A 144,179-nucleotide genomic window follows, 5' to 3' on the forward strand; every position below is an offset into this window, starting at 1 on the left:
TACCTAGTTTTAGGAATTGTATCTCTACCCCTTGTGGCTAAGGGTGAGAGACGACCTCTGGAATGCCAGCCACAGGAGACAAAGCCTGTCTCTGGTAGCAAATGCTGCCTCAGTTCCTCCCCTGCCCCCAGAGCTTGGTCCAAAGTAAATGATAGGTAAGACCCCTCACAGCGGGGGGCAACCTAAGCCAGACTCGATCACCTGGGAGGCCTTCATGGAAGGACTGTGGGGGCTGCAATAAAAAGCAATGGACTCTCGCCCCCCAGCTTTGTCAAAGCCTGAGTCCCCATGTACTCTGGGAGAAGCACTTCCTGGCTCTAATCCCCTTGAGCCTGAATACCCGATGGGGAGAGGTGCAGCTCCTTGCCTGGCAAGAGCGTGCCCTGGGGAAAAATCTGGCACCACAAAGACTTGCTGATAAACCTGTGAAATCTGCTCTGCTAAGAATGCTTTCATTTATATGATAAAGGGTCCAAGAGAAAATGAGTATGTCTCCCAAAGTTTCTGCAACTCTCTTCCTGACAGACACTGACTCAGATCTCTTTGTAATGTTATCTACTGTTTGATCCTTGCTGCCCTGTATTCCTGTGTATTACAACCCAATACAAGGCTATGGAGAAAGGTGCTCAGGGCCTTTTTCTCCTCAGAGAAACTGGCCACAGCCCACGCCTCCATCCCCAAACAGATCCAGCATGTCTCGGCCATATTTATTCACTCATGCATGTCTGTGGCATCCGGGGGACCTCGGGGAGAGGTCGCCCCCACACAGGATAATGTTATTGACTATCTTCCCCATACTGTATAGTACTTCCATTTGTCATATTTTATAAAAATCTGTACCTCTTAAACCCCTCCGTCTTTTTTGCTCATACTCTACTCCCTTCCCCTCTGGCAACCATCAGTTGTTTTTTTATATTGATGTGCCTGTTTCTGTTTTGTTTTGTTTCTTAGACTCCAAATATAAATTAATCACATGGTAATTTTTCTTTTTTGTCTGAATTATTTTACTTAGCATACTATGCTCTTGGTCCAGCCATGTTGTCACAAATGGCAATATTCCATCCATTTTTATGGCTGAGTATTATTTCATTGTATATACGCATGGCCTATTTTTTAGCCATTCATCTATCAGTGGACACTTAGGTTGTTTACATGTCTTGGATATTGTAGTTAATGCTGCAATAAACATAGGGGGGCAGATATCCTTTCAAATTAGTATTTTCAATTTCTTCAGATAAATACCCAGAAGTGGAATTGCTGGGCAAGGACATATATCATTTATGTTCTCGTTCTATTAGACTTGGCACTTGGGAAGTGGCAAATATATCTTTCATGTGAAAACTATAATGGCAAAGATTTTCCATCATAAAACAAAGGGGAAGCTGACATTGTTATTTCTTTTGAGGAGACCAATGCCATCTATCCATCTGGATCCAACAAATGTTAAGATACAAACACAAGTCACAGAAGCCGCAGCCCTGTTTCTGGGCTGTGATAGACACTCAGTCACACAGAATGGAGGCTGGTGTCACTGCAGCTCAGGAAGCATAACTCTCCTTCTCTGCTGCCTATCAACAAATAAAAAGAAAGGTACGTAGCTTTTGCAGAACTCTCCTTAAAGTCAGCCTAAGTGTCTACAATTCTACTGAATCATATTTAATGACAAATCCTCTATAATTTGGTTGCATACTACACAAATTTTGTTGGAAAATGCTAATAAAACTGTGGTAACTGAAATCCCATGTATTATCAGCTTTAGAAGAGTGTTTATATTGGAAATAAAGCCTTTAATGGAGAAGGCACAGCAATTTGCCTCAACAACAGCGAAGGAAGAGAGCTCAGGTGTTGCAAGAGTCCCGCGGAATGCCTCAAACAGCAGGAAGGACCTTCCGAGGAAGCACCAAAGTTCAATTCAATCATTTGTATTCTGTCACCAATTAGAATGAAGTCGAGAAGGTCTATAACTCTGGGGAACCTAAATTTGGGGAAACATTCAAAAGCAGAACAAACTGATAATCTACTTGATGGATTTTGTTCCATGACAATATTTGTGAAGAAAAGTTCTCTGTAAGGAGGCAGATTGAAAACATCCGTGAAAGCATTTGGGCTGAAATGTTTACACATTTTAATATGAAAATATTTGAATTGTGAACGTCTCCTCTTGGCTCATTTTCCCCTGAGCTTACCAGTTGGCTCACATCTGGAAGAAGAGTGATTTTTTTTCCTTTAGGCTACAAATGAAAGTCAATGAAGCTGTCAACATTTTCAAATTTATTTACCATAAGTCATGATTCTGAAGAGGATTACAGGTAATTCTCTAGAAACAGATTAAACACACAGAGAGCACATTTCCCCCCGACAACATTCAGGGGAATGTAGCCATGAGCCAGCGCTACAGAGCCGTTTGGCTAACACCTGACATCAGGCATGTTCACCGAACGGTCCTGCACATTCAACTCTGATGCTGGCTACATGCAAAAACATGTGGCATGGGTGAAATGCTAAACATGATGTGTAGATAGTGACACTAGGAAGTGAATTAGGAAGAAATCCACGATACCTGTTGACACATTTAGATACATTAGGTGGAGCACAGGTGTGTGGAGTAAAGAAATGTAAAGGAGAAGCAAGAGGGGCCACACTGGTGTGAGTGAGGCCCTCAGTGTCCCCAAGGTCTTATGTGCTCTGCTCGTTGGTGATGCCTCTCCAGACCAATGTGTTTCCTACCTGGGAGACATGGACAAAACCCATACCTCCTCCTGGGGTCGACAGAGAGCTGCCAGGGAGGGGCCAGGCTCACTCATCCTGACTTTGTCTCTCCACCTGCTGAGCTGTTTCTCACCAATGGTTCTGGTGCTGGAGCTGCAGCTGAAGCACGGATAGCCTCACACTGGGACAATACCCGTGTGCCAGCATTCAGGAGCTTTCCCACCCTGAGGCTTCACTAACAACAAGGTCAAATGTGAGGCTCCCTTGTAGTCTCCAGGACCTGGGGGCAAGAGAAGGGAGAAAAATCCAGAAAGACAAGCTCGTTTATTTAAGGGGCCAAGTTAACCTGGAAGAGACTAAGATTTAATTGGTGAAAGACTAAATTTGCTTGAAAAAACTTAGTAATTTTCACTATTGAGACGTTATCTTAGCTCATGAGAAAACTGAACTCATAAAATTATACTCTACATTTCTGTAAGTTGAGGTTCTGAAAACAAATGCCAATTCAACTCTATGTTTTTGTAAATAAATATACCAAAATAATTAAGAAATTTAATGGCAGTTGGGCTTCAGGTAAATTCTACCTTGTGTTTGCTACATTTACTGTGTACACTTTATCTACGATGTAAATTCACAAAATTTGGAGCTATCAAAAAAGTAAATGCTGTCCTTAAAAATGAAAATAGAGAAACACCATAGCCCTGTGTGGTGCGTCAAGCCCACTGACAGTGGCCACATGGCCAATGTCAAGGGGAGAGAGAGAGCTTCTGCAGCAGAATCACTGAGTAGTTACTGATCCATCTCCATTGACCCTTTTCGTCACTTGCCTCCTTGTTTTCTAGCTTCTTCTCTTTCAGTTGGTGACCTCCTACATTGAGAGTCCTACAGGAAAGGCCTCATTGAAAGTGTCAGTCACACACAGGACGTGGGTGGCAGATGCCAGCAACAGTAAAACAATACGTAGAAAGAGGTGGAATCAGGCATCATGGGAGGCGAAGAGAGCCAGGCTGCGGCAGAGGCCCAGAGTGGGCGTGCCTCTCTGATGGTCTGCTGGCCACGTAAAAGCTGTTTCAAAGTGTGCTTGGTTTTCCCTTGAATCTTCTCCATGAGAAGCAGTTTCTTTACCTGTGTATTAATTAGCACTCTATTGATAGTTATGCTTTGGAAGCTGCAGTCACCCCAGTCTCCAATTCCTTCTGTGTGACCAAATGTCTGTCACCGCCCACAAACATGTCAGTGGCTTCAATGACTTTCGTGTTTTTATCTTAACATTTGTTGGATCCAGATAGATAGATGGCATTGGCCCCCTCAAAAGAAATAACAATGTCAGCTTCCCCCTTGTTTTATGATGGAAAATCTTTGCCATCATAGTTTTCACATGAAAGATATATTTGCCACTTCCCAAATGCCAAGTTTAATAGAACGAGAACATAAATGATATATTTCTTTGTAGCCTTCCACCCTTTAAGTTTATGACATGATGTGACATACCTATTTGTCTTGGTAAAGTAAGCACTTTTCCCGATGTCTTGAATTTTTGATGTTTGACAGTGCCCAAAATAGTCCGGTTTGTTCTGAATTGTACAAATCTGTATAACATGTATCGTGTCAGCCCTCATTTACAGTTAATTGCTACCAGTGACACACCTGCATTCAATATTTCACTATAATAGCAAGATTCATCAAATCATTATATTTTAAGTGAAAATAAAAATAAATTCTCAAGGATAACCAAAAGAAAGTGATGCCATCTCATAGAACCCAAAATGGCACCCATAGCTCCCTTTAATGCATGCTGTGTACTTTAAATAAACCTTGTGCTTCTGTGTCATACGTCCAAGTCTACTGGAGAACTTAGGACACAGGTCATATTTCAATAATGCACAGGACATGGGGAACATGTTGGAGGCAGAAGGCTGAGCACACAGAGGGTCGCTGTCTCTCAGCCCAGGCCTTGGATGGTGCAGGCTGCGGGCTACCAGTGGCGGGCACTCGGCCCCAACTTCTCACACAGACACGGCCTCCCGTGAATGGGTTCCGACCCATTTCAGTTATTCCTTGGTGCCCAGCCAGTGCTGACTTCCCAGTGGGCAGCAGCCAGAACATCTGCAGACCGTCAGCAGGCCCAGAGACGCCCCACACTGCGCAGTGCGCTTTGGTTGTGTTTGGTTGTTTCCACCCATTTCTTCTCCAACTGCTCAGTCGTGAGGTGGCCATGGGGCTCCACACAGCACCAGTTGTGCATCATGGGCTGGGTGTCTGAAACGACGTCCTACCTCACATCCTGTCTGCCATCCTTTCTTTAGGAAACCTGGGTGAAGCTAGTTTGTACATAACCTCTGGTTCCTTCCACTATAAATCCAAGGCTAGGAATTTTCAATTAGTGACGTCCACTAGGGCCCTCCTTCCTTGTACTAACTTGGGGCCAGAGTTTTGTTACACTCCCAGGGAAATACATACTAAATTCTAAATACGTGTAAACTGTACTGGACCCACAGAACTGACCCCAGCGCGCACAGAGCAGCAGGCAGCCTAGCTTTTCCATGCGCTTCCCTTTGATGTGTGTTTTTTTCCTGTCACTCTCACAGCTTCCAGAAAGTTACTCTTCATGGGCTCTCTGTAGGATTTAGAATATGTGCTAGGGCCCTGGCTGGTGTAGCTCAGTGGATTGAGCACAGGTTTGCAAACCAAAGGTTCGCTGGTTCGATTACCAGTCTAGGGCACATGCCTGGGTTGTAGGCCAGGTCCCCAGTGGAGAGCATGTGAGAAGCAACCACACATTGATGTTTCTCTCCCTCTCTTTCTCCCTCCCTTACCCTCTCTAAAAACAGATAAATAAAATCTTTAAAAAAATAAAATATCTGCTAGGGCTGCACACAAGTGGAAGAGTTGAGTACAGTCTGCAAGGAAACTTCGTAAATATAGGGTTCAGGTCATGGGAAAGGAAGACTGTGATTTCATTTCATCATTGTTATTTTGACTTTTTTTTAAAACAAAGGCATGCAATGAGTTTAGCAAATCGTGTGCTTCTATCTGACTAACAGAGAAGAGCATCTACATTCTGCATTTCTGGAACATGTTTAAATTAGACTGTACTTTAAATATTCAAATAGCAAGTTCTAGCATTTCACTTGCTGGGTAAAGGAAAGAAGGAGTATGAGGGATTCAAGATGTATCCACAAGTTGTTTACAAATGATATGAATATTTTGAACTAAAGATCCTCAGTGTTTTGCTTAAACTAAGAGGAAGAATAGCTTAGAAAATGCAGCCAAAGGCAGCTGCTGTTGAGGCTGAGCAACGCGGTTGAAGAGCGAACCCTGAGGACTCGTTGAGGCCACACGCTGGCTGAGCTCAAGCCTTCGCGTGCACTTTTCTGATGCCAACTTGAAAACAAAAATGATTAGAACTACTATAATAACCTACTAAATTTGGGGATTAAGGTCACAAATGGCCACTTCCAGACACTTAGCTCTGATTTACCGTAATTTTTTATGTCTAGTGTATTTTTTCATTTCATTTAAACTCTATTAAATTTTCAGCCATTTCCTGGGGTTTCCAGACAGACCATTGCACTTCTCGATCTAATTTCCAATTGTTTCTGTAATAGTCATACATCCTATGTTCACTTCATATGTTTTTCACTGGCTATATATTTCAGAATCATTTAAACTAATAAAGATTTAAAAGTTAGTGGGGCTAAATTTTAAAAGTAGTATCTCAAGGACTTTGCCATAAAATAAAATAATAATTGAAGATATATATCCCTTGTCATAGAAAGGAATTCTTCTTGTGTTTCACCTTTCGAAAGGCTTTGTTTATTGCTTTTTAATCAGGGATGGTATTGCATTTAATTGCATTAAATAACTTCTCAGATAATAAAATGTCTGTTGGTTTTTTATTATTCTAGAAATAGATCTTAAATATAATGTTAGCCTTGCATTCTTGGCCTAAATCGTACTTGGTCTTTGTGGATTTTTTTAAATATACCATCAAATTTAATTTTCTCATATCTTAATTTAGTTTTGTTTCAAATATAATCTTAATTGGTATGAGTTCATCATTTCCTATTTTTGCACTTTCTTGAATAGGGTTTAAAATAAGCATTGCTATGTTATTAATATATTGCTTCTGGTATAATAAAAGCCAAAATCAAAGCCCCAAATTATTTTTTTTCCAAATTATATGTCCTAAATTCTTCTAATATTCAGCAAGTTTGGCACTGGGAACACTTAAAGGCAGAAAGTAGAGGGAACTGGGGTAGTATGTACCCGGGAAGGTGCATTTGCTACAAAGAAGATTCTAGGAGAAGAAAGAGACTGCCTATGTGACGGTTGGCAGGTTTGTGTTCGCTACATCACTAAGAAGCATCGGGAACACAATGGGTCTCATCCACGCTGGGCCTGGAGAAGAGGGAGAGGCCCAGGCACGCCACGTGCACACGTGGGTCTGGTTGTGGGACACAGGAGTGTCTCAGGCTCATGTCATGTCTGTGGGAAAGTGCCTCGTCTGGACAGACTTTTTCCTGGGGTGGAGTACACACTGCCCACATGGGATCCAGGAAGAAAACACTGTGTGAGTGAAAAACAAAACTTTGTTCTAAAGATTCAGGTGAGAGTAATATCTTTGAGTGTAAATTTTAGAGGCATAAGAAGAAAAGTTCAGGAAATGGTCATTTTTGATAAAATGGAAGAAGACTTTAGGAAACTGGAGCATGAAATTGTGAGAGAAGATGGTAGAATAAAAACGTGAGATAGAGAGATGTAATTCTCACTTCGGAAAGATGTCTGATTAAAGATTCACAGTGGGACTGTGATGTCATTCTGGCCTTGAGGAAGTCCCATCTGCAATAGGGAAGGACAGAGCAGAAAACACTGGGAGTGGCCGAAGGAAGCGCAGGATGCTGGTTGAATGTAAGCAGCAAAGGATTGCTGAGGGTGGGCAAGAGGGTTAGAATTCCAGTGCAGGGCCAGACGTGGGAGGGAAGACTTTCGGGGGTGGGCAAGGTGGATCTGCATCTGACTGGATTAGTGATCTCATGGGGTTGTGCTCACTGTGTAAACATGTGCCATGCTGTTCACTTAAGGTTTGTGTACTTTAGATGGATTACATGTTGATAAAACTTTATTAACAAGGTAAAGAAAAAAATCTGCTTATTTGGATCCAAGAGCAAAATTTTAAAGATATAAATAAGAAAATCATTCCTGGTTGAGAAAAAACTAAATGACAACAATAACAACAAAAGGAAAACCACCCAAATCTCCCTCTTCCCAAGTGGCATGCAGATAAAAGTGACTTGTGATCTAGACAAAGATACTAAATGATATTGAAAGACACCCAGATCCAAAGAGTGATGAGAATTTGTTTCGGCACCAAATGCATCTTATGTCAATAAAATCCCTTAATGTGACAGCATATAAAATTTTAGGATATATACTAAGTGCACACCTTGAAAACTGCTTTAAAAATATCTTAACTGCCTTGAAAACAAGTCAGCAGAGAAATATGGTAACCACATTTTACAACAGATTAGAAAGCATATCTTAAAATGATTTAATTTTGAACTGCATTAGCAGTCATTACTAATGCTCTACAAGTGAATGCATTTGAGAATTGGAAAAAGCATGCTGTTAACATGATTCAAAATATTTAACTAGCCAGCAGAAAAAAGATGCACATCTCTACTTTCTGTTTTCATCACAGATATTACAATAAATATAATTTTATATTTATTTTCAGCACACACTTTACCCATAATTTATTGAAATTAAAATTTTAACATTTTCTATTTTATAAAATCGTTTTATGTTTTGTTTTTCCCCTATTTAAGCTTACAGTGTGAGTATTTTTACCTTTATTAGTAATTAATTTATTCTTTTAAAAATAATTAAGATGAGTTTGGAACAGAATGTTCAAACATTACAGAAAAGAGGACAATTACCCCTTCCCTGTGTTCCTTGCATTTATTTTCCCTCTTTCAGAGTTATTGATTTATTTCTTCTACATAGCAGAATGACTATAGATGCAAATATTAATGAATATTTATAGACACAAATGATGATTATTTTAAATGCAAATATTGATATGTTATATAATAAATTACCAAATATGATATTCTATGATTTCTGAAAAAAAGGTGATAAAACTGTATCTAATATAGTTATTTTGAACTTTAAATACTTTGAGACTATTCAATAATGTCATCATATTTTTTCTAATTAACTTCCATATTAAACTATATAATCTATTTGTCCAGGCCTACTATTTGCTATTAGGATCAGTAGTGCTGAGAATAAAAGGGTATATATTTATTTGCATGTGAGAGCAACCAAAGGGTTTGATCATTTCTGTGTGCTTATGTCTTTATTAAATGTTTGGTTACTTGTCTTTGGAGACACTAAAAAGTCTAGGTTAACACTAAGAGTGATTGACAAAACCATGGTGGGCATTGATGGTGCTCACCCTTCTGTGCTGCTTCTTTCTCTCCTACGTGTGCTAGAGGACAGGTGATGCAGCCCTTGTGGCATGAGGTGGGGGCTTTTCACTGTTTCTGGCTAAGAAATGCAGAGGCTAGGGTGGGAATACCAGCTGAGCAGAAAGGGTGAAAACTGTCCGGATTCCCCGGCTCTTCTGCTAGCGTGGTTGTGAAGAAGGCCTCAGGGTAAAATGGGAAAGAGTAGTAAGATTGTTGGTCTCCATGGAGAAAAACTGTCCAGGAGAGTCGACAGACTCACTGTGCACTTGTCATGAGCATGGAGGAACAGGTGGTGCACCACTGCACTGACTGCTCGGTGGCCTTGTCACTGGAGAATGACCTAGTCCCCCCTGACTGTAGTGAGAGAGTTACTCTCCTTGGTTCCAGGGACTTGATATGTTCAGATTGTTGTACACTTCCATAGGCATATCTTTTATCTTTAAAATAATTCTACATATGGCACCCCTATAAATTGTCCATATCTTGCTTATACATGTGTACCCATGTCTTTGAAATCATTTGGAAGAGCACTCAAGACAATTTTTTGTTCTATTCAATGTTGCCTATTATTGCATTTCAATCTCTTTCATTAGGCTATAGGCTGGGTATTATGGCCTTTCCAATCTTTCTGTTGTAAATGGTGACTACAAATAATTTCTACACACACCATCTTGATTTGTTTTTGTAGGATATATAGTTAGAGGTGAAATCACTGGTGTGGTTAAATAATATGACATTTGGAATTTTCGTCCCAAGAAACAGGCCCTAATTTTCTTCCTTCATGTCCGTGGCATACCTGTTGGTATATTTAAGTGTTTTTCATTAAAATTCTGAAACTTTTTCTTAGTTTTAGTAATTACTTTTATTATCAAATTACCTTTTGTGGGTTATGTTCCAAGTTATACCCCCAGGTGAAAGATGTACATCGACTGCTTACCCAGCAGGCAGCAGAGCGTTCTCAGGCTTTCTGACATTTGCCAATATTGTAGGTGGAAATGTAGATGTTAAATACCTTGAACGTGCCTCACAATTAAAGTAACCGAAGCTGAGTAATGTTTAACTCAATTTTAGCTCCCATTCTGTGGATCGTGTGCTTACTCTTTGTTCCCATTTTCTAATAGGTTATTTTTCTCTTATAAAGTTAGTTGTATGATAGAGATCAGAACTGGAGCTTTCCGGAATGCAGTCTGGCCAGTGTCATGAGCCCAAGATCTTTTACTTTAAATATTGGCAAACAGTCATTACAATACCCTTTACTGAATAAAATGCTACTTCGTTACGTTGGTACTCCTATAGCAATACTATACTAAGCACAGCTTTTCAATCACTGTACCTGTATCTGCTGGAGTTATTCTCTCATTATTTCTCCTTCAGAATCTTTGTGAGTATGCTCTGTGATGGTGTGACCAACTTATCTTTCCATTCTGTGGATTGGTTTAGATACCTTGAATCTGTTTTATTGGTTGAATGCATATTTTGAGTTATTATGCCTTTGGGTTAAGATGCTTCACATAAGACTTTATATGAATGAATATAATTATTACATAATATTAATTTCACATGTTATCTGTTTGGTTCCAGATATAAACATTTAATAATTTATGTTGTCAAGTTCTATATATCAAATAAAGCGTATTTTATAATTGTAATTTAAATCACTAAATATTTACCTCCAGTTATTTTTGTGTAGTTTTAGTTTTTAAACTTATTTCCTCACTGCTTGAAGGTTTTTCTTGATATTTCCCAATATTAGATTTTGAATTTTTGGATACTTTTTGGAACACAGATAGTGTCCATTTAGAAGCTCAGTATTTTCTGCATATACTTGACACTAGGCTCATTCTTTCTTTAGTTTGACCATAAAGTGATGAAACTTACTCACTGAGTTTATAGTATACGAATAGGTGGTAAGAACCTAAGGAGAAACTCAGTTATTTTAAACTTGACAAGTCCTTCAGTAGAAAAGAACATGTAAAGAATATATTAAGAAATCATAGTTTATAACAAAATCTACTGGAAAAAAAAACAGGAGAGCACTTCCCTTTTTCTTCATGAAATATACAATTTGGTGTCATGAGACATTTATAAAGTGGGAGAACTGAGATTATTTAGCAAGGAAAAATGAATAAATGGAAAGTAAAATGACAGCCTAAAATGCATTTTGTTATAAAATTATTAGCTGCTTCAAACTAGCTACGTAAAATTTAGATATGGAAACTGTAGGTCTTGTGTCTGGCATGTCATTAATTTACATCTCTTCTCTGTAAATGAACATGCATTTCCATTAATTAATGTGCTGTTCATCAATCTGACTAGCAATTTCAGGCAAAACCTAACAATTCCATCTTGTTGATGGGCGAAACACAAAACCAGAGCTGATCCTGCTGGGGGCAGGGTCACACGCTGTCAGGCAGCTCAGGGGCTGCAGGGGGAGCCCAGAGTCCCCCCATTGTCCCCTCCACTCACGGGTGGAAATGCCTGGACCTTCCACTCATCTGCATGTCTGTGATGCCAAGACTCTTTATCTTCTGGAGCACACACTAAAATTAATTCACCCAAATTCTGCTGATTCACTCCCTAGTGAAATGCTGAAAACTGTATAAGTAGATATTTTATTTAAAAAATTCAAAACCTGAATCATTTAAAACACCTGGAAATGGCCTTAGGAGCAAACACCAAATATAGAAATACCTGTTTTAAAAATTTATCAAAATTGGCCAGGAAAGGTATGAATGAGTCTGTGCTGTGGTATGTAAGCCAAGGTTGCTCCTTACCCCTCCAAACTCAAGAGGTGCAGATTCCCCTCCACTCTACTGCACCTTAAGGGCACAAGGCTCCCCCTTCCACCTCCCAGCCGGAGGTCTGCTGCCCAGGAGGAAAAGAACACCAGTCTCTCTCATCCTGCCCTCACTTTCCTGTGAGTGAGGCTGAGGTCTGTGCAGTGTGATTGAGGGATGGGAGTCCCTTCTGCCCATCATCGCTCCTGGGGTGACCTTGGGTGCAGAGGGTTGAAGATGCTGACTGCCTTTCCCCTGTCTCATAAGACAGCCATTCTTATGCAGGGAAAGACAAGTCACGGGAACTTTGGGCTGCTTGACACTCCCCCACCAAGTTATTGGCTTCTAGAGCAAGGCACCACTCAGAAAGAAGCTTGCCAGAAGACCCTCACTCCCAGCTCTACTGTCCTGGCTCTGAGATTCACCTGTGGAGAGAAACCAGCTGTAGAGCCCACAGCTCCAAGTCTATTGCCAGAGGAACGGCTTTATCTGAAATAGAGCAAGGAGGGTGTCAAACCTGAAAGTCTTCTGAAGAAGGCTGGAGGTGGTGGTAAAAGGCAACTGGGAGGAGGAAGTGGCCAGAAATCATATCTTATGGCTATGGACCCCAGAAATTGTATCTACCCTAAGAAACAGGGTTACCCAACCCAAACCCCAAGATCAGAAGCAAGACAAAGATGTCTGCTCCCCCCTACGTCCATGAAACACAGATTCTATAAGGGACAATTAGACAAAAGATACCCTAACCCCCTGCAGGAGAACGGAGGTACTGCGCAGAGGTGGGATTCTCAGGAGGGTGCCCAGGACTGGGCACTAGGAGGAAACCTTGTCTAGAAGGACCAATGCAAAACAAGAGCACTACCCCAAGCCCCCAGCGATATGAGGCCTGAGAAAGAGGAACAGGGTGAGATAAAACTAAATGAATCAAAAAAGAAATATATTAGAGAAATGCTATGCTTAAAATATAGTCAACTTTCTATAAAGTCAAAGAGGTAATGAGGATTTCCGATAAACCTGTCATGGCTGAAGGGGAGTTACATTAAATGCTCATTATGTTCAATATAAAACTTAAAAAACTATAATAATAGCCAAGAAAATAAGTGCCTGGAAAATTTTTGAAATGCCATACCTGTGCCTGGAATTTGAGGATAGTCAAAAACAAATTCAAGCCAGATATTAAAAGACTTTAAGTTAATACAATAACCTTTGGATGAAGTTCCACCCGAAAAGTTAATTTAATGCAGGTTAAATGCGAATTTTGACATTAAAAAGAACTGTAGTTCAAAGACCATTGATAACAATGCAACTAAGTGACAGTGTCTTTAGGAAGAAATGTTCAGTGAAGAGTCACAGAGGCCAACAATACACCTAATAGTCATTAACCCAATTAATTATATGATGAAAGGAATAAGCTTAAATCAATGCAGTTTTCTGTTGACAGGGAATGAAGGGTGTCGGCAACATTAGTAAAGATGTGAAATTCAAACTGACCTAAAGAAATGAGGAATTGAACCACATTTTACATAAGAAATATAATTGCTTTCATGATAGACAAAATTAGGGAAAGAGTGTAACTTAATATGTAGGAATTTGAAAAATCGGTGCAATTATTTGACATATGCTTGTATGTGAAGCTAAAAGAAAAAGGCATACAATTAAATTTGTTATCAAATGACAAAATTGAATGAACTCGACCTAAAGAGAGGTTCCCAGGATAATATGTATGTCAGATAATGCATATATATATATATATATATATATACACTTACCTGTTAACATATTATTTAGGTCTGTAATCAAGTAGGTTATTAGCGAAGTGCTGACTTGTATCATTTTGTGTAAAATACACTGAGCGTAGATGAAGTTGGAGACCGGGGTACCAACTGGTACCTACACACACACCTCTGGTCTGGCCGAGGTGTGTGTGTAGGTACCAATCCTCGCCAAGCACCCTGCGCCGAGGGCCTGGTCAGAGGATTCCATGGCTCCCCTTGCCAGGTGGCCTCTGTGAGGAGACATCACTGCTTCTTCTCTATGTTTTTCCACAGCGTGGGCAAGAAAACTGAGTTTCATGAATAACAATAATCATAGTAATAACGAGGGTTTGGTCATTCTGTTACTCGAAGAGTTACAGAAAAGTTCTTCACTTGTTTCAGTTCTTTACTTGTTCAGTTCTTTATCTGTGTTAGCATGATTCCCATTTTAGTGTTGCTAACTTAAATTTGCAGTGCAGTGATGAATTTTCTTGAATGTTGGTTCGACTCATATCTTTCTAATTCTAAAGCCATCTCCTCCCTGACTCAGCAGCCCCTCAATGTACAGTGCAACGGCGAAAGGCACATAGCGCAAGGAAGTAAAATGAATTCTATTTGGACATCACTGATGGAGACTTCTAAGTTGAATCAAGTACATCCCACTCTGTTCTTTAGTAGACAAACTACAAGAACCATAACCTGTACTTCACAGAGAGCACCAGGACAGCACTCTGATGCGCTGTAAGTTCAAGACAGAGTTGGGCCTACATTAGTGCTGTGTCCACACTATGGCTAAATTACAACGAAACCATCACCCTTCATTTGTTAGCTTTATGTATGATTTTTCAGAAGGAAAATGACCGACATTCCGGAGAAGTATAGAAAGTAAAATAACACGCTGGAGTCAGTGCAGAGAGATGAAGCAGGAAACTGGTTTCTCGGGGACTGGATGTTTTTTGCCTAGACTGCTGTCTGCCTCATGCTTTGTTTATTTGGGTCCATAAAGCATGCTATTTTTTCTGAAGCGAGGTAGTTTTATAGGACTAGGACATACCCTTTGTGGCTCCCTGATCACATTTTTAAACTGGATTCCCCTGTCCATCGGAATGTTTTGGCCAAGTCTGCATGGGAAGGTGGTGCTGTTCTGGTGGTAGTGCTGTGAAATGCTCAGGGGACACAGCAAGAGCATCTTCGCAAGGACCCAGAGGAAGGGAAGTCAGCGGCAGGGCAAGTTCCAGTCTGCAGTGCACTGAACTGAACTCATCCTTGGTCACTTGCCGACCTGGCCTCAGAGGAGGCCTTGGTGCACATTGAGGATGTTCAGGAGAATGCCTTAGCAGTTCATCAGCCCCTTGGCACCCGTGAAAGAATGCAGAGCCAGGCAAAAATGGCAGCGTTCCAAGAGATATTGGCACAAGACTGTGGTGGGGAGAAGACAGTGTCTCTCCTGTCAGTTGTAAGTCTCTGTCCTTGGTGTTTGTTGCACATGGTGTCCTGATATGTATTTTGTAAAACACCTCAAATACCGTCTGCCCCATGTGAGAGGCAGTCTGAGGAAGGTGAATGAATTGTCTCCCTGCACTTTGCTCTCATTCCCCACCTTTTGGAGAACAAAGTGAAGGTGAGCATGAGTCACAATATGATAAACAGGGAGAGAGGTTTTATTCTTAATATGTAATTTAATGCTTTGTTAGGATCCAAAAATATAATTTAGCTGATGAGAACTAGAATTCAAAATGCATCACAAAAACAAATCATAAATCACAGAATACCAAGAGAGGAAAATTGATTAATCAATCTGTTGTTGAAAATAACAAACAAACTCCCTCAAAAAGCATCTCTAAAGTGCCAATGGAGGGGAAAATTGTGATTAATGCCTATGCTCACCCACTCAGTGGTACAAAAGAATGGAAGTGCCCACCTTCTTGACAAGTGAAGAAACTTGAGAAGATGATGGAAGCAAATTGCAAAAATCCTTCAAAAGGGCAGGTTTCCTAATCTTCTGGTCTGCCTAACAGCTGGGCACATGGTGGGAGAAGCCCTTCTCAGCGGAACAAGGAAAGGTGAGGTTCGCAGGGCCCAGGGTTCCTGCATTTGGCTCAGAGTGTAAGTGAAGGGAATGCACCAAGCAGGATCCCTCTTTCCTCCAGGTGAAGTGTTTATCGGGCACCTTGATGTCCCTTGTTTGATGTGCTTATCATCATTACTTTTTCTCACAGTCAATGCTACGTGAGTCATGTCAAATCTCTTGGTTATGTCTTTTTAAATTTAATCACGACACTGAGAAGAGAACGAGCCATAGTTACACGTTAACAATGCGCGATGTCTTTCAGAAGAAGATACTGCGGGCCTGACCATCCACATCTGGCTGGTTCAGTCAATAGGGCTTTGGGTCTGAAGTGCCCTGACCCAAGGAGGTTGGCTATTTCTCTGGAAGCAGCTGTTCCCTAGAACACTGTGTGGTGTTTAAGAAAAACAAGGCAAGTCAGGTTATGAGCAACACTGGGAAAAATAACTCAATCACCTAATCTGTCTTTTAAAAAAGTGCCACTTCATTAATGGCATCAACAACTGAGTGGTCATCTGGCGAGTGCTGGGCCAGGGGTCATTGACTCACAGTCTCCTGCCTGGACCTGTGTTTGGTGATAGAGGGTGGATTTTAGGACACAGTCTGTAAATTCCCTCTAACCGAGGCAGAAAGTGGCCCCACACTAATGGAAGTCCTTCTGTGCTTTCACTCATTTCTGGGCTGTGGATTTTAATAAGCACCTGGTGTCTTAGGGTTTGGGGTCCAGTTGCGCTGGCTGCCCCATTTACCCACAATGCCTGTTCCTGGACCTCTCCCTGTGGGGCACACCAGCCAGGGAAGCTCAGCACTCACCCCACCAGGACTGTTTCCCTGGCTCAATCCTGTCAATTCCAATGTCAATCCCCTTGTTCAACAATCACCTGAAGTTGGTAAATGCCCTTCTGCATGGGGCATTTAACAGTTGACAACAGCTGATGCTACCCCCCTGCGGTCCTGCTGAATCAGGGTAACACAGCTGGACACTTCTGAGTGGCTTCCTGGCCAGCTCTCTAGTTGACCAGCCATCCTGATGTGGTTCTTTTCCATTGACCCTGTTCCTGCCTGTCCCCAAGCCCAGAGCAGCCTGGATACGGGCCTGGGGTAAGAACTCCTTTCTTGCTATTGCATCCCTGTGGTCAGTGTTCTGGGTCTTTCCATGGTGGCCTGCGACTGCATGGCCACTCCCACATTCTTCCTGGGTTAGTGGAGATTTCTTCTTTGCCTCCAAACTGTGAGACCCCTTACATTAACCAACTTGATGTCTAAGCTTTTAAGACAAAAGTAACACTAACAGAGGGAGGGCAACGAGTTTTTCAGCTTCTCCGGCAACCGCAGATTCCAGAGGAGTGACTTTGAGGCTTGAGGGTGGTGGGTGCAGAAGGAGCCCTGTAAGAAGACACATTGTTCTTAGCTTCTATTCAGTGCCTGTCTGTGAGCACCACAGGGCCACCTGCCCAAGGGGACATTCCTCATCAGTAAACATTTCACTCAGCTGTGGTGTGGTGGAAAGAGAGGAGTTTCGAGTTCCACGTCACAGCCCAGTGGTTCTCAGGGCCTGGAAACGCAGCAGGCAGCTCCTTTTCCAGGAGGCAGTGTGCTTACTCAGCAGTCACCTGGAGCTGGGTCAGGGAGAGCTGCCCCATTAAAATCCAAAGGCTTCTCCAGAGGCTTGGCCCTTCGGCAACCCTTTTCATCTCTATGGCTCTCGGTCTCCCGCGGGAGCCGTTGGCACTGGAGCCCCACGGGTGGGCGGGTGGGAGGGATGAAGGTCAGCTACATTCCCTGCTCTCACTCCTGGGGCTCTGAGGTTCCCATGTGACACCCTGGGACCTCCGCACGCCAACCCCCCCACCCCTGGCATGGACATCCAACTCCCACCAAGCTCAAAGCCACCAAACCTTCAGCTACACGCACACACACATATGCACACACATGCGTGCATATAGAGGCCTGCCTGGTCCCTGCAGCCTCCTTTGCTGATTGTGATTTACAGGCCATATTAGAGCCTCTGCCCAATCCACTCACAGCACATAAATATGTCTTAACCTCACAGTTCCAACAGATAGCGTTTTATTTTATCATCTCACATCCAAGCTTTCCCTGAGGCGTCGGCACACATTTTGGAGCTTTCATCAGGAGAAAACAAGAGCCAGTAACACTGGACCTCAGATTTGAACCCCCGCTACTTCCTCAAATGGGGGAACAATTTTCATGACTTCATTCACCTCCAGTTAGTGTTCAGTACTGAACCCAAGTTGGACTCTCTGTAGTCATAAAATTTCTTAATATCTTTGGGGAAGTCAAGTGGTATAAAAATACTTCAGTGGCTGGCTCTTCAGCCTCTGATTTAACTTGCACTTAAATTTAGCTTCTTAAGTATCTTCTTAAGGGAAAGTAGTTCAGCAGGAGCCAAATAAAATTGAAGTGCCTATTCCTATTGAACGGTAGGAACATCTAGTCTCCATTTCCTTCTTTTCTTTTCTCATGAGTCTTAATGATTGTTTTAATCTGGATCCCAGAGGAGATCAGAGCGCACGTGCACAGGGGCCAGGTTCTCCCCGATGAAGCATCTGTTGGGTGTTTCATCACCAGGTTATAAAAGAGAAGAGAGGGCAGTTTGCGAACATGTACGCTATGCCCAGCACTGGCGATGTGTCGGGGTGAGTCATAGACTGTTCTACAAGGGTCGGTGCAGTCTGCCGGGAGGTGCAAACATCTGCAGCATTGGAGCTAGCATATATCAGCTGGACACTGGTTTAAGTGCTGTGCTCATTCGGACTCACTTAATCAGCATGGCCATCGTAGGAAGCAGACAGTATTATCATCTTCTTCCACAGATGTGGAGAGTCACACATCAGGGGATAGGCACCTGATCTCAGACAGCCAGCTTAGTGAGAGGCAAAACTGGAATAAGAATCCAGGGGTCTGATTCCAGAACCCAGGCTCTTAGCCACTGTGGTAAACTGTCTCTCCAAGGACAACTGATGTCCATGCAGAAGTGTCAGCTGTCCTGACAGCAGGGTTTCAAGGAAGGGACCTGTCTGTATTCCTTGGCCAGAGCATGGTGGCCAGTGTGCAGCTGGAAAGGCATCAGGGTTAATATTCTCCACTAAGTCCTTCTTTCCTAAACATTTCCCAGTAGCCAATGGAGAGCAGTCCCTTTGAGATTTGAATTCTTCCTCCTCTCCAAGCCATTGCTACCGGAGATCACAGGCAGTTCCCTCCCTTCACCTGTACACGCCCTCGGCTTCCAGCTGAGATGCCTCCTCTTCCTTTGTGCATCTTTTCTCATCCATTCACAGGTGAGTGCACTTCCTCTTTCCCACTTGCTGCTAATCTTCCTAATGCAAATCAACTTGACTCGAACCAATAGATATTTTGACATAAGACAGTTTTGTATAAAGGGCACTAAAATCAGGGAGGCAACATTTAAGTTTAATCATCTATTTAATGGAACACTTCCCTGGGGTCATGAGAACTTTCTGAGACATTAAAAACTCTTTAACTGTTTAAGGACCATTAATCTGGACGGCAACACATGTTGGATTTCAGGGACAGATTAAGTGAAGTAAGAGTTGCGTGTGAAGGGATACTTACAATATTTTCTTGCAGAGAATACAATGAGAGAAAAACAAAAAATCATGCAGTACTAATAACTAGAAAAAGCAAGGAAAAATAGTTGGCCTCTAGGGACTGGCAAAAATGCATACAAGTAGAAAAAAACAGATTATTTGCAGACCTTGGCTGAAACTGGACAAGCTATTTGAAAAGATTTCATAACTTTTTGACCAGATATTTGGCAAAATTGGTGAAAATTCAGGGCCTTATAGAGATTTTTAAGGGTTCTTCCCCAAAGCTAAAACAAAACTACATGTCAGGAGGGGAAAAAGCAAAGCTGAGATGATGTGGTTGGAAGGGTAAGCCAACCTATGACCTATGTCGTCCGCCAGTCACGGCCCGCTTCTTCGGGGATTTGAGAGGAACTGTCTCATTTTACAAATCTCCGTGGAACCAGGAATGCAGCTTCAGAGGAAGTTCAAAGCCCAGCTTTCATGACCAGCCTCATTTCCTAAGAATGAAGAACAATCTAAGATTGAAGTCTTAAATTTATTTTAAAGATTTTATTTGTTCATTTATAGAGAGAGTAAGGGAGGGAGAACGAGAAGGAGGAAAACATTGATTGAGGCAGGAGAGAAACATCGATAGGCCCCTGATTGAGGGCCAAACACACAACCTGGGCACATGTCCTGATCTGGAGTCAAACTCATGACCTTTTGCTTTGTGGGGCAAGGCCCAACCCACTAAGCCACACTGATCAGGGCAGAAAGTGAGTTTTTTAGATGTAGGACCTTCTGCTTACCTCCAACATCACTTGCCCAGGGCACGTACGAATCTTAACTGTCTTCCTCACAAATATGTATAGAGAAAGCCTGAATTGCCTGAGTGGATAAAGTTAATTTATTACTCATCTCATGGCTAAAAATTTACAAGAAAGACTAGGAAGTTTCTTTTTGCATCTCTTTGTCTGCTTATGCGCATTGTGTGGTGTTTCATACCTCTGAGTGGTATTGCTAATTTATAAAAGAGGTCTATTTAACTGGCATAAACAAGTAAGTACTTATATAAAAATACTCAAAAGTATAATAGGAACTAACCCAAATGCTTTTCCAGACCTTGCTATGTGGGAACATATTTGATACTAAGGCTGGTTGCAGTTGGTTTTGTGAAAGAGGCATGTCTTTAGAATTATCAGCACCTGTGTTATTCTAGGCCAATACAGGGGATTCAGCCTTAGCTATTTCAGATAAAGTATCTGCTTTCATGAAGTTCGTCTTTAGAGCAGGTGAGGCTTTAAATGATTATTATGATTGTTGGAGGCACCTCACCCAAACCATGAGGGAACTTGGCAAACACAAGTGCTGCCTTTGGAGTGGATGCCCTGGCAATCCAAACCTTAGTGGCAGCCACTTCCATGACAAAGCAGAAGCCATAGAATTAATTACCTTAGTCTTTGGCTACTTTGTTTTTTAAAAAAAATCACCAGACTCTGCAGCTTTTGACATGAGAGGACTGCCACCCTGGACACAGGCTAGACTCTGATGCTTTGTTAGTCAGCTCTGACTGCCATAACCAAATAACGTAGCCCGGTGACTCAACAGACATTTGTTTCTTGTTGTTTCAGAGGCTGTATGTCCAATGTCGTGTATATACCATATATACAATGTACGCACACAGACAGACACACGGTTTTCTAATTTGAACTTTACAATGACCTAAAGTAGGTGAAACGTCCCTGCTTTGCTAATAAAAAAAACCAAAATGTCAGAGAGGCCACCCAGGGAGCACATGGTGGGGCCTGATTTCTTGTCCCCATAAGGCCTGCGACATACAGGTCTGGCTGTAATTAACTGCATAAGTAATTATCGCTTCATCAACAAAAACTTCTTGTGAACAGGAATAATACATCATCAATGTACATTGTTTCCCTTTTAAAGTGCCGGGAATATAGCTGTCCTGAAATAAAATGCATGCTTACTCCTCAGCTCCACAGATGTTCCGAAAGTTGTAGGTTAAGTCAAAATCTTGCAATTTCATCTAATTTTCTTTGATTAATAAAAGGTTTTGCTGCTGTTGACAAAAAGAGGTAAATTTCAGTACTTCCTTGTTGGGTGAGTGTCTTCTGTAAGCATAAGTGCGAAGATCAGGGTATCAACTTTTTAATTTCATTATCCTTCAAGGAGAGGCACCAGATTATTTATGTTGTATTTGTGATGTTCTTTAGCTACATGACTTCAAACACTACAGAATTATAAGTACTTAGGGTGGTTTTCCAGAGGTCATCCAATTGTCTCTAATCAAACCTGGTACATATTCAAATGTTAAGTAGATGTTATTTCCGATTACTGTACCTGAAGGTTTTTCCTGCCTGCTGCAAATATAACAAAGTCAAACTTAATTGATTTATTTGAAGTTCAAAGATATCCTCATCTCTAGAAGTTCATTAGCCTGTCAGCCTCTTCCGCAGGAAGATAGTTATATTTTAATTTGCATAATAGCTACACAGCACAACAAGAGTCACGGTACAAAAATGGTGGTGGATGCCCACTGATGACGTTCATGTGCTATTTGAGAAAAATTGTCTCACATGCCAACAAAAACCTCTGTTTTGCATTTCCTGAAATTAAATCTTTACTATTCTTGGTACAGCAATGCTTGGGTTTAGAATCATGACCGCCCTGGAGATCCAATGTGTTGAAGACTGAGGCCAGTTTGTTACAGTGGTCTCTGGGGTGTTCTTTTGTTCATACCTCCTGTCTTAGCAAACTGGTTGTCAATTATGCAGTTCCAAGCCCAGCTGGAAAAGGATGGCCTTCATGGGAACAGATCTGTATGCTATTACTTCATTGTCTCTTCTACCCTTGGATCCACCTCATAACAACCCATGTTCCATAACAAATAGACATACTATTATCAAAGCAGGAGGCAGAGGTATGTCTACAAACACGAAGGCCAATTCCAGTGCAGAGATTCCTGTTCTCCAGGCTCATGTGTGGTTCTCCGGCCAGCCTTTGGTTTTCTGAGCTACTTTGTCGCACCCAATCCCCACTGGAAAGTCATCACTCAGATCAAGGACTTTCTGAGTTCCTGCGAGCAGGGACATCACTTAGAGTCCCCTGTTTTCTGATACTTTCATCTGCAAAATATTAGCAAATACAAGGCAGCACAGATCATGAAAAGCAAATGTGTATCTAATGCAATATCCAAATCATACACATATTATAGTGATCTACACTTGAAACTCATATGACCCTATTAACCAATGTCATCCCAATGACTTTAATAAATTAGAAACAATTACAGAATTTTAAAGCTTGGGGAAAAGGCAAACAGAAGATAGAAAAGAATTCTTAAAAATCTGTCTTCACCTTCCTAGTACTTGATCCACAGGAAATTATTTCTGCAAGATATGAACTCACAGCATACACATTCTCTCTCACACACACAGGTGAACATCTTTGTAAATGAACTTTTGGAAACTGCCTCCTAACGTGTTTTCTTTGCATAGTGTTACTCTTCTGAATCATCTAAAAATTTCTGCATGAAGAAACTAGTTTAACTCTATTTAATGTCACTTCGTTTCCAAAGATTACTTGAGTGCTGATGAGAAGGGACGGATTTTAAAACCTGTCTGCACACGTGGTGAGTTTCTGAGAGAAGAGGGAGCGCAGAGGTTGCCATACTCAGTGCAGACCCTACCTACGAGTCGAAGAGAGAGAAGAGTGTGACTTCCCCACAAGGAGGTGCTGTGGAGCTCGTCCCCTTTCCTGTACCCAAAGGAGTCTGATTTGATTCACAGCCTTTCTTTTGGGTAGTTCCTTTTTTAAATGTCCTGAAAATCATCAACTGATAATTACTTCTCAGGGCTTCATAGAGATTTAGGAATTTTCTGCCCCAGAGAATAATGCTCAACTATTCAGGAGTCATCCATGGATAGGCACATAGAGGTTTGGTAAGGTATTGTCACACAGCAGGACACTGGACCGCGATTTGGAGCAGAGACTGAAAGACAGGGTCCCTGGGTTGTCAAGCTGCTCTGAGACTCCTTCCAGAGCCTGGTCTGGGCGAGCAGTGGGCAAAGCCAGCCCCCCAGGGAGCCCAGGGGCACTTGGGGGGCTCGCAGTTTTGTCAACAGCAAGGCCTGCCTGAGGTCCCTCCAGGAGAGTGGGGTTGGGCCTCACGATGACACTTCTTATTTATTGTTTCTTTCTGTTCCTCTGGATAAATATAGGATTTGTGTTGCAAGTGATATTGATCTCTTCAAGCATCATAAATTCCCCCCAAGAAAAGAAACAAATTGGAGCAAATGCACTTTACTTTCTCTTTATCATCTAAAAAATAAAAAAAATCTATGAATTTTAGAAACAGGACAGCAGTGTACCTTACTCTAAAGGACTGGGAAATTTATAGTTGTTTCTGTTTCAAAACGTATCTTAACTTACACCCAAATGCTAATTAGAACCTAAGGATTCTGAACAGTTCCCTATATACATGTTCTGTTATATTAAATTTTATATTATGGGATGAATGTTTTTTCTTAAGGGATGAGATTGCAAATCCAAATGTCTTTTCAAAAAATATGTGAGAACTTTATTTCAACAGTAAGACTTGGTATTTGCCTGGATATTACGCAGCACCGATTATTTAAAAGCATATACTTAGTACTGAAAGACTACGCATGTTCACTTATACCAAGTCTGGGATTTTACCAAATGTCCTCACTACTGCTAATGAAAATGCATTGAAATAAAACTTGTAAAAAAGTAAATAAATAAATGACTACACTGAGCCGTTCCAGCTTCCTAAGATCCATTTGTGAACGCTATTATTAGGGTTTTGTGAAAGGCCACATTTTAGCATGCATTAACATAATGCGCTATTCATGAAGCTCTCTGGCCTGAGCCTGTAAAGTAATAAAGCCCAGAGAAGGGGCCTGTGCCTCGTCTCAGTGAACTAGCTAAGGGCTTCTCTCAAGTGGTCGGTGAAGCCACATAATTTGATGATGCGTTGGGAATGTGAGGGCAGGAAGAAGACAGAATATAAATTAAAATCATGCGTTGGTGTTTACAAAACCCAGGTTAAGTGTCTCATTTATGTAGGTTCCTGTAATGATCACATTCTAGTGAGATGGAGCTCTGTTTAATGACTGTGGAGGAGTAAGTTTTAAAGCTTATGGGTTGCCTTAAATTTATTCATTTATTATGATATGCTCATGTTTATCTAAATGAATGAGGATTATTGTATTTATAAACTTCAGTAATTAACTGTGAAAAATTATAGCATGGCTACCAGTATATTTATGACTAAATACATCATAGTATTTTTTCTCCCATTTTTTGTTGTTCGTTTAACCTCAGATTTTAGATTCTTTTAGGAGTAAAACAGACCTTTTATGTTTACAAGGTTACGTCTGAGTTGGAAAATTCTTTCTGCAAGTTTTCTCCCTGTATTGCCATGTTTATGCCCTGTACCCCCCACCCCCTATTCAATCTTGGCTGTGTCAGTCGGACAGACAGCCAGACAGCCCTCTGACATTGACCTTACATCGGGAACAGAAACTAAGCAGCAGAGAGTTCAAGTGGACTGGGATGGAGGCATCTGCTTCCTGCTTCTTACAGCCCGAGTTGTATGTTACATACTTTTGTCACTAAACACCATGGTAGTAATAAAGTATAATTTTCCTGTGTATGTGTTAAGCTGATACTAACCAGGGTCATACACTATGCCTAGTACCTATACTATGTAGTAGGCCCAGCAAAATGATGAGTACAGAAGTGATTCCCAAATATTTGTCCAGTAAGTAAATAATGTGAAGTCTTTCCCCCATTATAAGGATACCCTCATAGAAGCTTGATGTTTATATGTCTGAGGACATTTGGTTCATTCAGTGTGATCCCTTAAGCTTCCTTAGCTTTTTAATAATTAACTTGTATTTTAGATCAATGAATCACTACAAATATCTGAAAATGGGCTCATAATTTACAAGGCAATTACTTTTCACTGTGTTTGCTATTCTAGTAAAATATGACTAAATCAAAGTATTTTATGATTGACCATATATAAAAACTGCACAGAGAGAATAGAGAGGTTTCAATTATTACTTTGATAAAATAAAAGCCTACAACATTTCTTATTTTATGTTTAAAATAGTTAAATTCCCTATGATCATAATCAGTTCCCCTTGATCACAATCAGGATCATCTCAACCTTGTAATAGATATTTCTGAAATAATTCTTTACATAATCAGAACAAGAGTCATATAAGACGTATGGAGATATAAATAGTAAAATAATTTTGAACCTTTTTTAAGAAACATTCAGTTCTTCTAAACTAGGTCTGGCACAATTAACTTTGCTCTGTAAGGAAAAGAGTCCAGTCATCAACACCGGCACTTCAGGCGCATCTTCCAGATGTGCAGCTGCTGCAGGGGCCTCAGGTCCTATCTACTCTCTAAGGGGGCATCCAGTCACTTACCCACAGAAAGAAAGACTCGCTCCGTGGAAGGGGCCTGGCCCTCTGCCAGGCCAGGGTGTGGGGTCAGCCACTGCTTAGATTAGAAGATCAGTCCTGCTTCCCTGCTTCTCCACAAGCCCCTCCTCCCCACCCCACCCCACCCCTGCCCTGGGTGTGTGGGCAAGCTGTGGTCCTTTGGCCCAAATAATAGCATAAGGATCTATTTTTATATGTTCTTCTAATTTGTGACTAAAATCAACCAGTTCTGTGAGCATCCTGATCACCAGTATTTTGAACCGTGCATCTGAAAGTTTGGCTATTTCTTCATCGCTTAGATTTATCGGCTCTGGGGCTCTAAGTTCTTTGTGCAGGGTGGAGGGGAATGAAGGGGGGGAATAGAACAACTGTAATGGCATAATCAATAAAATATATTTAAAAAAAAGAAAGCAAAAAAAGGATCTATTTTTAGTGCAGAGATGTGGTGACTGCGAGAATGTCTCCATGCTGTCCCCAGTGGGGGGAGAGCTTTCCCACTGGTGTGCTGGGATGTCGCCGTCTCCACCTGTGGGGAGGCACATGCACCCCGCTCTGCTGGAGCCTCAGGGAGACAGGCCCCTGCGGGGCTCCATATATACACATATGTGTGTGTGTGTGTGTGTGTGTGTGTGTGTGTGTGTGTGTGTGTGCATGCTGGGGACCCCTATCTGCCAAGAGCCACGTTGTCATGGGGTCCCACCTACTGGAGCAGGCCAGTGACTACAAGCAAAATGAGTTCCAAAAGGAAAAGAGCTTGACAATGAAACAAACCTTAGTGACACCTCCTGAGAGGCTGGCAGGTTCTGTGAGTCAGGATGGAGAGGGTGCAGGTCTGGGGAGAGTCACAAAACTCTCCCTTTCAGCAGGTTAGCGTTCAGGAGACAACGGTCACTGTCTCTATCTGTCCCTCCCACAGGAGCCTCTGGGCCTAGTCACTGTGGAACATGTGTTCCGCAGAGACATATTCAGCATCTCGCATCGGCCATTACATTCTCTAGTTTGGCAAAAACGCATTTTGCTTCTGTTCACAACCTTTCAGCCAGAGCTGGTCCTAGGGCCCCAGCCTGCCGGGGGCCAGCATTCAGGACATCTGAGACTATGGCTGGGGGCAGAGTGGCAGTGGCGATGGCCTGGACACCTGGGTCTGGACAGTCACAGAGGAATGTCCTGGAATGCCTGTGCCCACCCACACCTTTGGTCCCTGCTTCATTCAGTAGCTTTACCTCACCTCCAAGTGGAAACAGTGTGACTTGAGCCAAGTCGGCGCTTCTTTTGTATCCCCTAAACCATTTTTTGAAATTTATTTTCCTTCTTCCAAGTATATCCAGTGCCTGGCCATCTATAAATATTTACTAAATGAATTAATATTTGGCGCATACATCATGCCTGTTAATGATGGAATTTACATTAGTGTGTCTCATGGAAAATTTTTAACACAAAAGTACCAAATTAATTTGAAACACATTTCAATATACATGTCCCCTTAGATGTCTATAATGAACACAATTATTTTATAACATTTAATTAAAAATGAAGATTTATGTCATACAACATAGGGATTTAAGGAATAGATTTGATAGCCAAGTAGTTTATTATTTCTTAATCTTAATTTTCCCATTAACTGTAGTAAAACACTTAATCTTTCATGCCCTCAAATTGCTATAACTGTGTACCATTAGCAATAATATATATAGGTTATGTCTTTAGTTAAAATACATGTTATATAAAGACTCTAGGCTAATATCTACTTTATTATAAATAAATGGTAGCTGTGATTGTTAAAACTGTTCTTTTTATTGTTACTATTTTATAGTATTATAAATCAGAATGAATCTCAAATTCTTCTTGCCAGTAGACACAATTCTTATTTAAATTAAAAATTATTATTCATATAAAATTCTATAAAGTTTCATTAATGTATTAAAAGTCATAAAATATTTATGTTTTCAAATTTAATGAGAATAGAATTTCAAACCCTAGTTAATGTAATGATGAATGAGAAGTTTGGCTAAGTTAAATGTATAAAAATATACGCATTCTGATGATAAGCACAAAAATAAGAACATTATCAGCAACTCATAGAACAGATGAAAGTTAAATCTCTTAACACACCCAAAACTCTTACAATCAATTGTAGTAATAACTAACTAAATACAAAAAAGGGCAAATGATATAATCAGGCATTTTCCAGATTTCACAGATACAGAATAGCAAATATCTCTTGCAAATGTAAAGTTCCTCTTTCTTCAAAAACCACATCTTATAACCATGATGAGGTATCACTTTTCCACCAGCCCACTGGTCTCTGGCCCCTGAATGCAATTCCGACAAAGTCGGGCTGGCAACCCCCCACCCAGGACCTCTGAGCTCAGAGAGGATGTTTGTCACTGGCCACCTGCACAGACAGGTGTCTGTTTTCTTCATGACAAAATGCTGTGCATGCTGCCTTTTTGAAGACAGTCTTTGGGAAGGAGTCGTTGGAATCTCATATGCAAACTGCATGAATATTTAACATGGAAATATTTTCTGAAGTGTGACCAGAGGCTGTATCTCTCTTGGATAAAAACATGTGGGCTCTCTACAGAAATAAAAATAAGTATGGCTTAAAATCTAAAATATAGAACACCAAGAAAACAGCAAAAAATATTAATCGAATTGTTTGTAAATTCTGTAAAACTGAAAAGATGAAAGAAAAACAGTATGACAATAAATACAACTGGATCAACCTCTCCAAATAAAAAGCAGTTAAAGATGGTTTTTAAGGAACATGACTGAAACAAGCAGAGGAGTTCACAATATGTAGCCCCTTGTATAGTCCAAATGTCAGCCAGCCAGAACCAGAATTACTCAGAACCAATCAGTGAGGCCATCCTGATGTGAGCAGGCTGGTGGCAGCTCTCTCTAGAACAGGACATGAAACTAAAGGGTCACACAGAGTGATGGGCAGATTGACACCAGACTGGCAAAAAATACAGGGATGCATCGCTTTAGAAAATGACAGCTTGAGTTTGCACAGAACAGGTCATTTACATGCTTGAAATAGGTAAAAATGATAGATAAATAGATCGATAGATAGATTGGTAGATGATCTCAGTCCTGGTGACAGTTCCCAGTCTGAATGTCTTCTGAGAGCCACACCAACCCCTAGACCTTTTAGAGAAATAAAACAAACCAGACTCTGTATTTTCCAAAAAAGATGAATATATAATTTTTACATCCTGTATTGCATTGTATTTCTGTGTTAAACTGCTGTCCACTTATTTCAAGAAAAAAAATTCTGGATATTGTTTTGAAATGCCTTCTCAGTTTAATATTCATTCAATATTTTTCAACCTATCATTTGTGGTTAATATTTTACATTATTTCAAGATTTTTGTCTGAGTTTTATGTCCCTTCAATGCAAATTTATTCTTGGTATATGCTAGATTCTAATATTTCTTCATTTCTACTCTTGTTATTTCAGAATGTCTTAGAAAGTCTTATGCTTTTATCTTATTAATGAATGTCAGAGTATTTTTGTTGGGTTTTATAATGTATCTCATCAGGCCTTTAATTAGAAGTGCACTCAATCTAGAACTGAACTTGGAAAGGCTGGGTGTATCTTCATGCATTCTTTGGAGTTACTAGTAGATAATCACGGATGTTCATGCTGGCAACGGACTGTGACAAATTTCCTTACTGCTCTTTAACGCGCTCCAGTCTTGTGGCCAGGTGTAAACACAAATCCTGCCTTATCACCACGTGGGGAGGGTTTTTGTTGTTTCTTTATTTGTCTTAAATCATGTGTTTTAAACAAACAAAAAGAAATACCACATAGGGCATACAGGATGCATCTTAGGGTTGAGCGAAAATAAAGAAAAGGCTTACTTCACAAAATCTTGTGAAAAGGTGTGGTTTTAAAGTAAATAGCTAGTTTGGAAGGTTTTGAAAGTCTCCGTATACTTGAATTAAAATGTTTTAATTCACTGTGAGATAGATCCAGACTAAGTACAGCGGAACAGATAGAAGAAGGAATGAGTGATCTTGAAGAGAGAAAACTAGAAATGACTCCGGAGAGAGAAGAGAGAGAACTCTCAAAGAACTATCTTAGTTTTCTTTATAAATTTTAGTTTCCATTTTTCTAATTTATCTATTTCCTCATGTCTTTCATCTTAATACTTCTTTAAAATAAATTGTTCCTTAAAAGTACTAAAACTGCTTTTCTTCATAGGAAAAATATTTAACTATTTGACTTACCTCAAAATTGTTTAGGTTTACCTCTAGCTGATAGGCAGTGATGCCATTGGTATGACTACCTCACATGTTACTCTTATATTTACTATTGCATTCTTGGTTCCTTGCTTTAAAAAAAACACGTGTTTTTATTTCAGTCCCAGACATACTCAGGAGTGTCATGCTGTTGAAGAGCCCTCGGGTCATGTGAGGTGACAACATTCTGTGTCTCAACACAGGGAGGCTGCCCCACATACATACTAGAGGAGTAAAAAAAAAAAAAGCCAAAGCCAGAAAGCGGTCACTTTACCAATTCAGCGGTTCTTGCAGCACAGTCATTGTGCTCAATATATGCTAGGCAGTATTCCAGCAGATGAGCCGAGGGATTAACAAGAAAATCCCTGACCCTTACAAAGCTTACATTCTCCTGGTGGGATAGAAAACAAACAAGTAGACGGATGGAAGCATGGTCCAGTTCTGTGCTGATTCATGACATTAAAACAGCATGAGATCAAGGAGCCCAGATCACTGTGACCAGATGTGGGATGTGGTGGTCCCACTACCTGCCTTGGATGTGCACAAGATTATCAAACTCATGTGAACGTCCACATTAGCAGCGGAGCCAGCTGGAAGAAATTGGACGCCACCAAAAGACAAAGAGCATTCTGCCTTCCAGGGCAAACCTCCGCTAGAGAAGCCAGAGTACAGAAGTCTCTGGAACCTACTTTCAGAGCTGAGCCCAGGTGATGCTGACCACTGTAACAAGACAGAAATCAATACACAAAGCTGGGCTGAGTGCTAGCTCGGCATTGACCATATGTCTCTACCTTCAAATGTCTGTGCATTTAGACAACAGCTCTCGTACAGCTCAGGGCTGACACGGGCTGTCCACAGGAACCTTGGCTGGTCCTTTCACTTTTCAGAAACTGGCCACAAAGAAGAGTTGAAAGGAGGGACTCCCCGGACATTGCAGATGGTGCCGAGCTGCATCCATGTCTTTGGGGCAAAAGTGAGAGGCTGTAAAATAAGTGTGTCAACCGCTGCCCACACTCAGTAGCTTAACTGGAGCTATTTTTATTTCCCCTTTGCATGGACATCGATCTTCTTTTTGTCATTTTAGCCTTCGGCCACTAAGCTGTTCCAACAGCCTGCATTGTCTGTTATTCTAACAATCAGGATAAATATTTTTAGAAATGGCCATTAGAAGCAGATGATTTAACAGCCAAAATGTTACTTTCAACCTTCATCAAGATCAGCAAACCCTGCTATATATAAAGACAAACTAGTCCACTTATGTTTTCCCTCTATGAATAAAATGTAGGGATCTGAAAATTCTACCATTTTAACATTTAAAAAATGACAAGCTTCACTGCCACCAGTAAATCAAGAGCAGCAAATTACTTTTCCTAAAGTGGTTTGGGATGGACTGACCTCACCCAGCCTGTGACCTTGAGCTTGGTGGCAGCTGGGTGTCAGAAGGCCCGCTAACAGCAGCGGTCCAGTCCACAGCTCTCGGACGAGGGTCCTGTCTGTGTGAGGCTAGTGAGTTCTCATGGCTTCAGACTCACTGCAGCGGCCCCCACGGAGCTATGTTCTGACCAACTGACCTTCTCACTAGTGATTCAGCAGCATTTCATATTCTCTCAATCTGACTGAAGTTTTGACAAAATAGGTGCTTTCCAACGGGCTTGTGATGTTTGAATCTCTGTAAACAGGAGAACAGTCCTGAAATTAATATAAATTAAAATGGTTTTAACTGATGCCCTCAGGTTGGGGATGATTGAATGGTAATTGTAAATATCCTTGGCTGTGGTCTATTTAGACAAAGCTATGTGAAGCTCCATTAATCTTTTCTTTTCCCAAATTATTTCATCTGTAACTCCTACTTTTTTTTAAAAAAAGGTATTTCACGGACTTTCATGTTTTAAGTTTTTGTCCCAAGTCCTTAGTACCATTTATGACATCACTGCCGGCAAACAGTCATTGAGTTACCTCAGTAGGCGAGCCGCTTAATGGTGTGTTTTATGTGCAAGATTTCTAATGCTAAGTGGGTTAAAGGTTGGAACCTGAGGTGGAATTTTTTTTATTTAGCTTTTTTATTGTTGTTCAAGTACAGTCGTTTCCATTCCCCCCTGCCACTGCCCTCACCAACCCTCCCCATTTGTGTTTGCTCACGTATGGCTTGCAGTTAAATTTTTTAAATTGTAGAGTGTTTTTTCCCCACCATTTGGTTTTGATTTAACTAGTATCTTAACAGGGATAGAAGTGGAGTGGGTGGGTGCTGTGAGCTCTCTCTCTTGGGGCCAGGTCCTCGGCCAGCAGTTAGGAGGCATTTCCTGAGAAATGATGAACAAGGCATTTCCAGAAGGCCTCCGGGAGACCCGCAGGCTTGCTGTAGCTGCATTGATATACAGCGAGAGAGACAGATTCTTCCCATTTCTATATGGAAATTCACAAGGCGCTAGCATAACAGAATCTCAAGGAATACCGTGCGACTTTCCCCCAGGAGGTTTTTATTTCCTCAGGAGTGCTGATAAATCAACCTTTGCTGCATGTTCTGAAACCGACACATCAGTCACCAGGTGGGAGCAGGCAGACTCTAACTTTGTATGTCTGAAGGACAAAAATTATCAAAGATGGGGCAAGAATGAAAGAATTTCAAAAGAAGTTGAATGGCTCGATGTTATACTGCTGTACATTTTGAGAAATAAGGTCCTTGGCGGCTCTGCATTTTGAAGGTGATAATCGTTTGTGAAATTTAGGAAGCTATTGTTAACATTGACACTTTTCCCTCACCCATACTAGTAACGCTTGGGAAGATGTGTGTGGTATTTACCATAATTACATTTTTGCATGAAAGTTATTAATCTTTCCATTCAATTTGTGTAAAAACTGGGCCCTGAGGTGTCACTCACTTCTCTGTGGCTATCCTGTGACTGATGTGTTGGTAAGTCAGTCAGTGGGGCCTTGCTGGCCTGGCGCACAGGTCCACATTCAAACAGGCTTCTGTGCTTTCTTCACGTACTTTCTACCATCTTTGTCTCACCGGGTAGAGGTTAGCCCACCTCTTGGTGCTAAGTTTCTTCCATTTGCTCAAGGCTCATGTGGAGCCTGAAACAGCAGTTCCTGGTGTTCCAGCAGTTTCTCCATAGAGTTTGTATGAAGCTCTTAAGTAACCAAAACTGACTGAAAAAAACAAGAGAACGTTCGCATAGAATAACTTAAAAAATGAAATTGTTTGTTAAGATTTCCCCACAAAGATCAATTCCAGACTGAAATAGTTTACTGGACAATTATATAAAACACTCAAGATATAAATCATTTAAAATGCCCCAAGTATTCTTAGGTTTGAGAGAAGAGAAAATGTTTTCTCATTCATTTTGTGAAGCTGTATGATATTGATGCTAAAAGTCACACAGATATAAGAAAAAAACAGCAATCTGATCACATAAATGAAAATAAAAAAAATTCTAGAAAAAATATTATCAATCAAATTTCAAGTATATTAAAAATATACTACATCCAGATCAAATTAGATTGATCCCAGGATTGCAGATTGGTTTCATATTTGAAAGCCAATTGGTATTAATTTATCATATTAGCTGATGTGGTGATATGAATAAAGTAGAAGAAATATTTAGTAAAATGCAACATTTCTTAATGATAAAAATGCAGTTAACTAGGAAGGGAAGACATGTTTTTAAATTTCATAAGGAGTATCTCACTTCACAAATAACACTGAGGTAAGCCAACTAACAAACAGGTTTGTAATAATTAAAGTAGCCCCTTATTTCTGTTGAAGTGTTCTGGGCGAACCTCCTCCTTGCAAGTTCAGAGCTCAGAGGCATTAACGTTGAGTTATATCGGCCTCTGGCACACCCAGCATTTCCCATTTAGAGCCTCAAGCTCCTCAACTTGAGATTAATCACATCTGATGTTCTCAATTAGTGGTCACTCCTGGCCAAACCCTTCTTTTGGATTTCTAGGATGATGTCATTCCTTTGTATTTAAATAAGGAGAACTTGGCTTTTTTTCTCATTAATTTAAATAGGAAGCTGATTTATGACTACTCTGGAGTTAAAATCACCTGTGAAAGCATTGCTCTCCATGTCAGTGGTTCTGAAACATCACTGCACATCACAGTCACTTTAGTCTTGAGAAACACTGATGCCTCATCTCATCCCAGGAAAATCAAATTCAATTGACCTTGGATGTGAAAAGACCTGAGGAATTTTGAAAGCTAAGTGATGCTAACCCACAGTAAAGTTTGAGAATCAGTGCTCTTCATTATCTACTTTACAGAAATAGCAGATTTTTCAAATAAATAAATGGTTATTCATTTCTGATGTCCAGTTATTATATCTTGGCATTAAAACAATTAACTAAGCAGTCATTGAATAAAATCACACAGTCAGTCCCAAATACGGTATCATTTTATCTTTTCCACTTTTCAGTGTGTCTCTTTTCAATCCAGACCCACTTACTCCCTAAGTAGGATTTTAACTTGGTGGTTTCTGAATCATTGTGAGTTAGAAGATATAATATCTATGAATTATTTAATTAATATGTGACTCTTGATATTGTCCATAATCTGTCTATGCAGTTAGAGGAAACAGTCTCTTATTTTTGCGAATGTCACGGACGCCATCAAACCTGGGGACATACACACACTGTAAAACCTAAAAGTACAAATTTCACTGTAATGTCTGCAGAGGGTCAAATAAAAAAGACCTCAATTTTGAACAAAAAATACTTGTCAGACTTATCAAATTGCCATTTTGTGATAATTTTAATGATAATAAAATTGCAAATTCTATCTAGCTTTACCCCCTTCAGTCTTTCCATGGTGCCGATGCTCACTAAACTTTGAATGTCTTATTTTTGGTTGTCACAGACTCATTAATTATATAAATGAATTGAAAAAATGAGCTAAATATAAAATAATGATAATGGCAGCTTGGTTATTCTTAAGCAGAGAATCTGAGAGCTCACCTCTGAGGCAACAGCTCTGTTCTTCAATAGAAGTACTTTCTCAAAACAAAACACTCTAGTTCACAACTAAGTTGATCAAAAAGGGCATTATGGAAGATTTTTCTAAATCATTTTCTTCTTAATTCATATTTTGAAATTATTGTAGATTTACTTGGAGTTATAAGAAATAATACAGAGATTCCATATAATTCTCACCTAGTTTATTTTTTAATGTAAGCACCTTGCATATTTTAACACAATGTCACAGCCAGGAAATTGATGATCAATACACTCCACCTACCTTATTTAGATTTTACAAGCACTCATGCATGTGCAATTTTATGAAATACATATGTACTTTTGACCAGTAGCATAGTCAAGATCCAGACTATTTCTGACACCAAAAGGGTGTCCCAGGCCACTCTCTCCCAGGCAAGCTCTCTCACCACCTCTTCCTCCCTACCTTCCGGCGACAGGTGATATGTTCTCTATGCCTACATGTCCATCATTTTAAGAATGTTAAACACATGAAATCATATAGTAGCATGTTTGAGGTTGTATTTTTTTCACTCAATATAATTCCCTTGAGATATATCTAAATTTTTGTGTCCAGCAATGCTCTTTTCTTTCATTGCCACAAACATTTCCATGGTGTTAATGCCCCATGGGCTGTCGAAGCATTCATCTGGTATGGAGTATGGCGGTTACTTCTAACTTGGGGCTACTCACAACAAAGGCATTGTGAAAATTGTGCACAGGGTTGTGTGGGTGGGTGTGTACATTTTCATCCACTAGGGTAAATGTCCACGGGGGAGCTCTCCTGGTTGCATGTTTACTTTGGAAGACACTGTGCTGCTTCACATACCCAACACCAACTTATGAGGGCTCCAATATCTTGACCTTCTTGCCATCACTGGGATATTTTCACCGAAATGTTTTCTATGTAAGCCGTTTTTATTAGGTATGTTGTCACAGCTTGTTGTGGATTTAATTTGGAATCCCCTAATAGCTAATGATTATGAAACACACTCCATTTGCTAATTTGCCATCTGTATATCTCTTTGGTGCATTGTCGCCTCATGCTTTTTTAATTTATGTTTTTGCAACATTTCTAAATGGATTGTTCTTTCTTTGTTTGTTTTCCTATTATTGAAAATATAGATATTTATTAAGATTTCACTTAATTACAATCATTTCTAAAGTTCATTGGGTGAAGGGTTTTATTAAGTTGTTTTTAAATATCTGATTTATAAATTAAACAAACATTGTGTTTATCAGGCTTCACTATCAGCCTCTTCCTCCAAATTTCCATGCAGTTAACTACAAGTAAAAGTCTAGGCGTATAGCACACATCAATTTAAAGATGCAGAGAAGCCTTTATAAGAGTATAATGTGGCCTTGCAGTACAGTTTAATATGAGGTAGCATAATTTCTCCAAATTTGTTCTTCTTTTTCAACATCACTCTTGCTACTTGGGATCTTTCATGGTTCCATATACATTTTTTGAATATTTGTTCTAGTTCTGTGAAATACCCCACTCGTATTATCATAGGAATTACACAGACTCTAAAGATTGCTCTGGGTTATATGGACACTTTAATAATGAAAAAAATCAAAGCATGGTCGTCAAGGAGACCATGCTCTACAGGTTTTCAGTAGAAGCTGTTAATGCCATACAGGTGTTAGATTTGAAGCTCTCGGTGGAAGCTGTACACTTTTGAAACTTGGCTTCTTTTGAAGAATTCTCAAACTTTTTTAGTTACAAACCTCCAGACAAAAGGGCAGTATAGGTGTTGAAGGTTATCATTTTTGTGTTGTTTTGTTTGGGAGTCATGAATTGAGGAATCTACACCTTTCTATTTAACTGCTGGAAAATTGGTTAGAAGAAACTCCTATGGTTGTTTTCAATGTGGTTCCAGGATATAAGCCTTCTTAAGAGGACTGAAGGAAAGAAAGATGGCATATCCCTGACAGTAACAAGGCTGAGGGTGTTACTTGAGTTCCTCACAGTACCTGGCCGTGTCTGTCTGAATTGGGATGGAATTGAAAATCCAGGAGACATGTACTTTGTAGGATGACCTGTAATAAGTTCACACGATGAGCATCACCGTGGGCTGGAGGGTGATCTTCCCAAGGTCGTGAGAGCCAGAGGTCACACTCTTGGTCAGCAGAGCTCCAGAGTGCCTAATCATTTTATAGTTTTGCTAGTTTGCGCTTTAACAGGGCATTGCTTCACTTTGCTTTCTCAGGAATGAGGGTGACTGGGTTGTAGAAGCGATCAAGTTTTTTTTACAAAATTCTCTATTACCAGGGCCAGCTAATGCTGTATCAAGCCAGCATTTGGAATTCCTCAGGAAAACAAAAGATAAACATTCTTTGTTTGTTCGTTTGCTTTGTTTATTTTTTTTCTAATGTCAGAACTATACTACGTCTCTACCAAGGAAAGTTTTAAATCCACTCTCAAGACAAACCATCAACAGTTCCCATAGAAAAAGGTACTATGGGGGGTGCACATCCAGGGGCTGAGATTCTGGTGCTTATGTGCTTCCCACCTTTATAGTTACTTCAGTGTTATGCGAGTGACACAAAAGAATAGCTCCATGAAAGTTAGGGATTAATCTCAGTCATTTAAGAAACAAAATTAGTTCCAATAACTCTTTGTTGGATTTAAAAGATGACAATTAAACCTATTTTAATATTTGGTTTATTTTATGTAATTTTTATATTTTAAATTACTTTTTATATTCTTTTCATAATATCTTTGATTCGTTCCAAAAATCAGACTTCTTGAGGTATTCTGGGATCCAGAGTCTTATTAGAAGTTGCTTACTTATAGAATTACAAGAAAAAAGCATACTTCCTTATGCCTCCTTGTTATCCCTGTTTGAATGGGCTTTTTAATAGTCACTATCTTCAAAGATATTAGAGTGTTTTTGACAGTTCTTTGAAATGTTGACGACTTTTAATTTGAAGCACCACACTTTTACTACCATAGCATTTCAAAATCATGGACTTCTTCACAGGCGTGCCTGTTACCTGTGTTTGCAGGAAGTCTTCCGTCAGCAGTCTGTGGAGAAAGAGACAGGTTCTGCCCTATAAACCGATTTTACTCTGGCTCGGGTTCCTATTCCAGGGATGAGTTGAAATCTGTTAAGCTGTATCTCGCCCAAATGTTTCCAATTTCAGTCTTAAGATATGACCTGTCAACAAACAAGACTAAATCTGGAGTTTGTAGGAGACATCTTATGAATCTGTTCAGGGTTCAGTCAGCTCTCAGCCACAGGGGCGAGCCATTGAGCTCTCCAGGTAGAGAGAGAAGAATAGCAGATTTTATGGCATCAGCCCAATGGAGAGAAATGTATGGAAAATACAATGTTGAAGTTCCATAAGAGCTAAGCCTCCATACTGAAAAATGTAAAATTTCAGTATGCAATGAGGATTATGCAGCGTAAGGGGACACGGTGCTGGACAGGCATCCACAAACCAGATTGGTAGGGACTTACTTCCCCTCACTTGGCTGCTGCTGCTGCTGCTGCAATGAGCCTGGACGAGGTAAGTAGGATTTTATGATGTATCCATATTATTTTAAAGTTGAGTCAGAACCAAGGTTTCATCCAGATGGATCTTGTAGAAATAAGTGTAAAAACTTACAATGATGAGGGAGGGCGATGTGGGAAGATGTTGAAGACCTGAATTTTAAATCACAAAATAACATTCACATTTATGTTCTGGGGGAGATTCAGTGACCAAGAAGTGGCCATTATAGAAACACTGGAAAGCCTTTGCCTACAATAGCCATTGAGAAAAACAAACAGACAAACAAAGAAAACTCTTAATGGCTTACTAATAAGCCGCCTAAAATATGTTGCTGACATAATTTATCAGGTTGGAGGTGTTGAACTCTTTGGGATTGTCATAGTTCAGGATTTATAGAACAGATTACCACTGACTTGGTGGCTACGAACAACAGAGTCTGAGACCAGGGTGCCCACAGGGCTGGGCACAGCCTTCTGGGGGGCAGATTTCTCATTAAATCCTCAGCCCTCACACGCAGAAGGGGTCAGGGTTCTGTGTGGTCTCTTCAGTTCAAGCACTAACCCCATTCATGAGGACTCCACTCAGAGGACTTACTCACTTTGCAAGGGTCCCCTCTATCCATACCATCTCATTGGAATTTAGCATTTAAACATGTGAATTTTGTGGAGACACAAATGTTCAGACCATAGCAAGAAATAATTATGACCCTATAATGTATTTATTAAAATAAAATTGTACATGTTTAAATATATATGTGTATGTAAGTGTATACTGAGAGAGGTTAATATTAAATCTTAGAAATCATTTTATCTTTAGAATATAGCAAAAATTTTTAAAAGATTTTTATTTATTTATTTTTAGAGAGAGGGGAAGGGAGGGAGAGGGGGAGAGAAACATCAATGCGTGGTTGCCTTTCACATGCTCCCTGTTGGGGACCTGGCCTGCAACCCCGACATGTGCCCTAGACTGGGAATCGAACCAACAACCCTTTGATTCACAGGCCAGCACTAAATCCACTGAGCTACACCAGCCAGCATACAAAATTTTATTCACACATTACTTAAGTATAGAATTATGAGGATATTTAGGACCCACTACAGTCCTGGTTCACAACCTATGAGTAAGAGCAGGCACCTCAGTAAAGCTTGGAGGAATCACTGTTGGGATGAATTGTTGAATCTCATAAAAGAAGTCGAGCAGTCATTGATTACCTTGAGGTAAGCAGCACTGAAGAAAGCAAAGCAGAGATCTGTAACGATAAAACGTGTAGCCCTAGACAGTTCTGAATGCAAACTAGTAGAATGTTTTTCCCACAGCATGCCTCACAGTCTGTGGAGATCTTGAAACTGTACTTGATCTGGACACCCGTACAGCAGAATCCAATGTCTAAATTAGCTGTACGCTGATTATGAATAAGAGAGTACTCAAGGATCTTGAAAAATGCCCTTGAAGGAGCGTTTGTTTTGGAGAGTCTGTTTGCCTGGTAAATTGCAATCCATTAATCTAGCAGAAGGGACATCATAGGAGCAAAGTGTGCCTATGGAAGGGTCTGGTGGGGACAGGCACTTGACGCTGAGGGTGAGCTATGTGACTGCGTCAGGGCATGTGGTGGACCCTGTGGTACGTGTATCATAACGTGTTTGCAAGGCATCTTTAAGTACTTACAGAGATTTCTCCTTGTGAGTTTCAAGGTAAGAGGGACCTGGACTGTGATTTCTTCTTAGAGAAAGATAAACCTCATTTATCACCCTTAAATGTAAACCTTCATTAACCTCCTTTTTTAGTTTTTCCCTTCAGATTTTTAGCTAGCACTGGACAATTGTTTTTCAATGTCCTTTTGTTTATTCACAGATGTTTTTACTAAGCATTTCCCTTCACTGTTGCTTAGTGACTCGGGGGAAGGATCTAGCACTAGCTCTGCAAGGTCATCCATATTTTGTGAGAATTTTATTTAATTTTATTTTTGCTTTTGTTCTAAATTTCTATGGAGATGTTCTGTGAGGATTTTAACAACATCATCTTTTTAAAATATTATAGTTTTTTTGTATCCCTTATTTTTGGTATAAGGTCATTCACAAAAAAGTGAATAAAGAGCTGAGTTCATATTTCTTCATACTCTTTTCTTCACTGTTATATAACGGTTAAAGATTTTATCCCTAAAGACTCTAAAGAACTTTTAGTAATGGATTAGTGTTCAATATATTTTCACGAGGAAGATTTGGAAAACAGCCTGCAAAATATGTTGTCCGATAGCTATAGCTTTTCCAAATCTCTCTAAAGCTCTCATCATCTTCCCACTTTACATTTGCTATCTATTTTTTCCACATCTGATGTTCCTACTAACATCTGAAACCACCCATAGATCTCTGATAGTCTTGGATTAGTGTTCCCAAGGCTATTCCAAATTTCTCTGTAAATATTTGTTTTTCTTATTTAGGTTCTGAAAGTCTTTGATGTAAGCTGTCAGCTCAGAGGGAGTACAGGGCTGAAAACACCCATAGGGACTTAGTCTGTTAGAAAGGAGATTTAAATATAAGAACCCATTAAGCTTTGCAGGTTCCTGGCTGAGCCAGAAGAGAAAGTAGATGAAGAAAAGTGACAGGAATAGAAAAATTGACAAGCATAACATGGAGGTAGAAAAATAGTTGACTGATGGCAACCAAGTTTACGTGATCTTTTGGGGTAACCTAAAAAATAGCTTTATATATTTTACATTTTTATTTCCCCTTGCTAAAACATTTTATAATGAAGCAATTTGTGTATCTGAATTTCATTTAGAAGCTTCTTTATTCTACTAAAAGTGCAGATGAAGGAATGGAATTTTATTCCTGTTTTGTTTTAAAGAGCCTCTCTAAAAAAAGTTTTGTGGACCAGTTTCCAGTGTGGGGGTGTTGTTCACCCCATGCCAACAAACAATCCTCAGGCACCAGCAGGGTGCCCAGGAATTCAATTACCCTGACAGTACCCAGGGAGAGCATCCGATTCCAAAGGTAAAAGGGATTTAGCCCCACAAGACAACTTATTCTCCTTCACCTCCCCCGACTTCAGGTATCAGTCACAAGCCCAGGTTATTACAAGTGTTTCTGATCAACTGGCTACAGATTCGAGGTCCCAGCAATGCCCTCCAATGAAGCATACCAGTCAGAAGTCCAGGTTGCCCACTGTGCTCCTGAACAGCTGGTTATAGATCGGAGGTTCCCTCCACACCTTCTCTGGGATCAATTAATTTGCTAAAGTGGGTAACAGAACTCAGAGAAACTTACTAGATTACTGGTTTATATGACTCAGGAACAGCCAGATAAAACACGTGAAGAGGGCAAGGTAAGGGGAAGGATGTGGAGCTTCCATGTGATTTCTTCCCAAACCTCCATGTGTTCACCAACTCACAAGCTCTCCGCCCCATCTTTCTCGGTTTTATGGAGGCTTCACTATATCAGCATCATTGATCAGTCACTGGGCGGCGACAATTGATTCAACCACAAACCCCATTCCCCTTCCTAGTGGTCAAGGGGTGGGGCTAAAATGTCCCACCCACTAATCACATGGTTGGCTCCATGGGCAACCAGCACTCATCCTTAGGTTCTTTCCAAAAGTCACTCATTAAATAGGACACTTTGTCACTCTTAAAAATTAGGAAATTCCAAACCTTTTGGGAATTATAAGCCACAAACTATGGATGAAGACCAAATATGTATGAGAAATGTACTTTGGGTATCTGAATGACCAAACATATATTTCTCATAAATCACAATATCATACTCTAATATAAACAAAGATAATTCTACCAGAATTAGAAATTCTACCCATCGATGTTTCTTTCCTATCTCTCTTTCTCTCTCCCACTGCTCCCACCCCTCTCCCCCTTCCTCTCTACCATCAATAAAACATATCCCTGGATAAGGGTTTTAAAAAAGAAACAGGAGCGGCCAACTGCTCTTTTGTACACAATGACATATCAGAACAGAGAATGGCCTGTGCAATAAAGTAGGATGACAATAAAAATGCAAGTCTGACATAGCCTGATAACCACACAATTTGAAACACCATCAAAGGTCCTTAACATTCCCAGAGATATAAAGCTGGTGACATAAGCAGTGTTGATAGATCACTAATGATAAATGATTTACATTTGAGGTATGATTTCTTGTCAGCAGCACTGGACAGAGGAAATCGATGCAACAACTCCTTCAAAATTCTCAGGGTAAAGGATTTTTAATATATAAACTCAAATGAGCAGTTAAAGTTAATATGCACATTTTTATATTCAGACTCTTAGATATTACTTTTTAAATAAATTTGTTTGTGTGTATATGTATATTGACATGTTCTTTCTCAGATCACTCAACATTTGTATAACCCACGTGTTACCTAAGGTCACTCAGTTCTTTGCAATTGGAAATCAATTGGCTCTATTCCCCAATTCTCCTGGGACTTAACTTCTTTCACAGTGTTTCCGGATTCCTCCACTCCTGTTTCAGCTTGCCTCTTAATCTCACTTTTGCTGTATTTCAGTTGGGTGTCATTTCTCTTTTCTATGCAGAGAAATTGAGCTTTTCACTTTGTACTTGTATTGTGTCTGTCTTTGTCTATCAAAAGACTCTTTAATGTTTCTGCTAAAACAAAGGGCTATGGGTGCTGGGCTTCACTTTTGAGCAATAAGAAAGAAAGGCCAGAGCTTTGAAATGTGCCGCTTTAATCCTCCCCTCCCCTTCGTGTCTCTGTGGGTGAATGAAAACACCGTAGGTGGACGGGAAGTTCCAATATATACAGAACAACGTCACCCACCAGCACCCTCTACCCCCTAGAAAACAGAAGAAGCATCAGTCAGCTTCTCTTTTATAAATAGTGTTGTCCATTGGATTGTTGATCAATTAATGCATGATCAATTCTTACACGTCAGTGTTTGCACGAAAATGTACCAAGGTTTTCATCGAGTTGCACCTTGTCCGTGTTTGGGTAAATCCATCAGATAAGCTGGTTTTGAAGTCCCCTGTGGTGTGAGTCTGTGGAGATTTCTCAGACAGAATCCATTTTAAGGAAGAACAGAATCAGACAGACCGGCAAGGTCAAGTAGCAAATCTTAATCTTAGTGGAGAAGGGCTAATACCAAGCTTAGCACATACTAAACAGTCAACCCAGTCTTATATGAAGGTATTACACTGGGTTTGGACTTTTCTTCTAGCTCACTATCTCCTGTGTTTAATTCTGAACTAGCGTGGGGTATGTTAAAGTAAGCAGATTGGACCCAAGACGCAGTTGTTGATGCTAATCTCACATCAGTAAATGGAAACCTAAGTTTCTAGGTTTGCTTCACCCACAAGAGAAACACCGAAGTCAACCAATCATCTATCTCTTGGCTGCTCAGCTTAGGTGAGCTGACCTGGTGCCAGGGCTTCCCTTTGTGCTGCGTAAGGAAAGGAGCCCTGCTCTAACCAATCAGCACACGCCCAGGGCGATGGCTGTGTCCTGCTCGTGTTGGTCTACACAAGTCACTTGCCTTGTGTGGTTCTTCAGAACTCCTTGCTGCCAGCTACATTTGATGCTGCCCAATTCACGAATCATTGAATAAAGCCGGTAAGGTCTTTAAAGTTTAATCAGTTAATTTTTTTTAAACATGTGAGGAGGCGGGCAGTATAGACCTCAGAGGGTAGGACAGAAGCCTGCTCTGACGCTTCTCCCGAGTGGGGAAGGCATCCTCACGTCCCAGGTCCCGCCCTGTGAAGCATGTGGTGGAGGTGGAGGCCGTGGTGTTTCCCACTTCCCATCAAGAAAACCCCTGCCAGCAGCGAGGAAGCAGTTTTCTAGCATTTCTCCCCCACCCGATAGTAGACTGTTGCATTTTGATACCAAACACAGGGCGGACCTAATTTTCGGACCTAATTTTAAAACACCACTACGTTCTAAAAGAATTTCATGCTATTTTATTCATTAGAACCACGGTAGTGTTTCACAAAATGAGAGCTGATATTCACTAAAATGACTAAACATTCTGGACAGAAAGTAAATACTTCTGACATTGAGGTTAAACAATTTAATGTGGGAAGACAAATATGACTATAACTCCTAACACTTGAAAAATCATACCCAGGATATAAGATTCAATAATATTTTTCTTTTAAAAAGATTTATACTTCCAAAGATCTGCATTCATATATATCTAAACATTCTCCTGGAAAAAAATTTTGGGTGTTTCATTCGCCAGGATGCGAACTTTATATCAAGTAAATAAATTCATTGGATATCTTACACATGATGAAATATAATAATGAAATAGCAGCAATGAGACACCACCGGCCAGGAACTATTCTAAGATTTGAATGTAAATTTACTCCCAGGATTTCGGTATTAGTTTGATTAGGCATGTGCTGATACTCCCCACCGTTTGCACATGTGAACACTGAGAGACAGAGAGCAGGCGTGTGGTTCTGGAGTCCAAGCCCCAGGCTCTGAGTCATGGGCGGGTTTAAAACCAGAGCGCGCATGCCTCCCACACACTGAGGGACAGACGTGCAGGAAGGTGGTTAATCGGAAGCTGCGGATGTTGTCAACCAAAGTTGTGCCCTTAGAGAACACAGTGTAAGGGGCAGAATGGGAGCCAGGCAGCTTACCTAAGTGATTGCTTCTAATCGCACCTCAACGCTGTAGGAAGAAGAACACACAGCAGAAGCCTAGCGAGCTCCCGTGGCCCATGTGCAGTCTGGCCAGGCCTCCTCCGCAGCCCCCGGGGACACGGACCTTCGGATCCGAGTCTGGCTGGTGCTTTCCTCCTCTTGAACCACAACTATTCTCTTACTGAGATGGGAATTAGGCACTGCTTCTCCTGAAGGTCTTTCAGCTAGCGTATTTCATTTGAAATTGTAAATATCTGGATTCTGTTTTCTGAGCAGCTGATCTAGTATTTCAAATCAAACAAAACCTAAACTACTAGAAATCTTAATTTCACTAAGTTATAGGCATACGTTTCAGAGGCAATGGTTCTAACCCTTTTATATAACAGCAGGGTTGAATAAAATTACTTCTTACTTTCTGCACACAAATAAATAAAAAGTATGCTAAAACTTCTATGATATCCACAGGAAATTGTAGTAGCAACTTTTCTTAGGAAAAGCAGAAGATTTTTTTTGAATTAAGTAACAATGACTTTCAAATAACTATTAAACAGTTTATTTTTTCAGTAAAGCAGATATACTTTGTTTAAAATTATAATATAGTATTTTAAGATAATTTGGCTGTTGATATTCAAGGTCAAAAAATAACAGAACTGCAGAGAAAGAAGATTCACTGTATCTGTCAAAAATATAAAATTTACCATGAAAAATTACTTATCACTAATTGCTTACAAACGCTGAAACATTAAGCATATGTTCAGCGGGGCTTACAAATCAAAGCTGCACACAATCTGTCCCTGTGAATTGTTAACGGGTGACTCTGGAGTGATGAGGTGGGGCATGCTTAACAACGACAAGGATTTCAGGAGCTGTCGGAGCATGAAAAGAGCCCACAGGTCAGGAGGTCTAATCAGCGAGAAATGGAAACATTTTGACAGGAATTCAAATGGGAGGTGGATTCCTTTTCAACACTCTCTGACCCCTCAGTTCTCTCTGTCTGTGGCATTCCGGTGAATGGGTCAACAGAACCTCGTTTCCAAAAATGCCTGCCACGGCCATGTTCACGGAGAATTGACAGGGAGGGTGAATCGCTATGCACCAAATGAGAAATCTGAAGAAACCAGATATGTTTTCTTCATTAAGATTCTTGACTCACTAATCAGTGGAGCGAACTTTCTTTTGTGCCGCTAGTCTTACAGTGCCCTCCCTGCATTTCCAACATAGGAATTAAATCCAAATAAAAGTATGTGCAGAGCCCTGAATTTTAGTTGTGGTACCACCCTTCAGTGGCAGAATAATTTCAAAGAACTTGCCTATACTTTAAAACAGTGCAAAATTGATCTATAAATTGAAAACACATCATGTGTGAAGTTCGCTGCAGGCTTGGGATTCTAGAGTCAGGTTGTGCTCTGTGAGGCTGGAGGCCATTTAGCTTAGAGGGGTTTGTTTTCTGAGGTTGAAGGCAGTCTCTCCAGATGTGGCCAGGCAAGCAGAAATGATCGTAGGCATTTCGGACAGAGAGTATTCACTACAGGGAAGGGAATAGTGATGCAGGTGTTCAAGGGCAACTGGGGCCTGGACTGCTGTGCTTGGGCCTTTAAGGACAGTATGTTTTTACAATGAAAGCCAATGAAGCCCAATGTAACAAAACACACAAATAAAAACCAGACTGTGCAGCCACTGGAACCTCCTGCCCAGGAATGAGAACACCAACGAGCAGCACCTGCTGCCTTTTCCCTCCCGTGTCCCCTCTGGGCTCTCCCCGTATAGACTCTTCAGGAAGCTCACTGCTGTCAGGGTTGGGATTTGGAGTTTGCAGAACCCAGTCCAGCCTTGCAGAAGGCAGGGTAAGGAAGGTGGGGTTCTTGCTGAGGAAGGCCAGGCACACACCCCCCCAGGGTGGTAGGGGAGGACGCAACTCTTCTCCAATGAGTCCACCTAAGGATTACTGTACAGAAAACGGGGCCCCTCAATTATGTGTTGCCTTGTGTGAAAACAGGGAGCTGAATATGACAAGTTCACCGGGGAGGGGCACAGAGAACCCTGGCGTAGAGTGGTCTACAGGGTATGTCGTACACTGTGAAGGTCACGGCTACTGTGACTATTTCTGTTCCCGCAGGCCTCACTGGATCAAATACATGTGCATGATGTAAATTATCTTTTACTAAAAGGGAGAGAGAGAGAGTAGCAGGTAAGACTATGTAAACCGTGTAAGACCGATGTTTCTGGTCGCCCAGGGGCACAGTTTGCTCCATGTAGCCTGCAGAAGAGTGTCAGTTGTGGGAAGATTATTGAGTTCTCATCAAAAAGGTTTTTAAAGGGGTGAAGTCAAGTCATTAGTAACAGGCTCAGGGGACAGCTCATGACACGAAGATGGTGCTCGACTGATTAATGAGAAGGAAGAAGAAATTTTTATTCTTAGTGAAGAGCTGATAAGCAGCCATGTGGGCTGATACAGGGATCGAGGTACTGTGCCTCGCCCGCCAGCCCACGGCCTCGTAGTGTTGCCCCTGCTGATGAGCTAACTTCACTTCTTTTGTTTCTAAAAGCCTTTTGCTTTTTCTAGAATGCGTTGCCCAAATACCTGGTTTCATAGTTTTCTTCTTCTTTTGACTCATTAACTTTGACAATAGTTGCACGATGTTTGTTGTGTTCAGCGGCAGGCTGTGTGTGTCCGGCCTCTTAGTTGCCCCAGGCGACCTCCTCCCTCAGTTTTTCTTTGGCTGAAGAGGAAACAGCTTAGCCAGCTGGTCTGTTTCACAGAGACGATGCGATGGCCTTGTTCTCAGAGAGCTGCTCTATTTCCTTCTTTGAGTTTAATGCTGGGAATTCTTCTGGATGGAAGATTTCTACCCATTGACTTATTTTATTTGTGTGTTGACTCATTTGTTGCTCTCCACATAGACTCATGGTATTTATTTCTGTTCTGCATTGTATTATAATCCAGAACTATCACTGCGTTTAAAGTTCATTTTACATACTTATTATTGTCCTTACAGTGCAAGTTCTAAGGTGCATTAGGAGCAGGCCTTTGTCTCTCCTAAGAAACAACCACATGCAGAAGCAGCTCGGAAGGGGGTTGGAAGAGAGAAGGAGAAAAGGGGGTGGGGAATTCATGACAAGTTCTAGAAGTTCACATCTGCAGTCCAGGGTTCTTGCCAGCTTGTCACAAAACTGCTTGACAGCTCCTGACAGCTCCTAAAATGCAGAATGTTTAAAAGAGCTTCATTATGATCACCATTTTCTGGTACCTGCATCAGAAACCAGGAAGCCCCACGGGACCCCCTTTTCCTCCTTATCACCAACACCTTGAACTAGATCATTCCTTAGACCATCGATACCCTTTCAGTAACACAAGATGTGAGATTAGAGATCTGGGTGGCAAAATTAAATGCCAACAGTGATACTGCTGATACTATACAAAGTCATATTAATGAAGACAACATAAAATACTCCAGAAGAAAGCTAAGAAGTTAAAAATGAAAACCAGAAGTATTCTTCGCCAAGGCAAATTTCTAAATAAAAATCAAATTTGAAAACAGGACAAGGGGGGAAACAGTTCTGAGCAAATGATGAGACAGGTGCTCTTGAAGGGTTTTGGCGTCTCCCACGCCTGTTCTCTGATCAGCAGGCTGGGACCCTGGGGTAGGGCAAGGGTTTCAGTGACGCTTGGAGGATGGTCAGAAGTATGACTGGATTATTAAATCACTTCCGTTTATGACAGTTATGAGTACCCTGCTGACACTAGAGAAGCAAGCCAGGAGGCAGACTATAATTCAGGAACCCCGTTTTTCCAGCTCCGGAGCTCACCAGTGGCACAGACCTGCTTCAAAGTGCTCCTTCGGCAGTCCCATCCCATGCCAAGAGGTGGTGGCTCAGCTCCTCGAAGGAGCGAACCCGAGACAAAACCCACTGCACTCCTGCCTGGGTCTGTTCTAGAAATTTTCCAGTGTGCAGAAACAGACTCAGGCTCCAATCAAATCTTACTGAATTCAATTAGATTTTAGGCAATCTCTGATTACTTGATTACATTTATCTCAAGAAGGTGTTCATTTCGAAAGAGGAGCTTGTCAAAGATGTAACTTAATTGGAAAGGTACATTTGGAGGTATTTTTGAATGGCATGGCTATTTATATAAACTCTGAATGTATGAGTTCCTAGCCTGTGTCTTTCAGAGCATTCCAGGAAGTATTTCGAAAAGGTAGAGACAAAGATGTCCTAAAATTTCAATGAAGTCTTGTTGTTTTCTTATTTTTAAATGACATTTATAAAAATATTTTATTTTCCTTATTGTTGTGACCTGAAAATAGCTGAGTTACAGAAGTGATAGAATGGCCCACCATGGACATGGGCTGAGTGAGTAATGACGGCGATCTGCTGAAGGTAAACTTCTGGGGAATCCTATCGAAGAGAACAGGGGCGTCTGTTTAGAGCCCAAAACATAGCTGGCCCCTGGGTCTCGATCCACTGACAATAAGAAGAATTGAGAGTGTCTGCTGGGTAGGCTTTCCCCAGCCAGACAATGGACCCTGGGGATTTGTCCGAAACCCAGACACACACAGAAACACACGCACTGTTGGGAACCGCTCTGCCTGGTTTCAGGAATTGTAACTACCCCCCATGGCTAAGGATGAGGGAGCCACAAAGGAGACAGAGCTTGTCTCTGGTAGCAAACGCTGCCTCAGCTTACTCCCCTGCCCCCAAAAGCATGACTGGTTAGTCCATGATGAGTAAGACTCCTCACACAGTGAGGGGCAACCTAAGCTAGACACAATCGCTTGGGAGGCCATTACGGAAGGACTCAGGGGGCTGCGACAAATGAGGGAGGGATGGACCCTGGCTCCCTAGCTATATGACATAGCTGCTTCTCTGGGTGAAGCACATCCTGACTTTAATCCCCTTAAGCCTGAATACCTGATGGGGAGGGGTGCAGCTCCTTGCCTTGCTAGAGTGGTATCCGGGGGAAATCTGGCATCATAAAGACTTCCTAAAAATCCTGTGAAACCTGCTTTGCTAAGAGTGTTTTCATTCATATGTTAAGGGTCCGAGCAGGAAATGAGTATGTCTCCCAAAGTTTCTGCAACCCCCTTCCTGACAGACTCTGACTCAGACTAAGCTCTCAGATTTCTTTGAAATATTATCTGTTGTTTGATCCTTGCTGCCCTGTTTTCCTGTGTATTACAACCCAATAAAAGACCCTGTAGGAAGGGGCTCCTGGCCTTTTTCCTCTGAGAAACTGGCCACTTCTCCTCCCCAAGCAGATCATGTCTTGGTAGTGTTTACTTTCATCCATGGTGGAAGAAGAGACTTGAGGGCAAAGTCACCCCCACAACACACAGGTTACCCAACTCTCCCAGCCAAATAAATTCTCTGTAATCCATATAACACTATGAAGAAAATCGGAATATCTCCACAAAATATCTCTTTGACATAAGATTTCTTTTGAACTGAAGGAAATTAAGGATCAGAATAAGAAAAAAATAAGGGATACCTGTCTTCTATTTGCCTCCAGGCAGAACACAAATTTACAGATGTGTCCCTCTTCTCCGCCAGCAAGAAGTTAATCACCTGAGACGGTTTGAGGCCCCTATCACCTGCAGAGGGCGCCAGAGAAATCTAAATAACAAACTAGCCCAACTTTATCTACAATTATTGAATACTTTCCCATATATTCACCTTCACACTATTTGTTGCCTCTAGAAAATCAAGATCCTTTTTTCTTTGTTTTGCCACTTCTCTAAAAATGCATTGTTCTTTGTTCAGTATGTTATGTAAGCCTGAATCCTAGGCCATCTATTGAATTTGCTCATTCCTGACTTCTCCCAGGTGCAGGTGAGATCTTCCTATCAATAGATTTCTGTTTATTTTTCTATTCCCCAAAAGTCTCCCGATGTAGGGCCCCCGCTGAGAGCCTACAATGAGTGACCAAATGCTGTTGCCTTCACTACAAATCTATACAGCAACTTTCCTTCGACGGGGTGTTCAAAAGTGTTTCATACGGTTTGACCATTTTTGCCCCCACACTCCAACACCCAGGCACTGCAGGGAGCTGGACTCTCAAGTACTCAGTTCTTCACTTTCATAAGCCTCTCTACATGTGTTTAGGGGCTAACAAATTACATTTTTGTCAGAGTCCAGGTGTGTGTTTTGTTTTTGTTTTTTTTCCCCAAAGCTAAGAGTCTTATTTTTTAAAGTTTCTCTCTTTCCATGGGGGAAAAATAGATTATTCTGCCATGTGAGCCCATGGTGAGTTAGCACATTTTTTATTATCCTAAACAACCTTAAGGTAGCGTTTGCTACCAGAGACAAGCTCTGTCTTCTTTGTGGCTTGCAATCCGGAGGTCGCTCGCTCATCCTTATTATCCTAATCAACAGTTGGAAAATTAAATTCAAACTTTTTCAATATACAGACATTAAGCCAACAGAGCATTGAGTTGCTTCTTCTACATGACCAGTGTGGAGATGTTCCGAAATTTGTTCCTGGCCCAGAGCAGAAAACTGCGCAGGTGCGCACGGATGCGTCACGCTGCAGACGAGAGCGCCAGCAGCACGGCAGAGCTCTGGTAGCTGGAAGGGTGCCGCTATAGTTTTTCCAAAGAATTGATTGTGGAGAAAGGGCATCATCAGAGAAAGGTCGATGAGTCACGGGAAGGAGAGAGCCAGGTATCGTGACCAATAAGGAAGTTGAAGAGCGATAGACATATTGAAAGAAAAGAGACATTTTGTGAAGGGATTTAGCAAAGAAAACACAACTTGTAGACCCAGACAACAGCGTGGTGATGACCAGACAGAAAGGGGGTTGGGGAGGTAGAAGAGGGTGAAGGGAGATAGATGGTAATGGAAGGAGACTGGACTTGGGGGATGGTGAACACACAATACAATATGCAGATTATGTATCATAGAATTGTGCACTTGAAACCTATATACTTTTATTAACTGATGTTACTCCAATAAATACAATAAAAGTTAATACAAATACATAAAAGATAAAAAATTGAAAATAAAGTTTTAGAAGTAAAATAAAAGACACTGTTAGAGTCAGGTAAATTAATTGTCCTAAATAAATTGAATAAAATAACATGATTTGTGTCAATAAGAATAAGCAGTTCACATTACCTTTAAGTTCACACTATGTAGGAGAGAAAAAAATCTTCTTCTTCCCTTTTAAGCTTTTGGCTGAGAATCCTGTAACAAAAGACAGTCTAAAAAGAAAAAAAATTAAACCAAAGTTTATTAACATATATACCTCCTGTGCACTTGGGAAGGAAGAAACTTAATGAGATAGCTTAGAATTCAGGCTTCTATAGGACAGCAACTTCAACAACAACAAGAACAATAAATCTATAAGAAATGACAGGACAAAAAAAGCCAGTTTTAAGGTTTCCAAAGCTGATAACACATGGAAAATGAAATCTGTATGAGACTAATGGTTCAGAAAGGCTACGTAGTAAAGGTGGTTGTTTAGATTCCTTTGGACCTGAGGTTGCCTCCAGGCATTAATGTCTGTCTCTCCTGGAAGAAAGGGGTCAGGGAAGACCCCTTGGAAAATCTCTGTCTTGCTTTAAGGCAAACAGGGGAGGGCAGGATGCTGTCCTTGTGTCTGCTTTCTCTCAGTTGCCTTCAACTCCAAATAATCTTTATGCGAATGTGGCATATTTTGGGTGGCATATCCTGCCACCATTCAATTACCTGGAAATTCAGCCTCCAAAGTAACTTCAGAGTATTAATGTAAACCTGCTCACATTGAGACATTTATTACAATAATATAAATCCTTTCATATTTAGGTGGAAAACAAGTGGAAGTAGGAAGACATATCATGAATGCAGCTTTTGCTGATGTTTTTGTCACTGATTGAGTTATTCCAAAATGTAATCTCATAAATACTGAACTCACAATATAAGTGATTCAACTGGTTTTAAATTCAGATGACTTAAATAGTTCAATCCTTGGCACGCTTTAATCCTAGGGAACCTGAAAAGCGTACGTGGTTAGAGATGGGGCTTCGAACTGACGGGGCACTCACTGAGTGCTAGAGACTGCAGAGTGGGCACAAGTGGAGGAGTGATGTCCAGTCTACATAACTCAGGGGCCAGAGCCTGAGAAAGTGGGTAGAAGTGTGAAGCACAGGGCAGCCCTTCTACCGAGACTGAAAACCCTTACGGAATGTTTTACATGGGCTCTAGTCCAGAAAATATAAATTTTGAAGGAAGGATAAGCTTTCTCCATGGCTGGGGAGGGGGTAACTAGGCTCAAAATAATTCACCACTTCAGAATTTTTTAAAAATAATTCCCCAAGTTAGAAAAATATTTTGGCCAAGCCCCCCCGACCATTTTACTGGTGGTTTATACAATATCTGTGGAGGCAAAATGTCTTCAACCACCATTTCATTTAGAAGAAATGCTTCACTAAACAATTGTGAAGCCACCATGAATTTAGAATCGCAGACTAAAGAGGAGAGTGGAACGTGCAGGAAGAAAGAGCATGTCCAGGGGAACCCGTTCACAGGAAGTCTTCAGAAGCTATTAAAGTGTCAGTCAATGTCACAATGTCTCTTCCATACTGACCTGCAGGTCATTTTATTATCTGTATTCAAGAATTGTAACTGTAGATGGTACTTTTTGTTGGCAGGTACAAGAGAGCAAATTACATTGTAGGAAATAAAGTCAAGATCTTACACCGAAATAAACACCAATGCACCTATTAATAAATACCCAAAGTCAGGTGGGAAGTTTAATGTCACTACCATAAAATATTATGTCTGGGCAGACACAGATCCTGAATGAGGGTTAAAAACTGGATGAAATGTCAGTACAAGTCTGGCTTAGTTTCTATACAATAAATACAATTCTTGGGTCATTTATCTTGGCCAGATTATAAGCCCTTAGCACTCACGCCACACACACATATTTCCTGGGTAGAAAAGACATTATGGTTGGCCCTTCTTTCCTAACCACAACTTGTCTGGGTAAAGGATTATTAGAATGTATTAGACTGCAGGGTGAGGGGATGGCTATCACTGGAATGTCAGGGATTTGGGATATAAGAACACTCAGGTTCACAAGTCATGTTTTAAAAAATGACAAACCCAGGAACAGAGGCCCAAACACTGCCATTTTGGATACATGAGCATCAGACCCTTCTGCCTCATAACACAGGACATTGACTTCTGTGACCTGACAAACAGCACCCAGCACTAATGCAGACATGCCTCCAAGACAAAAAAAAAAAAAAAAAAAAAAAAAAGAAGAAGAAGAAGAAGAAGAAGAAGAAGAAGAAGGTTTTATCCTCTTGCACAATCCTGTACACCCTGGTTACCTGGACAGCCAGGGGCCTGTCCACCTGCCGTGGCAGCAGCCAGTACTGGATGCTCCCTTTCTGTAGTCTGGCCACACCCTGGCCTGATACTGTGTGTTTTCCTGTGATCCATCAGAACAGCCATGGCCTCTAGATGAGCAGACACACACTTGGCTATTCAGGGATCCATTATGAATAGCAATTTCCTGCTAATGCACCAGCACACACGAACTAAAACACACAGCAACCCACTTGAAAAAAATAAACCATTTGCCAAAACTAGGGCCGGGGAATTCCATCTGGGGGAGCAAACATTTTGAACAGAGTTCTCAAGTTATCTCTTACATCTCTTTCCAGGTGGCACGCCAGGCATCAGGTGGCGAACTCCAATCCTGTACAGTGTTCCTGAGTGAGAAGGTCTCTGAGCATCTTCAGCAACTGCTAAGCCAAGGCTGCTTGCTGCCCGAAGTACAAACTCTGATGAATGTCTGCTTCGCTCCTTCAAACTGATAGCAACAGGGTTGAATTATGTAAGGCCAGAGTAAGAGCGGGTTATATCTATGCCAAGAAGAGAAAGGCTAAAAACTAGTCTCCTGGCTTGTGACAACCAAGTCTGGGTCTTCTAGGGAAAGACAAGTTTTGACAGTTGGAGAAACTGAGGAAGCCCCGCACTTTTGGAGACAGCACCAGAGTCAGACTGAGAACAGGAGCAGCAGGTCTTCAGCGGTGGCTCTGAGAACTATTGGTACTTTTGGTTCCCTAGCATGGAAATCAACGTAACTCTCAATCTTGACTTTACATGGGAATAACTAGAGAAGCTTTGAGAAAAATGGGACTTCGACATGATTAGTCAGGTGGCCGTTACAAAAATAAAAGTCCCCAAGTAGTTCCGCTGTGTAGGTAAGATGAAGACCTGTTGATTCAAAGAGACAAAAGTATTTAGCAAGTCACCACTTGGGTGGGAAGGTCAACTCTGTGGCAAGATTCCCACTGATCACACAAGTTTACTCAAACCGCCCGCTGCTCTTCGGCAGTGATGTTTATTTAATTACTAAGGTTGCTCTATTACTATAGTACCTATCCCAGCCAAGTGATCCTGCATGATTCAAGATTCTTGTCCCCTTAAGATATTTCCAGACACACAGAAGCTGAAAGAATTTGTTTCTGTTAAACATACCATGCAAAAAAGAATGCTAAAGCCTGCCTTGCAGAGTGAAATTAAGTGACATTAGACATGTGGGGTGCACATAATTAAAGCCATACGAAGAAACAAAGATATCGCTAGGGGTAAACACATGGGCAATGGTAAAAGTTAGTATTAGTGAACAACACTTTGTAACTCAACCTTTGTTTTCTGCATAATTCAACATAGCAATGCTTTGAAAAGAGTTATTACTTCATGTTTTGGGGGCACAGTAAACAATGTATTTTTGTGGCATCAGCAACCAAAAGGTGTTGACCCGAATGCATAAAGGAGAAGACGTTTTATAGGTTACGAAGTTAAGTTGGTATAAATTCAAGTCAGAGTGGCAGAACTCTAGGATGTTAAATGTAGCCATAGAAACCACAAAGAAAGTAGCCATAGAAAATATGACCAAAGAAATAAAAAAGAAATTTGAAATTTTTACACACAAAATAATTCCTAACCAGAAAAGAAAGGCATAATTGAGGAAATGAGACCAAAATGCAATGAGACAAATAAAAACAAAGTAACAAAATGACAGTTCAACCTTACCTGTAATTGCATTGCATGTAAATGAATTAAACTCTGCAGTAAAAAAAAAAAAAAAAACAGATTGGCAGAGTGGACACAAATGCATGAATCAACTATACCCAGTTTAGGAAATTCACCTTAGATCCAAAGACAAACACAGCTCAAAGGTGAAAGGATGGCCTGCTGTGTTCAATGCAAATCCCCAAAAGGGAGCAGGAGTGACCCTTTTAATATCGGATAAAATAGACTTTCAATAAAAAGTTTACAAAAGACAGAGAAAAATATTATATATTAATAAAAGCTTCAATGGAACAAGAAAATATAACAATCAACAACATTAACATGTCTAGTAACAGGCTATCCAAATTCATAAAGAAAAAATGTGCATAATTGTTAAAGCAAGAAATGAATAGTTCTAAAATAATAGTTGGAAACTTTAATGCCTTATTTTCAATAATGAATTGACAACATATAGAAGATAAGAAAATAGAGAACTTGAAAACCACAATCCAACATGCAGGTCTTACAAACATATGGAGAAAACACTATCCAACAATAATAACAAATGCCTTCTCCTTAACTGTGCATTGCATATTTTCCAGGGTAGACTACGTATTAGGTTAAAAATTAAGTCTTTGTTTTTGGATTCAATGGAATGCAAGTGTTCATTAACAGATGAAGGGATAAACAAAATGTAGTGCAAACATGTATAGAGCCAAACTAAAATGGAGTCGCTTACGTCAAGAACAAAATGGAAACTGTCAATACAGGCACATAAAAAAAAAAAAAAAACTTCAAACAGACAAAACTACCTTCACCTAACCTTCCAGGAATGATAGCCCTTCTCAGAAATCAACAGATGAAACTAGCCAGTGCTCAAAGTGAATCTTCACTGATGAAGAGATGAAGACATCAGAGATGTCTGTGGCATCTCTGGACTCCCTTGTTTCCATGGCTCAGCCACCCTGATCCAAATGAGAAAAATCATTAGGTAACCCATCAGCTTCCACATTTGTCCATAAATACACCTTAGTCTGTGACTCTGAACTCATCCCTCTAGTAGCCTTGAGTTTCCCTGCCTGCAGATTGAGAGCCTGGCAATTCACTCATTTTCTGCTTTATTTTATTCAATATGCAGAGTTGAGTTGTGGTCACACATAATGGACAATTATTAAGACTTAAAAAGGAAAGAAATTTTGACATAGGCTGCAATGCCGGTGAATTCCAATAGCATAACAGAAATACGGCGGTCACAAAAGCCAAACACTGTGATTGCACTTGAAGAAGGCACTCTGGGTCGTCAAAATGAGAGACAGAAAGGAGACTGGGGTTGGCTGGAGACTGGAGGCAGCAGGGTTGGAGGAGCTGTGGTTTCATGGAGGTAGAGTTGCAGTTTTATAAGATGAAATGAGTCCTGGAAATGGAAGGTGGTGGGGATCACACATTATAAATGCATGTAGTACCACTGAACTCTACACTTAAAAGGCTAAATTTTATGTTTGTGTGTTTCACCACAATAAAACAAATGGAAAAAAGCATTAAAGTTTTTTTTCTGAGTAGCACACCATTCCACTTGATGACTTTCAAAATTACAAAGACAAAATGAAAACGCAAAATGAGTCATTTTAGAAGAAAAACATAAAATTACTAAGAAACAGGAAGGAGCAGTGTATGAACATGTCTCCTTACTGGCGCACCATTGTGTCTGGACTCCCAAGGCAGAAATGTTCCTTGGGTTTCTTTACTTCAGAAAATATCTTTGGAAAGACCAGCACTACCAAGTAATTTAGATCCATCAAAAGAACCCTAGTACAGAATGGCAGCTGGCTAGCAGCCTTTCCTAAAACCTCTTCCAAATTTCAAATAAAACAGGCCATAGAGAAGAAAAATTTGGAAAATAAAACGCTCAGAAATAGCTTGCCAGTCATCCTAACGGCAGAATACTGGCCCTAAGGTCGCTTTTAGGCAGATGGCGTGGAATGGTAAACGAACTCTCTGCTCTGCCCCCAGTGGAGCTGGGCTTCATCTTGTGAACTGTGGCCAATCCTCAGAACAGCAATGGCTCCCTCCTGGGTCACTGACATTGCAGTTCTGTGCTCTCCCATCTTCCTCTGACCATCTCGCCACCATCATTCCCTTTCCACAATGTTGTTATGTCCCTGGCTCTTTATAAAAGTCCAGTGTTTACTTGCATTAAAAATATTCTATTTATTCATTTTTAGAGAGGAAGTAAGGGAGAAAGAGAAAGAAAAACATCAGTGTGTGGTTGCCTCTTGAGTGCCCCCTACTGGGGACTTGGCCCACAACCCAGGCATGTGCCCTGACTGGGATTCAAACCAGCAACCCTTTGGTTCGAAGGCTGGCACTCAATCCACTGAGCCACACCAGCAGAGGTTTTATTTGCATTTCTTATTAGGGTATTTTACCATGGCTACTGCCTGTACTGACCATACTCCGAACTCTTTCTCTAATACTATTCATATTACTCCCAGAACCATATTTAATTTTACAGATTGATTTCCTCCTGAGAGGGCTCTTGGCCACCAGGAGGATGCATGGGTTGGTCCAGCCAGTGATGATCAGGCGGACCCTGGCGCCATCTCCTAGAGCAGTGAGTTCAGAATGCTGGCAGTAGACAGTCTGCCTCTGCCCCATGGAGATGTCAGTCTCCTCCCACCCAGAACTACCTCCTCCAGGGCTTGGAAGGCATCTCTCTAAAGTGCAAATGTGAATGTGAACAGACTGCTTCACTCTGGCCCCCAGCCCTGGGAGAGGATACGAACCTACCAGCTTATCCTGGGCGGCAGCCTTGCTCCGACTGTACCATGGCATCTTGTCATAAAGAGATGAAAAGTTTGGTTCTCCTCTGTGTAAGTGCCAATTGAAAACTCCACTCTGCCCTGACTGTGTTTCCTTTAGCACACCCCAGCACTTGAGAACGCTCCTGTCTTTGTTTTGGAAGAGTTGACCTCAGGTTATAGTGGTTATTGCCCGACTGCAATAGTTATTATTGGATAAAAATCTCTCTTTATCACCTTCAAATGGTGTTTGGCTTCTGTTTTCTCTGACAGTGGAAATTTTTATTTGAGTTAATGCTGCAATATCTGTCCCAGGACTCCCTCCAAAGAGTTGATTGAATTCCTTTAGAGAAACATCTTCCAATATTTTGCCTAAGCAATAAAAACCTGCCTGCAGTCCATTCTGCTTTAGATATGGAGGGGCCGGGGCCAGGGGTGACCACTCTGTGGACAGCATTGGATTTCAAATCTCAGTTTATAGTTCAGTGTCTCCTTCTTCCACACACTTTTTAACATTTCCACCTCCAGTCCTCTCTCTGTCCCTTCAAGCTTCTAGTCCCCTTTCTCATGCATGAGCAGGCTCTGTGAGCATAGAACACAGGGAGTGAACCTGAATGTGAGCTGTGGACCTTGGGTGATTATGACGGGTCAATGACATTGTTGTGTGAAATGAGTCAGCAGGAGGGAAGGCTCACATCCTGCCCTGTGAGCCACTCACTGGGACAGCCTGGCTGTGAGTGGGGAAGGTGCTCCCAGGTACACAAGGAGCATGGCCAGTTTCTGGATGCATGGTTTTCGGAACAACTTTTGCGCCCACCCCATCTCCTGAGTCCGGTGGAGATCTCTATTGTAAAGAAATGACTGTTTATCACCTTTTTCCAGAACCTTCTGAAAGAGCCACCAGGAGACTTGGAGAGGACTTTGCTGTGGCCTGGGGGTTGCAAAGCCCGCTGAGCCCCGAGTCCAGGGGAGGTTGATCACGGGGCAGATCCTCCCTGGGGTGTCACTAATAGCTCAGGGGTCTGTAGGTAGTTGGCAGCTGCATGGGCAGTTGTGCAGACCCCGACCTTCAGGCAAGGGAAGGCGTGGAGCAGAGCCCAACAGGCTGCCAGCACAGCAACCCCTGAGGGTACGGAGGACTAGCCATGACTCTAAGGAAGGAGCAACAACCAGTGGGTGCCTGTTCAAGGTGGAAAGTACCAGGAATTAAGCGCAGGATACTCAGGGTCCTAAGATGTTTGATGTTTTTCCTCTGAATGTTTTTTTTATTTGTTTGTCTGCTTGTTTCATGCTGAGAAGGACTGCTTACAGCACAGAAACAAAGAGGGCAGGGAGGCTGTGGGACCTGTCCAAGGCTTGCACGGAGCACTGGAGTAAAGGAGAGACCCTCTGTGTCCAGGGAGATCACGCCACTATTCCATACCTGTCAGGGCTCCTCAAACTTGTGTGCATATATCACCTTTTCAGTAAAACTCTCCATATTATGTTTTTTTCTGTTCCTGAGAAAATAATTGCCAAATCCATTCTGAAGAGTAAATATGTGAGTGATGTCATGAAGATATAGATCAGGAGGAAGAGTGCATTAGGGTCCAAAGACAGGGTTACAGCTCCATAAAGCCCCGATTGGGATTGCTTCATGAAGACTTAAGACCCAGAGACAGAGCAGCGCACCTTGTTGGGTGCACGCGGCTGAAGGCAGGGTGTACCCAACCCAATTCTCCTCACCTGGGTGCACCTCATTCTCCTCACCTGGCTCCCTCCCTCTCTCTCTCTGTGCGTGCATAAATGCAAACACACACAAACACAAACAAAAGAATAAATAGGAATAACAAATGCAAAAAACATGTTGTCATTTTATTTAGCAGTATACAGGAGATATGTAATGCTGTTAAATTATATCTTTTAAAACAACAATAATTAAATATATTTACTGCTTCAGAAAACACGATATCCATTAAGATACAAAATATTTTAAATTTCTAACAAACAGAAAGCACAAAAATCCCAATTGAAATGAAGAAAGTATATAAGCAATAATTCACAAAAGCTGACAACATAAAAAAGACATTAATAATATTTTAGTGTTGCTGAGTTTATAGGTATATAGACATGTGGAAATATTTCTGGCACAGAGAATTGTAAACTGTCAAAATCTTTAACTTGTACATTTTCTCTGATTCAGCCATCCCACTTTTGGAATCCAGTCATGTATTAGTGGCTTAGCAAAGACGAAGATTTACCTGCATGGGGCATTATAATGTTACAATGACATTTTTCTTTGAATGAAAACAACCTAATTGTCAAAAAACCCCACTATGACTAATTAAGCTACAATGTAGCACAGTTACTATGAGTTCCTTAAAAGTGTTTAAAATATTAATTTTAAATACCTTGTCTTGGGAGAAGCACAGTAACTTTATTTTCTTTTGTTGTCTGCCCTTTGTTTTGATATTATTTACAGCGAACTTTCAGTATTTTCTGAAAACTTTTAATCAGCTGATGCTTGTGGCGTAGCTGTCCAAACTTATTTTTCCCTCAGAGGCACATATTTCAGAGTTAATATGTTGAATTGTGGCAAACTGTGAACTTAAAAATCCAACACATACAAATTGTTGGATGGTTCCATGTTAACAGGGAATTTAAAACAATTCCTTGCCTGAGTTACATGAAGATCTACTGAATAATTAAATTCAGAGCAATCAGTCCTCATGGGTTTGCTCTCTGCTTTTATTCTTGTTGCCATACTTTCCAAAATGGCTTTGTCAGCCAGAAATGCAGGGACTCTTGTCTTTACTTTGCATTGAACACTTAGCAGACACTAGAAAAAGTTATTATCTTAGAATCACGAAACTGGTACTTTTTATGCATTCCGTTTTCAAAAGTTTATGTACTTTATGTTCGATCGCAGTGCAGTGGGTGAAGATGGTGGTAGCGTACGGATGAAAAGTATGGGATGGTTACCTAATAGTCTTAAAATCACCACCGCTTGCTGCCAGCAGATATTACCCACACTGCAGTGTTTTAATCTTCTCTACAAGTACAGTAAAGTGTGAAGACACTATTTTTTAGCCTAAAGTATCACAGAAATATATCCAGCAGAAAAAATGATCTAATTCTACTGTGTGTCTCATTTTTAGTTACATGGCATGTTTACTTGCTTGTAATGTAGTTTATTTCTCTCCTTAAACTGACTATATGGTCTGTGCAAACCTTTTTTGGCTGATGTGTAGAATAATTATAATTGTCTTATATATTTGAGTACTATATGTTATAAATACACAGCATACACACAAATATTCACTACATTATATGTAATTTATATGATGAACTATAAACACAAATCTATTAACACATGAACATAAATTACAATTATCACATACAATTTGACTGAGATTTTCTCAAGCATCATGACGACTCATTCTACCCCTGACCCTACAAAACGGAAGGTAGGCTGTGCTTACCATCCGTTCACGACTCCCTGTGAGAGAGAGAGAAGGGCTGTCTGCTTGCAAAGGGGACCGGGTGCGAGGCCAGCCACTCAGAAGCAAGCCCTTGGGTGGACGGTCACGGACGGGACCCCGCAGTCCCCTTGAGCACTAAGCTTTTTCTGTCTGGAACCTGATTGTGTGAAATCTTTGCAGCTTCCCGTTTTCTGTATCGCTTTTGTTCTGCACTAACTTGGTGCTGCTGCTGTGACAAAGTAGCACAAACTTAGTGCCTTAAAACAACTGCAACCTTCTTACTTGCAGCCCCAGAGATCAGAAGTCTGACCTGGCCCCCACTGGATCAAGATTACGATGTAGGAGGGTTCCTTCCAGAGGATTTAGCAAAGAGCACATTTTGCTGCTTTTTGCAGCGTGCAGTGGCCATCCGCATCCCTGACCGAGGGCCTGCTCTTCAGTCTTCAAAGCCAGCAGCCTCGGGCCAGGTGCTTCTCATGCCACCACATTCGTGACTATCTTCTGAGTCTCCCTTTCATTTTCCAGACCCGATGTGTCGTCTTGGGTCTGCCTGGATCCTGAAGGATAGTTGTCTTATCCTAAGATCAGATGATTAGAAATCTTAATTCTACTCGCAACCTTAAATCCCCTTTGGCCTATTCTCTGACACAATCACACTTTGTGAGCATTAGAATGGAGACCTCTTTGGGAAGACAATTATTCTGCACATGGCATATTGTAAAATATTTCTATAATTTTTTTAGTATGAAATTGTTGACTTTTATTGATAGAAATATCATACAACTAGGCATATACAGATATGTAACTATATAAAACATTGTTCGATGTTGTGGGAATATGACTAGAAATAAAGGGTCTTCATGTAAAACACTTGCCTTTTGAAAATGGGGAACGCATTACGAGAAAGAAGTTAAAGGACACATTGAGATAAAACTGGTTGAGGAAAAAGGTGAAGTTGAGATTGAAGAGGTGTGGCTGTGTTAGAGCCAGCACTGCTTCTCTAAGGGGTGAGCGTTTCAGTAGATGGTTCACTTCTAGTTTTAAATTTTAACAGTAGTGATGATGACATGAATAACTATATACTTTACAAGTGAGTAAATTGAGGCTGTGAGATAAAATAATTTGCCCCAAACCACATCGCTGAAAAGGGGCATTGAATAAGGATTCCACCGCGAACCCCTGGTTTCACAGGCTGTGCCCGGCTCCTGCCACCCGGCTTCCATGCAGCAGAAACTCAGCCGTCATCCTGCCTCCGTCTGACATGCTCTGGGTGCTTCAGAAAGATGAGACTAATCTAGGCTAAGGTGAGTTCAAAACAGCCTTCAAACTACTCTCTAAGATACCGGAAAACAACAAACAAGCATTTCTGGGGACTACACCCACCCCGAGACAGGTGGGATAGTAGCCTTGAATTAAAGCCTCAGACCTGCTCTTCCCAGAGCTCAGTGAGAAACGTGGGACATGCAGGAGCTAGGGGCACGGCCACCCAGGTGGGAGGTCTTGTTGGGAATGTCTATCCCTCTAAGCTGTTCTGTTCATTGAGGTCACCTCCTCATGGCCGAGCCCCGGTACTGCTCCACTCTTGTGTTGGAAGGAGGACCTTGCCTCCCACTGGGGTCCCTTCCACGAGATCCTTTAAACACAAAGCAACCTCAGTGATGGGTTAAAATGCTGACTGATGCTCAGAAGGCCTGGGCTTGCAGAGCGCTCCTAGGCAACATCAAGGCCATTGCCTCCAGATGCTTCATCAGACAAGCCATCCTTCTCACCTTTAGAACCTCTGGCTGTCTCTGTACATGGTGGGTCTTCAGGCCTTGGTGACTGGCTTCCTTTTCCATATCAACTGTTGGTAAAATGTAGACTTCACCCCTTTATGTAGACTTCACCCACATACATTGTGGGGATGAAAAGAGCAGCAGTGGGGTGAGGGCACCCTGCGTAGCTGGTCCTGTCTGTCTCCTGCCTGAACGTTGGTGTGTGTGGAAGCCTCGAGTAGGAACAAATGCTCCCTCACAGGGAACGTTGCTTCTCCAAGAGAATAAAATGCACCTGGAGAGTCCATGCTCCATTTAACTTACTTCACCATTTCCACTCTGATTCTGCCTTGCCCTGCAGGGCTGGGGAGAAAGGTTCTGTTTAACTCACAGAAGCAAGTTTAGAACTCGGTAAACACGATCATCTTCTTTACATTCATTATCACTGTTTCAATTCCATTCAAGGAGCACCTATTTATACAGTAACGCCCATGTGTAAGATATTCATGACTTCCTGCATTACCCAGCTAGGCTAATATTGCACTTCCCTTAGTGCCCTGGCAAGGTGGCTTTGCATGCTTGAAATGCTAACCACTTTTCTAGACTTTGTAAATTTGTTCTCAGCCTGTTCAAATTGGCATACATAAGTCATGAAGACTGAGACATTCAAGCTATCAAATGCTTCTAAAGTCCTACCACTGTGGGGCCAGGCAGCTGGAGAATCCAAATGGGGTATGAGTCATGGCTGTAGACCAAGCACCTTAGAAAGAAGGTTGGGCATTTCCAGAGAAAGCCCCTGTGAGCTTTCTCATCTCTGCCACTGAATAACCTCTCAGTGGTCCTCGTTTGACAGTCCACCCTTACCTGTAACACCACACATTTGCACAGCAGAGCAGTGGGAGGGAATGTTTCACAGGACTCTTCTCGACTAAGCCTTCTGACTTCAAGCAGGGCTATGGAGGTGGTGGGTGGGGTTGGATAGAAAGACTGCTGAGAGTCTCCATCCTAATGAAGCAGACACACCCAAAACTTCATGGACGGACTTGTCGGAGCTTGTTGTCACCATGGTCCTTTCCATCCTCCGTGGGTCCTCCCTTATTCTCTGTTCTCACCCCATCCTATAACTCCACCCATTCCCCAACCATATTCTAATGTGCATGTAATTTCTGTTGCCTTAAACTTCCATTTTCAGCCCTGATGTTACTTCTTGGACATACCAGTGCAAAACAGCTTCTGTAATTTGAGACCCCATGATGGTTTATCCCACTTCCCAGGATCTCTTCCCCATTTCTCCCAATGCCCACGAGTAAAGCTTGTCCAAATCTTTTCTCAAGGAGGCTGTCTTTGTCTCCATGGAAATCTCTTTCCCTGAGCAAGCTAGAAATACCAGTCGGTTTGGTGCAAGTTGTTTCTCAAATCCTTGCCATTTTCTCAATGCAGGACCCTGTGTGGAGCCCAGTCACACATAACGTGAAAGGCAGAGAGCCCACAGCATTACTCCCTGAAAAAGGTCAGAGGGCAGTGGGGCTAGGAAGGGGAACGCTGAGGTGACCCCTCTGCCCCACCCAGGATGATCCTGGGGCCAGCAGGGTGCTGCTCTAGAGAAATGGATGTTCACAGGAGTATGGGAGTGGAGTGAAGATTCAGAGAAACTAGGGGGCACACAAGAAAATGAGAAACTGAAATAAGCCTTGGGTTTTATTTGTAAGTATAATGAGGTAGTTTAAATGAACATTCTTGTCGAACTCTCCACGTCTGTCTCTGGTTCTATGCTCCTTGCCTTTTACTCTGTGTCTATCTGTCCTTTTCTCCCCATTTCTGCACTTGGGTCTTTTGAATCATCTTTTTTTTATTTTTTAAATTTAACCGTCTGTCTTGTCAACTCTCACACATACTTAGCCAAGCAATCTAATGATATTGTTTCAGTTTCATTTTGATCTACTTATTCACTAATCCAAAGATAATACAAGGACCTGATTTTGAATTATCAATTGTACTTTAACCTTTGCACAAATGAAAGAAGAGTCTCTTTAATGTAAGCCTGATCTCCAACCCAATGACTGAAAAGCAATGTCATGCTTAAATTGACTCTCCCTAATCCTCCAAATGAGGCAGAGAGATTAGGTAGGACAGGAATTAATAGATCATGGATGTGGAGTGAGTAAAATGTCCTTTACTTTAATTCATACCTCAGCTCTGATGGATTCTGACAGCATTTGGCAGCTTAGGAATGGAGAAGTACAAAGGATAGAACATGTCTGATAATAGCTTTAAAGTTCAACATCACAGAGACAAGAGGGAAAAAAACTGCTGTTCTGAATTATAATGTATAGACCAGAGAAAAGCAAAGAGTAGTGTTTTTTAAAATACTAATTGGGGGTATTCTGCTGATTTGAGCCCAGAATATAATAACGAATAAGATATATATGGCAAACCACACTCTTCTTAACAGATATTTCAGATGGTACCAAGATAAAAGAAGGAAACTTCAGAAAAAAAACACAGTCTTGTTATTTAATGATGATAAATAGATTTCACACCCAACAGCACTTCCTCTTTCAATGAGGCTATCTCTGCATTATGCTGGTGGGCCCCAAGGTAGTGTTCCTGCTTCTGCAATTGCTTAAGGTATGGCAGAAAAGTGTTGTGCTATGTGAATTTCAACTGGAGTTATGGTTGAATGTTAAATGATTTTCAATATCTATTTTTATTATTAGGATACTCTAGTTTATAGTATTATCTATGTAGGTGGCATTTTAGTAAACATTCAAATTAAACATAGTCAGAAATAAATCATGGTGCTAACTTGTCATTCAAATGTCTGAGGCATGCGGGTTGGTTGGTTTAGTCTGAAGTCAAGCGTTTCTGAGGAGAATGAGATTGTCCTTCTCTGAAGTATAAACAACCTTGACCTTGTTTTGTCAGTGAGACTTCAAGCACTTCCATGTGTTATACCATCATGTAAAAGAAGAAGCAAAAAAAAAAAAAAGGAAAAAAATGAAGCCTGCATTTGGAACCAGTTGAATGTGGACTCAAAACCTCAGTGTGGGAAATGATTCCAGGTAGGGCTGGTGAGCTTCTCCCTATGGGCTTCAATATCATCATAATAAATTAAATGGAGTGAAGCCCTTGGAGATTTAAACTTGAATTCTATATATTAAAGTTTATTTTCCAGGCAACAAGATTAAAAAAATCTTTGAATGGCCCTAATCAAATTGTTCTGCAAGCAGAGTAATTTTAGACAGTATTTTTCCTATTCTTTTCCAGGACATAAGAAAAGGAAAAAGGTGGGGGGGTGGGGGGGAGCAGCCAGTGAGAGACTTCACATTTTCAGCAAAAGCAATAGCAATGTAGTTCACAGGTTGTAAAAATATTTAATGACCACCAAACCCTATTGAGATTGTGCAGATCTATAAGGAAGCATCTGGTAGAGAAGATGTAGGTTCTAAGAAGGTAGACGCCAGGAAGAACTAGTAGCACAGATGAGGAAAAACATGGTAGACATCAGGCAGCATCCATGAAGGAGCAGGTGCAATAGACTCACAGTGGAATATGAGCAGTCTTGGGTGAAAGGTGTTGGCTGTATGAGACATGGTTGACATGCCACCTCATATTCCTTAGATGTCCCCTTGGCCCCCCTCTGAGTATTCTGCAACAAGCATTTTCCCAGCATTTTGTTTGCTAGTAGGCTAACTTAATTACCTCCATCTTCCTGGTTCTATTCCTTGACATCTGAGATCTTGCCTTAGGAACTTGCTCATTCCTTCCCCAGGACAGTCCAGAAGTGTGTGGTGCTGCACCTTTAAGGAGCAACCTGCAAGCATTTCCTCATCCCTCCACTTTTTTAATGTGTCTCCCTGGTAGCAATGAGTGACAAGCCCACCTTGTCCAGCTATAGGTATATTCCTGGTGGCCTTTCTCTGGAGAGCAGAGAAGTGTGATTTACCAGAACTAATAAGAAAAATAGCAGTTATCTATCACAATTGCTTAAAATATTATTATCTTTTTAAGACAGTAACAAGGATATCAGAAATTTAACATAAATAAAGGCATGATTAGAAAATTATGAACAGAAATATGTTCTTTAAAAATGATGTAAAGCAGCAGAATCTGAATTTTGGAAAGCTCAATGGAATAAAATAGAGACATTTAATTGTTTCAAAGAATACTTGCTATAGTTTATATAAACACTCTAAATTGCTAAAGGAGAGATGGTAAACCCTGGTGGATGTGTGTGGAGACACTGAGTCAGGCTTCTGGGTTAGGATCCCACCTCCAACACCCACTAATTTTGGGAACTTACTTCATCTCTCTTCTGTAAAGTAAGGATGATAGAAGTTGATGAGTTAACTTTGAAGTTCTGATAAATAAATATATGTTTGTTTTAGTTTAAATGTGTTCCATGCAACCTTTTGGAAAAACTTAACCTACAAAAAATCAATTCATTGTTTATCTGAAATTTAAATTTAACTGGATGTCTACTATAGACTGAATATTTACATGCCCCTAAAATTCATGTGTGGAAATCTCGGGGTGATGATGTTTGCAGGTAGAGATTTGGGGTGCTGACTAGGTTGTGAGGGTGGGGCCCTCATGAATGGGAGCAGTGGCCTAATAAGGAAGATCCCAGAGAGACCCCTTGTCTTCTCCACCCTGTGAGGGCACAAGGAGAAGACTCTGTCTACGGAATGAGAGGTGGGCCCTCAGTGTATGACCTTAAGTCATAGCAGCCTGAAGGGACAGGACAGTGTCGCCTGTGTTCTCTGGTCGGCCAGTCTTAGAACACTTCCGTTCTAGAGATTTGACACTGAGCCTTCCGGGAAGAATTTCTTAGAGCTATTTTTAAAATTTTTAATCCTTTATATTTTTCCAGATCTGTGAAAGTTTTAAAAATCACTGCCTTTGTCAGACAGACAGTTTTGGTGTCTCACTATTAAGCATCAATCCGTATCTTAGAATTGTGCAAGGTGGATGGGAGATACTTAATCAATATTTGCGGAATGGATGGAATTGAGCGGACATCTTAGAGCGGTGCCAGGCAGACCTCGCTGCACATATTCCCTAAGATAACAAGTTCATGTGTGATGAGCAGGGCCCACCGGCCTGGTGCTGGCTGATGAGGCTCACTTTGGAGCCTAATGGGGAGGAACGGGGCTGTTGCGACTCCCCTCCTCCTTCACTCACAGACCTGTAGTGAACACTCTTCCTGTTTGTGTAGAATTGTTGCATTATTCTGTCAGTATGAAACCTCATGGGATTTTAGTTGCACCAGGACCAGGGGAAACCCCCCATGCCACTTCTAGCTGGTTGTGGCAATTTCTTGAACTTGTTTGCAGACCTTGAAGAGATGATGTCCTAGCTCATCCACAGAACCAGACCCTGCAGGGTTCGTTCACTGCAGGTGAGTAGAGTCTCACATGAAATTGAAAAGCTTAAAAGAATTAGATGGACATAACATTTGGAATCAGACACAACACAATTTAAATCCTGGCTCTGCTACTTAATAGCTGGGTATCTTAAAACAATTACACAACTTTCCTGTAAATTAAAAATAATAGTTTTACATAGCTTCCAAGATTCTTATAAAGATGAAACATAATGTACATAAAGAAGTAATAAGTGGTTACTGTATATATGAAAACACGTATTCATTGAAAACTAGGGTACATTCATGTCTTCATGTGACAAAGGCAATTGCAACAAGCATAATAGGAGTTGTAAGGGTTGTATCATTGTGAGTGTGTATAGATCATGTACAGCAAGGTCACACACTCATACACATATAAACTGAACATAACCCCCCTGCACATGTACATACAAGGCCACTTGCTCTACATGTGCCTCTCAGTTTTCCTGTGGTGGTGACGTCTGTCCAGGGCCCACACCACCGACCCGAGCTGCCAGCTGAGTTCCATCATTCTCTTCTGCTCTGTTTCCCGTGACAAGTACAAACTCCATCTCAACAGGGATTTGTCAGACTTTAGATATCTTTCCAAACTTAGGATAATTGGCAAAGTGGTGCAATAAATTCCCATATACCCTTTACTGAAATTTACCAACCACTTCGGTTTTACACAATTTGTCTTCTCAATTCTCTCTCTCTCTCTCTCTGAAGCATTTTAGAGTAATTTGGAGAGTATATACCCCTCTTCTCTGAAATTTCAATGTATATTTACTAAGAACAAGAACAAAGATATTCTCTTGTAGATTTCTATAAATTGCTGCTTCTAAACAGCCACCAGGAAGCCACTTGCTCTAAAAACACTTGAGAGGAAACTGCTGATCTGATTGAACCTGCATATTCCCACCCACCTTAGCTTGGCCCTAAATGAGGATCTGCAGGGTAGGGTCCAGCAACCTTAGCATACTTTCAATCTGGGATGGACACACTAGGCTTCTAGCATGAAAAACTCAGAATAACTCTTTTTACAGCATAATACCACAACAATCAAATGTATGTGATTGCCAATCTAGTAGAATCTAGTAGAATCCTTAAAAGTTAATCCATGCAAAAGAATTTGAATCGTTAACTCTTTTTGATTCTTTTATTTTCATGAGCCATTCTCTTCCAGCCTGGAATATAAGAAGCATTTTTGTCAACAGCTGTCCTTTCTGTCATGGAGTCTGTGACCCAGCGTTACCACCACTCTCTGGGAGCACATGAAGTGTTAATATACTGTGTTTTGCCAGGTTCCTCTATGTCTGCTGAGACAGAAGAAGGGAAATTGGATTTGGTCTGCCATATACAGCATTCAGTCGGATTTAGCACCCATTCTGGGGCGCTAGAATTAGATTGTTTTCAAAATAAAAGCGCCATCTGTGAGAGCTGTCTGCCACCGACCAAAGGCTGGATTGGCCAACTTGTTCTAGGAAGGTTTTACTCTAATGTGCTAGGCACACTTTACGGAGGGAGGTTTCTCCACCCCTCTCATTTTCCTCCACGTCTTCAGGCAATGAGGGTTTCCTTGGTGCACAATCCAATGAAGGGTTTTGGAAATGGAAGGACCAGGGTGTGTACTAATCACATGGCCCCAGGACCCCGGGTCGGCCAGGGTGGGCCAGGCCTGTGCACAGCCAGCATTCCGCAAATGTTTGCAGAGTCGCGGTGATGAATTTGTGGTGTGCGGATTTCTCACCAGATTTATGTTTGCTCTGAAGTTATTTATGACAAAGGAAAATTTCCACTATAGGCTTTTTTAATAGTGGCTTTAAATCTTCCATGCTTAAAAAGAGAGCTTTTTATTTCTGGACATATTCTATATTTCATATTGTTTTACATTCACGTGTAGGCATGTCTTTCATTGACAATGTTTGAAGATTTTGATATGAAAGTTAATAGACATTATTTACTTCACTTCTTTTGAAAACTGAGAAGCTTCTACTTTGGGATTTGATACCATTTTAAACTTCTACATATCTCTGGATATTTTGTTTTTTTAAGGCATATTTTTGTTGAGTCTATATAGCACTCGGTATACTTATTTTTGCTTATGGAGTCCAACCTTGGGCTACCTCTCTACCAGTCTAGTTCTGAATTTAATTGTCTTTATTTTTGGGGGAACAAATGAATAGTTAACAGATTCTGGGTACATGTTTATTGTTTTATAAATGTTTATCAAACCCTTTTGTGTACTGTGTAGTGCAGGATTATTATTTTTGTCGAAGAAGAAGAAATGTGGGTCACCGGTTTTTAAAAAGACATTTTAAACTGTGGTATTTAAAGGTGTTGCTATTGGTTTGTACAGAAGGTATGTGGGGTGGGGGTGTGGGGGTGGTGTGTCCGTGCCTGTTTGCATCACAAATGTGGCAGCGTATTAACCTTTGGTGGGAAGCAGCTATGCAACTGCATTTCTGAAGGCAGGCTTGTGTCACCACGTCAGAACTGGGCTGTGTCATCTTTAAGCTCTTTGGAACAGAGTTGTACTCTAGTGGCAAACGGAAGACAAAGAGATACTCTTGGTCTGACTTTGCCAGAATGCCACTTGTCAGGATGAGAGAAGGCACATAGTGAAACAGTGAAGGGGTCTTCAGTGGGGTCTGTCCCACTGAAGGGGTCTGTCCATGCTCTACCACGGTCCCTTCCAACCACTTCACCTCTGAGAGAGATGCAGAGTCCTGCGTTTATTTCTTGAATGTTTGCCTATCAAAAGAGCAGAAAACAAGCTGAAAGATAAGGCTTAATTGGGGGATTTGAGCCAATTAGGTACCAAAGTGCACAAGACAGTTTGGGGTGTGGACACTCTCTGGCAAGGACACCCTATGGCAAGGACAACAGGTGTGACTCAGGTTTAGGAAGCGTCTTGCCACGTTCCCCTCCATACAGCCCTGGTCTGTGCAGGCCGCCATGGTGAGACTCCACAGGCTGGGTGGTTTAAACCAGAGACAGGGACTCCTCACGTCGGAGTCCCTGGTCAGTGTCCAAAGGGGCTGGGTGTCTAGTCATAACTCTCCCCTGTGCACAGAGGTGGCAGGTTTGTCCTGCAGAAAGAGAGGCCTCTAGTGTCTCTTTTTGTAACAACACTAATCTTATCAGAAGCAGGCCAAACTTATGATCTCATTTAACCTTAATTAACTTCTTAGAGATCCCATCTCTCTAAGTGCAGCCACTTTATGACTCAGGGGTTTGACATACGAATGGCAGTGGGGGGGGAATTCCATTTATAACAAGAAAGTAATTTTGTGTGTTTTTTGTTTGTTTTGTTTTAATATATTTTATTGATTATGCCATTACAGTTGTCCCATTTCCCCCCTTCATTCCCCTCCACCCTGCACATTCCCTCCCCCAACATTCCCCCCTCTTTAGTTCATGTCCATGTGTCACAAGTTCTTTAGATTCTATAATTCCCACACTATTCTTACCCTCCCCCCTATCTATTTTCTATCTACTGTCTATGCTACTTATTCTCTGTACCTTCTCCTCCCTTCTCCTCCTCCCACTCCCCTGTTGCTAACCCTCCATGTGATCTCCATTTCTATGGTTCTGCTCCTGATCTAGCTGTCCTCTTAATTTGCTTTTGTTTTAGGTGTGGTTGTTAATAACTGTGAGTTTGCTGTCCTTTCACTGTTCATATTTTTATCTTCTTTTTCTTAGATAAGTCCTTTAACATTTCATATAATAAGGGCTTGGTGATGATGAACTCCTTGAATTTGAATCTTGAATTGGGAGCTTTCAAGGATTTTAAAGCAGTGGTCTGAATCACATTTTCTATGTTATAGACTAATAGTATGATTAAATCCATGAACATCAACACCAATGATGTGTTCTTATGGATGTAAGGAAGCATTCCTACCGTTTCAGACAGTCACAGCTGTACGCCAAGGGCACTCCCCCGCCCGGGGTGGACAGACTCCAGGTTAATCATCTCCAAGGTTGCTCCCGCCGCAGCATGGGGCATCGCTAAATAAAAAGAACTACCCAGCAATTCAAAGCTTAAAATACTAATGGGAAAACTAAAACCCAATCAATGACTTGCTTAAATGACCTAATTAGTCAACAGTTGATCAGCTGATATTAGAAATAAATTTTTCTATTGTAAATTCCCAGGATCCTGCTCCTGCTGGAGTCACTGAAGAATGTGTGATGATAGAAACTGGGCTGTTCCGATGCTCACGGTACAAGAATGATACACTTAACAGAGGTTGTCCCGACAGAGGGCAGTTTAACAGACAGCCCACTCGCCAAACCTGACGTGATCGCCTTAGCATGAGAAACACTGTCATTTGTTTGCTGAAGTCAAAAGAAAGCTTCTTAACACCAGGTGGGATAGGGTCGTGGGGGAAAAGTGGGGACAACTGTGCTTGAAAAACAATAAAATAATGAATAATAAATAATTTAATAAATAATATCTATTGTTTTACATATTTAATATTTGTTACATTATTTGATGAATAATAATTATTTTCATAATAAATAATAATAATAAAATACAAATAAACAAAAATATACTAACACTATGAAAATGTAGAGGTGGTTTTTTCAAACTGTGTACATTTTGAAAAACGATCTGAGTTCTGATGTCTATCTTTTGTTACTATGTAGATATCTGTATAATATAGTAGCAGCGCTTAGCATAGCACATGCTGTTCTGCTAATTACTAAAGTATGAACACGTTTTATCTGCTGATTTACATAGCCCATGGCTAACAACGTGAACTGTCTTTTCAGATTCATCATGGAAACCTGCCTCAACAATAATACTTTGAGGGAGCGAGGAGTGCAGGAGAGAGCCAGCCTCGGACTTCGTTCTCATTTCGGAGGTGCGACAAGAGTCTGCAGCTCTTTGTCCTTGAGATAGACTTAAATGTATACACATTTAAGTCCTTGCACTAATTGCATTAATTTGAAATTATGTGTAAACTTAACTCTTGTGGAAATCCTAACCTCATTTCTGGAAGGTGAAGAAAATAAAGAATTGTGCAGAAGGGCATGTGATGCTCACGGAAGGTTCTAAGAAACTGGGACTCTGTTGCAGCCTCAGGGCCTGGGGGTGGGGTCCCTGGGTCCAAAGAGAAGGAGCTCACTGCCTGTGAGTGAGTGACAGATGCTTCCTGGGTGGTAGGAGCGCCTAGGATCTATAGTGTGGGAGGGTGGGGTCATCCCTTCTCAGCCAGGGTTTTTGTCATTGGGCCTAATGTAGTTGCTAGGACATCGTTGTATCTGCAGCAGTCACCCTCTGTAGTCACTGGGCAGTCTGGAGTAGCCACTCCATGGCCCATGCCTCCTCCCTGGACCCCCTGCTCTAGCCTCTCATAGCCATTTACGAAAACTCGCAGCAGTACTAATTGACAATATCTATGACACTCCAACAGCAACCTGCCTACCTGCGGGGCAGGGAGAAGACACACGTTGCTCTAGCAGGTGGTGTGAGTAGAAAAAGCACAGCAGCTGTCATGTGTCGTACTGGCCTTGGAGAGATGGGACTGCTCACGCTTCGTATTTGTTGCCAATGACAAATCTCATGGGTGGGCAAAAAGGATTGGGTTTGGACAGAGAAATGGCCATTTGTCAACGCTATTGGATAGCATGGTTTTCTGGCAGTCTATACCTCAACCCTGGTCTTCGCCATCATGCGTAGCAGGGATCCCCCAACCCCAGCAAAGTGGACAGATTTTCCAATACAAGTGTCACCATCACAGCTGAGAAACGGTGGCTCCTGTGACCCAACAGCTGCCCTCTCCAGCGTCTGGGCCTTTGAAGGGCAAGGCTCCCGAGAGACGTCTCAGGCTTTGGCACAGAACAGAGATTAAGTGGGTCTCTGCCTGGTCACTGAGGTGCCAGGGGACCCTCAGCCAGTGACAAATGTCTTTGAGCTCGTTTCCTTCCTTGCCTTCAGAAACAACCAATGAGAGCAAGCTATCTTATCAATGTTCTTTGAGGATTAAATGAAGACATAGCCACAAGGCACATCATAGATGCATGTTTTTCATGCAGTAGGAAGGAGAAGTGCTTCACAGGACACCAGTCCAGGGTACCTTCTCCAGAAGGAGCACTTACCACCCCTGTCACGGTCGCCATGGTAATCCCTGGATTCTGACGTGAACTGCCACAGCTGAAGAAGCTGTACTGACCTTGGCCACCAAAAGTAGCCTGAAGGGAAAAGCCTGAGTCACTGATTTCAGAAGGTATAATACAAGTACTGCTTGTACAAAAGCTGTATTTATCTGTGGAAGAGTGGGAGTGGGTATGAATAATAGTTACATTCATCACCATAATATATTTTGGGGGAGAGAGAAAATATCAAGTTGTATCTTCCAGATGAATGATTGTAATCAAAACTTAAAGTCATATACTTTGAATTAAAGTCAGCTTTCTATAAAAAAGTTATATTTGAAAAAGCACTGTTAGATGATACTTTTCAAAATATAATTTAGAATATATACATAAATGGACATAATAAAAGTTATGTCTTAATAAAAAATAAGGCAATCGTTGTTTCATGTTACTTAATAGCAATTTATGTTCTACACAGTCTCAGCTGGAAACACTATGTAGCATTATACTTGGAATTAGTGTTCATGGTTAAAAACGTATGAAGATCAGAAATGGTATGTGTTGAGTTCCCCAACAAAACAGTGAAATTCATTGCAAAGTACATGAATTATTAATGATTTTTAAATTATCATTGCCCTTAGGTTTCTCAAATTTGCTGAACATTCTCACATTTTGTAAATCCTTGACACTTCATTTACAAAACGTGGCATTTCGGATGAACTCAGCCTCTCAGCACATCCTCTGGGCCTGTGCAGGTGGCGCGCTGACCCTGACCATGTGGATATTGGACAGTCCACCTACGGGGCCTCCAGGGACCAGGGAGAGATGGCCAGTGCCATGGGGGCTAACAGCTGTGGAGGAAGCCACTGGCCAGCGATTGTTCCCACGACACTACTTCCTTTTTCGACTTCTGACAGAGCTGATATCACCTCTTTCTTCATTGCCGTTTTGCTGGGACGGTTTCCAGTTTTGTTGTGACAAAAACATTACTTTCTTAAGACTGTCATAAGTTAACTTTGTTGATACACTTCAACTTTTCCCGTATGATGTTTTTTCAAAGTTGCTAGTAGTTTGCTGTTTAATTATAGTTTTTGTAGTTAATTATTACTCAAATCATGCCACACACCCCTCCTCAATATTTGGGGAGCAGTGGAGGTTTGCGGGGCACAGTTCTCATTGTGCCCACGTGAGGTGGTCTCTCCACTCACTGCAGTGCGAACTGTGGGCCGCAACTCCCTCATCCTTCATATTTACTCCGGGTTCATTGGGATGTATCTTGTACATGTCTAACTTACCTCTTCTCACTCAGTAGGGAATTTCTATTGCAAAGTTAAAAAGGAAAATATGAGGGAAGATATCTTTAAATATCTTCAAAATGAGGGAAAATATCTTCTTTTTTGTTAAAATCTAGCTCACCATTGAAATCAGAAAAATGCGCTATTCAGCACCTTAAGAAGTGGAATAAGGGAAGAGAGCTGGAAGTCAAAATGCAGTGTTCCGCTCAGCTGCCCCCCAGTGCCCAGGGCAGGTCCTCATGGCAGGGGCATTACAGATCAGTGTCCTGAAGGCCGTAAACGTTGGGCCGAGATGAAATTCAGCAGCTCGATTGTGTCTTCATTTGTTTTAATGCACCAAAGCCACCTGAAGTGAATGAATGTATTGGGCTGGCTAAAAAGTTTATTTAGTTTTTCTGTAAAATAAGACAATTTTCATTTTTACCAATAACTTTATTGATTTGAATATTGTGAGTATATCAGTTCTCTCCCATGTGGAATAATGTTGATTGTTCTCAATCGATGTCTCCATTTGATCACTATCAATTTCAATTGATCTACCCGACCGTGAAGCATCGTCCAGAGAGAAATCTACAGCAGGAAGCTTCACAAACCACCTTTGACACGTTCGATCAGTCACAGCATCTTCTCCATACACTGCACAAACCTCTTTTTTGTGTTTCAGTTGCGTTTTTACCTTTCTTGAAATAATAAAGCATAATATGCCAAAATTGATGCATATTTTCTACCATCTTCAATATTAAAATGGTTACACAAAAATTCACCAGTCTTGGCAAGTTTTTAAAACATGCATGTTGATATGACAGCTGTCACAATATAGTCTAACAAAATTGTTTCAAATGAAGTTAAAGACAACTGAACACTACTGGAGCCTTTGTGTGGAAAAGGCCAAATAAACTTTCTGGCCAACCCAACAGTAATGTGAAACTTAGCAATCGCGGAAAAGTCACTCTGTCCTAAAGTCTAACCCCAACATCTGGATTTAGGTAGACCCGAAGCTTTTGGTTTCTCTTGATGCAAATAAAAATGTTTCTTTAACAAAAATATTGGCTTTTAATTTTATAGTATGGCGAAATGTCTTTTACCTAAGAATCACGTGGAAAAAACACACCCTTGATCATCTCAGGAGGAATCCACTCTGGGCAGAAGCCTGTTACTCTCTCCTTGTACCTTGCCTCTCTGGAAGCTGAGATTTAAATGTTGTGTCCAAACCTTGTATCTCAGAAATGACCTCTATTTCTGCTGATTCTGTGCCTTAGTTTATCTTATGAAAAAGTGGGCCTGAAAGGAAGAGCTTCCTCCTAGATTTGCTGTAGAGATTCATCAACTTGTTGATGACAAGCCTGCTGGAGGGACAGGCACAGAGTGTCAACAAGCATTAGCCATTCAGAAAACAACCCAGTGACAGGGGATACCGCGTCATCATGCCGAATGTCATTATTTACATTCTCTAAGTCAAAGGGAGGAGACCTTGGTTGTGCACCTGCCACTTGCCTTCCCGCTTCCCTCAGAACCTCATGGTCTAGCAGTGATCGTCGGCATGGTTTTATTGTCACCCTCTCAGTAGGGTTAAAACTGGCAGTCATGTAAGTGTCAGTTTTTCCTTAGCCTGAGCTGTGATGGCTTCCCAGAGGTCATGGCACCCATTTTTAGCTAATGAAAGTCACAGTGATTTCATTCACGACTATTAATTGATGCTATTCAATTGATGCTATTCAATTAATAGTATCAGACACCACACACTACGCCAAGATGTTTTTAAAAATTATTCATTTTCATTAGTACTCTTTACTGATTGATTCTGAGAGAGAGAGAGAAACATCAATTCATTATTTCACTTATCAAAGCATCCGTTGTATGCTTCTTGCATGTGCCCTGAATGGGGATCAAACTGGCAACCTTGGTGTACTGGGATGATGCCCTGACCAATGGAGCTACCCAGCCAGGATTGCACTGAGGCTTTTTTAACATAGGTATGTTATGTTTCATGGATTCCTGTTTTACATATATACATATAGTATGATGCATCCGTGACAGTGATCTGAATTCATTTTGTTGAGACTCACTGTTGGATTTGTGCTGTTGACTGTGGCCTCATGCACAGAACCTTGCACTCCTTGGCTAGTCCCACCCTGTTCCCATCGCAGCCTCCCTGCCAGCATGTCCCCTTACAGATGCTGAGAGAGCCCCATCACAGGGCAGGACCTGCTCCCCAGCCCACCCCTTCTTCTCCGCTGCTTGTCTTCAGCACCCCCATGGGTCCCTTAGGCCCACTGGCCTGCCCTCACCTCAGCAAACATCTGTTCCCCTGCCTCACACCAGGAGGTACACTGTGAAATACTTCCTTTCTGCAGAAGCCACACAAAGTCATGTTTTCTTTTTATTCTACAAAACTCTTTTTCCCAGTTGTATTTTCCACTAGTGTAGCCTGTCTTGAGGCCCTGTATGACCTTGGCAAGATTTAGAGTCACAGACTCTTATCACTCACCAGGACCTGCGTGGGCGTCCGGTTGAACCCAATACAGCAACTCTCTCTCCACCACTCCTGACAAATGGCCATTCGGCCCTCACACGTATTTCGGCAGTGACAGGGTCCTCAATAACTCATGAGGCAGCAAATCTCATTGCTGATAGCCCTGAGCGCATCCTATATATAGCCAATACACGCCTGTCTACACCGTTTCCCAGGCAGTAACTCGGGACCAAGAGACTGAAAGCTGTAGGAACTCTGCTTCCTCTTGCTGCAGACAGACCGTACTGATGTGGGGCGGCCGCCCCTCACTATTCTGCTGCTCTGCGAGATGGTGGAGTGTGGCTCCCACGGAGCGCTCACCAGGACTTCTGCAGACTTACACGCCATCCATCAAGCACTGTTCTCTCAGGCTTCATTGGTTTTATTATTAATCGCTTACTTCATTTATTCTCCATTCATTTTACAGAGTTGTCTCCTCTTAAGCCTGGGGCTGACAAAAATAAATTGGAGCAGGCCTGCCATTCCCTTATATGGAAAAGGGGAAGATAGGGTCCAGGTTTAACCTCACATCACAGAGGACATCACGTCGGTCTTACTGTGCACAATATGCCCCTTAACTCCTTAAGGTATTGTTTAAAGTCACATTCACATGCATATATGGATGCATTCATGAATGAAATTTTAATATTTCCCATAAAGGTTAAATGCTAAAAATTATGCTTGATGACAGTAGTAGCTGACCTTCATCGTTTAGTGGTTTATAAATCTTAACCCAGGTAATCCACACAAAAACCTGCTGGAATGAACCACTCTTACCTCCCCTTGAGAAATGAAGAAAACTGATGGATGGAGAGAGGAGTAGCCGAGATGAGGCTGGAAAACAGACTTCTGGGTTCGAATGACCCCGTCTTCCTTGCGTCTGCGGGACCTCCCTTGTACAGCACGTAACAGGGGTGAGTTCTTCCATGTCAGGAGGAAGCGAGCTGGGAGGTTAGGATAAGACAATTGAGTTGCTGGCAATTCTAGTGGATGCACATAAAATACAAGATAGTGTGTGAGGTTTTTCTCAGAAAACTTTTCACCTTGCCTGTCCAATAGCAGAGGCAGCTGCTTTGCTTGGGCTATATTTTTTGGTAAATAACAGAGCCCTGTTGAGGTCCAAAACAGATGTTGAAAAGGGACAATCCCGAACAAGCCCCGGATAAAGTTAGGCTGACCAGAAACTAAAGTTAGGCTGACCAGGAACAGGGAAATTTTTACTTCCTAAAAGGGCTAACCACCAACTACATAAAGAGCCTTTTGAATTTCCCTAATAAGCCAATGGCAACCAGCTGTTTAGAGCTAGCCAATAGCTAACAGCCACATCTGCTTCTGTTCAAAGCTTGCTTGCATACCCCTATATAAGGACATAGCTGTAAGCGCCGGGGCGCGGCTCTCATCTGCAGCTCTCCTGAGCATAGTGTCCTCGGACACTCAGAGAGCTCGCCTCTGCGCAGGTAAAACTTGGCCAATAAAGTAACATCTTGAAAATTCTGAAAGCCTCCGAACCTCTGTTTCTCGTGACGGCGGATGCAACAAGCCCCACATACATGTCCCTTTCCTTGAATGTTCCTTAGAACTGAAAATCTCCAAAGATCACTTGAAAGATGTTTAGAAACAAAGAACTTGACACAAATTTTGGTGATTAAAATGACAATGATAGCTCTCAACAGAAGTGTGGAAGAGGGGTTTATTAGGACATTTCAGGCTTTGGGTAGAGTGCTTGTAATCCAAGGCAGATGGTAAAGTTTTGGTGTTTAAGGCCTTCTTCAGTTGCATAATACGAGGTTGAATTTTTTTTCTCCAAAAGTTGAAATCACAAAAGGCCTTATTCGGGAGAAGTCACCTAAGAGGGGTGCTCTGCTGGCAGGCTCTGGGCTCCTACAGACTGGGTGGAAGGGGGTTGATGCTCCTGCCTTGTCCTGGAGGACCAACTACGCTTTTCAACGTCACTGAAGGGACACCTGGGTTGGTGATGACTCAGGATACTCTTCCCAATAGGGTACCTTTGCCCACGGAGCAGACAGTGAGCCTGGAAGCAAGGAAGCAGCACAGAGCCACCGGACGCACAGCCCAGGTATGTATTGTGGTTTGTATTGTTGTGCTGCGCGTCCAAGGAGCAGCACTGCGGATGACTGAGTTAATGTCCATGACTTTGTCAGGAGTCAGGAGGGGGATTCCTCTTAAGTCAGCGTTTGATAAATCTGAGCTGAGAACACAGTCAGGCCATCCCTGTGCCTCACTGTGGTGTTTCAGATGGATCAGCTTCACTGCTGAGTGACCTCTGATCGGGACACACCATCTTTGCACACTGGTTTCCTCGCCCACTGGCATCTACCCTGTGAAGGTGGTTGCTCACATTCCTCTCCGTTAAAGAGGAGCTTGAAAAGGTGCGCAGGCCGATGGTCCAGGAGAACCTCCACACTGTGGCTCCACATGGCTCTGTAAACGCTGTCAAAATCCCTGGTGCTCTCCTGAGGCGATAAATAAATTTAAGTAAATAAGTAAGACAAGCCGAAGGTGAATTGTGCCACATTGCTTGCTTGATGTTTTGGAAAATACAAAATTAAAATGATATAATGATATTCCTAGCTGTTATGTATGTATCTACCATATAAGAGAGGCCTCTTTAATTTTAGTATTAAATACTATTTGAGCACTTAGAGACTCTCAGATCTCCCCATGGGCACTAAGCATGTTTGCTTAGCTTCTGGGGTGCTGCCAGGTGAAAGGCCTCAGGGAGTCTTCTTGGAGGGGTCACAGGTCCAAGCTCCCATTCCTTTCACAAGCTACTGGTCTTCAATGTCAGAACAACATGAATGGTAAAGGCCCAGACTCCCCAACCCAGATCCAGACAACTCAGCGATACTCAAGGGTACTCAGGAATACTCAGGGGTACTCAGGGGTGCTCAGGGGTCCTTAGTCCTTGGGCTGCTGTGGGTGTGGCTTATGTCACTAAGGGCTGCACTACAACTCAACTACTCCCTGTGCCCACACCTTCCATCTTTTCCCAGGCATTGATCCCAATCACACTCCCTAACGAGCACACTGCATGTGAATAGTCTCAGAGTTCACAGCCCAGGGCCCTTCATCATGGCAGTTGGTGCCAGGACCTGTCCAATGAAGAAGAGGTGAAAATGAAATTCTGGACCAGGACCAGGTGCCACCCAGCTGGTGATAAAGACTGGCAGATGGAACACTGTGAGTCTTGCCTGGTGCAAGACTACAATGCAGTTGCTAAACCTTCCGCTATTTATGAACTGCAATATTATACCATGGATGAGAAGTGCATTAGCTGGTGGAACCTGGCATTTGAGAAATGCAAGGTACATAGCAACAGGAATGACAATGGAATCACGTGGCTATCATTAAGCTCAGGAGTGATCAATTGGTAATTAAACACTAGGTGTTGGGGCAGGAGGGCTTCACTAAGTACGTATAAAGAGAAGCTGGAAGACAGAGAAAGCTGAAGACATGGCCCAGGGCCTAAAGGTGAATGTAGCTGAGCTTCAAAGAAGCAGGTCTCCCAACCAGGGCAGTTCTTTCATGCCAAGGGCAGGACCCCAGATAAAGAAGAACAGACAGGTAGAATGAGCACTTCTGGGTAGGCACCTCCTGAATCTCCAGATTTCCTCGGACCCCCTTGTCTTGCAAAGTGACTTGCTTGTCTGTATTAAGCAAATGCTTCATAGTAAGGCCAGGAAACTGCTTATAGATTGATGACATGTCTCTATCTTGCAAGACAACATGCATGTCTCATAGGTTCTGTCCCCACCTTTTCTCCTGGCATCTAGGTAGATGAAGCTCATAATATTCTGGGCTCGCTAAAGGATGAGAGGAACTATGCTGTGAAGGAACCGAAGGGCTAGCGTGCAAATACTGGTAAGGTCTGGGAGAACACGGTAGAGGAGGAAAAAAATAATTTTTCTCTATCCTTCTAGGTTCTGGGCTGAGATGCTCCTGTAATAAAAACACAGAAAAACAGAAAAGCCAGATTAACTATTTATATCTGTATGGCAGCCCCCACAAAATCAGAGAATTGAAGATGCGACCCAAGCTGGAAACTTTTATACATTTGACACAGACAAACATTAAACTTGTGAATAATTAATAAGAGGAAGGGGTTTGAGCTACGAGATAGATAAGATTTAGTCAGATAAGAGAAATCTGACTAAATGGCAGAAAAATAAGGCTATTTCCTTCCTCCACTTTCCTGCTAAGGTGTTTGCTTGGAAGCTGGGACTTGTTCTGAGAAACCAGTGGATGAGGATGATTCCAAATGGGCGAGCTGTCACACCCAGAGGGAAGAGCAGCCACTGTCTCCTTCACGTGGGCGCAGGGTCCTCTTCTTTTTCCAAAGACTGCTTGTACCCAAGGACTGTGCTTACGAATACAGTTGCTTCCCCTGTATTTTCATAACGTGTTAAGTAGAAAGTTGTTTTTCTGTGTGTATCTTTTTTTTAAGAAAAGCATTCCGTTTTATCACACACGTAGCAAGCTTCATGCCGTAAGCCTGGAGCAAGCCCTGTAATTGAGCCAGAGCAGCGGCGAATGAACAAGGACAGACAGCAGTGGGGGGACGGCTGCCTCCAGCACTCCCACCGAAGGCAACCAGTTGTAGAAGCGACACACTGCCTATACATTGCAGTCATCTGAGTCTATAAACATCCTTTTTATTTTTCTGTGGGTGGAAAACATAAATGTGTCTTACTGGCTTCTTCTGATATGTTGGATGCAAATAGCCATTATAGGACCTATTTGTGATTTCAACATGAGAACTCAGGTCTTTTCCAAAGAAGAAAGGACACTGGAGCGCCCATTTGCAAATACTCTGCAGAAAATATTAGTTTCAGATAAACCAGCGCCTACACACTCAGGAATGATACACATAAGATATTTGAATTTAGGAGCATTGTGTAACTTCTTGGAGGCTCTGACTTCTGGTCTGAAAATGGAGAAGGTAATGTCTTGCACATATTTCATAAGGACTGGGTTTTATAATTTATGTAAAAGACTTCACACAGTGTCAGCTACATTAGAATTACTCAGTGCATGGGAGCTATTATCATTTTTATTGCTAGCACTGTTTTTGTCTTAGTGTTTTCTTATGAAGTCCGCATGACAATGTTCTTCCACAAATACAAATGTGGCAGACCACATCAACGGCTCCAGAGCAATCTGTGTTTTTAGGAGAAATTCTTTTCCAAAGTAGGCAATAGAGTAACAGTTATCCATGTGACTTAAGAAAAATTTCTTTTATACTTAAAAATTTTATTTAAACTCATATCTGTGTGCTAAGAAATGAATACTATCTGCCTAATCTACTAGTTCATTCTAAAATATTTACTTTATCTGAAAACTAAGCTCTTTTGTATATGCCTTATTATTCTAAATACAAAATAAATAACTAATAATTATAGGATGAGACATTACTTATATATTATCAGAGTTATGGATAAAAATTATATGTATAATTGCATTTAGCACATATGTTATATATAGAAATCAACATAAGACATGTTTTACCAACTGAGAAAGGTTAATATTTTCAAGATTTGGCATATTGTTATTTACCCAAAATATATACAATTCTTTAAAGAGAAATTGAATTTGGACCAGTTTTCAGTGTCTACAGAAATAGTTGCCATAGGTGCCATAGTAGTTCCTAGAGCTGCTATAACAAATTATCACAAACTGGGTGGCTTCAAACAAACACACAAAAAGTCCTTTACTCTCAAAGTTTTAGAAGTTAGTAGTGCAGTCAGAGTATGGATGGAGTCTGCTCCCCGTGGGAGCTGGAGAGGACAATTGTCCCTTTCCTCCTCCTGCTTTATGGCTCCTGCTTTGTGGGCTGTTAGCATCCCTCAGCTTGTGGCGGCATCTCTCTGCTTATCCTCACATGGACCTTCTCTGTAGGTCTGTCTTAGAAGAATTCTTGTCATTGGGTTTCAGACCCACTTGGACAACCCAAGATGATTTCTCCTTTCAAGATTCTTAACTTAAGTACATCTAAAAAGACCTTTATTCCAAATAAGTTACCTTTTATAAGTTCCAGGGATTGGGACACAGGCATATTTGTTTGAGGCCATTATTTAACTCATTCCAGGTGCCATTGGGTATTACTGTGCCAGCAATTTTCAAAATCACTCAACTCATTATTGCCCCCAGGAAGATTCCTATTGTCAAGAAATGACTCATTCTGAAGGAAAGAAATGGTTTAACCCTACTTAAATGTAGAATTTGTCAAATTCGTTGTCCCTAAATATGTTTCTTAAATGAAATATTTACACACTAAAATTCCAAGGAATATATTTTCAGCAGTGCCAATTAACATTCACATATACAAGTAGAAGGCATACATATATACCTTAAAACACATGTGTAAATATAAACTAATCTTACCAGAGAATCTCTGGGAGATTTTTTAAATAAATTCATCTATAAAGAAGATTCATGAATATAGGTAGGCAAAATCCTTCAAATAATCAAATTCCCTAATGATTATTGAAAATTGTAATGTGCTGTTGTGCTCAATCAGATCTTTGATTGACATTGAATCCTAGTGAGCAACTTCCTTAGTGAATGTGATCAGAAGAAACACTTGTAATGCATATTCTATGATACAAAAGATAGGCTTCATTTTCCCCCTTAATTTTTATTTTGACATTACTCATTCTTAACATAGTTGCTCAGTTTTCATCAAAGACCCTTCTGACTAGTCTGTCACAGACATGTTAATGTAGGCAAAGAGACACTATGTCTTTCTGAGGTGGATTGTGGGTCAGTAAAGAGGAACTTGGATGTTCTACTGCTTCAGCCAAGTCATCTGTTACCCATCAGTGCTTTTGATCATTCTCCTCCTCAAGCACCTATACTCTCAGTGTTTGTGAGTCTCTACAATATAGGATGATGCTAACAGTTTTTCAAGGGCAGAGATAATGGGGAGTCTGCCCTCATCCACCATTTCACAATAAGAGTTTGACTTTTTTCTTGTGATTTGTGTCCTCAGTGTGAAGCATAGCAAACAAGGTCATTAAAAATAAGCAGCTATTGAAAAATAGTGCTAGTATAACATTTGTATTATAGAAGAATTTTTAAAAGAAATGTTATTTATTTCTTTTTAGGGAGGGAGAAAAAGAGGGAGAGAAACATCTATGTAAGGTTGCCTCTTGCCCACCCCCAGCTGGGGACCTGGACTACAACCCAGGCTTGTACCCTGACTGGGAATCGAAGCAGTGACACTTTGGTTCACAGGCTGGCACTCAATCTTCTGAGCCACACCAGCCAGGGCTACAGGAGAGATTTTAAACAATATTTTCTGAGTGACTTCTACATAATTCAGTGCAGCCAGTACTGGTAGAATGGGGAATTGCAGAAATGAAGGGCCAGTTTGATGGATTTGCATACAGGCCCACAGTTGGCTGACGAGATACAGAAGTGTTTGTCATTCTTGTCCAGCAAAGGCTCAAGCTTAGGCCAAGGGACAATGGAATACGTAAGTAAATGAACATGAGTGATAAGGGGTGACACTTCACTTGCCCTATATGCCCTCCAAAATTTTGACTAATCAGCATGCCCAGGTACTCAGTAGCCTCATGGAAACCAACTGGCCATTTGGTTTGTCTGTGCAAACATATCATGACTTTGCAGTCCACAACCCAAATGATAAACTTTTCTGGGCCTAAGGCCAAAGGAGAAGTTACTATTCTGTTTCTGAATTTAGCACCTGGATACACATAAACAGGTATGCTTTCAAAGACAGGCAGAATGGTCAGCATGCATCCAAATTATAAAGTGGACGGCTACATAGAGGTGAAACAGAAAAGGTCGCATGCCTCTTCCAATAACTAGGGCTACTAGGCAATTCCTTGAAGATATAGCACTGTCAACTTAGAATAGCTTCCATTTGTTGCTTGTTTTGTTGTTCATTTTCTCTTTTTATTCTTCTTTCCAGTGAATGGCTCTCTAATATGGCCCCAGTGAAAACATGAAGTAAGTATAAGGGCAGAGTGAGTAAGAGGTCTGCAAGAGTTTCATTTTCCATTTAGAGAATTCTTCAGAATATATAGGCAATACGTAATGCCCAATGACATTTAAGAAATGTCACGTATCTTTATTTTTCAAAATCAAAGCAAATATGGTTCTGAGTGAGAAGACCCATTTCCCTCCTTTTTTCCTGAGCCATGGGGATGCTGTCTATGAGTGCTGGGCGCTGAGTGCTGTTAGGTAACAGTTTCACAGTCTGTCACTTATCTGTGCCACTCGGCTCTTCTCCCTGGATGCTGAGTGACAACACCACCCTGGTTGGTCTCCTCTGTCTGCCTTTTGCTGTGAGGGCCCAGCCAGGTCACTTGCCCAGCCTTGGGCTGGAAAGTCAATGAGACAGCAGAAGCTGGGATGAACAATGCAGCTGCATCTGCTCCAGGAAACCGCATAGCTTCGCTATGGCCTGCTACCCCACCCTGGGAGCCAGGTCCAGGTCTCTGCCCTTGGACGACAGCATCAGCCCCACCTACCAGCCCTCCTGAGACCTCACCCCTCGGATTCACTCTGGGTTTCCTCGTCTTACCTTGTTGTGTTAATGGTTTGTGCACACTTTGTTGTCCATTCAGATACAAGGACCCTGAATTTAGGGAAAGGTCACCTTTCATCAAGGCAGCAGCTCGTTTCCCAACTCAGAAAAATAAAGGACATACTTTTCTCAAAAAGTAAAAAAAAGCGATCCGTGTGATTAGTCATACTTGCTGCATTAAATTTTCAATAGTTCCTCTTTAAAAATATGTCTAAATGAAAATAAAAATCTTATGTGCTTAAGGAGAAATATTTTCAAATGCATTATTTTTATTGCTGGTTAAAATAGTTGATGAATGGTTATTTAAAAATACACACACACATACACTACAAATTTCATGTCAGTCTGAAGTTGATATGTTCAGCCATAACAATACAGGGTATAAGGTATTGAATAATGCAATATGCTAGAATTACTTCCATTTGCTGAATGATAAATTCAATTTAATTAAGTCTGACTTTGAATGCTGTGGACTTCAAATGAGTTTTTAAAAATATCTCCCAGCTGCTCTTCCACCCTATGTAGTGTGTCATATTTTGAGTGCTTCGTTCTCAAAGGATATCAAATTTATTATCCAAAGCATTTGCAGAAAAGAAGAAACTTTCTTCTTCACTAAATCACTCTAAGCAAAGATCATTTTCAAGCTAATGAAGTCTTCGTATTTTCCAAATAAGGCTTAGAGAAACATGGAGAGAAAGAACAGTAAATTCCCACATGTGTAGAATGTTATTGAATGTAAATTGTGTTCACTAGATACTCACAACGATAACAATTGCATATGAATAGACACCCACCAGCTTAAAACCTCATTATTCAAAGGACTCAACATTATCACACCGAATTATAATTTCAAAGAATGCCAGACAGTTAATAATAGATTGTGTGGCTCAGAATGATGTGTTTTCAAGAATACTGGTAATTAAAAAAACAAAAAGCAGGTTATGTAGAGCCGTTGCATGACCTTAAAGCTAGCAACTTCCCCAGGATCATTTTCGCTGGGGCGGGATGAGATCACTGTTCATCCAGGCTGCATTCTCTGAGGAAATTTAGGGGCAGGGTCATGAAGAAAGTTAATGAAAACATTCCTGGCCACTCGAGAGGTTCTCATTGTGACATGGTTCAGACTGAGTGATGCCTCATGAGACTCGTTAATTATAGAGAAAACTAAAAATGTATAACTCAAAGACCACTTAATAGCACCTCTCTAGTGTGAATGTCCAAAACATCCCAATCTTTCATTGCACACAAGGCCACAGGAGCACAGCCCAGTGCATTCTGAGTTAGGAGCCTTAAGACCTGCATTTCTTTTTCTGCCATTTATAAGGATAATAGACTGAACTGGAGCAAGACGAAAAAAGGGTGTGTGTATTCAGCCTACAGTACATGGCAAGTTCTGTTCTAATGTTGTAAGTTAGGCTCTTCATACACACATTTCACTAAATTCTGTCAACACCCCCATAAGACAATATTAATCTTATTGTTAGAAGAGGAGGCAAGCTCAGAAAGACTCAAATGTACCCAAAGGTGATCCAGCTCTTGAAGGAGGCAGCTCATGGCCAAGCTGGCCTTTACCTAGCTTCCATTGCTTGTCAGCAAACTGAGATGACAACACTGTCCTTCGTAGGTGTTAGAAGATTCCACAAGGCTATATGTGTGATGGTGCCTGGTAACCAGTAGGACGAATCAAATACCAGCTTGAATATAATGGAGATTATATTCTTTAAAATCAGAATATTCAAGGTGCATTAGAACATAAAGCCCAATCACTTTATTTATTAGACAGCTGATGGGAGGGATCCCCATATAGCATATATAACGGTGCTGCATTAGGGATTTGCCTGCTCTGGGGCTTGAACTTCCAAAGTCTCATTAGCTGAAGGGCTGAGTCCCGGGCAGGGAACAGTAACTCCATCCAGGGCCCAGCAAGAATGGACCTGTGAGATCTAAAACAATGAGTAAACTACAAATTAAAGCAGAAAGGTATTCATAACAAAGGGCAGAATAGCTCTCAGCCCAGCAACATGGGGATGAAAATGGACACATAGTCTTAAAAATATGAAGAAAGAGAAATTCATCAGAGGGGTTTGGTCAGCCCTGAAGGCACAGCAAGCGGAGACTCACTGAGACCAAAGTGGCTGTTGGAATCCATGTTCTGATGGGGATGGTGAGATGTCAGAGGGTGGACACTTGTCCTTGCAGTGCTGTCTCAGTTTGATGTATAATGCAGCAATATAAGTTAACACATGTTTAGTTTGCTTTCAAGTTCAGTCTGGTATCACCATGACAAATAGTGATGAACACTTGAGCCTTGTGGTTTGGTGCTCTGGGTAGACATCCTGGTTTGCTTCATCAGGTACTCTGACTGCAAACATCTGTATTCCGTTCGCAAACTCAGGATAGCAGTAGCTTCTTCATAAGGTCGTTTTATGTATGTATGAAGAACGTTTGTTTAAGGCTTAGCTAAGCCTAGGAAAATAGAAAAACATTCATAGTTCTTTCTCACACCAGCACCACCAACAGAAAAATGTGCCAAGCAGCCCTCGGTACACCCAGCAGACACCATGTGTATTCTTAAAGAAAATTACCTTGCTGTAAGGTAATCCAAGTGATTTGAGTTTGTAGATCAGGTTAGGAAGCATTAACATCGATTCCAGTGAAATTTCCAAGATGAACACAATGATTGTTTCCTTGTCTCTCTCTTGCACCCTATACAGACGACCCTGTGTGTCAGAGTTTCAGGATGATGAAGACACCCGTACTTATGTTTGATGGTTACATAAATGAGTTCCTCGATACACCGTTCACTAACACAAGCTCTAAGTACAACAAAGCGTGTCTCCATGGGGGTAGCCAGGCCTCTGTCTTTCATCATTTCCCCTGGCAGCTGAGTGAGAATTGTGTGTTCCTGGTGTGGAACAGGGGCTCCAGGGGGGGCCTACCTGTGGCCAGGTACCTGCTCAGGTTGTGTTCCTCGTAGCTGTTTGACATGGAATCTAAATCATTGGTGTTCAGCTTTTTTTCTTTTCAATGCATTTTCCTTAAAGAGTAAATTTCCTTCTAAGCAAGACTTTAAATGCATTTCACTAATACTGATATGTCTTCTTTTTATTATTATTCAGCTGACATATTATATAATATCACTGACTTGCTGATTGACTCAGAAATGATTGAGAAGTATATAGACTATTTTGCATACATTTAGAAAATTTCAATTGCCTTTTTGATATTGATTTCTATTTTCATTCCACGGTGGTCAGACATATACAGAGATTGTTTTTAATGTTTTTAAATTTACTGAGGCTTGTTTTCGTGCCCAAAATATATTTTCTCTAAATCTCAGGTGCATTCAATTAAGTATTCTACTCTTCAAATATACATGTCTGTATCCCTCATTTATATCAAGTTTTCAAGTCATATAGTTTAAATCTCTGTCCTTACTAATGCTAATGTAATCAGCTATCACAATTGTGTATGTGTTTGTTTCTCTTGTAGTTCTATAATTTTTTCATTTCATATTTTACTTTCTATTTTAATTTATCTCACTTCCATTTTATATTGTTATTGTTACATTTAAGCTACATTATTGTATCAGATGCATATAAGTTTAGAACGGTCACATCCTTTGGTTAATAATTTAGTTCTTAAATGTTCCTCTCCAACTCCAGGAATGCTTTTTTGCCTTAACATACAAAGCATTTTAGACAGTGTGTCCACAGTATGCCTTTCTATTCTTTTATTTTCAACATATTCACCTCTGTTTATTTAGAGTAACATCTGTGTAAATGGTATATTATATGTTTCTGTAAACACCCAGTTTCACAATCTTTGTCATTAATTTGAGTCTTAATTCTAAGTACATTTAACACAAACACTCGTGTAGTTGTGAATAAATCCACCATGTTGCTTTTTTAATATTATAGTATAATGTTTATTATTTTTTCTCTATTATTATTTAGACATTTACAACCATTTATTGTCACAAAACATCATGGTGCTACTATACCTATCGGTACTTCTGTGTTACAATCTATCCACAATTTCACAATAATTGTTTTGCATGCAAAATTAAAAGCTGAAAGTGTCACTAATTATTGTTGTATTTTTTTCCCCTCAAAATAAGATAAAAATACTTCAACTGATAGAATTGCAACAGATCAGGTAAATTAGAGCTGTTCCATTGCAGGTGCCATCTGTAATTCTCCACTACATTTGACAAAGAAAAATACATTAATCTCTTTCCTGCAAAGAATGCAGTTCATTTGTCCCAGTGGTTTGGTTGGCCTGAAAATACAGCAGGCCCTTTACGTGCATTTAATCACATTTGATGTAACACAGAGAGCAGAGACGAAAGCCCGTGCATACATAGAATTCAACAGCTCTGAGGAAGAAGTTAATGGAAAAAGTTACGTGTCGGCTTTATAGACTCCTGAACCTTAAGTTCTGTGCAGAGATGAATAGTTCAGTAGTGCAACAAGGAACAATGAAGTCCCAGGAACATTCTGTATGTACTCCTGAAGGCTGGCCCCCAAAATGATTTTTGGCCTTCGGGAAAATGTACTGGAATTTAAAGTATGAACATTCAAATAAGGAACAAAGTTCTCTACAAGTGCACTTGACCTGCCTAGCCATGGAGCAAACTGAATTGACTTCAGTACTGTTCCTCGAATGTGTCATTTTTAATGCCTTTTCCCTAATCCTTAGAATAACTCGGTAAGGAAAACATGCAGAGATAAAAGGTAAATCTTTGGATTTAAAACATTTTCTCAGAATGTTCACAATACTTTTAAAAAGCCATACACAGAGAGTGTTGAAATATTCAGATGTTCATGGCAAAGGAAAAGTTTAAATCCCAGCATCAAGAGATAAGTGGTTTGGGTGTGTCTTTGGTGATCACACACACACACACACACACACACACACACACACACACACACAACTAGTTAACATTTCTTGCATCATTAATCTTCATTTACAACTGTGCTCTGTATTTTATATGATGTATCTTACTTTTTCTGCAAAATAACTGTAGAAAAGAGGAGCTTGCTTCAACCTCATTTGAAGAAAGCAAAACCAGAAACGTAACTTCAACAATTTACCCAAGTCAGGTAAAAAGTAAATCAGAACTGGAATTTGAAGAAAGTAAGAAACTTAGAAAACAATGTGCTGAGTTTTCCGCACCTGCCTCCCTCTCCATGTGTTTGTTTAGATCATCCTGTTCTTACTTCATCACTGTTCTTCCCTTTCGTTACTTTATCTGGCTAAAACACCTATGCCTTTGTGCTTAAAGCGTGTTCATCTACGCTTAATTACTTGTCATAGTTGCTTGCCAGGTCTGCGGTCAACACTCATGGTCTCAATCTCACTGTGTGCACGTACTCTGAGAGTAAATAGCTGAGCTATTCTTAGATGAACCCACTGCTATTCCTTGTTATAAGTGATGTAATTCGACTTACGTTTTCTAGTCTCATTTCATTGTTTTTAATCTACCCCTATTTTCATTTTTATGTCAGCAATGTGGGAGCTGTGCTTAGCAAGAATACCATTATCTTTCAAAAACATAATTGGATCATTTTTTGACTATGGCCTGTGTTAATAATTAAATGTGTTTTTTCTTTCAGAATATGCGTGTACTAATCCATGACGTTGCTTTAATTATAAATTGAAACTTTCCATCTATTATCTGTCTCTCTCCCTGTGTGTTCCGCCCTCTGGCTTTCTGGCTCCCAGTCTACACTGGCAGGCGGCATGCTGTGGGTGTGAGCTACGCACCTGGCTCATTCAGGAACTCAGCACTGGCCACCAGCTGCACTGTCGCCGTATCTGGGTGGACGAGAAGGAGTGTCCTTTCTCAAATCATTTTCACTCATTTACTTTCTCATGCTATGGACTAGAGGCAAAATAAACTCAGCATAATATTACCAGAGGATACTCAAAGGAGATGGCATAAACTGTATTATAGAGGTCATGGTTAAAAAAAACACTCTGGGAAATAGAATCCTGATGAATTATCAAGATTATATAATAAATTGTTTTTAAAGTAGAAAACTTGAAATTATTAAATAAGAATCATCATGCATTTAATAGACACTACTGGTCAGCCCAGAGAGTTTTGTTTGCAAAGATGCACAGAGCTTTCCAGAGGATCTGGCATTTGAATTGGATTTCGAAGGATGAATACTCCCTCTCCAGTAATGTCTGATGGTTCAACTACTTGGAAGTATGCCACGTGCCATCCCCATCTAGATAAATGTCTAACTAGACCTGCATGGTTTCAGTTATTTATTTCTTATAAACCTGTCACCCTTTTAAATTAGATGAGTACATTGTTGTCCAAATGGATGCTTAATCTTCTGAAGCAGGTCATTACTAGTTGACTCCCCATTGTGGTACCGAGATGACTAAAGCCATCCTTACTCCACCTCTTAAAAATAACCCCACGTTAATGTTTTTTTCATTACCTTCTTCTCTGGAGAAGTTTATGTTTCTTTATAAGGTGGTTTAAGTTTTATCAAGCTCTGCCTACTGCAGCTTTTCCTTTGCTCTCTTACATTTCTCAAGAGGAGCTTCGACCATCTGGTTCTAAGAGAAGGTGCACTGTGCTACCTTCCTAGTGAATTAATAAACAGTAATCTACCAGACAGCTTAAAATCCTGTATTTGGCATGTCAAATGCACATGAATGTAAATCTCTGTTCTTAACACTAACATTTTGCAAGTACCTTCCTAGTGGAAACATGCCATTGGGAAAAACAATCTGTTTTGCTAATGCTTTAAGTTCTTCAGAGGGCAATTTTTGTGGTTTGTATGCATGGTTCGGTTTATATCTTATCGTTGTGAAGTAGAGAGAAATCTGTTCCTGTGTGCTGTTATAAATGTAGTCAAAGAAAAACTGACAGCTGAACTGTTTTCTACTAACTTAAAAAAAAAAAGAAAAGCTCTGTTAGAATGATTTTGCCTCGAATACTGCCTTGTGTTGATGAAGAATGCAGTTAAAATGGAAATGATTTCTTCAAATAACTGAGTTATCTTCTCACTGAGTTTTTCATTCTCTCATTGTATAATTCAATTATTATAATTTAGTTTCTTTCCTAATTTCAGGACTTCCTTTTTTCTGAAAGAAAATGTTAGAGAGCCATGGGTATGCTGGTAATTGCTGCTGACTGAGCAGGAGAGGCCGCCATTCACTGCTCCCCTAGGTTGGGGAATTTTACAGTAAATGTTTATGCAGAGCTCTGTCCGTGCCCATGAACTGACAGGCTCCGTCTATATGGGTCAAGAAACGAAGCTGTGCTCAACGTGAAATCATCTTTGTTAACTGTGGTAAGGAAAGAAAAGAGTAAGTAACCTTGAATTGTTCGTTTTAATTGCAAAGATTCTAAGGGAAGACTTGAGCACAGGGAAGACTTGAGCTCTCCTAAAGAAATAAAATCCGTGGGCCTCAGAAAGGGAAGGCGGGCAGGAGTGGAGCGCCTCCTGCCGGTGACCTCAGAGCGTGGCTGCCCATCAGGCCAGCACGCTGCACGCACCTGCGTATTCAAGAGCCCCGTTAACTCCTCGGAGTGGCTGGCCATGTTGACTTTGGCTGCGGCAGAAAGCTTCTTTTTACTCTGTCCCATTCTGTCCTTGTACCATCCATCCTGAAGGCCCATTTATGATTATGAACTTCCTTTCGAAGATAGTGCCATGAGGAAGTAGATTTAGTTATCCCCCCCTCAAATCATACTGTTAATAAGAAGTCAAATGCAGAACTGTACCCTTACCTAGAGTTCTCTCATTTCTTTCAACTGCACCAACAGACATAAATAAATGGATTCCCGGGCACTCTTTCTGTGTCACTAATTAAAACAGCTTAAGTTAACCATTGTGCTTTATTCATAACTTGGTCAGGGATGATGTGAGCAGGGCTCAGCTGGAACATATTTGCTTGGGATCTCTTGTCATTTCAGTGAGACATGGACTGGGGACTGTGGTCATCTCAGGCTCAGCTCGGCTGGACCAAGACAGCCCTTCCACCACGGTGAGATGGCTCGGCCTGTGTGCCGAGAGCTCGGGATGGTGAGTGGAGTAGGAGGGTCTAGTGACAACTCTTTGACACAAGTCCCTTGGCTTCTTCCACACCCTCCGACTTCCTCCAGAGCAAACATCTCCAGAGAAATAGGAGGAAGACACAAGGTCTTTTATGAGCTCTCCTCAAAATTACATAACATTTCAGTCATTCTCAATTAATCAAAGCTGTCACAAGCTCACCCGTGTCATTGGGGTGAGATATAAATTGCACATCTTAATGGGAAGGATGTCAAAATACATTTTCACTTTGTCAAAATGTAGAAGAGTGTGTTGACCTCATTAGCATTGATACTTTGTCCAGTCATCAATAATTTATTAAGGGCCTAACACACTCAATGCAATATTGAAATTATATCATTTTTCTTAATTTCTTTAGGTTTACATGCAAATTTTGTGTATTCTGAAAGATTACATACACACAAGTTAAATTGAGGCTGTTTGGTATATTTATATATTTATGTATGGGTATATTTACTTCTATCTATATCTATGTCTGTATGCATCATCTCTATATTTTTTATCAAATGAGGACAAACCATGCCATAGCTGACTTTAGTTTCCATTGCTGACCATTGGTCACAGAGCCAGCTACTTGGGGAGAACTAATGATAAAATGTCATTAACATATATTGTCTTCACTTTGACATTCTAAATGATCTTTTTTCACAGTACTTCACTCTATGTCAGGAATCAACAATAATGTTTTTTTCTTTGTCTTAATTGCGTTGAACATCAATGCATTTCAAAATTTTTTTATGAAATTAGTAATGTTTTATCATTTGATATCAACCTTCAATAACTGTTTAACCAGAATATGGAAACAGTTTCACTGTCTGAAAGCCTGTGCTTCTTTCTGGAGATTTTGGGGACAGGCTGTTCCCTTGTTTTACTAGCTTCTATGGACTATCCACATTTCTTGGTGGATGGCCCCTTCCTCCATCTTCAAAGCCATTAATGACCTTTGAGTCTTTGTCACATTGAATTACTTTGACACCAGTTCCATAGTTGCATCTTGTACTCTGTCCTCTTGGGCCTACTTCTTCCACTTTTAAAAACCCTTGTTTTACATGGGCCCACCTGGGTTATCCAATCTAAGATGATGTCCATTTAAGCTCAGCTGATTACCAAACTTCATTCCCCTTACTATATAACATAAGTTATTCACAAATCCTTAAGATTTGGACAAAGACCACAGGGGATGGGGGAAGATACTCAAATGCTTCCTCATTGAGTTTTAGATTTAAACTAAAACTGGGATGATAAAGCTCAAGAAACACTAATTCATACTTTATTTATAAATAAGTATTTCATTCTTAATCAAATCAAAACATGAACATTTTTGTCACAAATACTATTAACATTATTCTATCTACCACACCTCTGTTTTTGCTCAAATTTCTCATTTCTTTTTGTTTCTTTCTTGTTGGAATTTATTACAGATTCAACTACTCCAAACTCTCCTGCACCTAGTCCATAAAATCACTTTATTTCTAGAACCATCCTCCCCTTGGCTGTTCAGTCTGACAATATAAATAGTCTAGTGGTTAGAAATATTAAGTATTGATTCAAGAAACAGATGCAAAAAATTCAAGCTTTGATTGAGATGCACGAGATAATTATAAAAATTCTACCGAAGCTGGAAAATCTGGAATACTAAGAAGAGTTACATAAGGAACTACATGTCTAAAAAGGGAGTAAAGTATTCACTCCTTGACAAGTGGCTTGCCCTCTGGAGTGGAGGGTGAGTGGTGAGTCATGTGACTGTGGAATGTGGAGGGACTAAAATGTGTCCAGGCCGTCTACTCTCAGGGAACCCTTTCCTTCTAGGGTCAACCAGAGCTTATTAGATTGTTCCCAAATGGATATAGTCACAAGTGTTCAAATAGAACTGAATGTGGCCCAGTTTATTAAAGCTGAGTTAGCAAACCTTTGTTTAAAAAATTGGGGATGGGATAGATTTGGTACATGGCATTTCCTTCAGCTAAATTAATTCAGTCAAGTTCGTTAGCTTGTCTCTTCTTTAGAAATATAAGTTCCAGAATACTATAAAATAATTTAGGTACTTAATGAAAAGTTTAAAAAATTACTTGCAGATTTCCCACTTACATTACTGTCATTGCCACAGAGATGCACATTTTAAGGCAAAATTCCAAAGGTAGTGAGAGTTGACACAGCATGATTCACGTTCTGAATGTAGGGAATACATGTTACCCCTCCACCACCGAGACATCCGCCTACCACTGTTCTGGGAGGTGACCTAAGTCCACATCCTGTCCAAAAACAATGTGCTGGTTCAATTTTGAGAAGCGTTTCTGACTGTCACTTGCAGGGACAGATCAGGAACTCTACTGAAAGTTCTGTAAAAACAGATAAAAGAAAATCAAATGAATTTCTAAGCAATGCACAAGAATATGGACAGCAGAGTCAGCCTGCCTGCCTGGAATTTCTGCTGCCTGTGCCGAGAGAGCTGATGTTTAACCTTTAATCTCCTTAGTTTGCTTGAAGCAAAGAAATGCTCAGTTTTAATTCTCTATTTTTAAGTGCTCTGCGAAGCGCTCGTGGCCCACTTTCTTTTTATCCTAAAATGCTGCCACTCTGCTACAGGATATTCCTGCTACTGCAAAGTGCTTTTTGGCAAAGTGTGTGCAGCCACTCGTGTAAAACACGCAGACACTGTACACACACAGTGCTGGCCTTGGGAGGGATAGAAAGACAAGGTGATGGTTCAGATCTGCAAATCGTGTCATTCTTCCCCAGCTTGGCATTGCCTGGCTTCCGTGCTAAAGTGATCTGAGTTAGGAATATTTTTCTACGTCACTGCAGATTCACATTTATTTCCTTCCAGCAGCCTACTCCACAGTCGGCCACAGTGAAGATGAAATTATCCTGTCAGAAACTGTAACATTAAATTACTCTAGGGAAGCATGCAGGTGCAAAACATGTTGTTTTTAAATGCAAATGCTGGGATTCTAATCCAAACACAACCTCCTTGCTTAGCTACCCCACAGACTAAAATAAAACTGATGCATTCAAGACAGTGTGTGTGCATATATATTTAAATTCAGTGTGGTGAAAAATGTTCCTTCTAGATCAGAATAGCAATCAGAATTTTTTTTAATGTTCTGGACCTTGGTAATACACCCACTCATTATAATCAAGGGCACATTTAATGTCAGAAAAATGTGTGTTTTAAATAAGAATATGATATCATACCAATTATGTTTAACAATGAAAATATGACAAGTGTTGCCATAAGAAAAAATACTCAAAGTAGAGTAAGTTATATTCTTTGAATACTATTGATTCATTTTATAGTGTTTTTCTGTAATGTTTTCAAAAGGTTCTTATTGTTTATGAAATCACAAAAAATCCAAAATATATGTGTAGCTCATTGTCATTGTCTAAATGCCATTTCACTTTTTAAAAAATGTTACTGAGGACACCTCATGCTTCTCTTTCTCTAGATATATGATTATTCAATATGAATTACAGGAAACCAGCTCTTAGAAACTCAAGATTTAAGGGAAAATCAGCACATGTCTCTCTAGGAGTCACGCCACAATGCAAAACAACTGAGACTTTTGGTGAGGTCGGCAAATTTTAATTTTTGTGTCATCTGCTCTGAGTAGAGACTTTAGCCTGACATTAAAGGAGGCAATTTGAAATATGGGTGTTTTGCACCTTAAGGGACATGTCACACTCCCCTCGAGGGCGCAGTGAAGGTTAACTGAGGAGGAAGGCAGTTTGGCCTTCACGACTCAAAACTGGTGACTGGTGAAAGAAACGGAGAACTGGGGCAGGTGGGTGTAAGGGCAATAAAGGTCCAAATGAGGTGTGTGTGTGTATACACAGTTAGGGATAATCTATTTAACTGTAAGACAGAGGGAAAGAAATACTATACTGAAACATCTCCTAAACTCCCAGAACATGAAGATTTTAGTTAGAAAAAGCTAAAAGCAATTTATAAATATGATATAAAGTTACCTACAACAAAAATAAAGATTACAACATATCATTATATCAATATTTAAAAATACCATTTTTCATTAAAACAACCTTAAAAACTGAAATCAAAGGGAGTCAAAAGAAGAAAAGAGACAGGATAGATAGAGGGTCCTGGTGACTTTGGAGGCAAGGGAAGAAAGAGAAGTGTGTTTCTTGTTTGCACTAGATGATTCTATGGGAATATTTTGTTATTGTCGCAGTCCCAGCATTGACTTTGTACACTGAAAAGGTTAAAATTATTACCAAATAAATAGGAGTAAGTCGTGTATATATCAGTAATAAGATTGCAGGATGAACAAGAAATTGCTTTCTTCCAGTTTTCTGCCCCTGAAGTCAATACGGAAAGATAGAAGTCAAAGGAAATAAATTGAACCGATACGATTGAATCATGCTGCTGACAATGCCACTGAGATAATGAGTAAATAGAACAATAGACATGAGAAAATTACTCAGAATAAAGCACAAGAGATAAAGATGTGAAAAGTATGAAAAGAAGTGAGGAGAAGGGAGGAAGAGAATGCGAAGTCCCAATATGTATTTTATGAGGTCAGAAGGAGGGAATAGAGGTAAAGTACAGGGAGCGATAGAATGGGGAAAAAAGTAAACATTCCCAAACTTGATCAAATGCATCATTTTCAGATTGAAGAATTACGTTAAATCTGAGGGAAGGATAAATAAAACGTATCCTCTGAGAGAACCTGCAGAACATAAAAAAAAAAAAACCAAAGAGAAAAATCTTTCAAGGAAAGAGAAAGAAATGAGAGGGGGCTTTCATAATTTAAGAAAAATATTAAGCAGATTTCTCAAGAGCAAGAAACAAAATAGATGCTACAAGAATATCACCAAAGCATCAAGTGAGAAAAACAATAAAAAACACTGAAGATTCTCTACTCTACTGTTCCCATTAACTTCTTTTTCATGTGTTCAAATAAATTGCAGGTAATTTTTAGGCAAACAACTAGGCAGAAATTTTTTTCTCCAACAGATATTTTCTAAAAGAACTGACATGTGTACTTCAACGGTCAAAAGTTTGATCAAAGAAGGAAGCAGGAAGTTCTAAGGAGCAACAGTAGCCCTGGCTGGATAACTCAGTGAGTAGAGAGTAGTCCCATAGGCCAAGTTTGTAGGTTTGATCCTGGGTCGGGGCACGTACAAGACTCAACCAATGAATGCATAAATTAGTGGAACAACAAATTGATGTTCCTCTATCTTTCTCTCTCTCAGATCAATAAATTTCAAAAAATTGAAGCAATAGTGAACAAAGAGATTTAAACATTTATAAAACATGCCACATCTTAATACTAAGAAGGTCTCAGGTGTTTGAAGATAATTCATTTGCTCACGGAGGACCAGAATTAAATATCTACATGTATCATATATATTCTATTATTATTTGCAAACATTTTATATGCTTTTGTATGAACATTCACACACAGTATTGATTAAACAACAATAAAAACTGGAGGGGAATATGTAATTAACTTAGAGACTATAAAAATAAAATGTTCAATAAATATAAAGGAGAACAATTAATGAATACAAACTAAAATAAAAATGTCGCTTTGAAAACTTCATGGAACAAAAAATAGCAGAGTCTGACAATAACAAGTGTCTATGGAATAATGCAAGTGAAAACTCTCAGGGTCCCTAGTCAGGAGTGTGAATGGACACATCCACTTCAGAGACCACTTGGCGCTGCCCAGGAATGGGCAGTCTACAGACGGACACGGTCCACCACCCAGGGATTTCCCTCCAGACGCACCCTGCACGTGACTGCTCAAACTTGTTAACCAGGACGCATGTGCAAGACCATTCATTGCAGCACAAACACAGCACATTGTAAACACCCACATATTGAATAAAATGAGGGTGCAATAGCATCACAATTATGTGAAGATTCTTACTACTCCCGAATTTACTAATACTCTTTGTGCATGTGTATGAGAAAGAGAGAGAGGTGAAAGGTGTGGATGTGTATTCAACCACAGGAAAATTAGTGCACATGTGACCAAAGATGGTAGAGAAATAAGTCTGATGAGAGTACTAAGGGGAGCTCACCATGAGTACCATGACGTAGTATATATAATATTTCATAATATTCCTTAATAAAAGATATAATAACTGCATATAGGAGAAAAGCTATTTGCTAAATATATCCTCTATGTTGACTGTGTTATTTAAAAAACCTCTTATACCTCAACATTATGTTATTTTGACATTATTTTTTATATCCCATTATTAAATTTTTTGTTGTAATTTAGTCAAAAAATATATTTTTGTTCTGTGATCATGTTTTCCCTAAACATTGGTAATGCCCTGCTTGTTCTTTTTTAGATGTTATGGGGATAATGTTTTATTTTAATCCTCTGATTGGATAGAATAGGATAAATTCAGTTGCATCTTGTCATCACTCCTCCCCATGAATGCCTTGACCTGTGTGGTGAACACATGTAAGAACCATTAACGTAAAGGATGTGAGCAGCCGCTATGAAGCACTTTTCTAGGCGGTGTCACTAATGGGGTGTATCCCTGGGAAATCTGCAAATGAAAATTCATACATTTTTCATGACATCAGTTGGTGAGTGAAATATGAGTAGTGACCAGCAGCCATAGAAATAAAAACTAGTGTTGATGTTCGCACGTGAATTTTTCTTGCTGAGCATTACTTTTAGCAATACTTATACCTTGTACTTACAATACTGAATATGTGAGTGTTTACGGGAAAAAAATCAAGTCTCCTTCTTTATAAAAGTCCAATTCTTTCCTTTTTAATCAATTGTGCTTCTTCTAACCAAAAATATTAGTGTTTGGTGTCCTGTTATTTCTACAACACACCTTTTGGATATTCAACCTTCTTTTATTTCAAATGCATTGTACTATTTATTTTTTCATATTAACTTTTTCTCATGCTTTGTTTCCCTCCTCCTGTCCCCCCACCAATTCTCTCCTTTCCTTTGTGTCTGTGAAAGGAAATTACTTTGAATGCTGGGGCCACTGTTTTTCTAAAAAAAAGAAAAGTTGTGTAAATTTTCAACTTTCTTCACGTAACTTGAGTCACAGACCAAAGAAGCGACTTATGACGAACTTACAAACAGAGGTGTTGCCCTTGCACAAAAATGGATCTAAATAAAAACAAATAATTCTGGACAGCAAAGCACAAGGAGGAAAAAACAACTTATCAATAGGTAAAGAGAGGCAACATGTATAACAAACAAGGAAAGGTGAGTCATGGCTACCAAGTTGCCCAACTCCAGCTCGGCCGAAAATAGATTCCACACGTATACTCCTGAGAGTATGAAGGATAAGATTCAAAACTACATGGTTTACCACATTTGGAAAATGTCATAGTGTCTGTGTTCTTCTCTTTACAATGCAGTAAATTATTACTCAAGATAAAAAACTGAATTTAACTGAGAAGTTGAAAACTTGGTGAAATTATTCCCCCCCCCCCAGCCACAAGGTGAAAGGTAATAGTGAACCAAATACACAGAAATTTGCTGCTTCTACAGATGATTTCTGCTCATGATGGGAAGGCTTGCTGACCGGCATGCAACTGCGGGTCCAGTCCTTCCAGTCCAGAGATTTTTGGCTACTTCATTTGACTTGAAGCTCTGCCAGGGTCAGCCATGCCCGCCCCGGGGTCCCTCTGGACCCTGGGACCCTCCACTCTTCTCATAGCCACTTAGTGACCTCTCAGCTCTGCTTCTCCTGCACGGTCTGTTTCAGTCACACCTGGGTAGAGAGAGCCTGCCAGCCTCTTGATCTGCTTATCTGCCAAAGAAGTCCCACTTGGTCTTCCCTAGCTGCTTTTCATTTCATTTATTTACTTATTTATTTTTCATAAACTTTATTGGGTGACATTGGTTAATAAGACCATATAGGTTTCAGGTAAGCTGTTCAAACTTAGTCTTGTCTTGAGACAATTCACTGCATCCCCCTTTTCCCCAGCTTCCCATGTCATTTACGATGTGTTCCTACTTTAAAAAAATGTATATTATTTGAGAAAAAAGTATTACTGACACCAAAAAGCTGGATTGGATTTTGGACTTCAGCTCTGTGCTTCCAGCCTCCGGGGTGGTGGCATCTGGAGGTGAGGACGGTTCCCGTGTGCTGAACAGGGTTTCCCCGTGGACTCCCCACAGCGGCTCCTGCCCTTCAGGGTTCCGGTTTTTGCATCAGGGACCTAACCAGCAGGCAGCGTTTGGGGCCGAGTCTGCAGCAAGGTGCATGCAGAAGCACAGCAGAGAGCCCTGAGCAGCGCACTCACCACTTCAAGAAGAGCTGCAATTGCACAGGGACTGAGGGAAGGGGGAATGACTATATCCAGGTATGTTGTCACCTGGTCTCTGAGCTGAAACTCACAGCAGTGCTCTGGCAGGTCCTGGCCCCACCTGGTCACGAACCTGAGGAGGCTCAGCTGGTCTCGAAAGAGACCTAAGAGCTAGAGGCTGTTACAGACCAAAACAACAAAACAAACAAAACCTGATTGGAAGTGATGTGATCTTGTCTTCCACGAGGCTGTGGAGTGCTGAACTATCATGACTTCCACTGAGAAATTTGGTAGAGCAATCCAAAGCTTAAAATAAATTTATGTTTATAGAGGAAGCAATTTCACTTCTCAAAACTCATCTTGAGGTAAAAGCAAAGTTAAAACTATATCCAAGAGATATAACATCGTTTATAATAGCACAATTTAGAAATTATATAAATATCTAACAACACAAGACTGGCTAAAAAAATATGCACCCATACATTAGCATCTAAATGCTACTAAAATTAACTTCTCAACTAACTTTTATGCATAGGACTCACCCCCTGTCATTATGTTAAGTGACAATGCAGAAGCCAAATTTGTCTGTATCACAGGTTCAAAATTGTTCATATTAGTGTGTACAGAAAGAAAGAAAGGAGAAAATACTCCAAAAGTTAGTGGTAGTTATATTTATTTAAAAATCCATTTTTATGTTTATTGTTATTCTTTAAAATAGTTAATTGGGAGGGCGGGGGTCAGGGGATCAAGCAAACAGGTTAGAAAAGCAAGAACTTAGGACACAGACAACAGTGTGGTGATTGCGGGGGGAGGGGCGTGGGTTGAGGTGGAAGAGGGGGTGGGGGATAAATGATAACAGAAAATAAATAAAGAAAGAAATTAAATAGTTTGTTGTATTTCTCCTAAATATATCTTTTGTACATTAATTTATTGTATCACTATCCTCATGTAGTTTTTACAAATTTCATGTTATTTTAGTTTATTAATTTTATGTCTCCCTTGTTTTATTGTTTTGTCCATGACTTACCTAGGTTTTGATCACTTGTCTTATTAAAAATTATGTTTTCTTAACTTGTTTTCAGAATTAAATGTTTGACCATAGACATTTAGAACAAGGAAACAAAATGAAAAATGAATCTAAATATCTAGATTTAATTTCTAGAGGGAATTAAAATAGATACTGATAAATTAGAATAGAGTTAACATTTATAATGTGAGAAATGTAAGAACTTTGAAATAATAGATATTCTGAAAGAAAATAACAGAAGATAATTAAATATATATTTGAAGAGAACTGGGTAAAATTAAAGAGGCTGGCTTTGAAATGTAAAAAGTATGGTAAGCAAATTTAATAAAAAAGTTCCTTGAATTCCTTTTAAATTCCAAGGGTAAAAAAAGGACTCCAGAGAAAATATCTTTGGATAAACTCCTGGCAGACTGTTATGAGTGTCTCCTCCACCTGCTATCAGAAGGATAAAAATCAACACTCGGTATGACTGGGAGGTGGAGAATTCACATAGTTTAATCTTGTTTACATGACAGTGACATATAAACACTGGTCACTGATCATCGTCACAGACACCTGTGCAATGGTCCCTTTCTCATTTGTTCTTAGATCTCTCCCGTCCACAAACACTCAGGAAGCACAGCGATGTGTGGGGCACAAGACCCAGGACCTCCTGGTCCTTCCATTCTAGTTGTAAAACAAGTAACTTTAAGAGATACAAATAGGGGTTTAATAATTTTAGAACTACTTGGGGCTTGCCGGAAGCATTTACTTTGTACCAGATGAAGATAATTCGAGTCACTCTCATGATACCTGAACAGCACCAGGACCACCAAGAGAGGCTTGATATTTCCATTCCTGTGTGTGCATTCAAGCGGTCACCAGCAGGTGCGACTTGGGGCCAGCTGTTTAACCTCTCTGTATGTCCCCGACAACAGTAACCATCTCCTGAGCTTGTTTCAAAAACTCGGTCAGATAATATTTGGAAAGCGCCTATGTCTGTGGCAAGAACAAGTGTGCTTAGTAATGTCATTAACTAAGGAGGGCTCTGCCATGTCACAGTTCGAACTAAATAATAGTGACATGAAAAGTAGACAACAGCTTTCCAATAGTAACTAAAATAACAACAGCAATTAAGCAGCACTTCAATCTCCCTTCTGTTCTCTTCACATCTTGGTCCCAGTGGATGATCTAATCCATGAAGTGAGTCAGGGGTGTCCGACCTGGGGCCCACAGGCCACATGCAGCCCAGGATGGCTATGGATACAGCCCAACACAAAATCGAAATATTTACTTAAAAATTAAAAAAAATTGCTCATCAGTTTTTGTTCACATTTGTGTATTTACTGCATGGCTCGAGACAACTCTTCTTCCATCTCAGCCCAGCGATGCCCAAAGGTTGGGCGCCCCTGCAGGGCCATGGGCCAATGCAGCTGTTTTCTCATTAGCACAGTCCAGGGCATCACGTGCATATGAGTTCATTTACCCCACCATGATTCAATATTAATCCTATGCAATTTGCTTCTTTGAAGGAAACAAAACCAAGAGGGTTAAAAATGCCATTCTCATACATCTTGAATCACTCTCTTTTTTTATTATAAAGCTGAAGCTAGAAAAAATGCTGTGAAGCACAAAGGCTCAGAAAAGGAGGAAGGTCCAATGTAAATGACAAATGATAGAGTCTGACTCCACCGCTGAAATAGAATGAAGAGTTGGGGATCTCTGAGTGATGCATTACCAAGCGTCAAAGGTGGTTACACAGACGGCAAGGGGGATCCATCACACAAAGGTGGAGGCGCTGGGAGCTGCTTCATGACAGTTTCCATAACTTGTGTTTGTAATCCTCCGAGTTCCAAAGGAAGTTTTGAACGTTGATGAATTATTTAACTGAGAAAGATTTCAAGGAGGCAGCTCTCTGTTTGTTCAGAAGTGAGGAATAGGATCCTGAACATCAAGAATATAAGGTAACTCAGGGAACATCCAACGTGAATTTATCTGAAAGATGGCAGCAGCTTTGTTCTGGTGAGGAAGGTGATGGGTGTGCAGAGCAGGGTCTGAGAAGAGAGCCGTATGGGGAGATGTCTGTACAGGGGAGAATCTGGGACACTAGGACAGGGGTCACAAGGGGGAGGGTAGCAAAGGGGGAACCATAAAATGTCATGCTTAGGGACATTTTTTCAGACATATCAGCTAAAACTCTGCCCTGTGTGAAAACTTGTGAATGTGGCTTAACATCTAGGGGCATACGTACTTGACTGAGAGTACTAATGCCGTTTTATAGATTTGTGAGAAGTACATAAGTTGGTGTATTGTGGCCACAAGCATGATGACTCCCAAATAGTCAGCTCTCAATGAGATGTAGTTGTCATGACATATACTACTCCCATTACTACTACTATTGTTATTATTATTATTACTACAGTATTAATATCACTTCAGAGGGCGTCATGTTGGAAGTGCTGTGGCCAACCTGCCTCCTTTACAGTGGTTAATGGACAGGCCCTGTAGACGAGGGGCGCCATATTCGGTCCTGAACATGGACATTCCTGCAAACATTAAATAGAGGTGCCATATGTCAGTTCCCTCTCAGATGCCTTAATTTTAAAATCTGGGACCTGACATCCGTTATGCAAGAACTTCCTGGAAGCCTCCCTGGAGGAGGGCTGGCAGCTGCCCAGCTGTGGTCCGAAACGTCAGTGCAGTGAACGGTTCTGTTTCAGAGGAGCTGGTGCTGGGCAAGCATCGGAACTCCCAACCTCGCTCTGGAGTGAAGTCTGATCATGCCCCTTACTGCTTCCTAATAGCTCTGAGATGAAGCTCCGAGGGCAGCTGCCCGGGGGCCCACCCTGACTACCACTCACAGGAACACCTGACTCAGCAGGGAGGCCGAAATGCATCGCTTCACATTTCTCTGAAAAACAGTCTGTCATCCCCACCTGTCATTGCACTTATTTTCCCCCACAGTTATGACATTTCTTTCTTACTTTATTTATTTATTGGAATTTAAACTTTCCTTTTGTAAGAAACATAACCATTCTAGTTGAATATTGTAATTCTGGCACTTTAAAGAGGTGTAGACACATATGTGTCATACCACATATTGAGCAAGGGCTCCTGTGTTCTGTGTAAGTCATGAATGTCTTCCTGGGAAATACGAGCATCTGGTTGCCTTTTCCCCTAAGACACTATGTTAGATGCTGAAAAGATGGTGAGAAGGACAAGTGGGATGTCTGCCTTCATGGACCTCACAGTCTCACAGAGGAAAGAGAAGCAGCAAAGTAACTTTTGAGTTTATGTATGTGTTAAGCAATATATGGAAGTATATGAAATCACATGAAAAGAAAACCAGTAGAATCTAGCAGCCTACAAAAACATGAAAATGGGATAGGAACTGGGACAAAGCAAGGCCCATCAAAGATGCTGAGTAAAGACCAGTGCAGCTCCAACTGCAGAGGTCAAGTTTGAGTTACAACCAGATAGAGTGCATGTGGTGGGCCAGGTGTCAGAGTGTGCAGGGCCTTTATGATCAAGTTTAGAATGTTGCGCTTTATCATAATGGCAATGGAAATATTGAAGCAATTAAACAGTATCAGCTAACTCATGGGTAAATTAAATTTTTAAAAAAATTACTTATTTACAGCAACAAAGAATTAGGTGCAAGAGTGGAGTCAAGAAGAGTGGGGAGGCCACCACAGTATCTGAGGGAAAAGAATTTAGACTCAGAAAATACAGAGCCATGAACCTAATATTTGTGTCCTCCCCAAATTCCTGCATTGAAGTCCCACCCCCTGATATGATGGAATTGGGAGGCAGGAACTTTGGTGGTAATTATGTCATGAGGACAGAACCCTTGTGAATGGGATTTGTGCTCTTACAGAGGAGACCTCGGAGAGGCCTGGTCCCTCCCACCACCTGAGAAAAGAGTGAGAAGGTGGTTATATGAACCAGGAAGCAGCCCCCTGCCAGATATGGAATCTGCTGATGCCTTGATCTTGGACTTCCAACCTCCAAAACTGTGAGAAATACATTTCTGTTTTTTTCTAAGCCACTTAGTTCATGGTATTCCATTATAGCAGCCAGAACAAACTAAGAGAGATTAAAAAGAGGAAACTGTTTAAGGGTAAATTTGGTAGCTGAAGTTGAAAGGATCTGGTTTTAGGATAGGGGTGAAATGGAATTTCAATGTTTCTTAGAGTCCCAGGTGTTTTTTATTTTTATTCAAAGAGTGGCATCAAGATCAAGAGAGAGGATTTACTGAGAAATTCCACTTTCATCCTAATGCATTGTAATATTTGTGAAAAGTTGAAGTGAGCTTGTTGAATGGACCTAGTACACAAGCCAAGAGCTCAAATGGGTCGGTGATTTACACTGTTGGTCATTGGTGTATAATAGAAACTGTGGAGGCAAAATAAATTTTCTAAGGAGAATCAATAGAATGAAAAAGCAATAGAGTGGAGCTCAAGGAGCTCCAGTATTTAAAAGTGGCGGGGAACCAAACAGCTAGCTAGACATGCCTCTACAGCAACTGATCCAGTGGCGACCTTCAATGGCGCAGTTTGTTGAAGATGCTTTTGGAGGCTGCTTCATCATTGCCTTGACTTGGGACTTAATGAGAGTTCTTTAAACAGCAGTTCTTCAGAGTAAAGTCAAATTGACCCAAGGTACAACTGCAAAATTCTACGTTCCTAGAATATAATACCATCCACAACCTAGAAGCCTGAAAAACCTTGACAATCATGGATAGACATAGCCAACCACAGTTCATGGCGATCTGCCCCTTTTCCAACTTAGTTCAGTATTTACTAAAATTAGCTTTTATTTCTTATTACATACATATGCTAGGGGCTGAAACACAGACCTAAAGATGGCTCTCTCCAGACTCCTAAGGAATTAACAAGTAGTCAATCATCTGTCTTCCTTTTTTTCTCTAGAAGAGATGTTACTCCTTCAGTGACAAAAAGGAAGCCAAAGGATATGAAAGAGCTTTGAATTGGCCTCATATTTGACACTAAAGCAGAGTCCTTTTGTAGAACAATTGGACTCATAGAAAATCAAGGCCTGGAAAACCAGTCTGACTTTAGTGTCCAAAATGTTTACCAAGAAAATGGGATACATCATGATATACTATGTGATATATCAGAAGAGATCTCTGGGTTGAGCTTGGTGCTTATTTACTTATAAAGAATGGGGAGAAAGAAGTGGAAAATTTAATAAAAATTTGCTAAAATACAACCAACATTACCGACTATAATTTCAACATTATAATTGCTTTCTGTAGAAATTACTTAAGGGGTACAAACAAAGTTTGTGTTAGTTTATCAACTGGCTACCATGTAACTGGCATCAACTTCCTGTACAAGACTTAATCCCCTAACATTCTTGAACTTCCCCCTCCAGTCAGGGAGTTTCCTTTCTCCATTCACACTAATTATTTTACAACTCTGCCCCTTCATCGATAAAGCCAAGCACACATGCCTTCTATGCCACAAGTTTTTCTTTGTTTTTTCCCAGCTGGAAATACCATCCTCTGCCTCTGAGACTTTCTAACTCATCATAAAAAAAATGCATCCAATGTGTTAGGTGCTGCAAGTTCTCAGGGCACCTGAGTAGCCTGACATACAAGTGTGGTCACTTCATCGTCTATTTTCAGAGTTGGCCAAAAGCTCCACGTTCCACATGGTAACACAGGCTCTGCTCAGCCATCATCCATGATCTGCTCCCAGTCGGCCTTGCACATAATCATCGCTTGTATCTTCTTCAGCCACAGCTTACGTCCTTCTGATGATGACTTCTTTGAAATGCCCTCCACCACTTTGAGTCACATGTCACTGTTAAGTCATATCTCCGAACATCAGCTTTGGAGCAACAAGCTTGCCTGGTCCTTAAACTCTTAGGTGACAACACAAAGAGATAAGTCAAGACAGGGTCACACCAGAATTTTCATTTTCCCTCTTTGTGTGTGAGCCCTTGTGCAACTCATTTTATTAAACAAAACTGTTTTCCATAATTTACCAAGGACTAAAATTAGACACCTAATTTCACCAGTGACTTATTTTCCAGTGCCTTCAACAAACTGTGAAATGAGCTGTAAAATTGGATACATTGTAATGTTCCTTGTACCTCTCAACATTCTAGGTTCTCAGCTATTTTCCATATTGCTGTGAGGACAAGAGCATTCTGAGAGGAGTTGCCTGAAGTTTGGAGATCGGGGTGGAGTGAAGAGAAAACACTGTGACATTGAGAACTCTAACGGCTGATGTCACCAGTTTTAAATATGACCAGGCGTGGGCATTCACTTGCACACCCAGTGTGCCAGGAAGTAACAGAGTGTCAAGCAGAGGTGGTCTGTACTTGGCGTATCTTTTTGGGGAGCGTCAGGTTTCCCTTCTGCCTGCCCGAGTGCAGGACCCATGTGTACTCATGGGTCTGTGGAGCAGAGCTTGTTTGTGCTCAGAGTTCCTAAACCACCCCGCTGAGTTTTATAAGAGAAAACAAAAAGTTCCAAATGCAAACATTTTCTCTGTGTCCTCAGTTTACCCCAGATACATAAGAAAGAAATTAAAGCTTAGCATAGGACTCCAGTGTGCTGATGGATTCATGGGGAAGGCTGGAACTTCTCGAGGCAATGAAAGCATTTGTTCCAACAGCCTGAAGTGATTCTTATGGACTGTCCTTAGGCTGGGAATGGGGGAGAGGATGTCTCTGTTTTCTGTTTAGAAACTTCATCAAGTTAACCACCACGTTTTCTCTACTGAAGAAGCAGCAGCATCATGCCTCACAAGAAAAAAGCTCACAGAACAATCTAATCTGGTAAGAGTAGCCAGGAAGGGAGAAGCCAATAAGCATGAAAATTCTGTCCATGTCAGTCTCAACCTGTTCCCCCCTGAGAACGCCAGACCCTAAATTCCACCTAAAATTGTCTCACAATTGTAGGAGAGAGCTGGGCTTTCCTATTCTCCACAGGTCTCTCATGGAAGCTCTGCTGGCGAGGTGGGCAGGGAGGAGGTAAATGCCAGGTACTGGGGGGTCTCTGGGACCCTCTTCCACCGAGAGTTGAAGAAGCTGGTGATGAGATATAAAATGCTCCAAAATCTACAGAAGGAGCTTCTAGAATGGTCAGAAGAAATCCCAAGGGACGTGGGCAGATCATGTTACATATGTCCACTGCATTGACCATTTGGTGCCCATCACCAAACATGCAGGGTGTGTTTATAGAGTAGGTCTGCCTGAGAAAAGGGGTCATTATATGAAAAACCAACAATACTAATTAATGTAGAAAGAGAAGTCAAGGCCTCCGACCCTATACCTTGTGGTCGAAATGCCATTCTGTGGAATAATCATTTTCTACTTAAAAACATAAGATTTCCCTTTATGGCCATAAAGACCCCATACTTTTTGAAAAATGGAGGCTCACACATGTTGCCGGAGACTGTAGCATCCATAGCTTTTGCACCTTTCCAGTTTGGTCAAGGGCCTTTTCTCATACAGAGAGTCATGGATATGGTGACATATCTGTGCAGTACAGAAATTCAGTTGGTGCTAATACTGACTCAGGTGCTTCCTACCTGCTCTCTGTTTCCCCTTTTAACCCTCAGTAACCTAATAAAGGTTTTGCAATTATTATTCAGTTTACTGTAATCTACCTTTACATGCTCTCCATGGACACCAGGGTGTGAAAGGGTTCTTTAGTTGAAGCCAAAACCCAGGAATATCTCCTTCAGTGTGAGAGCAGGCAGGTGCTGACCACAGCCCCACTCAGGGTGTGGCTGTCACGGGTGGCTCAGCTTTCCTTCCTGGAAGCAGGAAATTAGCCATTGTTGGCACCTCTGTGGACACCAGACCAGAGCGTTGCAGCACCAGACCAGAGGTTGACTCTAAGGGGAACAGAACCCAGAGTAGCGTTGCCTCATCCTCAAATGATCTTTCGTGTGAGATCTTGGCTGTGGCACAGGACAAGGCAGCGCTGGACCTTTGCCCTTGGCACCCAGCTGCTTATACAACTTGTTCTGTGTCTGTTTGGCAATAAAGTGCACCTGTCTAAACTGTGTAACCACTGATGCTGAGATTCGCTTTTATTTTAACCTGACAGGGAGACTGTAGGAATTAGATAACTCACATCCACCGCAATTTGGCAGTTATTACGTACCAAGAAATCCAAGACTGGAGTTACTCACATAGGCTTTGGAGAGTTTAATAACGTTTATTACTCCCATTTTATAGAAAATGAGGCCTAGAGAGGTTAAATAATGTAGCCACTGAATGAAGCTAATCAACACAAGGAGCAGAACTTAGACATTAGCTATAAACTCCACTGTCTGCGATTTTAGTCACGGGGCTGCCTCTCTGGGAGTACAGCTGTATTTCACAAGAATGTACACTGAAGAAAAAGACATTTTTTTTTTTTTTAGTGAAAGTAGCAAGTTACAAAGTTCTATAACATTCAGTAAAAAGGAATATTGAGATGTTAGCTCTGTGTTCAGGGGATTAAATTTAATTTGTTAAATTTGTTTAAAATTAAACAAATTTACACATGTTAAATATGTTAAATTTAATTGTGTTTAATTTTTCCTTCTTTGTATATTCTGATTATATAAGACATATATTTACTTTACCATTTGTATGTCAAACAAAACTTATTTTAAAATTAGATGAGGGTTTTAATCTCAATTTAAAAAGCATACTAAATTCAAGCTATGAAAATAACTTTTTGTTGTAGTTAGAAACTCACAAAGTATGTGAGAAGATGAATAGTTTATCAAATGGCTTCTTTTTGGGGAAAAGTTTAGATTCATTACTGAAGAATTTCTATCTGACTATTTGTACTATGAGGAAAGCTACAGTTTTTAAAGGTAAACGTTAAAATATTTTCTGCTGAAGATGGCCAGCAGCCAGGCAGGTAGCTAATCAGTTTGTTATAGTTTGGGCCTGACTGCATGTCCAGGGGGAACCACGGATGGTCCTTCGCTCACGTGAAGAGTCTTTCGCTCCTGCCTTGGACAGCATTTGGGGGGCAGCCTACAGTCTCTCTCATGTCAGCTTGGAGGGGGACGGTACAGAACAGCATCTTTGCCAAATGATTTATAGTCATCCAGGTTAAGTTCAAGGGCATACAATTTATTTCCTCAAAGTTTTAATTTAATTTAATAGAAAAATATTTATGGTCATCGTAAAGGAGAGCCATTACTCCAGAACATGTGACTTGGCATTTACACTTTCCAATAGACTGTTGATATACAAAAATCATTTCTTATGCACACAAAGTTGCATGACCTCAGGTATGCTTTATAGAATTGTATGCTAAGCCACTTCATTAGATTATTTGGTAAATTATGGTATGGAAAACTTAGAAAACTTTTCATGATAGATGGTAGCATATTGAACCTGTCCTTGCCTCATAGAGTTCTGAAGTTTAAAATAACACTTGCTTTTGTATACACTTCACACTCTTCCAATAACGCTCTGTGTAATTACCCTAGATTTATGATATGCTTATGTTCTTGGCACTGCTCTTCCAGTTGTTTTGTATGCAGTACATCTTTTAAAATGTTCTTGACAACTTCTACTTTACATAGAAAATATTCACATTTTTGGCACTGGTGTGTGTAGTCAACACCCCAGATGGGCTGCGTAGCAACTTCATCCCCAAAGAACCCTTCACGCCACCCCTTTGAGTCCAGACCTCCAGTCTCCCAGCCCTGCCAACACTGATCTGTTCTATTTCTACCTTTTTTGGAAGGTTTCATTGTATAATTCATACTCTTAATTTTATGCCACCTAAAATTCTTTTTAGTAGTGGAAGAATAAAATACCAAATAGATAGAAGTTAACTCAGGAAAACTTTGGACATGCAAAAGCTTCATACAAAAATCTATGGTATGTGGCACAGAGAGCGAATGTAAAGCAGGAGGCGGTTGGAGGAGAATTGCGGCGGTCATTGCCGCGCCACGGTCTTCCTGCAATCGCGTGCCTTACCTTCCCTGTCCGTGCCTCGGAACCTTCTTTCTAACTTTCTGTGTGATTGGTGTTAAAGATTTCCTTTCATTTCTGATGTTAATAATTTGAGTCCTCTTTTTTTCTCTTGGTCTGTCTAACTAAAGACTTGTCAATTTCATTGTCCTTTCTCAAGACCCAGACTTTAGTTTAATTGAATATATATTATATGTGTGTGTGTATTTGCTGTACTATTCTCTTTATACGTGATCCTACTCTAATCTTTATTATTTCTTTCTTTTTACCCCATTTGTGTGTATTGTGACATTTTCCATATGTTGGGGGGGAAGATTAGGTAAATTGTATAAAATCTCACTTATTTTCTAAAGTTTATTTTAACAGCTACACATTTCCCTCTAAGCATCACCGTCTATGCATCCCATAAGCTTTGGCATGTTGTACCTTCATCTTCATTTATCTCAAAATGTTTTTTTTTAATTTTCTGATATAACTTCTTTGACCCATTTGTTTTTAGGGAAGGTAGTGTTGCTTAGTCTTCATATATTTGTAAATTCAACATTTTCTTTGCTGTTTGTTGGTAATTTCATTCAATCATGGGAGGGAGTATACGGGCAGGACAGGTGTTCTGTGAGTGCACTGGGACACATTTAGGTCCCAGTGCGTGGGCAGCTTGCGGTGGCCTTTAATGTGTATGTGGGAGAGAACATATTATGCTCCTGTGAGATGGCGTGTTTCACAGACTACTATTAGGGTTACCTAGTTTACAATTGTATTCTAATTTTTCATTTTTCCCATTGATCCACTATTTGTCTGTCCATTATGGACATGAAGTTTGAAGTCTCCTGCATTTCTGAAAAATATCTATTCCCCCTTTCAATCTGTCTGTTTTGGTTCATGTATTTCAGAGCTCTTTTCAGCAGTAAGGGTGTATTTTTAATCTTTGTAATGGACTGACACTTCTGGCAGTGCAAAATGCTCCCTTCCTCTTTAATAACATATTTTTTTAACATTCATTTTGTCTGCAATTACTACAGTGATACCACATCTTTTTTGGTTATACCTAAAAAATGTTGTGATGTTTTCCTTTGCCTTGTATTGTTTCAGATATAAAAGCTTACATAATTTAAATTAGTGTTTGTCTCTAACTACATTCAAACTGTATTTTTGTTACTTTGACTTTAGAAATTCAATTATGATATGTCCTGGCATAAATTCTTTGGGCTTATCCTATTTGGAATTCACTCATGCCCTTGAACTTATAAGTTTATGCCTTTTTCCTCTTTTTGTAATTTACAGCCATAATTTCTAAGAACAGTTTTTTCAGTCCTATTCTCGTTTCATTTCCTTGGACTTTCATTATATAAATGTTAACTCTTTGATTATTATTCTAACATTCATTAAGATTTAATTAATTAATTTTTTTAGAGAGAGCGGAAGGGAGGGAGAGGGAGAGAAACATCGATTGGCTGCCTCTCACACGGCCTCAACCAGGGACTTGGCCCACTACCCAGGCATGTGCCCTGACCAGTAATTGAACTGGTGACCTTTCAGTTTTTGGGATGACGCCCAACCCAGTGAACCATACCAGTCAGGGCAAAACTCCTCATTTTTAAAATCTATTTTCTCTCTCCTGTTTACATTGGGTAAATTCTGTTGCCTGCATTCAAATTCATTGATTTTATGTTTTGTCTTTTCCATTGTATTATTGCAACCAACCAGGTTTTTTTTCCTGCAATGATTTTATTTATAAATTTTAAATTTCCATTTGGTTCTTTCTTCTAATTATTATGTCTTTGCAGGTGTTTCCTATTTTCTCATTATTTCAAGAGATGGTTTAAATTCCTACTGAAATATCTTTAATGGGCTGTTTAGAACACTTGCCCAGTAATTCCAACATCTGATTCATCTTCATGTTGATGTCTGATGCTTATTTCATTTTGTTCAGTTTGTGAATCTTCCAGTGTAATCATTTATGGTTGATTTTCCCCTTGTATTTAGATCATTTTAGGTATAATAAGTCCCAAGATCCCATTTAAACTACATATTTAAATTTATTCTCTACGTGGCATACCATTCAAAATGTATTTTTTGTAGGTTTTGCCTCTATACTCTCATTAAAGCAGAACATAACTCATGCGGTTTCATTGCCAGTGGGTAGAATGAAAGTTTTCCTCCTTTCTCATCCACAATGACACACTTAAAGTAAGTCACCTGCTCACACTGCCTCATTGACTCTGAGTCGAAGTGTAAGATCAGCTTCCTTTCGTCCCTGCCTACACCAGAGAGCAAGCCAAGACTGACTCACTGCCCTGCTGCGGATTGGTGGGGATGGAAGCTCCACTTCTTGCTGGTCCCTGGTAAGAAAACAGGAGGGGCTGAGGGGAACCGAACGCCAGCTAGCTTTGCCTCCCACCCTCTGTTTCTGCCTCACTGATGCCACGTGGAGACAGAGGCCCAGCTCTCCAGCTGGTCTAAGCTGCACTGGGACACGGTGGGAAGCAGAGTGCTGACCAGTCTTGCTTTTGAACTATTCTGTTCAGTCTCACCACGACAGTGTGGAAGCGGAAGTCCACTTCCCTCCTGTGCCACACTGTCACCCCGGGTGAGGGCCGAGTCAGAGGCTGGCCTTCAACCTGAGAGCTTCGATGCCTACACTTCGGCTTCCTCCGCCGATGTCAGCCCTGGAGCAGGAGGAAACAGAAGCTACAAAGAAGGCACTGGGGAAAGGAGAGAGCAGAAACCCCCGCCTCCTCCCACTGCTTTGCCAGCGAGGGTGGACTTTATCACAAGATGGGCTTCAAGTCTTGTGCATCATAAGACGGGGGGCAGTTTTCGTTAATGATTCAAAACATACAAATAAGGTAAAAAAGATCATGATATTGTCACATAGCAAAGTCACCCCAAAATTAATGATGATCTGATAGAATGTTTTCGCAGGCAAGGAAGTAACACTACCTTCATTGAATATAGTTGGAAATGATGACAGAGAGAGAGAGAGAGAGAGAGAGAGAGATTGCATTATAACTGGGTGGTAAATTAAGCATATTCAACATCTCAGTTAAAACCTGATAGAAATATTTGACTAGATTAAGGGGAAAGGATGTGGAAGTAGACTTGTGAATAAAATACTTCAATATGAAAAGAATATAAAAGATTAAAACATTAGGATAATTGCCTCTTTTAAGACACTAATTATGCCATTGAGACTTTAATAAAAATAAAAATAAATAAACAGAAAACCTATAAACCCTTGCATTTAGTAAAATTAAAGAAAATTAGCTCAATTTCAATAATTTGCTTTTTTGTTTCTACAAAACTAAAGTGTCCAAATATTTCAAATTGGAGTTCTCAACATATAATAGTCACTAGGTAACTGGGAGGTTTGAAAATATGAGTAAGCAGCCTTGGGTAGCTCGGCAAGTTAAAGGTTCTCCCCATACACCAAGGTTGAAGGTTCGATCCCCCCATCAGGGCACATACAAAGAAGCAACCAATGAATGCATCAGTAAGTGGAACAACAAACCAATGTTTCTCTCCTGTTCTCTCTCTCTAAAATTAATAATAAAAATATGAATAAGCAAAAGAGTGTTTTGGGTTTTATTTTTTCCTCTTGAGCCTATCTTAATTTGAAAGCGTATATAAATATTTTAACATAACCTAAAAAGTGACTACTCACTGAGTATTCTGTTTGAACATATGTGAGGCAGACTGAGCACTGAGACTGGCCAGAGATTTGCTGATGCGAATCTGTAAAACCCACAATTTGGCTCCTTGTCTGTCATTTTGTTTTTTAAGGATAATGCATAGATTTCCAATTTTCCAAGTTTCCTCTAAAATTATTTACAATTTAAATGTATATAGAAGTATATTATGTCTAAGCCACGATCAAATACTTTACTAGGCGTATGTATTGAAAAACAGGCATTATTCATTTTTATCAGATCAAATCTATAAAATCATATAGAGATCTTGAAAGACAGTTTCGCGTGACACACAGCCCTACTGTAAGTTCATGATTAGCGAATTCTTTTGCTCTCATAAGTGGGTAGAATGGAAATTTGAAAAATGATAATGTGTATAAAGTCCATGAATGAGAATTATAAATTATTTTCTTAAGTCAAAATCTAGTAATCTAACCTATCTTTTGTACTTTATATGTATAAGTTAGTATATATAGTATATTGACTCTGTGTCTAAACAGAATCTACTGATCTATCTAACGATAAAGTAACTACCGTCTCTTCTAAAAATACACTTCAGGCTTCAAATTGAAAAAACTAAAAAGAAACACGTACTCAGTTTCTCTGAGGTCCTGTGCTTTATTTCGCTCCTACTGCAAAGTCACACCAAGTAAGCATTTGTTCCCACCATCCAGCAGGCTTGCAGGAGGTATTGTCACTTCTTCAAGATTGTTCTGAGATTGTATTTCAAAGTCATGGGATAAAGAGGCGTTTTGCAATAAATGTTCCAAAATAATTCTCTAAGCCTATAAAACCTTACCTAAGTATTTCATTTTCCTTTCGAGTAAAGAATAAAATATACCCTTGAGAAAAATCTCAGATTTGGCCTGGTTTTATAAAGAACTTCATGGGAAACTTTGTAAACATTCTGTTATAAATCATCGCCATTGAAAATGAAGTCTTTGGTAAAACAGAGTGTGTTTCTGTGCACATATGTTGTCAAAACCTGGTAGATTTGGGCATTAGCTAGGGCAGAGAAATCAGATTTTATGCAGGGCTATTGCAACTGGGGAGAAGGGACCTCACTGCAGAACTGGGTCCAAGCGCAAACACAGCATGGGCAACAGAGAAGTTATAGCCAGGGAGAAGGTGGGGTTGGTAGATGGAAAATTACTAAAAGGGAACATCAAGCAGGGGGATGGGGGAAGTTCTGGCTAAAATAACCCAACAGGATCTTTGCTGAAGACACAGGGCAGAGAAATCAGACATTATCTGGAGCAGGTGGAGGTTGAGGAGTCAATCAGACAATGGGAATGATCAGATATCAAGGTTGGGGGTTCTTGCTAAACTTACCTAGCAGGGTTCTAACTAAAATCAGATTGTTGCAGTGGATGCTCAGGTAAGCCTAGAAGAAGAAGGTTCAGGAGTCTGACTAAAATTTGGTCAAGTAAAAAAATCTGTTGCCCTGGATGTTGTAGCTCAGTGGATTGAGTGCGGGCCTGCTAACCAAAAGATCAAGGTTCGATTCCCAGTCAGGGCATATGCCTGGGTCGCAGGCCAGTTCCCAGAAGGAGACACACAAGAGGCAACCATACATTGATATTTCTCTCCCTCTCTCTTCCCCTCTCCTTCTAAAAATAAATAAATAAAATCTTTTAAAAAATCTTTGTCAATGTGTACAGTTCAGAATATATGTAAACACACATACACTAATCATTGCCTTTTGGGGGAGGTAGCATTAATATTAAAACATTTAGAAAATACCACGCAAAAAATTAATAATCTAGGTTTCTAATAACCAATAAAAATAACAGAAGGGGAAATCATCATTTTAATTATACAAATGATAAAATGGTTTATGCGTCTTCATGAGAACTGAGTAGTTTTTAAATGGGAAGGGAAACCAGGTCTTTGCTTGACATACCAGTAGCTGAGACGGACTTTACTCCTCAGCAGCATGACCTACCGATGAAGGCTATTAAACACACTGCCATTGCACAAGGCATCCTTTTGAATTGCACAGGGGCTGCCTCAGTATTAGAGACAACCACCTGCCTGTGAAGTGGTCCCCAGATAGTCCTGCAAAGGGGAACAATGGCCACCATAAGACAGTAGGGCCCCTAGTTGTTTGCAGGGACCTGGGGAACTGTTTCCACATGGATTTCCGTAGCCACAGGTCTGATTCTGCTCCATCTTTCCATAGTCAAGCCTGGTCCAGGATCTTGCCTCAGAAGAGGCAAGAGATGTTAAATGGGTTTCTGGAGTATAGAAATAAAATATACTGCATTAACGTATTGGTGCACTCATCCCAGATCACTAAAAGGGAAGGACTATTTTACTGCAAAATACATTGGGGAACTTAATTTGGAAAACTGAATGTAGAAAGTGGTGTTTTTCTTGAGCCTGCTTTCTAAGAAAAAAATGGAGTAGATATATTCCATTTTTCCATGTCTTACATGAAACAGGAGAGATTCTATGTCTCCTGTTTACTGTCAGGATGAATCTTGTGATCCATCGGCTCTTGCAGGAATCTTAGCTGCAAACCCAGAGGCCCCTGAGGCATAATGTAGTGTCCTCACGGGTAAACCTGGAGACCTCTTCCCAGGTGTGACTGGGGACGTTCTATGACTTAACGCAGATTGTAAATACTAGAAACTTTGCACATGATTTTCTATGTCTATTGACTATATAAATTGATTTTGTCAGTTATCTATTCATGATCTTTTCTCCAACTTTGTTAGAATATTTTTGCTCTGGTTGCCAACAATTCCATAGAATTAATTTTATTCATCCTTTATCAATTATACCTAGTACCTCTATATTTATAATATATAATTTTATTTAATTTTTCTTGCTTTTCATAATGAAGTTTATAAATCTCATGGGCTCAAATCTTTTTGCTATCTTTTGTACTTTGTTTACTAATGTTTAGAACAAAAAGATGTGTCTCTTCCCAGGACTGCATAGACATTTTTATGTAAATATTCTCTCCCAGAAGGTTTATGTTTTTATATATTAAACAGAAATAAGCCATGTGGTTTATTGGGAATCTCTTTATTGCTACCAATTGCCTGTTGACTAAACAGGCAAAAACAAAGAAAATGATTGATTTTATTTTTGTTATTGCTTTGGTTAAATGTTCATTGCACTTCTTATGAAATCAATATTTTATGTGTTTCTGTGGTATCTTATTTAATGTGTAATGAATAGTTCATGAATGTTATATATTAATTGTGCTTATCCTGTTACCATGTGAAAGCAATAATTTTGCATTTATTTAAATGCTTACTTCTTGAATTCAGCTTGGTTTGACACACTTCCACAGTCGCAGTGAGAAGATGATCTAGAATCAGATTCCATCGGTTTGGCTTGTGTTTTGAAACTGTCAAATATCTTTGAAAGGCCACTCAGAGGAGAGGCTGTGCTCCTTGTCTAGATAATGGGGTCATTCTGCTGTTCAGTACTGTGGATGTTTTCCTGACACTTCCAGAAGAATGACTGAATTTCTTTAACCCATAGATTTTCAAATGAGTATCAAATTTACAAAATATTTAAAGTTATGAAATCCACAGATTAACTTGCTACTTACAGGTTACTTAATTTGTTCAATCTCTATGGTATTGCAGATTTAAGAATCTAAACATGAATGAACTCAGATGATGTGGTGAGTTCTCACACTTCAGTTACAGATTTTTATAGCATTCATTAGCTATGGCCCTCCTTAATGACCGGAGCACACCTGTGAGGTCTTCACACAATGAACCCACGTTTCTGCAGAAAACAACTTTAATAACCCTGTCATCTTCCGGTCAGTTCTGGGCAGGTTATCTGACTGAGTGTAGCTGGAGGTAGTTTGCCTGCTTGCTTGTTTGTTTTGCCTTGTCTGTATTACCTCACATTCCAGTTTGTCCCTGGGTTACTTTCTAAGAGACATTTTCCTCCTGCTCAATGAAGACACTGGAACTCATTTTTATAACCAAATAAATAAAGCCTAATTACAAGGCAAAATAGCTTCAGTAAATGGCTGTTACCTAATCAAGCAATGAATAGGTATTTATGGAACAACTTTTATGGACTTAGAGCTGAGCCTGGGTTTCATAATGGTGACAAAGTGCCTGTATTCCATTGGGGGAAATATTACTGTAACAGATTAATCACTCAGAAATAATAATAGTTTAAGAATATTAAACTAAAAGTGCTGTTAGTAAGTGTAATAGAAATTAAATGATAGAGGGAATATTACCTTCAGAAGGCAGGTTTGAGCCTTCCCAAGAGGGCGGAATTTGAGATGAACTTGATCAATTCACTCAAAGGAACATGTAGATTATATAAAGACAATCTGTAATTTTAGAGCATGTATAGGAGAGATTTTATGGGGATTTCTTTGAGAGAGTCATGATATTTAAATGACAAGGCTCAGATGTTCCCAGGAAATTACTTTTCTCCCCTATGTAGTACTTTGATAAAATAAAACAAAGACATAAATCACATTTTGACATAGGAATATGTATTACCAGAAATGGCAGGTACAGTTGTACTAACATGGATTAAATTATATCTTCACTCTGATTTTCAAAAATAAAACACAGTTCTATGTGATCAAAAACCAGTCCACATAATTTGAGAGGTAACAGTGCTTGTCATGAGCAAAATAACTACAACATTTAAAATGAAAATATTCACAGTGTGTCTGGGAAATGGAGCTGATAAGCTATCTGCTCAATTTCTAACTTCATGGAAGAAGCAACTAGTTCACTCTCAAATGCTTGTCTATGTTGCCACAGATCAATGAAGATGATGATGCTCTGGTGTGTGTTTTCAGCAACACCAATAAGAAATTGACAATTCTGACCGTATTTACTTGAGATGGTGTCAGATCCCACAGGACGAGGGCTCAGTCCTACAAGACAGCCGTCCTCCCAACACGAAAGGTGTCAACTGCAAGTCCAAGTTGCCACCTTTGCTTCTGACTGTTTCTAGAGAGGCTGCTCCCCCCGCCATTCTCAGGTTTGATTCATTTGCCAGAGTGGCTCCCAAAACTCAGGAAAACATTTACTAACTAGGTTAGCAGTTTATTTTAAAGAATCTGATTTAGAAACAGCCATATGGAAGAGATGCATAAGGCAAAATATGCAGAAGGGGGGCAGAGTTTCCATCTGCCCTGGGCTCACCACTCTTCCCCCACCTCCACCTCCAGAGACTGTCTTTTTGTTTGTTTTCATGGACTTAGGCATGTCCAGGACATAAGCATGATGGATTAAATCATCGGTCGCTGGTGATTGAAATCAATCTCTGGCCCCTCTCCCCTCCCTGGAAGCCAGGAGGTTGGGTTACAAAGGTCACCCTCTGATCACATGTTTTGATTAGCCCCCGTCCTCAGAAACTTTCCAGAAATCACATCATTGGAACAAACCTAGCTGTGATAGAAAGGGTTTTATAATGTAAATAGCAAGACATCTATTTCACCTGTATGGTTTTGGAGTAATTTCATGAAATGAGGACAAAAACCCAACTACTATGATAAGAGATATCCCCATTGCTCTTATCATACAGGAACACCCAAGGGTTTTAGTAGCTCACACATTCACAAGAGAATTCAACCGCCACGAACTGAAAACAGTATTTTCCGTTCACTATTGAGAACCCACACAGCAGAGGGCTGACTGCACACATTGTTCTACACCATTTTATATGAGGGGCTTGAGCATCCACAGGTTTTCATGATCCGTGGGGCGGTCCTGAAACCAGGTCCTCATGGGTGTTGAGGGCAGAGTGTAGGTAAATTTTGAGAAGGTCAAAAGTTATATTTAGATTATTGACGGCATGGGCATGGTGGTGCCTTAATCCCCACATTGTCCATGAGTCAGGTGCACAAAAAATCCTCTTAGTACCAAGAGAGGGCTAAGTATGTAACCCGTGACTGTTTCATTACTTTGAACTACGTATTTGTGGCTGTTACAAGCTGAACATGACTCCCAAATTTTATGTGTTGAAACTCTAACCTCTGGCACTGTAAAATGTGACTGTATGTGCAGACTGGGTACCTGGACACGTAATTAAGTTAAAATGAGGTCATAGGGTTAGGCTCTAATTAGGTGTGACTCGTGTCCTTATAAGAAGAGATTAGGACACGGGCTAGGAAGACTAAGAACGAGAACTGAAGGAGGAATCAGCCATCTATTAACCAAGGGAAGAGGCCTCAGGAGCAGCCAACCCTGTCAACATCTTGATCTTGAACTTCCAGTTTTAAGGACTGTGAGCATTATCTGTTGTTTAATCCATTAAGCCTGTGGTACACTGTTGTAATGTCCTACCAAACCAATATAGGACCTTTTGAAATTTAAATTTGAATAAGAATTTGAATTTATGTTCTTTACCAGCCAAAACCATGTCTAGTGTTTATGACCAGCCCTTAGCTAAAATCAAAATGCAAAATGTCTTAAAAAAATTTTTCCCTGAGTGTAATTCAGTGGATAAGAAAATGTATCCAGTGGATACATCCTCTTGAAAGTACATACTATGTTTTTAACAGTTATCCATAAAGACCCAGCATATTTATGCATATTATTTATGACAAGCTAAACTTAGTAATTTTATTTTACATTTGGTTTTCACTCACAGGCTATGCAGTTAGGGAAATAATATTCTAGTCATTTTATGAGCATATGAGATTTTTTTGGCCTAAGGGATAGAAATAGAAAAATGGAGAAAAATTCAGATAGCATTTCTGTCACATGAGTTACAGTTTTAGCTGAAGAAGGATGGGTACAGTTTCACATCATTTATAATGAGGTAAAATGGCTATAACATATGGAAATTGGTCCCGGTTCCCTGAAGTGCATTGTCTACCTACTGTCTTTCAGTTTCAATTTGTAAACTGAAAACACACATGCAAATAAACACAACATAAATTTCCAAAGAGTAATTGGCATTTAGGCTAATAGGGCACAAAAGACATATTACTAATGCCCTGATGCTTAGAGTGACCTACTAACTAACTAGTGGTCTGTTCACCTCTCCCCCAGGGCCATGCGGTAAATTCCTATAGATCTGTCTAAGAATCCATGCCCTCCAGGCCTCATCCCTGAGACGCCTGAGTATGATTCACAAGGATGCAGAGAAAGGCCTATCACTGAAGGGGCGTTGGCATTGCCTAAACACACTTTTGAGTTCTTTAGCTCTCAAAAACTTTATATGGTGTGTGCTGGTTTTCTTTGGAGATTCAGAATGTTAGGGCTCCCCACTAATGCAAGCAGATATGTGCAGATACAGGCTTTACTATCACTGGAAAGATGACATCAGAAATTGAGTGCCCACGTACTTTTCTGGAGTTCTTGTGTCTGCAGAGGTCACCCCTGCAGATAAGCCGCTGTGCACACCTCCTTTCATTGTGTTTAACCACGTGGAGCTTGGCCCATACCAACTTCTTTATAAACAGAATGAAGGTGTGCAGCACCCCGACTCCAGACACTCTGTCGATGCCACCTTCTGACAGTGTTGGCTCACTTCGCAGCCACCACCCCGATCAGTCAACAGGCACCAACATCAAGGCGAGATCCTCCACCAGCAAGAAGATTCTGACTCGTCGAAGCCTCAGACAGTGGTTAGCATTTTTTAGTAATGCAGTATTTTTTTAAGGTATGTACACTGTTTTTAGACATAATGTTATTGCACACTTAATAGGCTACAGCATAATAGAAACATTACTTTTATATGTAGCGGGAGACAAAAATGTGCAACTTGCTTTATTGCAATATTCACTGCACTGGGGTGGTTTGGAACTGCAATACGTGGAGATACTACTGTACACGAAAACCATCCAATGTCAGTGGGAGGTGGAACAGTATAACAACAACTAATTCACAAACATTCAACCACTGAGCCCTCTTTCAGATGCTTTACCCAGGTGGACTGAGATCTGGGAACCTATGAGAACGTGGGTTTTCTGAGCTGTAGCTTTGGCCTTATAAACGGCCCACAAAGCAGAATTTGCAGACTAATGAAGTAGAATGTCAGATACACAACAGTCACCGTTATACCTATACAGTAGCTGCCAAGAGTGCTATTTTCTACGTTGTGTCTACAGAGTAGTTAAACGTACACCATGTGCTATCTGGTACTGCCACCTTATTAAAAACCACATACACGGTATCACTGCACAAAAGTAAGGGAATATGAGGAGCAAACCCAAGGTCAGGAAAAGGTGGGGCGCACCGAAGACTGAGCAGCTGATGTGCTGTGGTGTCATTTAGAGTTCTCATCACAGTGACCATTTAGGGCTGTCCTGTGCCTTGCTACTTGCTTTATGTACCTTAACTCATTGATTCTTAATTAATCCTACATAATAATATTATAAGCATGGTTTTATGGGAAAGTGAGCTGAGGCTTTTGGTAGTTCAGTCTTCTCGCCCAGATACATTTATTCATGTGGCTGAGACAGAACAAATTCCTGGTCTGTCTGACTGCAGAGAGACACTCTTACCTTGCAAAAGTGAAGAAAAAAGAGATTAGTGCTTTGGAGCGCAAACAACATCAGAAGAAGCTGCAGGAGACTTGAAAATGAGGACCACACCATCCCTTATTTGCTTGAAAAATGCAAATTCAGTTAGCCAGGTGTTAATCTGGTTTTAAATATTTTGAAATGTAGGAGGTATGTGTGCGCTCAACCATTATTAACGTGAACTGTCAAAAGACTCGCTGCAGTTTCAAATCCTTTAAGTACGCATGACAGACAGGCTCTCCCACCGTCTGTGCTGCCTCCGAAATTACCGTGTGGAATACCTGTAGGTGTTTCACAGCTTATTAAACTATAATTGTGGAACTGTAATTACAGCAGATGCACCACACTGTCTGGATTCTAGAAAACAACTTCCCTTTAAATCATAGGAGAAAAGCAAACTTCATGTACTTCCCCAGCAATGACATGATTCTATCAGAATAAAGTATCGCTGGAGGTGCAAAATTCACTTTTCCAACAATCTACAAATGATTACACTACCCATCACTTACATTAAAGACACTCGTGTCACAACCATCACTGAGCAAAGAGGCACAACCAGGGACACAGCGTGTTAAAAACATCCTATTTGGAAGTAGATGCTCTTCTTTATGTGTTAGTTTACAGGTTATAATGCTTACTTCTAACTAATAAGACCATTATGTCAACATTCACATTCCATGGCAACTTCTTGCTGAGTGGTGACAACCTGCATCTTGACAGGAGGTGTGTATTTCAGAGACAGAGGCTCATCTCTGTAGGTTGGCCAGACCGACTACATCTAACCTGCTGCTCAAGGGATCTATCTGCCAGGTGGCTTTCATCTCACCCAATAGTGAGAAAGTAAGGGCACAAAATCCAGCTCCCTAAGCGTCAGATTTGCTGGCGTCCCTCACTGGCAGTGAATCTGTCTTTCGGCCCCGAAGACTCAACTCACCTTCAGTGTCAGAATGAACCTTGTTCAGTACCTGCCAGGGGTGGGGTGGGGCAGTGGAGGCGACGGCTCCTGGGACTGTTGTTGACTGAGGTTTCCATTAATGGGGAACTCTGTCATTGTTGAGTGTGGATACTCTTCATAGATCCAGGATTTTTAAAAATCACCTTAAATTGAGCTGGAACCTGGCTTATTCCACATTTTTAGAGATTACTTCTTAGCAAGAGTAATATAATTGTTTCCTCTGATACATGGGATTATCTAAAACATAAAGGTTAGAAATTTAGACTATGTAACCCCAAATATATTACTTTGGCATACTAATTTCTTAAAGAATTAAAGGTACTTGTGGAACAGCCACGGTAAGAACCCTCTGAGTCTCCTTCCTCCCCCGAGGGCAGGACAGGAACCTCCTATGTGAAAGGCGCCCGACTAGGAGGGAAGAGATCACCCTTGGCACCAAAGTCAGGAGACTTAGGGCTGCGGAGACCCTGTAAACAAACCGTATTCCTTCTTCACCATTTTACTACCCTCGTGCAAACCCCTTGCTTTTGTCATTTTTTTTTACAATTTTTTTGTTTCTCTGTCTAAGAGGGATAAATGTTTTCTTTTCTGGTTATTTGTTTGAAGGGCTCCTATATGTATGTACAACATTAAATTTGGTTTTCTATTGTTAATATGTTTTTATTATGGGTAGGGCTCAGCTAAAATCCTAGAAGGAAAGAGGAACATTAATTTTTCTCCCTTACAAAAGTAAATTTAATGATCTCATTTTTCTCATCTTCGTAACCATCTCTAGTTACAATACTTCACCTGCTTTTCATACCAGTCAAACAAACAACTCAAGGGGAATGGTCTACATCGATGGGTCAATCACGTCATTATGATGTAGAAATTTCAGCAGATAAAATTCACATGGCAAACCTGAAATTGTGGTAAAGCTAAAATTTAAAAGACACTCTGAATTACCATTTAGATAATTAGCTTCGTAATCATTTGAAGCACATGTTTGGATATAAAAAAACACAGAATTGAAATTAGGCAATGTACATTTACAAATTTACAATGTTAGGCAATTTTTATTGTGTAAATCAGTGGTGTCAAACTCATTTTCACCAGGGGCCACATCAGCCTCGTGGTTGCCTTCAAAGGGCCGAATGTAATTTAGGACTGTATAACTGTAACTGCTCCTTAACAGTTAAGGGACAGCTTGGCACGACTGCTGGGTAGAAACAAGTTGCCGGGACAGATAAGACAAGGTGGAGGGCCGGGTTCAGCTGGCAGGCCTTGGGTTTGCCACCTGAGGTGTAAATCATTTATTCTTCTTGAGTTTCCGGTTTCAATTCTAACATTAGGGGTAATAATAGTAAGCAAATTAGAAGTTTTTAAAAAATTGTATTTATTTATTTTTAGAGAGGGGAAGGGAGGGAGAAAGAGAGGGAGAGAAACATCAAGGAGGTGTGGTTGCCTCTCATGCGCCCCCTATGGAGACCTGGCCTGAAACCCAGGCATGTGCCCCAACTGGGAATCAGCCAGCAACCCTTTGATTCACAGGCCAGCCACTGAGCCACACCTGCTAGGGGGTAAATGAGAATTTTTTTCCTAAACATAATTTGGATTAAGGAGACACATATAAATAAGTATTTTTAAGAACTGACAGATAAAACTGTATGATAAGATTAAAGGAAGTTCAAAGAAGTCATCAAAGGTAATAAGGGTTGTAAGCTTGGGCCTAAAAATAGTTGTGTTCTTGACACATTCGAGTAAATCACTGTATTCTGGGATGAAGGTGACACCTTTGGTTTGTATTATTTGATTTGGAATAAATTTATAGCAAGCAAGAATCCTTCTAAGGAACATCCTCTTTGAAATATGTGGAATCTAAACAGATCTTTATTTTTGGCAACTTCCTTTCAAGCGAGTGAATTCTTTCTTTCTCAATCCACACTGTTTTTCTACCATTTTCCTTTCATGTTATGTATAGAAGCTCAATTAAACAATATCACCTTTCCCATTTGTGCCCCCACCTCTTGTTATTTGCCCCATCTTTTCCTGCTACGTTGTTACCTCTAAAGCAGCACATTGTAAGCGGGACACTAGCCAGTCAATACGTCACCCTGGTTCTTTGCTACCGAGAGTCAGTATTCCTGGCAAGTTCCTGGTCATCAGCAAAGGAAACCAAGCCTCTCACTGGCTGTCGACCTTGGGCAAGGACTCTACTCCTCTGAACTTCATATTACCTTTCTCAAATGGGGAATAAAATGGAGTCACTTATGTTAAGGGGCTTTAAAATGGAGCCAGGAGACCATTAAGGAAATGGGTCTGATGCATGTCTTCACTGGACAGAACGTGAACTTTTGAACTTAGAAGGAAATGTAAGTTTATTTCGGAGCACTACATGAGCACCTGCAACTCTTCACATGGACAGAATTTTAAGTTATCAATAACTTCAGCAATCAGTTATGTTAGGCCCAGGTCAGTCTTCTGCCACCAGAACTGATCAAAGTTCTTTGTGAACGGCAGAGCCCCACCCACCTTTGGCCTTTTAAAAAGGTCTGACTTCCCTCCCTGGCAGGACACTGAGTTGCTACTATAATCTGGGTGCCTGGATTTACAATTCCCTTAAGTCTCAAAAAGATGTTTTTAGTTTTTTTGATTTTTACCTCCTGATAATTTAGGTTAACACTTTCTGGTGAGGATTAGCAACAGTCCATTTTTAACATGTTAGGATCTCTAGTGAATTATTGAAAGCAGAGACAAAAATGTACTAAATAATTAAGTTCAGAAAGCAAAATAAAATGGGAAGTCAAGAATGAGTATAGTTTTTTCCTTTAAAGAAACTGATATATCCCAGATTTTTCTATGTTATATTTTAAGGCAATATGGATTTTTTTCTGTCAAATCCAGTTGAAAAGGAGCTTGTAAAATATTAGTAATTTTCCTAGAAGTCTCTGAAAACCAAGGGACTTGCTAATGAGATTTTTAAATGGTCACATTTAGGCCATAAAGGATTTAAAATTGATCATGTATCAGGGCTTTGAAATGGGTATAGACTTAGAGTAAGTAAAATACATTCATTTATCTCCAGCAACAGTTGTAAAAATAATGCATCAAAACATGGGATTTAAATGATTTAGCCCCTGGCATTTAAATTATGCTGATTAATACTATTAATCATCCTGTCTTCACAAAGTGAATGGCTGCTAAGACATAAGCAACAGGGGATTTTTGTCTCAGATTTTAACATTATTCACGTCTGGTTTTAAGTAATAAATTGGGAACCAAGGCACACAACAAGGTATAGAAGTTAAACTCATCTCGCAAACTCCCACCAAAGGCTGCATGTGTTGTTTCTTATTGTAGTTCTGTATTGTAACAGTAGGCAGGACATGCAAACCCTGCCTCCCTGGGAACAGGGGAGGTGTTGCCACAGGTACAGCGAGGTATGCCGTCCTTCTTCCCGAAGGCTTCCGGGGCCCCGCTACCTGTCAGGGTCACGCTCTCCTGTTTGAGCGACGTGCCAGAGCCATTTATTTAGTCTCCACCACCCAATTCCGTTACTGGGCCACCCGGCTTTCTGTCGCCTGCTTTTCCTCCCTTGTCCAAATGATCCTAGCAAGAATATTACTTTTGTAATGTGTCATCCCTAATTCCCAAGCCTGCTCTTTCACTCCGAGCACGCACAGCGGATTCCCTGGGATGGCCTGGACACCAACCGTGCATCTGTCGCAGGGAAAACAAATGACATGGAGCAGCTCGGGCAGGGATGCGCCCGGCTCAGCCCAGGAGGCATCGTGTTCATCCCGTTCCAAATGGTGTGCTGGGGGCCAGTGAGGCCAGCGGCGGGCTCTTCAAACTCTGCCTCTCAGGCGTCAGGCCCACTGCGAGGGCCCCGCCAGGGTGCGCGCAGCATCCCTGCAGGAATCTCCCCAAAGGGCGGGGCGGGGGATGCGCCCAACTAGAGCCGGAGCTGGCCGGTGGGGTCCAACACAGCAGCTGAGAAGTCCCCAAGACAAACAGTTGGAGATTTGGTGGGGAGGCTGGCTTGAGGTATTTCCTCTCTGCGCTCTGCCCCCCCAACATGAAGACACCCTGCGGAGATCAAGGTTACACTCTGGGAATACCAGGGGGTCTCAGAAAGAGATTAATTTGGTCCCACCGCAAAACAGGGCTTTCGTGTGATTGTTCCTGCTGTAGGGAGGTCATTATTAACCCAGTCGAGCCCCCTGACCCCACCCTCTCGTCTGATCGCGCATTTCTGTGGTCACCATGACTCGCAGGCTGTGAAACAACTGTCATGACCGGTCATCACAGATAAATGTTGTCTAAGAAGGCAATCCGTTGAAATACCTCACATAATAAAACAACTTTACTTACTGAGATGTGAAACCTAAAAACAAAATTCTGTGCCTAAAACAGTGCCATAGTTAAAATGATGATTTTAATGAATATTCTTTTAAATCATAATATTTAAGTAATCTATTTTGAAAAGGATGTAACGTGAAGGCCAAATGTTTACTTCTAAAACAATTAGTATTCAATTACATTTTAACAGTAGAAGGCTATAAAGTGCTTCATTCATGAATAGTAACGATGCAGTCATAGTAAAATCCACAGAGTACCCGAGGGCCCAGGCACTTACCGGAATACTGAGGTATGGCTGCGCGCCCTTTCCCCACGTATCTCAACGCTGGATGCATTGCACCAACCGGATTACAAGTTATCCGAGTACCATGATGTGAGAGCAGCGCTATGCTGAGCATGCTGAGTGCATTCGGCTAACCTGACCACGAGTGTGCACATGTGTGTGTGTGCGTGTGTGTGTGTGTGTGTGTGTGTGGAGAGAGACATGGGCTAAGTTTGTGTGGCAGGTCTCAGGACCGTTCTCCCTGGAACTGGTGGGGAGGGCAGGCACAAGCATGGAACATGAACTTTGAAGCCTATAAAATATGACAGGAGGAGCATGTTGTAAGAAAACTAACCTCACGTTCATGTATTTTATCAAAGCACATGACCATGGAAACACATCACTGAGGCCTAGCCCAGAATGCTGATTGGCGGTGGCAAGGCGACAGGCTTCAGGGCAAACCCTCCCCGCCAGCCTCTGCCCTTCACCACCAGCACTTGCCTGTAGGCCCTCCCGTCTTCACTGTGTGAATTCAAATACATCTGTTCACCTCTCTGAGCCTCACTTATCAACACATGGATTTTTTCACTTAAGAAAGGCCGTGAATACTGGTACGATGTCTGAGAAATAGATGCTCAGTGCAAAATACTTCCCGATAAACAACGATAAGGGACACATGGACAAAACCAAGGGGGTGGAATAAGGGGAGGCAGGTGGGGGTGGCTGGGGGAGAAAGTGCAGACAACTGTACTTGAATTACAATAAAAAATAAAATAATTAAAATTAAAAAAGAAATCATAAAAAAGAACACTTCCTGGTAAAACATTGGGAACCCCAGAGAAATAGATACAAACCCTAGAAGGCATGCACTGGGAGGGTCTCGGTACACTGCTCTCCGTGTCCCCGCTCTCCGTGTCCCCGCCCCCACACACAGCAGGGGGCCACTGGGCTGAAGGTGGCTGTAAGATGCAAACTGCAGCCCAGGTGCGGGGACCAGGGGGTGAGGAGCCTAAGGAGAGCATTCACACAGGTGGAGCAGGCAGCAGATGAATCTCAGAAAAAAAATATATAGTACGGATATACACAAAAATGTGTTGTGACATATATGTGATATGCTATATATGCTAGATGTGTGTATACACATATGTATACATATACATTTACATATTTGTGTCTATTTTAATTTATTATTAGATGAATATGTTAAGAAATGTATTAACCTCAGTTTCCTCAAGAATAAACTTAGGGCGGCTGATGGCACCCGCCTCATGGAACTTGTACTGGGAAAATTGAATGAGCTAACCTGCAAGGCCCTCAGCCCCTGGTCTGGCTCAGAGAGAGCCTGGGACCCTCAGCACTTGTCATGAGAGCATCGCTGCTAGGGCTGCTAGTGGGGGCGCTGTGCCCCCCACTCCCCGTTTAATGGACCGTGTGGTCCCGCATTCCTGAGCACCCATAGCCTCTGTGCTTGGAGCAGGAGTGACTCTGCTCTGACTTCATGATTAACTTCCAACACCACAGACACAGAGGAGATGAGGAGAAAAGTCTGTCACCTAAGGGCGGTCTCTGCTTCTATCAGTGCCCAGTGGAGGCTTCATGCCCTCCAGCTGCCCCTCCTCCTTCCACTGGGAAATCCAGCCAGAGAGAGTCTAGGTCTACGATGGAAATTGTGTTTGAGATCCAATCAGACTGAATAACAGCAAAGCGACATCGATGCAGATGGTAGTGTAATTTGCTTAAAGAGTGTGCCTGAAATAGGATTTTGAAACCCAGCCTCTCCTCTCCTGCTGGTAAGGGGACAGCAGTCAGACATCACCCCACCATTGAACTGGAATTAACAGACAGCTGAGAGCGAATGAGTCTGTGCAGGCGTCATTTTGGGCTGCTTGTGGACAGTGCCCCGTGTTGGCTGCTGGGGGCGCTCCACAGGGGTTGCAAATGTTTACAGGTGCTTTAAGGGAGAGGCTGTCTGTGTTGCAGAGTTTGGCCTGTGGAGAAGCTTTCCCAGGAAAGATGACCCAAAGCTTTGTCTTTTAGCAAACATTTTTTTTCTGTATGATTGTTTCATGTTGAGAAACGTCTCTATATTTGGAGGGACTTAGAGACTGAAGATAAAATGTGGTTCCCTCATCTCAATCCTTGCCTGGGTAATAACAGGCAATTAGAGGGGAATGTTATAAGCAAAGATTTAAACACAACAACGTTGTAAGGAGAGCAAACCTTGTTCTATGATCAACCTGTGTTTTAAGGCTGCCAAACATTCAAATCAAAAGATGGAGGAGATTTACAAATAATGAAAAGTTCTACTGAATCATAAACTCTATCCTTTGGGAGAACCATTTCAAACAGGTACCGACATCACAGCTGTCGCAGTTAAAGTCAGAATTAGGAACTGCCCCACCTTGGGAAGGAATCACAGCATTACAGGCACAGAGAGAGGGAGGGGCAGAGCCCTACAGACAAAGAACTGCAGGAGCAGAAATGAGTGGCAGGGCGGGGGTGGCATCTCTGTGCCTGGGACCAAAAAGAGGCAGACACGTGAAAACAAGATCCGAGAAAGATAAGACTGAAAACTCTGTCCCGTGGGTTTTGTAAGTGCAGATACAGATGCACTCACATGAGCACAGGGCAGAGAAAACACAGCAAGAGTCTGGTTTGCAAGACAGAAACAGGAAGAAGGACAGCATTTCAGCCCACAGAGTTTCGGGCTTGACCAATTCTTTTTTATATATATTTTTTTTATTTTATTGATTATGCCATTACATTTGTTCTATTTCCCCCCTTCATTCCCCTCCACCCTGCACATTCCCTCCTCCACCATTCCCCCCTTTAGTTCATGAACACATGTCTCAAGTTCTTTAGATTCTATATTTCCCCTACTATTCTTACCCTCCCCCTATCTACTTTCTATCTACTGTCTATGCTACTTATTTCTGTACCTTCTCCCCCCTTCTCCTCCTCCCACTCCCCTGTTGCTAACCCTCCACATGATCTTCATTTCTATGGTTCACTCCTGATCTAGCTGTCCTCTTAATTTGCTTTTGTTTTAGGTGTGGTTGTTAATAACTGTGAGTTTGCTGTCCTTTCACTGTTCATCTTTTTTCTCTTCTTTTCCTTAGGTAAGTCCCTTTAATATTTCATATAATAAGGGCTTAGTGATGATGAACTCCTTGAACTTGACCTTATCTGAGAAGCACTTTATCTGCCCTTCCATTCTAAATGAAAGCTTTGCTGGATAGAGCAATCTTGGATGTAGGTATTTGAATTTCATGACTTGGAATACTTCTTTCCAGCCCCTTCTTGCCTGTAAGGTCTCTTTTGAGAAATCTGCTGACAGTCTGATGGAAACTCCTTTGTAGGTGACTGTCCCCTTATCTTTTGCTGCTTCTAGGATTCTTTCCTTCATTTTAATCTTGGCTAATGTAATGACGATGTGCCTTGGTGTGTTCCTTCTTGGGTTCAACTTCTTTGAGACTCTCCGAGCTTCCTGGATTTCCTAGAAGTCTATTTCCTTTGCCAGAATGGGGAAGTTCTATATTATTATTTGTTCAGATAAGGTTTTCACTTGTGACTGTTCCTCTTCCCCTTCTGGAACTCCTATAATTCAGATGTTGGAGCATTTAAAGATGTCCTGGAGGTTCCTAAGCCTCTCCTCATTTTTTTGAATTCTTGTTTCTTCATATTTTTCTGTTTGGTCATTTTTTTTCCTTCCTTCTGGTCTGATCCCTTGATTTGAGTCCCAATTTTCTTTCCATTACTATTGGTTTCCTGTGCATTGCCATTCATTTCAATTAGTTTAGCCTTCATATGTTTGTCTAAATTGTGACTAAAATCAACCAGTTCTGTGAGCATCCTGATCATCAGTGTTTTGAACTGTGCATGTGAAAGTTTAGCTATTTCTTCATCACTTAGATTTATTGGCTCTGGGGCTCTAAGTTGTTCTTGAGCCATGTTTTGATCTGTTTGTGCCTGTTACATATGAGAGGCATTTTAGGTGTTCACCAGGGTGGGGCCACCCAGGTCCTCCAAGATGGAGGCGCAGGTGGAAACACTTTGCTTCCTCACACAACCAAATCTAAAAACAACAAAGTTTTAACAATAATAAACACAACCAAACCACAGAAAATCAAACAATAAGGAGTCTGAAAACAACGACCTGCTCAGCTAAACCAGTGAGAGGGGCGGGTGTAACCAATTCCATTTGAAGCACTATGTCAGGGATGCCTAGTTCAAGTATATGCATGTTTTAGTTTATGTTAATTTTAATTAAGTAATTTTGCATATACTTTCATTATTTTAATAATCTAATTTAAAGCACTATTTTGATATTTCTATAGCCTTCATAGAGATGCCCTATGAAAATCACAGTATCTATGATACCCAGTGCTGGAAGATGACATTCCATCCTTACCAGGTGTTTGGACTGCAGTACAGGAAACATCATCACTCAGCACATCATTATGTTGCTTACCCTATTCAAAACATATGTTTGATTTCCCTGGCTGGTGTGGCTCACCAGTTGAGTGGCTGGCCTGTGAATCAAAGGGTCCATTCCCAGTCAGGACACATGCCTGGGTTGTGGGCCAGGTCCCCAGTAGGGGCACGTGAGAAGCAACCATGCATTAATGTTTCTCTCCCTCTCTTTCCCTCCCTTCTCCTCTCTAAAAAATAAACAAAATTGTTTAACAAACATTAAAAGAAAGTTGTATCTATTTTCAATGCCTAGTAAAAGAAGATAACCTTTTAAAAAATGATTATTGAAACTAATTACCTAAATAAATTTATCATGTGGTTAGTGAATAGAAATTGAACTAATTTAAAAAGTGGTTTTGCAAAGGAGAAGTTCTGTATGTGGTAGTAACTTATACCTGCCTTTAGAAAAAGCTCAGCATCCCTGGTGCTATTACCCACTGAAGTGATATTGGGGAGAAGCTATCAAATGAACTTAACCAGGGGCAAGGACACAGGGCAGATCGGTTGGGATGAATGGGTGGAATGCAGGCACCCATTGATTTTCAACATGTGGTGGCAGTGGACATCAATAACTGATATTGTTCACTCATCCTCTGTGTGTGTCAGAATGGGGGGATGATACACTATTTTATTATTTAATATTTATATATGTCAAAGGTGGAAATAAAATGGGATGCCTCCCCACCACTCTACCCTAGGAAAATATCTCCTGCCCTGTTGGTGAGTTAAAGAAAATCAATAATTTATAGCTATAAGACAGTAGGAAATTAATCTGAAATGACACAAAAACCATCTCTAACGTGATTATGCAAGTCAGTCAGGGAGTTATTTCAAAATCAGGGGAATAAGTTAAAGAGGAATTGAAACTTATTCAGTAGAACTTAATTCTCATTTAAAATGCCCATGCAGACCTCCTCACCTAGAGCCAATTACCAATGAGGGATGATTTAATGGTATTTTGGTGCAAAAGAAATCACCTTTGATAAAATTCAAATCTATTTATTTATCTTAAATATAAATAAAATTTAAACCAGAATTAAATGTTTAATATGGCCTTTATGTAGAGTTGCTAAAATTCCTCCCAGTGCTCTATGAAGACACTGTGTTTAGAGAGTCCTGATTACACAAAATAAGTCTATCATTCCTAAAACTGAATCATCTGAAAATACTGTATAGAAACCTATATTAACAAATACAATTGCTAACAATATTCTTCAGAATCCAAAATATGTATAAAGTGAATGGGGCACCAAAGTAAATGCCAAGACACTCCAAGAGAGTTATATTTTAAGCAAATGAGTCATTTGGAGAATGCCCATCTGGGTACCTGTCTTTAGTACACTTAATTTTCCTTGATTTCTTCAGCTGGGTTGCTCAGAGCCTTAGGCTGTGTCCAGCCCACCCTCCCCAGTACGGTTGCCTGTTATGGCCTGTACTTGGCCCACCTGATTCACACTAGAGGGACCTCTGGCCAAGAAGTGCCCATCTTCACAGATTCCCTGCAGCTGTGGTTAGACTTCAGCCACTATCACAATTAAGAGATATTCCACTCTGAATAGCTGTCACCACAAAACAAATTCCCCATTTAATTAGTATAACTATGAGGTCAGCTTCAAACAGGAAAATCCTCATTCTTACTGAAACTTCAGATCTCTTTAAAACACTGTTTCTTCACCCATTTTTATGATGACAGGACAATTTCCCCAACCCCTGACCTATACTAGTATAAAATGAAGTAAAAACTAAAAACATAAAAATGTAAGCAATAATTTTTGTTATTATACTCAACAGAGAAAAAGTTTATTATCTCAATGTGCTATACAAGTTTCTAAATTTTCTGTACTTTTCTTAAAGACACCGCCCCCCAAATCTTTGAGGGCTAACACCTGCCAGCTACCCACATTATCAGTTTCAGATTCCTAGTTTGAGAACCGTTCTTGAGCATATTCTTAAGTGTTTATTTCTTGGTCAGGATTTTGAGAAAAAATAAGTGTCCATTGTACACATTTTAAAAATACAGATGGCTGTGGCTACTGTTAACCTAAAGATAAAGGTCAAAGTAAAAGGCAACAAGTATTTATTTAAGATTTTAGAGGGATCACTACTGGGAAGCATGAATTGAGGCAGAAACCTCAATAATGTTTTAATTAGGGAGAAGGCAAAGGATTTTTTATAACAAAGGGAAGGGAAAACATTACATAAATAGAAGGAAGAAATTTTTTTTGGTGTCAAAAATCAGTGAAGAAAATTCTACATGTGTAAATAAGCTCAGTTATTCTTTAGCTATACATGGTGGCATTAATTCTAAAGAATGTCTTTAGTTTTCAGTCCAGTCTCTGCTTTCCTGTGGGCTTCACAAATGGTTGGTGGGAAGACAGAGCTGGTCTGGCCTGGTCCAAAGGTTGCTCTGCCCAGCTCCAGCATCCTGAAGGCTTGCAGAGGAAAGCCAGCAAGTCGGTTCTCTAGGATGGCTGCCCTAGGTCCCGTTTCAAATGGCTCCACTTATGCCAACATTTTACCCTGGAAATGACCTTATTGAAAAATAAATACCTCCATGTGAAAGGTATCTCCACATAGTGCTCTGGTTCAGGTTCAGCAAAGACCCCAGATCTATAAGAGATTCACAGAATTTGCCCAATGATAGATTCTAGGAAGAAAATATCTTATGCTCTTCTTTGAGGTCTCACAAAGCTGATAGACTACACTCGATGACCAGTAATTGGCAAGACTTACCTAAAATTTCTACGGATTTCATGGGAGCAATTGGATCATAACATGGAATATGGTCATTGGCATTTCTTGAAAATGGGATAGATTGGGTTTGAATTCCCAGCAGCATGCTCCTGATGTGCTGGGAGATAAGGGTGGTCGTGAATGTTTAATATCACTGAAGATTCTGAATTGGTTTTTCAAGTTCTCAAAATTCAGTGTATTTGAAATCATGTTTGAATGTGTTCTTGTGGCTGTTTCCTTAAACTCCGTACTCTAATAATACTTTGGGTTTTCAGCCTTTCCTTAGAAAGCTCTAGAGACTTGGTAACATAGCCCCTTCCCCGTTCCCCTTACATTTCACAGGTCTTATTATTTTGATTTGACCATTAATTTAAAAGAAATTGTTATTCCTTAAAGTGAATACCTGGTATGTATGCAGAAAAATTTTACTTTTTTTGTTGATTAACTTGCTCTTATATTTCAAAATTTTCTCCAGCTGTTTTCAGGAGTAATTGCAAATAAAAATCATATATTTAAGAAGTACAACCTGATATTTTAATATCATTATGCATGCATTGTGAAGTGATTAATCAGGGTAATTAACATATTCATCACTTCATGTGGTTAACTTCTGTGTGTGTGTGTGGTGAGAACAACTAAAGATCTAGTCCCCTAGAAAAATTAAAGTATGCAATACAGTACTGACTATAATCACCGTGCTGTGCATGTGATCTCTAGAACAAATAAAGCTTTGTATCCTTTGACCAGTATGTCCTTATTTCCCCTACCTCCCAACTCTTGGTAACCAGTATTATACACTCTGCTTGTGAGTAGTTCAAGTATTTTAGATTCCACGTGAGAATGAGATCATGCAGGATTTGTACGTCTGCATATGACTTATTTCACTAAGCCTAGTGTCCTTCATACATATATGAATATCTATATATCTATACATATATGTAACTTTCTTTATTAATTCATCTGTCAACACACACTGAGGTTACAAACAAACATGTTATGTAAATGTGTTTATTTTCTGTTTTTTTTTCTTACTAGCTTACTACTTGGGTCCAGGGACCTTCTGTCTTTTTTCCACCACTGCAGCATCTCCTGAACAGAATTTCATCCATAAATAAATGGTTGGATTTACAGCCACCGTTATTGCTTGAAGTCAATTCTCTCCATGCCTCTTGCAACGATGGAATGAATAATAAGAGTGTGAAATCCAGGAGTGGAATTCTCAGACCAATTATTACATTAAATTAAAGAAGGAAGAACAGGGCTTGAGTCACGGAGTCTTTAATCCGACTTCACCCTTTACTGCCAGGAGAAGGTGTTTATCTTCTCTGAGCCTCACAATCTTTATCTGTAGAGTGGAGATTCAACCTGCCTCATAGGATTTCCCCTTAGATTCTTTCAAATTAGACAAAACAAGTAAGTCACCTCGTATAGCTCAGCATGTCGCAAGACCTTGATGCATGGTCTTAGTATTTCATGTGATTTAAGGGGACATCTCCCATGAGAGACCCCAGGGAGATGCTGCTTCTCTTACACCATTTGAGTATCTGGAATGCTTTGGAATGATTCAACAATTGAAGAAGATTTTGTATATTAACACCTCATCCTTACGTGGAAAACTATGAAAGATCCATTGTTGTCTAAAGATTAATTCCCAAACACATCACCGTCTCACCCATCTTTTCCCTGCCACTGCCTGACTCCAAACCTCCCACATTTGCTTCCCTTCTTGTCAGCATTAAGTTAATTTTTTTTCCTGTCTGACATAGTTTCCAAGTTGTGATCTGTCAAGCGTCAGGTTCTTATCTTGGTCATGGAGTGTCTGGGTCTGAAATTTTCATCTCTGTTTACTTCCCTTACAGTTCACTCTGAGTGTTCCAAGTTCACCTGATCCTTTTTGAATCAGATAGAGAGGGACCAGTTCAACACCTCATGCCAGCGCAAGGAACTCTGAGGTCTTGGGCAAGGACTTGAGTCCAGTTGCTTTTTACTCCACTTAAGTATGATGCGACAAAGTCATATGTGCAGGCCATTTTTTCCTGCTGAGATGCATGAAACACTGGTGAGAAAGGTGTAACATTAGCTGGAGCAGCCAATGGTGTAGCTGATCAGGTGGGAGGTGGCGGGCTGACTGGAGCCTCCCTTTCTCACTCAACTGCCCAGGCCTCGGACGCTCTGGCAGCTCTGAAGGCAGGACCTTGATGTTTTCAGGAAGTATCATAGAATCCAGCATTTTTTCACATTGTGCTCCCTGTCCTACAACTGGGAAAAGATAAGTAAACATGGATAACAGACCAAGTGATCTGTGGAATGGATGCACATTCCTTGTTGCACTACTTTGGAGCCATAGATAGCCAGCACTTTCAAAAAAGACTGCCCAACGGAAGAGGGTTTCATTAAAGTCCAGATGTGAAACAATCAAAATCCAAAGGAGAAGGCATTTTCTACAGTTAGTATTGTAACAAGAATTCTAACAGAAGGCCATGGCGCTTGCATTGGCATACAGAGTAGCTTATGGGCAGTATAGTCGACAAGGTAAGAGCAAAAAGCAGAGGGTTGTTTGCTTGTTAGTTTTGACCACAGGGCTATGTTTCACCACATTTTTCACCTTTCTGTGGCTGTAGCAGAAGGTAGTACCAGAATCCTGACATGCACTACATGGTGTGGTGTTTATGTGCCAGAATAGGTTTCCGCTGTGCTTGTATGAAATACATTGATGTGAATCGTGTGTAGTTCTCATCTCATTGCGTAAGTCTGGTGATGCCCAAATTATCTGTTTGTTTTCTATGTGAAACCCCCAATTACTGAAATGCTGCAGGGATTCTGATAGAGAAATCCCCAGGCGAGGCACTTGGTTGGTGTTTGGGAACTGCGCTGAGTTTCAATTTCTCTCAGGGTGACCACACACACGATGCCTCATAACAGTACATGTCAGTTTGGCGTGAGCATCCTACCTCTGTTCCTAAGTTGTTCTTCACATGGTAAGCACACAGATAAGATTTTTCAGATAAAAAAGAGGGTTTGTGAATTGAAAAATGAAGTATCTTTTTTCTCTCTTTTGTGGCTTACTGAATGCATAAGAGAACCTCATGGAACGGGAAGAACTATGAGAGACTGGTGGAGGAGTTCAACCAGCCTTATTCTATCACTGAAAGATACAAAGGAAACATAATTGGTTTAAAGAGTTTTTATCTGTTACTTCCCTTTTATGTAGTATCAATTTCAGTATTGCATCTTAAGGATATTTGGTTTGGTTTCTCTTTGGAAATTGAACTCGGAATTATATTTTCCTATAATTACATATCCCTTGGTAAAACTCTGAGTACAAGATTATTTTTATAGGAAATCAAGATAACACATTTATTTAAGGTTCTATTTTTTTAGTATAATATTCTTCAAGATTTTTTGGTACTTTTATCCAGTCTGGTTAGGGTTACATCAATACCTTATAATGAAGGCAAATGATGTTATTTAATTAAGTAGTTTCAAATATTTTCTTACTTCAAGACATCTGAATTAGCATAATTTAATCAGAAATAGTGAATTATAATGGTAATAATTTTAAATTGCCCAGATTTATTTCAGAACAGGAAAGACACATGTAGTTGAATAAAATAAATCTTTCAAAGTCAGTTAATTATAGAAAAACACATGTAAAATTATATGCACACATATAAAATTGTGTAATTTTAGTATTTTTATTGTTAACTTCAACTTTGGACACAACTTTTTTTTTATGTCTACACTGGGGGATAAATCCTGGTTTCTTTTTCTTTATTGTCTTTTTACCATTTTTTAATAAAAAACAAACATACTTTAAAACTTTATTAAGATACTGTTTCTTGACTTATGACTTGTGTTGGATCCCACAGTCATAAAAAGATATTGAC

The sequence above is a fragment of the Artibeus jamaicensis genome, unplaced genomic scaffold (genome assembly GCF_021234435.1).
Source record: "Artibeus jamaicensis isolate MK-2021 breed Jamaican fruit bat unplaced genomic scaffold, CSHL_Jam_final contig_1016, whole genome shotgun sequence".
Taxonomy (NCBI): Eukaryota; Metazoa; Chordata; class Mammalia; order Chiroptera; family Phyllostomidae; genus Artibeus; species Artibeus jamaicensis.